Raw genomic sequence first — 104,564 nt, forward strand, 5'->3', positions numbered from 1 at the left:
CACCACAGTAACTATGCCCACTTTGAAGAGAAATGTCCTTCCACTAATGTTGACGGGAGCAGTGGTCTATGAGTATAACTACAAATGTTTAAAAGGCATTTTGACAGGAATATCACATCCACTTAACAAAACAATAGCAGTTAGCCTCCCTGGCGGAGTCTTTGATTTCCCCAGCCATAGGATTTTGCTTTGGATTATGGTAGCAGACCTGCGTTCTCACTTATGGAACAGGCCTTAAACCCAGCTGCAAAATAGTTGATTGTGCCCCAACAGTTGTGCTGCTATTATACAAGTAGGTACATTTTACCTGGCTAACACACAAGTCTATAGCCAAGAAAGATCATTAGCAATAATTCTTTGGCAACCTTTATAGAGTCTAAGCTAAAAGGGAGCATCTAGACCAGTCCCTGCTGCCTGGTTTCTCCATCCTACAAAGTGTATTGTATTATCTAAAATAGGGCTTTGCCAACATCAGTGGACATGACTTGTATTGTGGCAGAGGGCCTCCTGAACCAATACCTCATAGCGAGGAAAATTGCCCTGGCATGAATGACCTTGTTTCATGGCCTCCTCATCTAATACTTCATAAAGAAGTAGGTCATCCCTGGCAGGAACAACCTTGTTTTGTGAATATGCTTTTCCCCCTGCCGTGTAGAGTACCTTCTGAATTTGCATTTCTAACATATTTTTACACTTACAAACACAGGCTGTTGTAAGATTTTTATTTTTTATTTTTTTTTCAGTTACCTTGTCAGGTATCATATGTGCCTTACAAACCACAATTTCCCCAAGAGTTTCACAGCTGTGCCTGGCTCCTGCACTCTTTGTTGACTAACTCCCCATCCTCATTCCTTTAGATGTGCTTGTACCTCTTTCAAGTGTTTTTCCAAGTCTGTAAAACATAGGTTAGCATTATGTAATGACATCTGTTTTACAGAAGGCATGCAGGATACAGAAGATCTGCCACCATTTGTTACAAGCAAATGCCAATTGGTCTTGGGATGCTGGGGGCTGGGGGGAACAAGGAGGAGATCCTGTTGCTAAGGTCATTTGTTCTCTTAAAGGAGCAAAGTTGGGTACAGCAGCAGCAGAGCTATTTTACTTAAACCAGTCATTTTCTACTGAGTCCTTCGGCCGCCTCATTCTGGGGAATGCTACATGTCTCTGCGTCTCCGTGGAGAACAGACAAGTTAGGTTGTACTGGTTGACTGGACTCAGGTCAGACGAAAGCTAGCATGCTGTGACCTGCTGTGCCTCAGATGGAGGTGGTTGATTGGGTCCAGCTGGCAAGCTCTGAGCCTGCGCTGTGTCTGCTGCTTCTCCACTGACCACTTTGTGCTGAAAGAGCCCTAGTAGGCAGTGTCCACCACCAGCCTGCTTTCTTGAAGGAGAGATGTATACAGTACACCCCGGAGAGAGAAATACCTACTGGTGGAACAAACACGGTCTGTGAATCAGCATTCATGCTCTAAAGCAGTGGTTCTCAATCTGTGGGTCATGAACCTTTGGAGGGGTAGTATATCAGATATTTACGTTGTGATTCATAACACATGAAAAATTACAGTTGTTACGTAGCAATGAAATAATTTTACAGTTGGGGTCACCACAATGTGAGAAACTGTATTAGAGGGTCACAGCATTAGGAAGGTTGAGAACCATTGTGTTTAAAGGATTCTCACTCCAGTCCAGCTCACTGAACTTGGCTGATTGATTGTAATTTTTTCCCATAGGAACTCCGGCTCAACACAAGTTTTGCCACATTTACATTTGAGTGGCCTAAACCGGGCCCTTGTTTTCTTGTGAGTTTTGTTGTTTGTTTGTTTGTTTGTTTCTCCATTACTCCAGTTGATTGCCTCAGCACTTTGCAAACATAATTTACATGGTAGTCTAAGTAGCTCAGATCTACATTAGCTTTTCCAGTCTTATAAAGATTATGAACCAGCAGAGAGCTCAGGAAAACTACTGAGACTTCATACTTGGTAGTGCTGAGGCCCCTGCTGAATTCATTTATTTCCTTCTCCGGTGAACACAGCTCTATCTGGCTAAGCTGGGTATGAAACATCACCCTCACAGTCCTGGTTCCCTCTGTACATCCTGTCCTTTCTCCTTGACCCTGGTGGGAACTTCAAGCAGTGATAACCAAGGTCTGTGATGGCTCACGGGAGTGGCCAATCAGGACACTCTTCACCTTGTACTGACACAGACTGTGCAGTTTCTTCTCTAGAAGGGTGAGTACTACTTCATTCATCCTTTGTCCCACAGCCTCACGAGCCAGGCTGTGAGAGACTTTTTCTCTGTGTAGCTTTGGAGCCTGTCCTGGAACTCGCTCTATAGACCAGGCTGTCCTTGAACTCACAGAGGTTCTCCTGCCTCCGCCTCCCAAATGCTGGGATTAAAGGCTTGGGTCACCACAAATTGACTATTTAAAAGTCTTTCCACTCCAAGAAGTTCAAAGGCATTGTAGTCCCTGATTACCATAATTTACTCTACTGGGCCTTTATTAAGTGCCCTGATACACATTCTGAATCATAGAATTTCCCTTCCTCTGTATCAAAGTTTGGACCCCATGAGCATCTGCCACCAGGTTCACCTCACTCTCTTCAATGTCCAAATCTTCCCATGATTTCCATGTTTTTGGATGACAAGAAAGACCAATACATTTACACAGATCTAGTTTCTATTCTTTCTAATACCCCATGAGCCATAATAAATAGCAAGCCAGCATTTCTATGTCATCCTCCCTTTCCCCATGTTTCCTACCAAATTCATAGGCTAGTGCAGCCACTAGTACCCACATATCTCTTCTGACTCCGATTCCTTGCCCGTGCAAGCAAGTTCTTTCTAGGCATGCAGAAAAGCCTCGGTTGCATGTCTCATGACCCACAGATGAGGCTGTGCAACTGTCTTCCTCTTGGGATCCTCTCCCATATGATCTTCCATGAATGCTACTTTCAGGAGTTGAAATATATTTTATAGCTCTTCAGCTATTTCCTGCAAGTCCCCAAATTCACGTGGTTGACCCCATTCATCAAAGAAGTACATTAATCCACACCATATAGAAGAAAACCGTTTCTCTGAGCCTTCACCACCAACACAGACACACTCCATCTTCAGACATCTCAGCTTCAATGCCATGACTTATAACTCATATCAGGAGCTGTAAGACAACTGCCCCCATAACAGAAAGGTAGACCACTACATACGACACAGGGAACAGTGGCTGTATTGTGGTTGCCGTGTACGTGTTCCATCCTCAGATCATTTTCCTGCACGTTCTACCATCCGCATCAGGAGCCATGCAACTGTTTTTCCCATTCATGTTTGTTCTGTCATGACTTTTCTTGGAACTCTATTTCTATTCCTCTCACAGAGAAAGGGCAGCCATAGAACAATAAAACAATCCCACCAAAGTCTAACTTGTTGGATCAACAAGTTTATATGATTTATTTCCATCAGTATAGGTGAAAGGGAACTTACAGGAGCACAGCCAACTTTAGGACTGTGAAGGGCTCTTCTGGTCCCCACCCCAGCATTGTTACTGGTTTATGTGTCGTCTGAGATTCAGGGAACCTCGTGAGTCCTCCCTGTAATCATAGCTTCAAGCCGATATCATACCTGGTAGACAGTTCCACAACAGGATGAGAGCAAAAACAGTATAAGTGAAAGAGATTGTTCTGTTATGAAAAAGATCAGGGCTGGGAAGAGGGTTCAGTAGGGTAAGATTATTTGCTGTGCAAGTGTGAGGAACTGAGTTCAAAACCCCCAGCACCCATTTGAGAAGCAGGATGTGAGTGCACATGGATGTGAGTGCACGTGCACCAGTATCCCAAGAACTCCGGGAGATGAGAGGTGGAGATAGGATCTCTGGAGCTTACTGGCCATCAGCTCAGCTCTAAGCTCAATGGGAGATCATGTTTCAAAGGAATAAGACAGAGAGAAATAGTGCAGGCCACTCAGTGCCCTACTCTACCCCCCCAAGTGTGTGAATAGTGTTGTGCATCTACACACACACACACACACACACACACACACACACACACACACACTGCCTTGCTATACTGTTGATTACTTTCCAAAAGCTAACCACCAAGGTCTATTCCCTTATTTGGCCACTTCCCAGCTCCTGAGGCTGACCACCAAGGCCCAGCTATCAAAGTACTGAAGTCCAGCAATCAAAAGTCCCCTTTGGCTACCCTAATGATGTGCCCAATGAAAACAAACCAAATCATCCTAGCATGGGGTTTCCCCTTTTCCCTTTATAAGCTGCTCTTTGTCTATGGCCACACCTTTGTCCCTCCAGGGAAAATATCTCTTTCTCCTCTCCCTTGCTCCTTTTCTTCTCTTTTCCTTGTCTCCTATCCCATGTCTTTGTCCCTCTGGTGCAAATAAGTCTCCTTCGAGCTAAGAACTTGGTCTTCGTGTGTCCTGTGCCAAGTCTGGTCCTTTAATCAGGTGGCTCACAACCACCTATAACTTCAGCTTCACGGGGTATCCAGTGCCTATGGCCTCCTCAGTCACCTGCTCTTAAGTGCACATATGTCCACACAGACACACATAATTAAACATGAAATAAACATCTTTTAAAACCAAACAAACAAAAGGTTTCTTTAAAAACACTAAATGCTGCCCCAAGCTTTTTAAATTTAATTTCTGGAATTTCAGAGGTATCTATGAGCAAAGAAGCTTGTTTGAAACTTTTCCAGAAGCTTTGATGAAGGACATTCCCAGCGCAAGCAAGAGTCTGCATTGGTTAGAACGTGGGCTGAAACCAAGAGCAATGCCCAGCAGACATGGGCTCCGTCCCATGGAAGTTGTTTTCGTTCTGTGACATCTTCATGGTTTCTGCAATGAAAATGAATTATAATCCCCTTGTGTAGGAGAAACTAAATTAGGAAGAAAAGTGATTAGAAACAGAAGGCAGCTTGAAGTTTATGCTGCCAGATTTGCTCAGCATGTGACTCAGAAGCTGTGGGTAAGTTTTCCTGGCTGTTCTCCCAATTATCAACCTTTAGCTTGCTTAAAAGCCAAATCAGTGACTCAAAAGAGCGTGCTAGGAAGAAAATTTTGACAGATAAAAGTAGCTATTCCTGGCAATATCAAATAACATATATACATACACTCATGTACCTTTTTCTGGAAGGAAGCTCAAAATACACCAACACCTAACTTACACTGCCAATGGGGCTGCAGAACACAGCTTTAATAGTTAACATTTACCAAGCGCTTACTATGTGCCAGGCATTTAATTTAATTCTCACACCAACATTATGAGATAAACACTATTCTCATATAGTCTTATTTTAAAGATGATGAAATTAGGCCAAAGAAAGCTAAATAACTTCTTCAAGGTCATACACAAAGAAATAACAGATCCCTGACTGAAACTCAGTCATTTAGACTCTGATGTAACATTCCTTTTTTTTCTGTTTAAAAGCTTTTATTTATTTGTCACAATTACAAACATGTATCTATGTAGTTTGTAATTATCATCTTATCCTCTTCCCTCCCTGAATCCCTGTTCTTCTCAACAAGTTCCCTCTTGCTTTCCTCCCGCCTCTCGCCTGCTTTGTGAGTGTGAGTGTGTGTGTGTGTGTGTAAAATGTGTACTTGAGCAAGGGTAATTTACCAGTGGCTACATCACTGAGGACTATGACTTCTCCTCCCCAATAACCATTAACTACCCATCACTACTCAGAGAGCTGCTTATGAGACCCCTCCCTATCCTGATAGAATGTTAATGGCCTACTCTTACACAGGCTGTTAGGTGGATCACGACTGGTGCTGTTGAGTTTTGTGTCTGCAACAGCCATGTTATATCCAGAGGATAGCCTTTCACGACGCTCCTTGACATGTTCTTGGCTCTTACATTCTTTCTGTGCCCTCTTTCAGAATGTTCCTGGAACTTTGGGAGGGAGGATATTGATCCTCTGTTTAGGACTGAGCATTCCAACAGTCATTTATCCTCAGTGTTTTGATCAGTTATGAATCTCTGCATTAACTGTCACCCACTGCAGACAGAAACTTTTTCTATAAGCACGAAACAAACAGCTAGTTAACTGGGTATGGTGTGAACTTTTGAAACCACAAATCCCACCTCTAGTGACACACCTCCTAATCCTTCCCAAACAGTTCTACCAACTGGGGACCAAGAATTTAAATACAGGAGCCTGTGGGGTCCATTGTCATTCAAACCACCACAATGATTCCTCCCCCCCCACATACATAGTACCTTCTGTCACTGTGAAAGCTAGCCAACAGGCAGGAAGTTTCAGGTTAGTTCCAGTTCAATTCTTTATGTTCTGCAAAGTATGTGATGTTCTCAGCAATAGGTCTAAGTACTGAGAGGCAGAAGTAAGAGCAAATCCCTACATTGTTTTGGGAACCTCTTAACTCGCTGTCCAACAACCCAGAAGGTATCATACCTAGCATTGGGATTTTAATAATCTGTAGCTGTTTCTAGGATAATCAGTATCTACTTATGCAGGATACTGCACTAAAATTCTTATATGTGTGTGTGTGTGTGTATAATTTAAATATATATTTAGGCTAGCTTACAATAAGTCTATGGGGCGTTTTCATACAGTCTAGTTTTGGCTAACTCTCCCCGTCTTCCTTTCCATTTCCCTACCCCATCTCCACTTAGACATCTTCACCTCCAGTATTCTCTGACTCTATTTTTATATTACATATGTTCTACTATTCCACTTCCTCCTAAGGAGTCTCCCTAACCTCAAGGGTTCACTCTATTTCCTGCCCTTCATTCCAAGTGAAACAAACAAATCTAAAAATTTCAAGTTCACATCCTCATATGAGAGATATCCTGAGGCATCTGTCTTTTGGGGCCTGGGTTACCTCACTCAATGTAATGTTTTCCACTTTCATCTATTTTCTTCTAAATTTTATAATTTAATCTGTCTTTACACTAAATTCCATTGTGTATATGTACCACATTGTCATAATGCATCATGTGATGGGCATTCACTTCCTAGCTCTTATGAACAGAGTGCAATGAACATGAATCCATAATTATCTTTATAATAGGATATAATATAATATAACAAATAGTGTGCTGGCTACTTTTTGTCAACTTCACACAAGCTAGAGTCATTTGGGAAGAGGGAACCACACTTGAAAAAACTGCTTGCACCAGGTTGGTTTGTGGGCAACCCTGTGTAGGCATTTTCTCAACTAATGATCAATAGGGGTGGGGGCAGCTCACTCTGGGTGGTTCCACCCCTCTGCAGGTGGTCTCTGGCTGTATAAGAAACCAAGCTGAGCAAGCCTTTGCAGTCAAGTCAGTAAGCAGCATTCCTCCACTCTGATTCAGTTCCAGCCTCCAGATTCCTGTCCTGACCTCCTTCCACTGTGGACTATAAAGTGGAAGTGTAAGCCACAAAAAAAAAAAAAAAAAAAAAAAAAAAAAAAAAAAAAAAAAAAAAAAAAAAANAAAAAAAACCAACCCTTTCCTTCCTAAGTTGTATTTGGTCATGGGGTTTTATCACAGAATAGAAACTCTGACTAACGCAGAAATTGCTACTAGGTTCATGTAATATTTCTGTGACTGATCTGATCATGTATTGGGCAGGACTTTGGAACTTTGGCCTAGAAAAGCCATTGAGTGCTCAGAGTTTAATGGGCTATTGTGGGAATTTAGAGTATAACGCTGGCAGCAGTGCCAAATGTGGAGGCCTGCCTTAGGAAGTTTAATGGGGAAACCTGAGAGTTCCATAAAGACTCTATCAGAACCATTCAAAATTTTAATTAAAACTCTGTGGTTCTAGTCGGCTGGGACTGAAGAATCAATTATAATTAAGAACTGGAACCACTAAAGTTAAACCTTTGCTTTACTGGGACAATCAATACTGATTGTTGGGGATGAAGACTTGGCTATGATTAAGAAATGATAAATTTTAAAAAAAATCCAAAAAGGAAATGATTAGAATCACTGAGGCCAAATATTCTAGGAAGTGCTTCCTCAGGGTCAGAACACAGATGCTGTAATCCAAAGGCTGTGCCTAGAAGTTAAACTTGGTAATACGTGAGTTCCCCTTATGACATTGGTTTTGAAAGCATGAAGGGATCATGGAGAGCAGCTGAGACTTGGTACTATAAGAGGCCAGGAAACCCACTGTAGAAGGTACAGCCTCAGCTGGAGTAAAACCCCAGGCTTGAATGAGTTGTAGTGAAAAGTTGAGGCTTGGCATCGTGTAGCAGAATCAGAGTCCCTGATGAGAGCCAAGGAGTAGCTGTTGCTGAAGGTACACCTAGCTGAGGTGAATGACCTAGCTTATTTCAGATACCAGTACTTAGGGATGAGCCATCAAGTCTCCAGTGCCCTGAGTTATAGAGGAAAGAAGGAAGCAGCACTCCTCTATGGCCTCTGATTCAGCTGTGCCTTGAGTTCCTGCCCTAACTTCCTTTAGTGATGGACTGTTACCTGGAAATGTAAGATGATAGACTCTTTCTTCTCTGTCTTAGTTACGGTTACTATTTCTGTGATGAAATACCATGCAGAGCAAGTTGGAGAGGAAAGGGTTTATTTGACTTACACTTCTGTATCACTGTTCATCATTGAAGGAAGTGAGGACAGACAATCAAGGTAGGAACCTGGAGGCAGGAACTGATGCAGAGGCCCTGGAGTCATGCTGATTATTGGCTTGTTTCCCATGGCTTGTTCAGCCTGTTTTTCTTGAGACAGGGTTTCTCTCTAAAACAGTTCTAGCTGTCCTGGAACTCACTCTCTAGACCAGGCTTGCTTTGAACTTAGAGATCTGCCTGACTCTGCCTCTTAAGTGCTGGAATTAAAGGTGTGCAGCACCAACAACCAGCTGGACTGCTTTTTTTTTTTATAGAACTGTGGACCACCAGTCCAGGAATGTCACTACCCATAATGGGTTAGGCCCTTCCACATCAATAACTAATTTAAAAAATGCTCTACAGGCTTGCCTATAACCCAATCTTATGGAGGCATTTTCTCAAGTAGGGTTCCCTCCCCCCAGATGATTCTAGCTTGTGGCACAAAATCAGCAAATATACTCTCCACGTTATTTTTGGCCATGGTGTTTTATCATAGCTGTAGTACACACACTAAGATAGATATAAACTCCTTTGAGCAATGCCCAGATATAAAGTCCTTTGAGTAATGGTATAACTACATCAAGGTAGTTCTATTTTTATGCCACAATACTTCAATAAAGTCTTTATCCTCAGGGATTTTCTAGTTTATTACTGGATACAGAAAAGTACCTTTCAGGGTGGCAAGTGTTGAAAGCATCTATAGGAAAAACATCTACCTTGTTAGACCATTAGGGAAGCCACTATCACTGGAATTCTTATAACAAGCCAGGAAGAGGCTAGGAATAGATAAGGCAGGGCCACCAGTTCCCCAAACAAAGAATCATAGCCCAATAAGTCCAGATAAAGAGAGTGCCAATGAAAATGGAGAGCCATTTTGAAAGATTTAAAAACTAAGGATAGAATGAAAGACACCCACATTCTTTTGTTTGTTGTTTTTGAGACAGAGTTTTCCTCCCAGACTTCAACAGTCCTTCTGTCTCAGACTTCTGCCTGAGTTCAGGCAAAGATCACACAAAGGCTCTGCTTACCATATATGCTCTCTAAAGTAGCTCCCAAAAGTTTTAGAACACCTATAGAGCCTTTGTGTGGTCTTTGCCTGAACTCAGGCCGTGTCATGGATAGACATGCCATGCAGAGTGAGGTTGGATATTTCTTTAGTGAGTTATGGAAGGGGAGAGGAAGGGGAGAAAAGCAGAGAGAGGGGGGAGAGAGAGAAACAGAAGGGGGAAGGGGAGGAGTGGGGAGAGACAGAAGCTGCCTCTTTGAGAGGGAGGCAGAAAAGGAGGGGACTCAGGCTGGAAGCTAAAGATCAGTTTGCCTCTGCAGACAGGGAGGGAGAGGGCATGGCTTGTCTCTTAAAGGGACAGAGCAGACCATCACACTGGGGATGGGGTTGGTTTTGGGATAGTGGGTTAGTGTAGAACACTTACAGAGCATGTATTCCTATATGACCCTGAGTTTATCCCCAGCACCATAAAAAACGTGGACTTGACTGCAGAGTCATCTCTCCAGCCCCAATGTGTGCACCTTTTCAATAGAATGTAACTGGAGGTTTCTCTCCCACCCACCAGCTCCTGAATAACTGCTCTGAGGCTTAATATTAATTGGAAGCTGTTTGGCCTGTTAGCTCAGGCTTATTACTAACTAGCTCTTACAACTTAAATTAAGCCATTTCTACTAGTCTATATTTTACCACGAGGCTCATGGCTTGTTACCTCACATCTTGCTTTCTCTGTGTCTGGCTGGCAAGTGTGGCTCTACCTTTCCACTTACCCAAATTCTCCTAGTCTGGTCACCCTGCCTATACTTACTGCCTGGCTACTGTCCAATCAGTGTCTTATTAAACCATCAGGAGTGACAAATCTTTACAGCGTATAAGAACATTATCCCACAGCAATAGGGCATTATTATAATTGCATCTAGCAATCTACAACTATCAAGATAGATGTGTATACAATTTTTCATGCAAGTATGCCATTTCAAGCATCAAGGTCATTCTTTTTCAATTATAGAAGAGCATACAAAGTGCAGATAAACAGTATGGGATACCGTATAATAAGTCTCTTTGTTAGTACTAGTTTACATTTAGCTTAACAGATAGTTGGAGTGGTGATATGGCTCAGTGGAAAAGGTACTCACTGGGTAAATCTGAGTAATCCCTAGAACCTATGTAAAGGGATAAGGAGAGAAGCAGTTTCTCTGACTTCCACATGCATGTCATTGCACACATGCATATCCAAGGCAACAACATCACCATCATCAGCATATATACATTTGTAAGAAAATTTAAAAACAGATAGTGATGGTCATGTGAGTGTAAAGTTCTATGCCTGTAGGATGGTGCCTGCACTACAGGATGGTTAGTGGTACTGATATGGTTCACGAGTCTCCGGGCAAGGGTCTAGAGATTGAAACATGCAGAGACACTGAGACAGAGACAGATAAAGAGATGAGGATGTCATCCTTGATACAAGAGTGCAAACTTTATTGAGCTCAGGGGAAGCTTTATATAGGGATCCTTAACTGAGAGCCACACCCCAGCTCTCAGGATCTTTTAGCTGCAGACCCATCAGAACCCACTCCCCTGCCATCAAGGTCTTGTGCTCAGAGTAGAGGAAAACAAGTTGTTTTGCTCAGAGCAGATGCAAACACAGAAAAAACAATCTGCTCACAGGGAATTTAGGATCCAGGGGTCCACAGTCCCCAATAGCTCCCAACACATGAGTATATAAATATTGGATAACACACACACACAATTCTTGGATTGGTCATTTGAGAGGTCTTAAAACAAATGAGCACATCCAGCTGTCAGCCCCTATGGAGAAAGGGCTCATTCTTGGACCAGAACAAAAAATATGTAAGGTAAGTCTGCAATATCATATAGTGCCAGATTGTAAAGAAGCAAACCCCCTCCCAAACTCAGAAACAAACAAAATACTCCCTTTACTGGTGGGGTACGCAAAGGAGCACCAAGAAGCTCCTAACAAGCAAATCTGGGACAATATGAGTTCGGTTTTGTTTTTTAAATTGTACTAAGTCATCATTTAGAGCATAAAACAAAATATACATGATCTCCTAGTGACGTAAATGATGGAACAAATCAAGAAATAGAAAGAACAAATTTCCCATGGAGAAGAAGATGTTCTGCCTTCAAGGGTGTGCAGCTCACTCCCTGCTCCTTAAGCATGAGCTGCATTCCATGACTACTTCTTCCCAAAGACGGCAGAACGGAAAGGAGGTGGGAAGGGGATTAAGCCCCCGGAACCTTGCCCAAACCAAGGCCTGACAGTCAGTTTCAACAGCAATAAGCCCGTTGACTGTATCCTCATGCTGTGGCACATTGTCTCTGCGATTTGCCCAAGAAAGCAGAACCCCAGTCTAACCACATAAAGTGTCAGACAGATCCCAACAGAGTAGCAGCCTACAAGATACTTGGTGAGTTCTCAGACTTGTTAATGTCACTAAAAAAATGAGGACATTCTGAGAAACTAACAGTCCAGAGCAGCCTAAGAAATTGGGTTGACCAAATGTAATGTAGTAGGTATTTTGGGCAGGTTCGTGGAGCTGGGACTTTATGTTAGGTAAGAGCTAAAAAAGTCTAAATAACCATGTATACACACTGATTCTGAGTTGGGGCCAAAGTTTCTTACAGATTTAGAATGTCAATATAAAGTATATCTTAAAAGGGTTGTGTGAATGTAAAGTATATAATAAAAGGGCTGTGTCTTTTTTCCCTAAAGACAGAGTCTGGAACTGGCTATGTAGACCTGGTTGGCCTCAAACTTACAGAGATCAGCCTGTCTCTGCCTCCTGAGTACAATTTTCTTGATTGTTCCATGAATCTAACACTGCTCTGTTGTGGGATAATGTTTTTGTACACTATAAAGATCTGTCTTCCTTTTCTTCCTTTGCATCTGTCTGGTGGCTGTGTCTCTGCCTTTCCTCTTCCTAGAATTCTCTTAGTCTGGTTTCCCTGCCTTTATTTTCTGCCTAGTTACTGGCCAATCGGTGTTTTATTAAATAAACCCCTTCCAGGTTGACAAAGGCCCATGTTGGAATGCCAAAATGTAGTTGGTTGTTTTTTACTCTTTGACTTTTTGTTCTTTGGGGGTCCACCACCTAGCTCCCAAATAAATCACATGGAGGCTTATTCTTTCTTATAAATGCCCAGCCTGCGCTTAGCTTGTTTCTTGCTCAGTTTTTCTTAACCTAAATTATCCCATCTATCTTTTGCCTCTGGGTTTTTAACTTTCTCTATTTCTGAATATTTTTGCTTTCCTTCTAATTCCATGTCTGGCTGTGTGGCTGTTTGACTGGTTCCTTCTTTTCTTCCTCCTTTATTTCTTCTCCCCAGATTTCTCATATTTATTCTCTCTGCCTTCCAGTCCCACCTGTCCTTTCTCCTGCCTTGCTGTTGGCCCTTCAGCTCTGTGTTAGACCAATCAGGTGTTTTAGGTAGGTAAAGTAACACAGCTTCACAGAGTTAAACAAATGCAACATAAAAGAATGCAACACATCTTTGCATCATTAAACAAATGTTCCACAGCAAAAACAAATGTAATACATCTTAAAATAATATTTCATAACAGGCGAGGCAGTGCTGGAACTTCTATGAGATAATGGTGAGCTGAGCTGATGCTGTGATGCCCTGGATAATTTCACAGATGTCTAAGATGTTATTCTATCCTCAGACTGAATCTAATAATCACCTATGAGATAATTAGAAATAAATGAATAAAATTTAATATCATTTGTTTTAATTTTATGTATATGAGTGATTTCCTGCATGTATGTTTGTGTACCATGTGTAATTTCCCTCCAATGATCTTCTGAAGACAAATCACTAGTCCCTACCCCTCCAAGCTTTCCTAATAGCATCACTCAGAAATCAAACCTAACACATAAGGCTTTGGGAGGTGTTCAACATTCAAACCTAAATGTTATAGAACTCAGGAACTTAGTGGATACTTACCTGTCTACTCTCTCTCTTTAAATGCCTGTTCCTGTGGCCACACACATTCAAAGGACATCTGGTCTCCATCTCCAGATCTGAAATATGCACACTTCACTCACACGTCACCAAGTTTCTTTCTCTTTCCTGACTCAGGGGTTTACCCTTTCTAAAAGGAAAGATCATCTCCTTGCCCTTCTGATCTTTCTTCAAATGTCATGAAATTGGCAAAAAGAAAGGCCTTCCCTGACCACTCATTCTTCTCAGTTTAACTATGTCTCCATTTTCAATATCACAAGAGACATGTGTCCTTGAGAAACATTTCTTGTGAAAGAAAAAAGTAATGGACAGAAGATTGAAACAAGTCTGAAAATGTCTGGCTGCAAAAGAAACCCAAGAAGTTACTAGAGAAGGTGATCAGATACCTTGGAAGTTTACATTTTCTTCTTGTATAAAAATGGCAGAATTTAACATCCATTGACAGGAATTAAAAAGTAGAAATTTGCCAGACAGTGGTGACACATGCCTTTAATTCCAGCACTCAGGAGGCAGAGGCAGGTAGAACTCTGTGAGTTCGAGGCCAGCCTGGTCTACAAGAGCTAGTTTCAGGACAGGCTCCAAAGCTATAGAGAAACCCTATCTCAAACCCCACCCTCCCAAAAAAGCAGGAATTCAGGATTATAGTTGACCTTCCTGGCAATTGTTTTTTCACGGTGATCATCAGCACCAGTCTGAAATGTGAGCTTCTACTGTAAGTGGGAATCACCATGGTTTCCAATCGTGGGCTCTTGAGCGAAATAATTCAATGGATGTCCACCTTAAAATAGTGATGATACACTTCAAACACGGACAGTTATAAGAACCACAATCATGGTTTCTTTTAAAAAACAGGACTCTTAGCAAGAGGGGTGGCACGTGCCTTTAATTCCAGCACCCAGGAGGCAGAGATAGAAAGATTTCTGAGATCAAGGCCAGCCTGATCTACAATGTGAGTTCCAGGACAGCCAGGGCTACACAGAGAAACCCTGTCTTAGGGGGACTGTGTGAAATAATTAGCATTTTATCCTTTATTAATTCTCCTGATTAATTAGATAATGATTTAAATTTTAAGCATAAAATAAAATAATTTGCATTGCTTCTCTTTAGCCAAGAAAAATGTAGCCAGATTGATTGCTCTTAAGTTATCAAAGGACTAGCATCATTTTTAAAGATTTATTTATCTTATTTTATGTGTGTGAATATTTTGCCTGTATGTATGTCTGTACATCACATTTGTGCCATGCCCACAGAGGTAGGAGAGGGTGGTGGATCTTCTGTAACTGCAGTTATAGATTGTTTTAAGCCACCATCTAGGTACCAGAAACTGAACAAGCTCTTCTCCAAGAGCAGCAAGTGCTCTTAACCATTGAGTCATCACTTCAATTCCTCAAATTATTTATTATAGCAAGTCACTTGAAAATATAGATATAATTATGAATTTACATAAATATCATGAGTCATTAACTAAAAGGTGCCATTTATACTAAAACAAATAATATGGAAAATGCTGCCGATTGATATTTGCCTTACTGTATGCTTGCATCAATTTCAGAGGGACCGGAAGGGTTATAGTCAGAGAGAATATGAGGATTAGAGTCCAGTGTGGGGTGCACATCTGTAAACTAGCATTTTGGGAGGTAAAAGCAGGAAGATTTAAGAGTTTGGGGCTAGCTTGGGCTATATTAGAACTGGTCTCAAAAAAAAAATGAATGAATGAATGGCGTTTGCCTTAAGGCTTTTGTGACATGCAGGAAGGTTTAAAAGAAGGAAACTAAAAATGTAAACCACCAGGCAATAATTTAAGTGAACCGGACTCTGTTACAAAGGAAATCAAGAACCAGCATTATACACATGATTACCGATTAATGTCAAGCGAGCATTTCTTGTGTTGGCAATAGTATACCTCCTCTTGACAGAATTCTGACTGAGAATTTTTATCCATCATGTTGGTATGCAGGCCTCTTTCGCCAAAAAAATTTCCAGGAGGATGAAGGGAACACACCCAAAATCAAGAAGGAGAGGCCAGGAGCTGTGTTCAGGAGGCATCCCCCAGGGTTCCAGGGGAATGAGAGGTCAGTACTTAGGCTGCTGCTGCCACTGTAGCCCTGCCTTCTCTATCTGGTCTTCCTTCTCAGTCTCTGCAAAGTACAGGCAGAGCTCCTCAGCTGGCATTCCAGCTCATCATCTAAACCCAGCTCCAGGTCTTCCTCTTCATGGAGTGCTCACCTTCTCCTGTGCATGCCTGGGTTCTGCGGTCATGCAGAGGATGCCCAGGGAGACTCCTGCCAGGCCATGTACCGCTCTTCAAAATTTCAAGGACGTGCAGCCTCATAGGAAAGAGAACTCTAGAGAAGGATTCTGTGAGGGGAGAACCATGGGAAAGTGAAGCAGGAATCCCTGAACTTTCTGTAGACATTCCAGAGACTTCTCATCCAAACCATTGCATGATAATGTCCCCAGCGTCTTACATATATTCTATGAGGATACCAAGATTCAGCAGCTTTCCATGTTCATGCCATTGCTGTTATCTCCACTTGCAAAAGTACAAGTGGGCTCGCAGCTTGAACATCTCAGGCAGTGGGCAACCACAGGCCTAGTTCTCAGCGTGTGTGTGTGTGTGTGTGTGTGTGTGTGTGTATGAATTCTTAATAAACTCTTGAATAAATGATATGAATTTCTAATCATAGGGTAGTCTAACACTCCAAGAGCCTGAGTGACAATGCTTTCTTTGCTGTTTGTTTCTCAGAATGGTTGTTTGTTTTTGAGACCGGATTCAGCCCCTTATCATGTAGCCCCAGTTGGCCTGGAACTTCTTTAATTTTTGTGCATTGATGATTCACTTGCCTATATGTCCCCCGAAATTAGGGTTACAGAGAATTTTAATCTGCCATGTGGGTGCTGGGAATTGAACCCAGGTCCTCTGGAAGAGTAGTCAGTGCCCTTAATCTCTGAGCCGTTTCTCTAACCCAGGCCTAGAACTTTCTGTGTAGACCATGCTGACCTTGCTATTCTGGCTCTGTTCCTGCTGTGCGTGGGAATGACTGCAAGGCTCCACCTCACCTGGCCTGTAAGCAGCAACAGCAGAGAAGGAAGTGTCATACGGTCGCAATATTGCCCTCTGACGTCTATTGTGAAGTGACATGCTCACTTCTTTGGTAAAAACCCTGGATGTGATTAAATTCTGGTAAATAAGACCTACCCACTTCTATGTAAAACAGGTGAGACTTGGTTTATACAGTCAGGGTGAGTAATTCAAGAAGTTCAATGTAACTAGGAAGATGGAGAGCAGCTGTGTTTACCTCCAGCTCCTCTCTGGTTTTATGCTTTATTTATTCATTTATTTTTAATTCACTTACTTATTTTGTGTGGGGCACATGGAGATCAAATGACAGCTTGTAGAAATCAGTCCTTTCTTTCTTGTAGGTCTCAAGGACCAAATTCTGGTCATCAGGCTTGGCAGCAAGGGCCTTTTACCCAGTGAACCTTCTAGCTGATCCTTTTAGCTATTAAAAGATAAGCCAAGGTCTTTTAGTTACGAGAAAAGCAATCCTACGGTCTTACCAAATTCTGTAAGGCAGATGCTGTTCTGTTCATGGATGTTTATTTTTGCTATAGAAAAGACATTTAATGGGGTAGGAGAAAGCGGTATCATTGTTCACATAAAAACAGGGCATATTACAGAGTGGTGATTAAACCAAATTCCAGAAAAAGTTTTATTACATTTCATTGATTAGTTTTGAGGGTATGCAAGTAGCATAGAATGCTGTGAAAGCCAGAGAATAACTCATAGGAGCAGGTTCTCGGCTGAGAATTGAATTCGGGTTGGCAGCCGTCTTGGTGCATGCTCCTTTACTCCCTGGACCATCTCACCGCTCCCCAGATTTATCCTTAGTATTATTAATTCTCTACAATTCTATATAAACTACTACATTTCATCAAAACATCTTCACACATACGCATTATTACACTGAACCAAATTCTTACAGTGTGTTAGTTACTTCTCTGTTTCTATGACCCAAAGCAATTTAGAAAGGAAACAGTTTGTTTTGGCTTATGGTTCCTGAGGGTTACAGTCCATAATCCAGGGAGGCATGACAGCAGTTAGGAAGCTGGATGATCACATTTTGGCTGTGTACAGGCAGCAGAGAGTGGGTTGAGAGTGCGGCAAGGTCTCTCCTGTTTTTAATCATTTTAAAAATCTCTCTCTCGTCCCTCCCTCCCTCTCTGTTGCACAACCTGGTCTCAAACTCATGGACTCAAGTGACCCCTCCCATTTCTGTCTTTCAAGTGTCCCGGGACCATGGGTGCATGCCACCATGCCTGACTGGTTCTTGACCTCTTTGGGTCGAGTAATCCTTTGAAAATCTGTTGAAAACTGGTGACTCATTCATCCCTCATGGGGGGGAACCACACACGCTTGCAACATATTGACTAGGGGATTTACACTAGAGTTCTCCTGAGAGAAATTTTGTTTCCGGGAATTTATAAAATTATCATGGTCTGTATTTCCCAAGAGGGTGACTGAAACCTGGTGTCCAGAGGGTCCATATTTTTGAGCCTCTTCCGCGTTTGCTTCAGAACACTAACCAGGCATGAGTGACCTTCTGCCCTTATTTTAACCTGCTGTATTCCCAGCAGAATACAAAACAGTATAGATCAGAATCCCCTACTCTTCCTTGTCTGATTCTTGCTTGTCCCAGTGGTTCACCTCCTGATTATCTAGCTGGAGGAGAACAAATTAGAGGCAGAGAGGCAGGTGAGAAAGGGACCACCTACACACCCGAGTTTGTGAATTAGACACATGCACAAAGTGAAAAGAATTTGTACCTAAAGCCGGTGAGTGGACCATAACCTCTTTACCACACCCACTGACTTTTCCACTTGATGTAAGTGAGCCTGAACCAGGCTGTGGATTCTGACAGCCCAGGAACCAGGGCCCCCCAACATGGAAGCTCTGGCCTTCCCTGACCTCACAGCCCTAGTAGTCCTGAGATGAGCGAAGATCCGGTGGCCCCTGTGAGAAAGCCATTGAGAGGCACAGCCCTTTGGGTTTGGGAAAGGGGAGGACGCAGGAGAGGTAGGATTTTTTTTTTCCTGGTTAAAATTTGTGGAGGAAAGATTGCTGTATCTGCGCCCTTCCTTCGATCAAGGTGTCTCTGTTGCTCCATAAATAAAACGTCCCACTGCTTTTGGTGAGCACTATAAAGGCAGCAGAAGACTGTCCCCAGGGCATTCCAGACAGGCAGAGAGCACCGGAGCCCAAACAGGTGAGTTCATCGCAGAAGATGCTGTTGGCTGCACCCCGCCCTGTTGTAACTCTCTAGGGATGGGACAGGTCAGGCGCCAGCGGGCAAGGCAGGACAAGCAACAGAAAAGGCGAGACAAAAGCCAAGTGGGTGTCGGACCTGGAAAGTCGCTGCACCTGTCCCCAAGTGGGACAGCACTTCTGCAGTCCAGAGTGTGCGTGGAGCACACTGTTTAGTGTGGGGAGTACGGGACCCTTTCCCTGTCTCACCCGCACGGGTCCCGTCGGGCGGAGATTTCAGGACGCGGACAGCGCCCTAACTGTACCCCAAGTCCCCAAAGTGAAGCTCACTCCCTGGACAGCGGGGATTCCCGGGTATCTGGTGTGGGAGACATTGAAGTCCTCAGCTGCCTCCCTCAGGTGGCCTAGGGCCGGTTTGTTCCCAGCGCCAAGGACGGCAGGACCCGGCTGACTCTCCAGCACCGCTATCACAGGTGTCACCCGATCCGTGCGCCCTGGTGCCGGCTGCGGACTGCTTCTTGCCTGTCTCTCACCGTCGCGTCCCCTCCTGGTCGGTGGTCCTCGGGCTCGCAGACCATGGCAACGCCAGGCAGTCGCTCGGAGCCATCGCAGCTCGCCGAGTACAGCTGCAGCTACAGGGTGTCGCGGCCGGTGTACAGCGAGCTCACCTTCCAGCAGCAGCGAGAGCGGCGCCTGCAGGAGCGCAGGACGCTGAGGGACAGCCTGGCGCGGAGCTGCAGGTACAGGGGCAACTGGCAGGTTTCTGGGCGACTCCAGGGAAAGAAGTGCTCGCCCTGCGGTGGGGTGCGGTGTACCCGCCGCACTCGTGCTTCTCCTCGCACAGTCCCAGGACAAAGGTGGAATTACTGCAACTTTGTCTGGAGAAACTCCTTCTTGCAGAAGGAGGCGTCCGGCCACGACTCCACTCCCGTTTCACTTTTTCTCTTCCTTTTCAAATGAAATCTTAAGTGCACCTTGGGGTCCAGTGGCTGCTTGTTTCCTTCTTGTGAAAACCAGGCTAGGGAAAAGCGTTATGTTATGAAGGGGCTCACAGCAACCGATGATGGACAAGCCTGGGCACACCAAGGTCAGGATCACTTTCAGAGACCTGGGATTAAAGCGGGGAGAGAGGTGTTCCAAGTGCTTCCGGAGGCAGTGAGTCCCCTAGGGTTAACCACCATTGAGTCCCAGAACCAGATACCATAAACTTAAAACATTTGGCAGACATTCAACTAATTGCCAGGTTTCTTAAGAAACACTTCAGTTACCTAATATCTCTCTCACTGCCACTCACTTGCTTCCTCTAGCATTATCTTAATAATATATTTTGTTAATTCTTCGAGTTTTTTTTTTTCCCTTGAGTCAGGATTCCTCTGTGCAGCCCTGGCTGTCCTGGAACTCACTCTGTAGACCAGGCTAGCCTTGAACTCAGAGATTCTCCTGCCTTTGCCTCCTGAGTACTGCGATTAAAGGTGTGTACCATCACCCCCAGGCTTGCCAGCATGATTTTTAAAAATTCCATGTATTGGGTCATTGGTTTGTTACTGTTCTTCCTTGGTATCTATAGGGGATTGGTTTTAGGATACCCCCCCATAGCATCCCCTCCCAAATTCCCAAGTTTCATATATATGTATATTAATGTTCTCATATAACCCATACACCTCCTGGCAGTTTTAATTATTTCTAGACCATAATACTTAATACTATGCAACAGCACTGTTAACCACTGTCACACTGTAAAGTTTAGGAAATAAGGGGAAAAACCCCTTCATACGTTTATTACATTTTTCTTATTTTTTTATCTGCAATAGGTTGAACCCTCAAATCATGTGGCAGATAAGGAGAGCCATCATTTATGTTTTTAGTGTGTACCTCTGAGAATTTAAAAATATATAATTATGTCTTATTATCCACCTAAAATAATCTCTTAATATCAAACTTGGATGACCTATTAAACTTTGCAATTATTTCATAAATGCAATTTTTAAAATTACCTTTAGAAAGTGGAATTCCTATCTATTGATATTTTTCTTTTTATCTATAGGATGTTAAATTTACAACTGTTAAGTAACATGGTATAAATTCATCACACTACAAGTTTTGTTAAAAAGCGGCTCTAGGCTTGTATTGCCAAAATAGCCCTGTGTTTATTTTTCTTTAAAGAAGGCAATGCCAGTGTTAGAAGCCTAAAACTTAATCTCACACAGAGACTCCACACTGATCATATTCTGGTTGTGTTAGAAAACTGGTTCTTGTGTAGAGATATTTTTTCAGAGGATTAAAAAGGTGAACGAGGGAGGAGACATTTAATCCTGTGTTTCCTAGAACAGTGGGTTTAAAAGGATAGATACAATTCTTGGCAACAACATTGCAAGCACTTCTGTATTTTCCTCATGAAACTCATTATTTTTCTGACTACTTAGGAAAAAGCAGCAGAATTTGGTTCATGACTTTGTGATTTACAACTGGTTACGGTCAAAACTGATGCAGACCTCTTATTTTCCTGCTTTTCAACAGTTGCTCCAAAAAGAGAGCCTTTGGTGTACTGAAGACTCTCCTGCCCATTCTGGACTGGCTCCCCAAATACCGAGTCAAGGAATGGTTGCTCAGTGATGTCATCTCTGGAGTCAGCACTGGACTGGTGGCGACCCTGCAAGGTGAGATGCTGGTGGATAGGTCTCAAGGGATTGTGCGCTACTGTCTCCACAGGGACTCATGACTTCCCACTCCTCTCCCGGTGGACCAAGCGCTCACACTCTTCTCAAGTCCTTCATTCTTCTCTAGGGTATCTTAGAGTCACCTGTCTTCCCTTCCATAAAGAATTTTCCTAGGGAACATTGTTGTTTCTCTGGCTGTGTGACTCCAGATTATAGGCCTGGTACCAAGCCGGAGCTCCGCAGAGATACTGACCACAGCACACAGTGAGAAATACGCATTGCATTCTGGTATGTACACGCATAGCTAAAGTTTGTAAAGCAATACTTCTCCTCACTTCAAGTAATATGTTCTGATAGTCGTTTTTCTGTTCTGATGGTTTTTTAAAAGCCAATTCTTTCAGCTCATTAAATTACCTTATTTCCATCCCCACACAGATCTTGACCTGGAGTGTGAAATCACTTTAAAGAAAAGTATCTTAGTTTGGGTTGTGCTCCAACTTCCCCAAAGCTCCCACAGCACAACAGAACTCATTTGTTTGGTGCATTTTACAGATCACCTAGTTTGCTGCAGAACTAGGTAAATTATCAAGTCTAAGATGCAGCGAAGGATCTCATAGCCCCATGGGAAAATGAATACTCAGAGTTTGGTGTGCTGAGAACTGTGGCAGGAATATGGTTCTCTACTAAGACAGCGCTAGTGCGTGCATTCTACCCCCTCTGATGGGACTGCGGATCCTGAAGGTAGCATCCGAGTTTGTCCAGAGGTGGGAAGTGATGCAGGGCATGGGCCTATGGAGAAAGGGCTTGAGAACAGACTAGTTTAAAAGTTTGTAATAAACGTTAGGCAAATTGTGCATTAAACTCTAGCTATGTCCAGGGAGTAGTAACACATGCCTTTAATTCCAGCACTCAGGAGGTGGAGGAAGGTGGATCTCTGTAAGTTTAAGGCCAGCCTGGTCTACAGACTGAGTCCCATGACAGCCAGGGCTACACAGAGAAACCATGTCTCGAAAAACCCAAGAAAAAAAAAAGCGTGCGGCACTACTGCCCGGCTGCAGAAGCCTTTACTTGGTGCTTTTCTACGGCACAGAGGCTGCTACTGCTGGACAAGATTAGGACTACTCAGTTTACTCAGAGAAGACACAGAGAAGGAAGAGGTTCTGTAGCCCCAGTGTGGAGCCTCAGTTGGACCCAAAGGTGAGGGGTAGGGCACGTCCTATACTGTAGCTGTAAAGTCTGTGAGGTGAGCTGGCTGTGGAGGAGGTGCACACCTTCAATCCTAGCACCTGAGAGGCAGACATAGGTAGGACTCTGGGTTTGAGGTCTGCCTTGTCTATACAACGAAACTCTGTCTTGAAAAACGAACAAATAAATAATGCCATAAAGTGATGGCTCCCCAGGGCTCCTGGGGAATAGGAGCCTTCACCACCCCATGGTTGTTAAGGCTCCGTCTAGCACAGAGATCAACATTGAGTAGGTAGCTCAGCCAATATTTAACTAAAAGGACTGAATTTTATTCCTGACAATAAATCATTTTTATACATGAAAAATGTGGGGTTTTTAAGGGTCCCAGGTACGCTAAGTTGTCGTAGATAACTTGTTTATAAAGATCGATTTTACCACTGGGGAATGGAGTTCGAAGGCAGTGTTCGTCTGGCATGCATGGGGTCTTAGGTTTAACCCCCAGCAGGAGGAAAAGAGATAAATTTCGCTTACTATATGTCAGATACACCTCATTTCATTCTTACGTGAACTCTGCAAGAGAATTACTATAGCTCCTTTAGCAATGAGAGGTCTAGTAATTCTTTTTTTTTTCTTTTTTTTTTATTTATTAAAGATTCTGTCTCTTCCCCACCGCCGCCTCCCCTTTCCCTCCCCCTTCCCCAATTAAGTCCCCCTCCCTCGTCAGCCCAAAGAGCAATCAGAGTTCACTGCCCTGTGGGAAGTCCAAGGACCACCCACCTCCATCCAGGTCTAGTAAGGTGAGCATCCAAACAGCCTAGGCTCCCACAAAACCAATAGGTGCAGTAGGATCAAAACCCATTGCCATTGTTCTTGAGGTCTCAGTAGTCCTCATTGTCCCCTATGTTCAGCAAGACTCACTCATATTTGGTTTCTAGCCATAAATAAAGGACATTGAGCCTATAATTCAGGTTCTTAGAGAAGCTAAATAAGAAGGAGATCCCAAAGAAAAACATAGAGGCATCCTCCTGAATATTAACCTTCNATACAGATCATATTGATCTAAATCTATTTATTTGAAAAAGAATAATTCTATACAGCATATTCATACATCATACAAGGGACCATGGTTCCCCTCCCCAACTTCAGCCAGATACTCCCCACATCCATACATACTCAACTTCATGCACCATCTTTCTTTCTTTAGAAAGCATGCAGACATATGAGAACATACGAACTAAAAAAGCATAATCTTTTAAAACTGGAAAATCACAAGAGATACACACACAGAGAGCCAGACAAACACAAAATCAGATACTGTACCACACCACCCAAAAGCCCAAATCAGGAGCAGAAGGAGAGCGAGCACGAGCAAGGAACTCAGGACCGCGAGGGGTGCACCCACACACTGAGACAATGGGGATGTTCTATCGGGAACTCACCAAGGCCAGCTGGCCTGGGTCTGAAAAAGAGAGCTCTAGTAATTCTTGTCCTGACTTTGGAGTGGGTGAGAGGTAGTGTTGGGGCTCAAATCCATTCTTAAGTTGAACACCATAGTTCCTTATTTTTACAGGCAGCTTGTTTTCCAGAAATAATGCTATAAAGTTATCTTTGCTAGGTAAGTTTCTGGAAGGTTAATTGGCTCTCACACACACTTGCTTATCTCTCATGCACATAATAAACTTTGATGACTAATTCTGTACATCAAGAATTTGGCCATTAGCTGGGCAGTGGTGGTGCACTCGGGAGGCAGAGGCAGGCGGATCTCTGTGAGTTTGAGGCCAGCCTGGTCTACAAGAGCTAGTTCCAGGACAGGCTCCAAAGAAACCCTGTCTCAAAAAAAACCAAAAAAAAAAAAAAAAAAAAAAAGAATTTAGCCATCACTAACAGGCACAGATCTTGTGGATCAAGTCCAGATAGGAACTCATTTGGAAAGGAAGGTCTGTTTTAGATACTGCGGGTAAGGCCTAACTGAAGAGGAGAGATTTAGACAGAGCCCAGGGGATGACTGGAAGCCACCTCTGTGAAAACAGACTGGTCCTGGGGACAAACAGGGAGGAACCAGAGAATTCTGGTGAGGTGAGCACACCAGGGAGGGTCGCTGATGAGGAGATAGATCTGAGATAAGACTGGGCAAGGCCAGGGTTCGGGTGAAGCCTGGAGACACTCTCGGGAACTGCTTAAATAATGTCTCCAGGGCACCTCACTGCTTCACCCTAAACCCAGCCCTGAGGATAGGTTTGTCTCCTTGTGCAGGAGCAGGCAGCACTTAACACCACAAGACGTGAAATATTTTCTACAGCCACCACCACATCACCAAGTACTGGTGAGTGCAGCAGAAAAACAGGCAGCTTAGCCAGGTGGTGCCAGACAGAGTCCAGTGCCCGCTGGGGCTTGAGATCAGAATACTTGGAACACAGTCAGTCTTGGTGCAATGCCTCAGTCTAGATTGTGTGCTTGGAAGCTATTCTGGGGCACATGAATGTTTGGGGGCTTCCAGGTGTAGGAAGGGAGGTGAGGAGAAGACAAGAGAACATTTGTGAAATCCCTGGGCTGAGCTGAGCCAGGATGGAAGTGGGGGCAAGACGGCACAGCGGTATGAACTGAGTGGTTGCTTCAGAGTAGAAGTCTTACGAAGACAAAGCAATGCCCCAGTAAAGATTCCAGAGTGGGTAGACTGGAGGGCTCCAGGCCACAGCTAATGAGAGGAGGGCTCAAGTCAGAAGCAGAGACGTCAGAAGCTATCCTGCAGCTGCAGGGGTGACAGTCTATGGCTTGCTTGCTAGCTGGGCGCTTGGACATGCTCGGAGAGGGGTCTGGGTTTCCTCAGGGTAGTAGGGGGGGGATCTTTTGACTCCTAGTATTAAAAAATAAATTTCTGTTAACCAACAAAAGACCCACAAGCCTTTTATTGGTATTTTTACTCATAACTATAGGAAACTTCCTGTCTGGGTTTTATCTCGGATGTCAATTGGTTTACTTAGTACACATTACGAATTTATTGCTCAGCTTTTTAAAGTGAAGGAGTCTAAATTCACAGCATGTTGGTTGTATCCTCTCATGGTGGAAGGCCCTGTCCTTTGAGATGGCTTCAATTTAGCTTACAAGACATGCCACTACCCAGACTATACCCCAGCGGAGAGTTCACACTTTCAATCAATAGTTTAGGTTTCTTTACAAACCATATTATTTTAAAAATGTTGTACCAAATTCCTTGTAACAAAGATAACTATGCCTTACACGAATAAAAGTTACCCTAAATAGACAATGTGTATAAAACTGCAAACATCCCTGTTTCCCTTGTGTATAATAAGGTGTGTAGGAGAAGGGGCAGAGAAGAAAAATGAAGGAGAAATGGAGTTCAGGGAATGCTAAGTTTAAGGACTTGAAACCTGTCCATAGGAAACAGGTAAGTTTTAAAAATCATTATGAACAGTCTTTTATTAATGACACAAAGGGCTGAATTTTCACTAGTGAAGCATGAATTATGGAGTACTATGTGTTAAAGCATGCTGATTGCTGAAATATTTAGAAAGAATATGTCATTATCCTTTTCCACCTCCCGTGCCCACTGAAATGTTGGTTCCTCCATAGCTTGAGATTCATAGCCCAGAGACTGCCTGGACAGCCCACTGGGGGATCAGCTGCCCTCATCGGGGTAGAGTTGTCTCAATATTTATCTAATTTCTGCTCTCTAGCCAGGAAAGAGAAGTGCAATGATGCCTGCATCCTTCAGAACACAAAGAAATGCGAGTTCAAACAGAACTATCCACATAAACTGGTCTGGGCTTTGGGACTGGATTAACCAAATTATACCGGAACTGATTTGATCATTTTCCGACTGATATCATCAGCCAGTGACTGAATTACGAGCAATGGAGTCAGTTCATTCAAGCAGGGGATGGGTGTAGACGTGCATTATCCCAACCAAGCCATAGTCCGCATCCTAGCATAGCCAAGGTCTGCATGCAAAACAAGAGAACCTCTCAGGACCGGTTGGTGTTTTGAATCCATAAACTGAGTATGTCTATGAAAAGCCTTTCTTTGTGTGGTATGGACATGCTGTGGTTTTTGTTTGTGACTTTTACCTTGTTGGTTGCACCTTTAGGGATGGCTTATGCCCTGTTAGCAGCAGTTCCTGTTGAATATGGTCTCTACTCTGCCTTTTTCCCTATCCTGACGTATTTTGTCTTTGGGACATCAAGACACATCTCAGTTGGTAATTACAAGCATATTTTACAGCTGTGTTTGTCCATTTGTAAAATGTTCCTGCTATGTTATATATACATGCCTCCAGGCCTTTGCCAGTGAGGCACAGAGGAGTCAAACTCCAGGGCCTTGCCTACTTTCTTTATTAAATGACGTTGTTAGCTTTATATGTAACTGTGCTTTAATAAGATGAAATTGAAAGAATGAAAATTAAACCTTACTTTTAGTTTTATAACAGTTTAAAATTTAAAAATGTAATAAAATTGGCTCTATTTAAAAGTGCTCTCTTTCAATACATTACAGAGAAAATAAATCTTTACTGTATCTAAATCCACTTACATCGATAGGCTAAATTTGTATTTACTGAATTATGGTCACCAAATACAAATTCCTTACTTCAGTAAAGAACATACTGATTTCAGTAAAGTTTTTGTGGAAGGCTGGCAGAATCCTGCCAAGACAATTTAGAAAAAGCTTTGTATTCCTTCTTGGCATGACTCACAATGGATTTTCCTTTGGTTCCTAACATTCAAGGTTATTTTTTCTGGAATATTCCAGCAAATAAATGTTTTGATATGATTTGATGTGACTTTGACACCAGCAATGAAGATAACTTTGCTGCCCCATTTATGTGCTGGTGAGGTTTGTTGTCTGGATGGCCCTCTAGAGACAAATGTAATCCCTTCCTCAGCCCCCTCACATGCCCTGTGTCTCTCACAGGCTCTAGCTTCTGACCTGTCTGCAGAAGTGGGTCAGGGGGAGCTTATTAACCTCTGACCTGTCTGTAGAAGAAGGTCAGGGGGAGCCTATTGACTGAATCAACTTCTTCGGAAAACCAGTCAGGAAGAGAGAAGTGGATTTGCCTCTGGCATTCGCTATGTTTAGATTTCCTGGTTGCTAAGTTTGTGTATTGAGGCCTCTCAACCATAAAACATTTTATAATCAAAGGATAGGAAGGATAAGTAAAATAGAAAAATAATAAGAAAGAAGAAATCAGAACTTTAAAAAGATAGGATTTTATTAACTGGCATATGATAAGAAAGAAACTATATTCCAATCCTTTGCCAGTCTGGATGATATTGATGGAGGTTCTTGTATCTGGAGGTGAGGATTTTGGACACTCTAAAAGATGAGATCATAGGGGATAAATATTAAATTGAACAAGCAAGGATTCAGTTTGTGTGTGTGTCTCTGCCAGAAAATCTTTTCTGATAACTCCCACAGCCTGTGCCGTGAAGATCCCACACAGGAGGGCCTGGCACCGTCTCTGTAAACTCACGAAGTGTGCCCAGCACTGCCTTTCTGCCTCCTACCTCCATCCCACTTGTCCTCTCTGAGTCAGGAATGCCTTGAGATGGCTACTCTTCAGCTTCTCCCAACAGCAATTCGTAGTCACACCCAGCTACCGCACACCTTCACAATAGTACAGAGACATGTTGAGTCCAAATGTCTGTGATCCATTATTGGTTAGTTGTTACACCCAGCTATCACAATTACAGCTTTGTAATTGTACGTAGACATGTTGAATCCAAATGTCTGATTTGTTATTGCTTAGCTGACAAAGCCTTTCTCCCCAGGCCCTTTCCCTGTGGTCAGTTTGATGGTGGGATCTGTTGTTCTGAGCATGGCTCCCGATGACCACTTTCTGGTGCCCAGTGGTAACGGAAGTACATCAAACACGACCACGTTAGATACCGGAACCAGAGATGCGGCAAGAGTACTGATTGCAAGCACCCTCACTCTTCTGGTTGGAATCATACAGGTAATAAATAGGCTTTTGTGTAAACGCAGATGAGTGTGATTCATATTTGAAATAATTAGTTTTAAAATATGGAGACTTGTGCATCTAACCGCAAAACAAAGTCCTTGAAATAAAAAATTATTTTTAGTTCTGTTATTTTCTAAGTAGCATTATTTTTTGTCAGATTCTAAAACGACTTTGAAAACCTTGAAAGCTTAAAACACAAAAACCAAGTCAAACAGACAAACAGAAACCAGAATCCCTTGTCAGCAAAGTCTGAGACAAGAAAGTGAACAGAACACGTGATTCAACTGAGGGAGAGCGTGTAATGCCATGGAAGGCAGTGTTTTCACCGATGCAAAGTTTGATTTGCTAGTATTTCCGGAGAATTGTTTCTTCTGTCAGGCAAACACCTAACGTTTTCCTTTCTTCTTACTTTAGCTGGTATTTGGAGGTTTGCAGATTGGATTCATAGTGAGGTACTTGGCAGACCCTTTGGTTGGTGGATTCACAACAGCTGCTGCCTTCCAAGTGCTGGTGTCACAGCTAAAGATTGTGCTCAATGTTTCAACCAAAAACTACAATGGCATCCTCTCCATTATTTATGTAAGTGCTGCGTTATCACTGCAGAGACACCACTGTTCCCTCTCTCCAGATGGAACCTGGAGAATCCATTTTCTGGGTACACTCAGAATCATCGAAACACTGAAATTTCTGAAATAAGCAAACAGTCATTTTTTTTAACTGCTCCAAAATTTCCGCCAGAAACATAACAGATCTGAGGTAGCATAGCAATAAAGATGACAGGGCTGAGATGTCACAGACTTGCCTTGTGGTCCCTCATTGCCTCTGATAAACCCCTAGACATATCAGATAAGGTAGTGGCTGAAAAAAAGTTCAGGTTTGGAGCTAGGTGGGGTCTAGATTCAAACTTTGACTTTACCACTTACTGGCCTTATGAACAATTCACCATGCCTCGTCTCTGCAGAAATTGCAGAATGGGTTCTGCAAATAGCAGCTACCTCATTGAATCGTTAGAGGTGAGTGGCTGGGTAATTGGTTCAGGGGATGGCATACAGCAAGTTCCAGAAAAATTATGATGGAATTATTATTTCAAGCCTTTCTTTTTCTGTCTTGTTTTTAAAATGAAATGATTGGAAATGTGTCTCTCAATCCTTTTCTAATTATGAGCATCCATAAACTGCATAATGTAAATGTCTCAGCAATTATAAGTGAAAAGGAACATTAGATTCAAAGCTGATTCAACTTGCAAAAGAGATGCAAAAGAAGGATCTGATCCTACAAAGTGGATTTTGAAGTTCTTAGGTCTAAGTATATGCTTTATATGAAGTATGTTACAGATGCTTGGGAAATGGTAATAATAGTAACATGATGTCATTCTGATTGGAGAAATGAAGCCATGCAGAAAAGCATCAAAAAAATTGCCCCAAACAAAACAAAACAACAACAAAAAACCCCAGGAACTGAGCATGTAGCTCGGTTGATAGAGTGCATGCCAAACATATGTGAGCCCTAGGTTTAACTTCCATCACAAGATGCATGCCTATAATCCTAACGTTGGGGAAATAAAGGCAGGAGGATCAGAAGTTCTGAGCTATCTTCACCTACACAGTGATTTGAAGTCAGCCTGAGCTAAAAGATTAGAAAATTAGCATCTGGAAACATATAGCCATACACATCTATAAAAGAGCAAGGTTGTGAAAGGTTCTTAGTTTCAGTGCCATAATTCCTCACTATGCGGCGTATTGCTCCATCCTTTAGTAAATGTTATCAAGTGCTCGCTCGCAGCAGGCTGGATACCAGGCTAACAGAATAGATGGAGAAAGAGTAGCACCATGGCTCACAGTCATAACCTAACACCAACAGACTGGAGTTAGAGTCTTGTTTCGACTACTTTCTACTTCTGTGGATTTGAAAATGTTGAATATTGTGTGGTCCTGCAGCTAGAGAAATGGGTCAGTATTTATGAGCACTTGATTTTGTTGTTGTTGTTTTTCTTTTGTTTTGTTTTTTCTCAGAAGCTCTGGCTTCATTCCCAGCCCCACATGGTGGTTCGCCACTCTCTTTCAGGATCCATCTGCTGTCAGTGGCCTCTCAGTCAAGGGTGAGGAATTCTGAGTCCTCACTTCACGCCAGGATTCTGCCCGACTTAAATGAGTAGGGCGTATGCAAGCAACCACAGTTGACGTGAGTTCAGGAGTCAGTGGTGCTGTTACTTCTAGAAGACACTATTTCACCCTGCCCCTTTTCGGTAGTTCACTGAGCCTTCGGGGAATGGTGATAAAGACACTCTACTGACTCTCATTCTCTGGTCTTTGATCAATTGTGAGTTTCCAAGTTAACCACTGCACAAAGAGGCTTCTCTGATGAGGTCTTGAAGCTGCCCCATTCTATTGGCATAGGGACGAATCCAGAGGGCAGTTTGGTAGTTTGTCTGCTTAGCGGAGTAACAGCAAATAGGCTCACCTCTGGGGCCCAACACAGGCTGTTTTTTGATTCAGCATGTATCTATCTATCTATCTATCTATCTATCTATCTATCTATCTATCTATATCTGTCTATATCTATCTATCTATCTATATCTGTCTATATCTATCTATCTATCTATCTATCTATCTATCATCTATCTATCTATCTATCTATCTATCTATCTATCTATCTATATCTGTCTATATCTATCTATCTATCTATATCTGTCTATATCTATCTATCTATCTATCTATCTATCTATCTATCTATCTATCTATCTATCATCTATCTATCTATCCTGAAAGTATCTGTAGCAGGAGATGCTGGGAGGTGATTGGAAAAGGTTGTTACAGTCTTACAGAGAGGAACTAAAAGAAAGTCAACTCTAAAAGTTATCCAGCGCCTTTTCTCAGATACATATTAAGCAAATGTTTTTCCTTATGGCTTTGTAATGGTGATAACTATTATCCAAATGAAGTGGTTTTAAAATTTATTTTTTAAACAATATAATGGATAAAATATTAGCCGTAGCTGATATCTCAATTTGACCTGTGTTTAGAATTCTAGGCTAAACTGCAGAATTATATTGATCTATAATTTAGAACTCTGACAAAAATTAAATTATAATTACTGTTAAGTCCTTTCTTGGAATTTATTTTATTGTCAACAGTCAGGCCACTTTAATTTATATAGCTGAGATTTATTCCTCTACACATTAAACTTTCTGTTGTAGAACTTTCCACGAGAAATGCTGAGCTCACAGTGCAAGCAGCTATAGGTCACATGCTCTGCTCAATGCAGGTGTGTGATTTTGCTCTTTGTAGCATTTAAAATGCACCAGGGATTCTTGGAACTTTATTCAGGTTTATTTTAAATCTATGTGTGAGTATTTGCCTGCATGTATGTGCTCCATGTGACTACACAGTGTCTACAGAGGCCAAAACACAGCACTGGATCCTCTGGAACTGGAGTAACAGATTTTTTTTCTTTTGTTTTTTGAGGCAGAATTTCTCTGTAGCTTTGGAGCCTGTCCTGGAATTAGTTCTTATTTTAAATTGATTTTTATTGAGCTCTACAGTTTCCTTCAACCCTTTCCCAAGGTCCCCATGCCCCCAATTTACTCAGAAGATCTTGTCTTTTTCTACTTCCCATGTAGATTAGATCCATGTATGTGTCTCTTAGGGTCCGCATTGTTGTCTAAGTTCTCTGGGATTGTGGTTTGTAGGCTAGTTTTCTTTGCTTTATGTTTAAAAACCACATATGAGTGAGAACATATGATAGGTGTCTTTCTGGGTCTGGGTTATCTCACTCAAAATGATGTTTTCTAGCTCCATCCATTTGCCTGCAAATTTCAAGATGTTGTTATTTTTTTTTCTGCTCAGTAGTACTCCATTGTGTAAATTTACTACATTTTCCTTATCCATTCTTCAGTTGAGGGGCATTTAGGTTGTTTCCGGGTTCTGGCTATGACAAACAATGCTGCTATGAACATAGTTGAGCACATGTCCTTGTGGCACGATTGAGCATCCTTTGGATATATACTCCAAAGTGGTATTACTGGGTCTTGAGGAAGGTTGTTTCCTGATTTTCTGAGAAATCACCACACTGATGTCCAAAGGGGTTGTACCAGCTTGCACTCCCACCAGCAATGCAGGAGTGTTCCCTTTACCCCACAATCTCTCCAGTATAAGTTGTCATCAGTGTTTTTGATCTTGGCCATTCTTACAGGTATAAGATGGAATCTCAGAGTTGTTTTGATTTGCATTTCTCTGATGGCTAAGGATGTTGAGCATTCCTTAAGTGTCTTTTAGCTATTTTAGATTCCTCTGTTGAGAGTTCTCTGTTTAGATCAAGTTACAGATGTTTTTAAGTCACATGCAGGTGCTGGAAATCAAACCCAAGTCTCTGGTACAGCAGTCAGTGTTCTTAACCTATGAGCCATCTTTATAGCCCCAAGAGGTTCTTTTTATTCAAAGGTTTAATTAATTTCTGTGATACCTTTTGCTAGAGTCACCCAGGAAAAAGGAGCCTCAACTGAGGAATTTCCTTCATCAAACTGGCTTGTGAGCATATGTGTGGGCCGTTTTCTTCAAAAAACAAAAACAATGTTAAGTATCTCTGGAAAGCAGAGTTAACTTGACATATTGGGTTTAAGGTGAGAGCAAAATGCTCTCTAAGAGAAAGTTGAAAAGGCTTCCTTCAAGTTAAATGCCTAAATTCTAGCCCCAAACTTGCTGAGATAAATTTGCTTGTAAAAAACTCTCCAGCTCCTTACTCCTGGAAGCACTCCAGACAGGTGAGGCTGCTGGCAAAATGAATTGATGTTCCTTATACGCCTGACACCAGATTCTCATGATAATTATTTACAGTATTTCACTTATCTGTAAAAATAAACTAAGATACATGTTTTAACTCCTCAGATGCACCATTCCTTTATATCAAATTAAAACCTAACTATAAACAGACTCATTCAAAGGAAAGTGGCTACTGGCAGACTCGTCTTATAGAATTAAGAGACGCCTCCCTGAGACATGACTTACCTAAGAGGCACAAAAGAACAAAGATGCCACTGTTCTGCCTTGAAGTCTCCCTACTGACACCCTTGAAGAAGACTATGGTTTCCCAGAGTCCTTGTGTTTACAAAACAAAATGAGTTTCCTTGAGCTGGCTTCTCTGTCACTTGGAAAGAACAGCTTTTAGTGTTAAGATAATTTCTAAACAATATATACTTGGCCTATGTACCCGTTCAGTGGTTTTAATTTGCCATAGAGTATTGATCAGTATCACATGGATATCCATATGGAACACTTTTTGGAGGTTTTTATTGCTATATTCTGCATCATTCAGGTTGGGGGAAGAACATTACTTAGGATGTTGACTGGGACCAAAGAAAAGTAACTAGAATTTTCAGTTTGTCAGACTTTGGTTTCAGCAACACTCTTTATATATAGACCTATGAAGAGCACCTGTACAGCCTCCTTAAGACAGAAATTTGGTTTATTTTTCTGTAAGTAAAAGATAGCATTCCACAGTTTTCCTTGAAAAATTCTCCATTTTACCCTAAAAAATACAGATAAACACAAAAATGTAAAAATCAATTCTCCAAGTTAATCACAAATAGTAGCTCTGTGTACATGTGTGTTAGAAATTACATGTTCTCAGTGTTCCTTGTATTAGTCAATGCATTTTTATAACTTTAATAATAGTTTTCTATTATTTATTTATGCAAATATGTATTTTAGAAATTTTATTGCTTAATGGTCCTTGTATTAGCCAACATATTTTTATGATTTTTAAATCATTATTTATTTATTTGTATATGTGTACTATGTGTACATGTGTATTTTCATGCGTGCTACAGAAAAGGCATGGAGGTCAGAGAACAGTTTTCAGGAGTCAGTTTTCTCCTTCAGTCATACGGTTTCTGAGGATAGGACCAAGATCGTCAGTCTTGTCAGCGAGTTTTTTAACCGACTGAGCCATCTTACCTGCCCCATTGTTAAGGTTTTTTTTGCATAAGACTCACATGTGCCATTTGGTGTGATGTAACTGTTCATGTGGGAGAACTGCTTCTATGTATGTGTCTGTATAGTATATGCCATATACACCCCTGTTCTCTTTACAGACACTAATTGAGATTTTTCAAAATATCGGTAACACCAATATTGCGGATTTCATTGCTGGGTTACTTACCATCATCATCTGTATGGCTGTCAAGGAATTAAATGACCGATTTAAACACAAAATCCCAGTTCCTATTCCTATAGAAGTGATTGTGGTAAGTAGAATATATGGTCATAAAATTCAGCACTAATTAGGCTGACAAGCAAGCAATTGTTAAAGTTAATGGAGTTGTTTTTTTTCCATTTATTTCTTTTATTTCAGACAGTAATTGCCACTGCCATTTCCTATGGGGCCGACTTGGAAAAAAAATACAATGCTGGCATTGTTAAGTCCATCCCAAGTGGGTGAGTGTGGCATTCCTCTCAGAAAGCACCAATAAACTAAGGCAGTGTTTTGTTTAAGTGAAACTTTTATTGCCAGTTTCGCTTCACCACTGATAATCTTTCTTTCGTGGGATCTTGAAGAAATACCATGTGCACAAAGCATCAGATGAGCAGTGCATTTGGAGATCAAGTTCAGGATGGTCGATAAAAGCAGACCATACATGCTCCGTTTTCTTACAGTGTGACAGGACATGTACATTCAGTACCAGACTCCTGATTAAAATACGTATGTATAATTATAGTGTAACAGGAGCATAATCACAATTAGCATTGATTGCATTATGAACAATTTGTTTAAGGAATCTAGGCTGTTTGGCTTCAATTCCCTACCATGTAATCAACCACACATAAAAATACTATCTCTCATACCTATAAATAAGTTGCATTATTTTCATGTAAATTTTACATATATTTAGACATTTTGTGAATTAGAAGAGTAAAAGGCCAAGGTCCTTAATCCATCCCTGTCACTGTCAGCTTGTGTGACCCTGGGAAAGTTCTTTTGTAAGACATCGGTAATCACACAGCTGAAGCCTCAACTCAAGCTTGTGAAATGCCACTGAGAGCTCTCATAAAAATGCAGAACAGATGAAGTAACTCATACTACAGTCAAGAGGAAGCGTACATATTCACCACATCTATAATACTGACTACACCATTTGTAAGTAGGCTTGAGGTCAGTCAATAAGCGGTAGCTTCTCTTCCTTTCAATTAATGATGGCCCGTGTTGTCCTAGATTTTCTATGCTTGTAACCGAGACTTCTCAGTGCTTCCACAGCAAATGGTCTCATTTAAGTAAAACTCCTACAGCGTTTCCAATACCAATTTAAAGATATCTAAAAAACAACTGGTTCATGAAGCTTATACTGCATATTACCCATTCAAGTGTTAGAAATGTGCCTTTGGTAACACCCTTCACCTGTTTTAACACAAATTCCTGCTTCACACCTCAAACCTATGTATTCAGACTGCTTGGAGAGGCCTAGAAACGATTCTTTTTCAAAAGTGTCTCAAGTGAGTCTTCTGATCAGGTAACTTTGAGAAAATTTACACTAGAAGATCAGCATTAAGGCTGTAAAGGCTACGGCCGGAAGAAAAGCAACGATCAAAGTTGCAAAGAAACTTGAGCTGCGGAATTTCGACCCCAAAGACTGAGTTGTTTTGTAGTCACAGATACTTGTGTAGTCACAGATACTTCCCAGGCCGGAGATGGACTATAGCACATGCCTGCCCTGTGAGTCCCTGTTCCAGTACTTGCTGTGGGGATTCCCCTTTCCTCACATTGTCTTTTCTGGTGCTCTGAAGAAATTCCTGGCCACTCCCCTTTACAGGATCTTTAGCCTTCTGCCCTTTGGTTCAGTCAAGCTTAGTCCTCTGCTTGCTAACTAAGTTCTGGGGGACCCTTCATGGTAGTGGCCCCACTTGTGGCATTAAGCTATGTCTCCCTCTAGAATAGCATCTATCTTACAGAGGGCTCTCTGAAAACATTTGTGCAGGGAATAAGCTTCCTAAGCCATATCACTACAAATAAGCCACAAGAAAGGTTCTGACTATCTAACTTGGTGGCACAGGCACAATTCTAAAACAATGATGTTAACACATCTGTGAAGGAAAGGGTGACATGGAAGGATGAGAAAACCAGAGTGGGAATGAGAATGTTTTAGGGGCTGAGGACAGCACCAGGGTAAGAAAAGGAACTTCCTGTATCTCCAGTCAAATTATTGGCAGCTTCCTTTTGATTCTCTGAAGGTCAGGGTGACATTCAGTCCCCAGAACAACCTCCCATTGCATAGCCCCAAATAGTGACTCTGTCCTCTCCACATAAGCTTGACAACTTCCCATTGAATAGCCCCAAATGGTGACTATTTTTCCTTCGTAAGCTTGTTTCTTTTCTCATTTACTCAGCATGACCTCATGAGTAGTTAGTTCATACTCTGAGTTACACTAGAATGCTAGGTTTTTGTTGATCATGTTGTCTATATGGGGCCATTGAAGGCTCTTTTGATAGCTCCCATGTCACACTGTACATATTACACTATGGCAGACTGTTGGTTTTGATTTGATTTTTAGAGCATTTTTCCCTTACTTTCTGTACTCTAGTACTAAAAGATAATCTTAAAAATGTCTTGCCTCAGTACATTTCCATCAAAATACTTCTAATATTTCTGTTTGCTTTGTGGTTCTCCAGCTCTCCTGAATGTCTCAGTTTTAGACTGAAGAGACAATTATGCTTATCTTTTGGAAATCAAGACTCCCATCAGATGACTAAAGTAACCCACTATGTCTATTTGACATCTACCATTTGTACACAAAGCAATACTCCAGATACTTATATCCTCAGCTGTCTGTGTGGAAGCACCTGCCAAGGGGTAGGCAGTGTGCCGGATGTTCAGTGGGCTCCCAGTCTAGTGAGGACAGTCATCCTCCGGGAATCAGTGCTGTGTAGTGGAGGTTAGCTCATTATGCATTAAAGGACAACTTCTGGATATTTTAAGGATGACATTAACATAGGAATTAGTAAGTAAGGATGCTTGAATAAAAAATGCAGCTTATAACAAAGCGCATGGCACTTTGGATGTACAACGAGGAGTTCATTGCAACCGGAGCATAAAGTAGGCAGAGGAGGTGAGAGGTGAGCGCAGGCATGGAAGCCACCACGGACGGCCTGATATCTTTGTGTCTATATTGGCATTTTGAGGCACTGTTGGAGGGTTTTAAGGCATGAGAGAAATCACTTTTATTAGTACTGTACACAGTGAATTAAAAACAGCTAAGCAACCAGAAGAGGAATCCATTCCAGTAATGTAAGAGATAAGGAGAGTGGTCACAGCGATGAAACAGAATGTAGAGACGGGAAGACTGACAAACCTTATCAGCAGATGAGTGGGAGCTGAAGAGGGCTGGAGATCAGCAGGTGGCTCTATTTTCCTCTCTACTCCTTGTTGGTTAAAAAACACAACCCATTTTGTCTAGTCAGTGCCTTAGTGTCCCACAGGAATTCACTCAAACCGGAACTTTGTCTGTCCCTCCAGTCACAGCCTGCCTCTCTCCTGATACAGCTGATCTTCATTCTGCTGTGTTTGGTGTGTCCAGTTTTTCATCCATTTCAACAAGTGCTTTTCCTCTACTCCACCTGTCTCCATGATGTGTGTGTGTGTGTGTGTACTTTTGTGCTCTGAATTTCACTCTCTTTACCACCTTATATTGTCTCTACTCTAAGTGACGGGTTCCTCTCTTCCTAGTCAGTAACAGAGGTGCTGTCATAGTATTTATTGCTACCGTTTTCACTTGGTGTCCTTTGCAGAGAACTTGGAGTGTGGCCCAGGAAAGGCAGCATGATAGAAAGAAGATGGCTTTCTCCTGTGATCTGCCGCCTTTGTTTAGCTGGATTGGGAAACATTTGCCAAACATTTACATCCAACCTGAAGTGAAACATACAATTAGCATGCTTATTACATTACTCCTCTTTTATGTGTTCTTGGGCCCTTTTGGGGAGTACTGTTCCCCATCCTCATGTCTTTAGGATAAGTATGTGTTCATATGCTCCCTTTCCTTCATGAATTGGTCAGACTGGGTTGGCTAGGGCTAACAGGCCCCTGGGGTGACTTTGTAGTTTAGGAAGTGTTATTTCAGGTAACAAGATATATTCTTGGGGTTATTAGAAGATGTGCAGACAGGGTCTCCATTAATTCACTTTGGACAAATAGTTGACACCGTTGAAGTAGAGCAAGAAGCAGAAGTCATGATGGGAATATGGTGGGTTTAGGTTCTTCCAGCTTAGGCTGAGCACCACTAGTCACAAGGAACTAACTAGTTAAAATATAATATCTCATTAAATTTTATGAGAAGAGGGCACAGTCATCCTATGATAGCCAATGAAACAATTTATTAAGTTTATACAACATGCCCAAAGTCATAAAGTCACTCAATGACTGAAGTCCGTTGGCTTCATACCTCACAGTTTTAAACCCTAGTAATTAAGGATTGGCTAACATTTGGAGAACACTACAGTCACGGAGCCAGTGTGCATTACACTACTATCAAAACTAAAACCTTTTCAGGGTTTGGCTTTGACAGAGCACTAGTTACCTGAAGTAAACTTGACTGGGTCTTGGAAGCACCCTATTAAGTGATATCTAAGATGAAATCTAGACTAGCAGGTGATTTAATACTGTGTCACTCAAGTGTGTTGTTTGTAACATGCCGACTGTCTACAGTTGGGTTCTATTCCGGGGCCTATACGTAGGATAGGAGAAGGATAGAGGAGAAGTCTGAAAATTAACTCTTCTGGGGGCAAGTCTTCACAACAGCAGAGTCCTGGCAGGCCTTACTATCCAATTACCCAGTCTCCAACATGGACCCACTAAAACTTCAAGCCACTCATTTATCTCTTCCAAGCTGCAGTTTTCATATCAAAATGAGAGAGACGGGTTCACTAGTACTCTGAGGTCACTAACTCAAAATTTCTCTACTGTGTGTCTCTAAAACTCCCACTTCCACTTTATCTTTATTTAATTATAAGATACACAGGTGGAGGGACTTGTTTTAATGACTGGAGATTTTGGGGATTGTACTATATGGACATTCTATAGGTAAATGAAGCTCTTCCTCCAAACTTTTAAATTTAGGAATTAATCTCATAATTGTGTTTATATCTTTCTAGTTTTGCTATATAATCTGTGAAAACACAATCAGTTATTTTAGTGACTGTGCAGGATGATTATAATTACATAAATTTAATGTGGGATGAGGGTTTTTTCCTTCTGAAAATTAAGATTTTTAAATGTCACGCTCTTTAGGATTTTTAGCTGAGTTCTTTCAGTATCAAATATTCTTTCTCAAGCCGGGCGGTGATGGCGCATGCCTTTAATCCCAGCACTCGGGAGGCAGAGGCAAGCAGATCTCTGTGAGTTCGAGACCAGCCTGGTCTACAGAGCTAGTTCCAGGACAGGCTCCAAAGCCACAGAGAAACCCTGTCTCGAAAAACCAAAAAAAAAAAAAAAAAATTCTTTCTCTTCAAGAAAACTGACATTTTTTTCACACAGACCAAACTTTATAATATACTGAGAATCTCCTGTATCACCAAAGACCTTGAAGGTGAAATTGTATGAGGAAAAATGTTACTTGTGCAGTGGCATGGACCCATAGTGACAGATTTATTCATGTCAGGGGCATAAAAACAAAAACAAAAACACTCTCAAGCAGCCAGTAACCTAGCACTATCTTCTGGTTAAAAACTAGAAAAGCAGATGTTCCTTCTTACGCATCTCATGTGCATTTGTTCCCTTCTGTGTGTACCATGTGACTGAGTGGACACAAAGGTTGGGGAAAAGCTGTCAAATCTTCACAACAGTTTTTCACTTACTAGGTTCTTGCCTCCTGCACTTCCGTCCGTGGGCCTGTTTTCCGACATGCTGGCTGCATCCTTTTCCATTGCTGTGGTGGCTTATGCTATTGCAGTGTCTGTAGGAAAAGTCTATGGCACCAAGTATGATTATCTCATCGACGGAAACCAGGTATGGTCACCTATTTGTTGAGCTGAGTTTATAAGACTAAAAGCAAGATAAGGAAACACAACTGGGGAGAAATTTAGGTATCACCTAAGGAAACAGATGGTTTCTTTCACTGGCCTTTATTGAACTGTTTTCTCTCCTGTACTTGATAATTAAACATTTTTTTTGAAATATACAAGCTAAGCCACCTTGTTTCTTAAGAAGTAAGCTAAAGTAACACTGTCTTGGTCAGGGTTTTTATTGCTCTGATAAAAACATCATGACCAAAAGCAACCTGAGGAAGAAAGGGTTTTATTTCAGTTAATAGCTTGCAGTCTATCACCCAGGGAAGTCAGGGCAGGAACTCAACGCAGGAATCTAGAGACAGGAACTGATGCAGAGGCCTTAGGAGAGCGTGGTTTACTAGTTGCTCCCCATGATTTGCTCAGCTTATTTTCTTATAGCCCCCACGACCACCAGCCCAGGGGTGTCACTGCTATAGTAAGATGAGCCCTCCAATTAATTGTTAATCAAGAAAATGCCCTACAAGCCAGGCAGTAGTGGTGCGCTCCTTTAATTACAGCTCTTGGGAGGTAAAGACAAGGGGATCTCTGAGTTCAAGGTCAGTCTTGTTTACAGAGTTAGTCAGAACAGTCAGGGCTACACAGAGAAATCTTGTCTAGAACCCACTCTCCCAAAATAAAGAAAGGAAGGAAAGAGAGAGAGAGAGAGAGAGAGAGAGAGAGAGAGAGAGAGAGAGAAGGAAGAAAGAAGGAAAAAAGGAAAGAAGGAAGGAAGGAAGGAAGGAAGGAAGGAAGGAAGGAAGGAAGAAGGAAAAAAGGAAGGAAGGAAGATGCTTTGGATGTCTAGTTACAGGCCAGTCTGGTAGGGGTATTTTCTCGAATGAGGTTCTTTCTTTCTAAATTACTCTAGCTCGTGTCAAGCTGACACAAAACTAGCTGTTACAAGCACTAATTAAAAATGCTAGTCCAGTCAGGTCAAAAGTAACATAAAAGTCATCTATCAAGTTAGACAAAACACTTTCCATGTATTCAAGTAACTCTCAGTAATTTATTTCCCTTATAAATGATTATTGTATGTATACACATGATGTGTGCATGTGTGTGTGCCACAGAACATGTGTGGAGGTCAGAGGACAGCTTTCTGGAGTCAGGTCTCTCTCTCTCTCTCTCTCTCTCTCTCTCTCTCTCTTCACCTTTGCATGGTTCTAGAACTTGAATTCATGTTATTGGGTCTGCAAGGCAAATATCTGTATCCACTAAGCCATCCTGATGGCCACTTGGTGAGAATCCGGTGAGCATTCTCTTGGCAACATCACTGTAACCCAGTCTCTCCCTTAGGAATTTGTTGCCTTTGGCATAAGCAATGTCTTCTCAGGATTCTTCTCCTGTTTTGTGGCCACCACTGCTCTGTCTCGAACGGCTGTCCAGGAGAGCACTGGAGGAAAGACACAGGTATGAGTGACAGTGGGGAACAGGAAGGGGATGATGGCTCAGAGAGGCTTCCACAAGAACTGAATATGACACTTAGCCTTCAGAGAGAGGGACTTGTGCTTCCTCATCTGATCCAACTTGGGTCTCGTCTCTTTGACATGGCCAACCCTTATAAAAGACTTTTTAAGACAAGATCTCCTGAGTAAATTGGGAGCACGGGGACCTAGGGGGAGGGTTGAAGGGGAAGGGAGAGGCAGGAAGGGGAACAGAGAAAAATGTAGAGCTCAATAAAAATCAATAAAGAACAGACTTTTTAAAAAGCAACATGTACGGTCTCCTGAAACTGTGATTGCCAAATCCTTACGTGTCAGTTCTCACCTGGATGATAACTACACTCGCCTGGGACAGTCACACTCATTAGTAAATAAACAACAATACTGTTTATCAGTTTGCAATCTAGGGAGAACAAGATCCTGGTTTAAAAGAAAAAACATAAACCATTTCCCAAAGCTTAGCCTGGTGGTAGCACAGGCCAGTAATTCAAGCTGCTTGGTCAATCCAGGCAGGATGGACTCCAGGTTCCCAAGTACAAGACATCTCTGTTTGGGTTCCAGAATGAATTTGAGACCATCTGTGATAATGATGTGGAACCCTGTCTCAAAAGAAAAAGGGAGAAGAAGCTGAGGATACAGTGTAGTGTAGAACACTTGCTCTGTGTGTTTGAGGTGCCGAGGTCCATCTCCAGCACCACAGTGGGAAAATGAAGCTCTTTGCAGCTTTGTAAGCTATAATATTGTCTTTAAATGATGTGTGTGGGTGTTTACCTGAACATATATCTGCGCACCACATATGTGCAGTGGCCTGGGACCCCAGAAGAGGGTGCCAGATGCCCCAGGACTGGAGTTACAGATGGCTGTGAGCCACCATGTGGGTGTTGGGAGTGCACTGTAGCTCCTCTCTAGAAGAGCAGCCAGTGAGTGCTCTTAGCCACCGAACTCTCTCCAGCCCCTAGTTATTGTACTTCCCATTCATATTTCCTTTTCAAAAGTGAGCAACTTCCTCTAGAGGTTTTTAGTCCCACAGAACAATAATTTGTTAGACAAGACTTTTTGCTGTAATATTTTGGCATTTCTTCCTTAGTAATATTTCTGTTCTTGAAGTTCTGATTATGGCTTTAATTTTGCTTCTTAAATATGGCTTTTAGTTGTTGCTTTCACAAGGTAACCATAAAACTGGCTAATGCTTCCTGAAGCCATCCAGAAAGCCCAAGAAACATACTCAGAGTCTGCTTGAAACCAGACTCAGCTCCATGCAGACCAAAGACAAGCCTTATACCAGGACTGCATTTCTGTCAAGCTTTAGCTTCCTAATGTAAGAAAAAACATTATTTAGAAAAGAAAGAAAGAAAAAAAGGAAGGAAGGAAGAAAAAAGAAGAGGTCCAAGACTATAAAATAGAATAAAGCCAAACTGTTGTAAAACACATACAGTTGTCAAGGGTTTTGTTAAAGCAGAGACATAAAAATGAAAGGAAATACCAAGAAAACAATGACTCCAGCAGTGACTTGCCAGGAAGAGCTGTAAAGGTTCTCACAGCCCATTTGATGTCCCCACAATGTGGCTGACATTACCACAATACAGATGGTGTCACCATAGTACGGATGACATCACCACATATGCATGATGCTTCTCTCCTTTTAAAATGGCCTCTCCCAATTATTTGACTACATTGAAGCAAAATTTAATTTTAATTTTTAGAGGAATTTTTTATAAGCTTTTTGAAGTTATTTCTGGCATGGAGGAAACAGGTAAAGGAACCCAGTAAGCACTAAGAAGCAAAAGCAGAGCTCTCCTGTCAAGGGGCAGTCTCAAAGCTGCATCTGTTTTAGCAGAAGCTGTCAGCAGCTGGATCCCTGCTGCTCACTATAGAGGTAGGCACTGACCAGCTCCCCGGGACACGTGGCCCCGAGTGGGTGCAGCTAGAACTGAGCTGCTCATGGCCATTCTCCTGCTGCTATCTCCTAGACAAGGCATGGGCCGCCTGCCCCAGTAATAATGTGTAAAGTGCCCTCCTTGGCAAAGGGCTCGGGGATAATGGTGTTCTGGTAAGTTAATATCCTCTGCCACACACTGGCATGTATTATATTTAGGAGGGAAGGATGCCAGAAGTTCAGCACTGAAGGAAGAAACAAGCAGAAATGGCTTGATAGTTAATTACTGAAAAGCATATTAAGTTCTAGGGTTAAAAGTCTAAGACCTTGGACTGAAATCCAGGGACCTGTGACCAAAAGACTATCAAGTCCTCCTGTGCGGTTTCTCTTATTTTGTGCCTGAGCCTCGACTTTAGCACAGATGGGGCTACTAATTATACCCACCTCAAAGGGACCCTGTGAGGATTAAATGAGACAATGCAAAGCCCCAGCACACACTGACTCCTAAATGCGGATTACTCTACTCCTGGGGAGGAATGGCCCCTTAACACGTGTGCTGGGCCTGGCACCTAAGCAGTGCCAAACATACAGATGTTGAAGAACAAACAGAAGAATGAGTGTTGGTAGACTTTGACTGTGTTTAACTGTAGGCTTCCTTTCTGTCCTTTTTCTCACCCCTACTCCGACTTCTGCTGGCTCATAGAACAGTAATTAATACAAATTACTCCATAGTTCTAACTACCCTTTCTCTTAACAATAATTAACTTGCCAGAAATTGAATCTTCTCAAAGATATAAAATCTATGTTTTTCCCACAAAGCAGCCTTATTCAGTAAATTCAAGTAACTAATCCCTTATAGGTTTTAATATTGTGATCAAACTTAGCCTTGGCTCTATAATTAGAGACTTACTATCATACATCCTTGGTGAATGGTGAATCTCCTGCCCAGAGTTGTGCGGACAGTTTTCCCTATCTCCAAATATACCTGTTACCAATCCCTAGAGCCTAGATGAAAGCGGTTCAATAAATACAAGTTAAATAACAGGAGGAGGGCATGAAGGGAGGAGGAGGAAGGTGTAGGGAAGGGAAGGAGGAGGAGGATACTAGTTTCTTAGACAAAAGAGGGAACTGTTCACCTTGGTGCTGGGAACCTGGACCACGGAGTCAGAAGATGACAGAAAAAAGGTTAGGCTTGCAAAGTGAGATTTTTAATACCTATGTATTCATGATATTACCCAGGCTGACTCGTGTAAACATAAGCGGCCAGTGTACCAGATGGAACGAATGTTCTCCTCTTACATTTGCTAGGACACTACGCAGGGCAGTGCTTGCGCTCAGTCGTCTCTCCCCTCCCTCGCTCTGACTGGTCTGCTTCTGGTTCCCTGTCTCTTCTCCTTTGTTTCAGAGTCTCTAGTCTGCTCAGCTATTCCCCACGATGTCTCAGCAAAGAATTCATTGGCCAAGCCAACTGATCAGACCAGGAATAGGCCCTACCCCCTCAGCCTCTCTCCTAACTATTTATGGATCTTAGCAGAGCTTTTCTTGTCAGCGAAGGTAAAGTTCTGAGCTTCCTTTCCTCCATGATTGCTCCGCTGCTGCAGCCTGTGTTTGCAGCCTGTGTCTACAACTGTCAGAGGAGACAGGAGCTGTGGTGTGCCAATGTGACACTGTGGATTTATGATAAGATGGCTTAATTTATTTTCTCGGGGGTTTTCATGGCAATTCTGAACTACAGATACAATGTGAGTAACCATTATGGCTGCTGTTTCCACAATGCACCATAAGGGTTCTTTCCCCAAAATATGAGGGTCTGCGTCTCATGTCACGGCAAACAACCAGAAGGATGACCTCCTAATTCACACCCATACCAGCCACTCAAACGAAATCCAAGGCAAACCAGCCTTGCGCTGTCAGGCTTTGTTTTCATATTTTCTTTAATTTCTCAGCAATAATGGGCATATATTGCTTTGTTTTTTTTTTTCATATTGCACGGGCCTAGCAAATAATGCTCATTTTTCTAAATCCTGAGCAGAAAGGGAGAGATGAGGAAGAAGTAACTGTGTCTGTGTGCAGATTCCTATGCATACCTGTGGTGAGCAGGGTGAGTCCACCTCACAGAAAGTATCTTTCAGGTTGCTGGCATCATCTCAGCTATGATTGTAATGATCGCCATTGTTGCCCTGGGGAAGCTTCTGGAACCCTTGCAGAAGGTAAAAACCCTGCTTTTCTGTGTACCAGTTCCTCTTCACCAGACTGTTGTCAGGGAAAGAGCTGGAGATTAGAAATCAACACATGGAAACCTTTGCCTTGAATAACACAGCCTTCATTCTCTCTGCGCAGTCCGTCTTGGCAGCCGTCGTCATTGCTAACCTGAAAGGGATGTTCATGCAGGTGTGTGACGTCCCTTGTCTGTGGAGGCAGAATAAGACTGATGCTGTAAGTGACCCTCCACATATCTGTCTTTAAATAGAGCTTGGTCCTGGCTGCTCCTGTCACATCCTTATGCCCCATCTCCTAAGGCTAGTCTGAACTTTTGGAGTCCTAGAGCAAATTCGAGTAGTATCGAGAAACCAGAGCCTTGATGTCATCTGTGTGACAGTCCTATACCTCTGGGACAGTTTGTTTCCAATCACTTGATTGTTATTCTTTGTAATGAAATGTAATTCTTTTCATTTCCATTCCCTTCTAGGTTATCTGGGTGTTTACATGCGTAATGTCCATCATTCTGGGACTAGACCTGGGTTTGCTAGCTGGCCTTTTATTTGGACTACTGACTGTGGTCCTGAGAGTTCAGTTGTAAGTACAAACAAACAAACAAACAAACCAAAAAACAGGTATCTCACAGACAGCCTAGCCTGAATTTTCCTAGCTTGTTTCCATAAACAGATACTACTTTTTTAAAAATTATACATTGAGTGATTATATGATGCATACACATAGCACTTTACAAGGCTGAATATCTCTGATTAGTCTTACTCTATAGGTGAGAAAGTTTAAGCTCAGGAAATGTAAAGATCGTTTTTAATGCTTACAGTTACTAATTGGCAGATGAACCCCAATGCAGCTCACCCTGAATCTATGCCTTTCCTCACATGCTCCACTCTGTTCTCCTTTGGCTGTGCTAAAGTGGGGGGATACATAGATCAGCCAAAGACTGGGTTTGCTTTGTTTACGTCATTTTTAAATTGGGAGAATATTAGAGGCACTGGGCACCAGGCACAGAACTGGGCACCAGCATAAAACAACAAGTCAACTCCTCAATATATTCTAACCTGTTTTACTTTTTTGAAGTTAGTAACTCATTATGTAACTGAGAACTTTAAAAACAGTTATTACAGCCAGGATTCATTCAAATCTGACAAATGAGGCACATGCCCAATTATGTGAAGTAAATAAGATTAGTTCATATGCTCGGTGGGAGCAGGAGAGCTATGAGTCACATGGTGGAACAGCCTATGAGGACAGGTGAGGCAAGCTGAAGGCAGATTGTGGTGGTGATGGTTTTGTTCTGACTTTGGTTTTTGTTATGTGTCCACCTGGACTTGGGGAAACACAGCCGCCCTCTCCTTTAGTTTTCCCTTGCCTTTCTAGACATCTGGCTTCTTCTCTGCCTGCGCTTGGCAGTGATGAAAGAAGACTCCTGGAAAATCACTGACATAGATATCTTCAGCTTAGCATGGGTTCACCTCTCCTATTCCACTCACCAACTTTCTGCCCTCCCTCCCTCCCCTGGCATGGTGGTGCCCTCTTGAAAAGCCTGTGGCTATCTCCCTCAGCACCCTAAGAGAACAGGGTGATGAAAAGATTCATCAGCTTCCAGAGGGCCCAGTTTGCTTCTAGGGAATAGAGAAGAAGCCGTAGATGACTTTGCCTCCTGTGTTGAGTGTGTGCTCAGTGTTCTGTTGTTTTGAGTCCACTTGAGAAAGATGTTTTATTTTTTGAGACAAAGAATAACTACTGACAAGCTTTAACCTAAAAATGAGTTCAGTGCTATGAACCAAGGGAAAACTTGGTGGTATGATTTAGTTACTGGTTTGGTAAACAGTATCCTACCCAATGAAAAGTAACACCCTTCACAGTATTTATTTCCAGTAATTATAATCTGGATCCAGAGAGCACAATACTGAAAGGGCCTCAAACAGGCAGTCCTTCTGCAGGGGCTGCATTCAGCGTGTGTTGCCAGTCACAGTTGGAGAAACATGGAGTTTGTCTGGTCTCACCCAGAACAGGAAGTCAGTGGTCTGGTCAGCAGGCAGGACATGGAGTTTGTCTGATCTCACCCAGAACAGGAAATCAGGGGTCTGGTCAGCAGGCAGGACATGGAGTTTGTCTGATCTCACCCAGAACAGGAAATCAGTGGTCTGGTCAGCAGGCAGGACTCATCTCACCCTGCTGCTGCTTCTACAACAAGAGACGAATCTAATCTCTTATAGATACCATACTCCATCAAGAGGTTGCTGTAAGTCACAAAGAAGAAACCACAGACCTATATGTTAAAGATGAAGGCTATAAGCCCTATACTCAGTGCGTGTCTGTCTCTAACTCCCTGGAACACCATTTTAGAACTAATAAAAATGAAGATAACTGTGCTGGTCATTTGGAGTTATGGTCGGGCTTCTAGACGATTTACCATGTGAGAAAGCTTGGCACTTCCCCTATAATCGTTATGCACAGAAAGTGCTCATTATCCCCCAGCCATCAGAAGCTGCTCACAGTTACTTCCTCTTTCTTCAGTTCCACGCAAACACCAGCTGTTCATTTCAGAGTTAGATACAGGAAAATGTCATTTGCAATAAAGACAGAGTCCAAAGCACCAGAATGATGTTCTCTTTCATAGCTGTTATTTCTTTTTAACTTTTTAGTTGAAAAAGTGACTGTTGCAAAAAAAAAATGCTGATGTTCATTTCCCTTCTTGCAGCCCATCATGGAACAGCCTTGGAAGTGTCCCCAGCACAGACATCTATAAAAGTGTCACACATTACAAAAACGTAAGTGCCTTTGTAAAACGCTTGTCACAGGAGGGCTTGCTAGCCTGGAACTCAAGGAGTCAACAGATTTCGCTTTTAGCCTGCTAGGTGCAAGCCAAGAAGATGTCTATTGGGAAAGTTCATCAGCAAACTGAGAATGACTTGAGAACTTGGGGTTCAATGTGCCTTTTGTTAATATCAATTACAGAAATTCTGACAATACTAGTTAAATTTTGAAGTATGAGGCCAGCCTGGTCTACATAGTGAGCCCCAGGACAGTTAGGACTCCATAAAGAGACCTGTCTCAAAAAAAAAAAAAAAAAAAAAAAAGCAACAACAAAAAGCTTACTGTATATTCAACCTGGAATTCTATGACTGCTATTTAGTTTACTTCCGTAACTATTCTGTAAATGTTCACCCAAGTATCATCAAGAGCTGAAGCACTAGTTCAGGTGCTGGAGATGAGGAGGCCATGTAAAATATGCCACAGTAACAGAGCAGTGTGCCTTCAGAAGCACAGGAATCTAGTCGTCTTCTGTAAAGGAGATACGCACTCGGTTCCACAGTTCAGCTATGTGGTTTAACAGGGAAGCCTAGCTCGAGTTTGGGAGCTCCAGATTCTAAGCTCCTTCTTGGCAAGACTTTGCCCAAGTTACTCAATCTTCCCGACAGAGGTGTTTTCAGAGTCAAAGGGTGGACTGAGAGGGCTGTGACTGCTTGAAACCAGAAGACTCTGGATCTATGGGGTTCACTCTTGGAGTGGCCACTCTGTGTTAGGGTACAAACAAAGAAAAAAACATGGCACCGGTAAAGTTTCTGACCCCCACCTCCTGATCCCTTTGATAACTCCCCACCCCACCCCTTGCCAAAGAGTTTTAGCAAAATTAAAATTGTCAGTAGTGGAGGCTGGAGTCATGTTGCCTTTAGAGCCACTTTCTTCATCTGGGTAGCAGCAGACCCTGCCTATGAGAGTCTGATTCTGACTCTGATTCCATGGCTCCTGATTCTGGGCATCTTCTTACCTCATGACTCCCCATCTGAGAGAAGCCAGCAGTGCTGCTGGTCCCCTTGTGAGTTACCATTTCACCACAACAGGCAGAACTTCAGTAGAAGACCTGAGGTGTCGATTTGTTTAACCTCTCCGTTCCTCCCTCCCTTCTTCCCTTCCCTCCATCCTCTCTTCCCTCCCCTCTCTCAATCCTCTCTTCTCTCCCTCCCTCTCTCCTCCTTTTTTAAAACGCCAGCTTGAAGAGCCCGAAGGAGTGAAGATCCTGAGATTTTCTAGCCCTATCTTTTATGGCAATGTCGATGGTTTTAAAAAATGTGTTAAGTCCACAGTAAGTATTTTATTCCAAGAAGTTTGATTTTTTTTTACTTATTTTTAGATTTCATTCATTTATTGGGACCAACTAAGAATAAAGCCTTAGGCTTGGTTCTCCGTGTGGGCATTAAAAACTCTATCATGGCATGGCGTGAATACATACCTGTAATCCCAGCATTAAAAAGGCTGAGGATTGCTGTATATTTGAGGCCAGCCTGGTTTACATAATGATTTCTATGCTAGCTAGGGCTACAGACTTAGACCTAGTCTCACAAAAGGAAAATAATGAAAAAGCAGCTATATCATAACATCTATGCTCCTTATAACCTGCAATATGGAAGGGGAGGGGAGAGAACAGGAAGGGATGGGAAGGAAGGGGAAGAGAGGGGGAGGGGAGGGGAGGTAGACAGACAGGGATTTGGAGTTGGGTCTGAGGCATGCAGGAAGAAAGCACAGAGGTAGAAATCTGGGACTTGCTGAGTTCCAGAGGCTCTGTGAACAGGTTGCTTCAGCAGAGGCAGGTAAGAAAATCCAGCAGCCTTTCACAAATAGATACAGCTATTCAAAACAATACCATGCCTTGAAGAATTTTTTTTTACTTAATAAATGTTAACCTTTATTATTATCATTATTATTTATTAAATGACACTGAAACATAGAAGGATGCCCCAGCAAAATGAAAGTTAATCAAGACCCATCAACACTACATTCTGGGTAGTACTTAAAGGTACTCACATTTCTCGATTAACTGCTGCTATATGCAAGAATAGTGTAGCTACTTTGCATAAGTTCTCTCATTCAAATCTGATAGTCAGCCTTATCTTCACCATCACCTCTCATTCTGAGGTGGAACCGTCAGACCACCTCATTTGGGGCCTAGATATTTTCCTCTCAGTACGCATTCAAATTAGTCACCCGCTACATTCCCCCATACTTTTCTTTTTCCAAACCTTTCTTAAAAATCAGTATTAATTTTTGATAAATAAAAAACATAGATGAATAATAAGTACAAAAAGTAAGTATCACTCATTATCTGTCATCCAAATATAACTCTTAGTACTACTGGGTGTATATAATTCCATAAATTTTAGTGTCTTCTTAAACATGATTTAACCCTCCCCCCAATATGTAATCATACTCTGAATACTGCTATCTAACTTACCTTGCTCACTTAACAATGTATGACGAGTGTCTTTCTAGCAATACTGAGTTCCATCAGCGCATTTATCACACAGCGTGGATATTCTTTAACCTACTTCGTCAGTTCAGTGTGTGGAACACTGGAGTTGTTCCCAATGTCACTACCTTAAGACAGTGCCGACAAGAACAGCCTTGTAATACAATCTCTGGCCACTGATCCTTCTATCTCCTTAGGACAAAAGGGTTACATATTTTAAGGCTTAATGATATGTATTGCCAAATACCCACCACCAGAGTTGGAAAGGATGCATTTTGCTACACCATCCTTGATGACACAGTGTGGGGAGGACATTTATATTGACCCCAATTCTTTTCTAGTTAAAATACATTCAACAAGCCTTCTGCAAGGGGTTTCACACAGTTTTCCAGAATTACTTCGTTCCACTTCCCACACTCTTAACCTGAAGAAGGCTATTTTGACTACCATAAGGCTTCCCAAATCAATGCTTTTCTTACATCATTTCTCCTCGACTCTGGTCTCATGGAATGCACTAACTTCCCTACCAGATTCAGGACTCCCTTTCAATGGCTCTCACCTCCCTAAAGCTTTAAACTGACTCATGTAGCCAGCCACCAAAGCCTTTGCCTCTTCTCTGTTCTGAAGGTACACATCTGACAGACTGTATGCTTCAAATGTTCTCAGGGTTTGGTTTTTTGGTTTTTTTGTTTGTTTATTTGTATGTTTCTTATCTCTACAACTAGATTATAAACCAAACAACAGGATAGTTTCTTTCTTCTTCTGTTATTTCTTTCCAGCATTAACATAAATCTTTATTGATGATACACAAATAAAATCAATGCAAATGACAGAAAGGAGCCTACTTAGGATGAATTGGTTCACTGTCACTTATGTAGAGAAAACAGTAAAAATATCTCAATCTAGGCAGCGAGATAAAAAGCAACAAACATGTTTTCAGGGCAAGTAGTATTCATTCATCCAACTTAAACCTGAAGACAAACTCGGTTAAATATCAGTATCAATGATACAGTATGATATTCATTATTCAAAACTGGCAGCTGAAAGGATTCCTTTGCCATATAAACAAGGTGGAGAAAAAGAATAGTTTACAAGGTGTGTTGCTGCTATATTACAAAGCCACCAAGTTATTCCTGGCTTTTTGGGAACATATGCTCAGTCAGTTTGGCTGCAAATTTTCCAACTTTTACTTTCACTAGAAAATCCTGGTGGCTCTCTATTTCCAGAACCTTATCGGCACACACTTGAAATTCTTTTAAAAAGAAAAAAAGCGAATTCTCACTAAAGTGATTCTGAGCAGGCTCATTTTCTTCCCATTTGAAATTGTCATTGATGTTCTCAAAAATGATCAGAAGTTTAAGAATAACCTCTTTGTTCTCCTTCTTACTAAAGAGGGAGCCCAGCGAAGCTGGCACTTGCGCCCTGAGCAGTTCTCTAGTCATGGCTGGGTTTTCAGCCAGATTCAAAAGGAGTTTCAAAACCTGAAGTTTGGTTTCTTCATTTCCTGCTGAAAATAAGCGAAAGAAGTCTGAAATGGAATCAGCAAGTATGTGCTGATACTCATTAGTAACAGTCATGTTTGTAAGCAATCTGAGTCCAGCCAGCTGCACAGATGAGTTCAATCGAGAAGTGACTGTGTCATCGCACACTTGATTCATGTATACCTTAAGCCTACGCTGATTTTCAGCGTTCACGCTCAAGTTATTTAGGACAATTAAAGCCTTTTCCTTCACGATGGGATCCCGCGTGTTGAGAATCTTTGCAACAATTGGGAGACCACCCAAATCCCGAATAATATCTCTGTTAAATGCATAAGCAGCATTATTACCTAGAGCAATTAAAGCTGCTTCAAGAATATAAGGCTTTTCAGACATCTCAACCAAACAAAGTACTTTTTGTAACTCTTGAGGGGACAAAACAGTATCATCTGAGTTAGGAGAAGCCCTTTTCTGGACAGCTCTCCGAGCCCTCGTAGCCCTGGCTCTGGCCCTGGCTCTAGCTCTGGTCCCTGCTTCAGTGCCAATCCGGGCCCAAGGTGGGTACCAAACGATACTCTTGCTCTCATTACTGTCATCATCATCATCAGACCAGTCATTATACCTGGTCCCAGAACAGTCCCCGGCATCATCCACATCAGCAGAGCCACCCTCGGCCATCTTCTCCTTGTTCTGCTTTCTTCCTCGGGCCAATCTGTAGATGCAGTAGATGCAGTAGCAGGCTCCAGCCCCAATCACCAGGCCTGCAGTCACCCAGCCTACTTTCCTGGCGTAGCCCATGCAATCGTCCCTGACAACGGCAGGGACCAGGAAATAGAGTGGCCACTCAAAATAGGGGAAGAGGGCTTCGGGCCTGAGTGCAGGCCTATGGAGAACGATCTTCTTCAGTCACTTCGAAGCTGCAGTAACTAGTTCTGGAGATAAACCTCCTGGGAACAAGCAGCTTGCCCCTTCTTCCTTTACTGTGAGGTGTTGCCACGCCCAACAATCTTTCTGCTCTCCACTGATGGAGGGGGAAAGTTCCTCCCTTGCTTCAAGCAGTGCCACCTGCTACAGCAGACCCTCAAATCGACCTTCACCGATCTGGTTAATTTCCTTCCTCTTCTCTTGCCTGGCGTGGTACCACAACCTACGGAAAGACTGCAGGGATCCGGGACAATTTCTTTTCCGCCTCCTTTCTTCGGCTGCAGGCCCGCCCGCCCTCAGGGTAATAGGGAGCTGGTACTCCTTGAAGAATTTTTTAAAAAAATAGTTTAGTTCATGAAATACGTATTTTTATTGACATATATTAGTTTATTACTTTAAGAAATAGTTTTAAATGTTTAAAAAAATAGAAGAGGGGCCGAAAGACAACTTCAGCTGTTAAGAATATTTCCTGACCTACCAGAGGAAAGGAGCTTGGATGCTGCACCCATATCAAGTGGCTCATAAATACAGCACCCAGGGATCTGGGATCCCTTCCGGGCCCCTGTACACGTGTGCACATTCACACACACACACACACACACACACACACATGAGTAAAATATTTTTAAAAGAAAGTTAATAAAAGAAGTTTTAGTTGCAGACATTGGGTCTCACTTAGGTGTCTGTTGCTGAGATAAAACACCATGACCAAAGGCGACTCAGGGAGGAAAGGGCTTATTTCATCTTACAGCTCTAGGTCACTTTCGTCACTGAGGGAAGTCAGCGCAGGCACTGACGCAGAGGCCATGGAGGACGGCTGCTTACTGACTTGCTCCTCCTGGCTTGCTCAGCTTGTTTTCTTACACAGCTCAGGACCTCCTGTGGGGTGGCACTGCCCACCTGGGGCTAGGTCCTCCCACATGGATCATTAATCAGGGAAATTCCCGACAGATTTGTCTGCAGGCCAATCGTAGGGAGGCATTTTCTCAGTTGAGAGTCCTTCTTCCCTCCTGACTCTAACCTCTGTCAGGTTGGCATAAATCTCACCCACAAACAGTGTGAGGAAGGTGGTGTGTTGGGTGTTGGGGAAGTGTTCACTGAGAGAAGATAAGAGCCGAGGAGGGGACAGGGGTTGCCTTGCTGGAGTAAAAGGTTCTTGTCTCCAGTGCCATCCTTGGAACTTGGAATTTCCCCGAGTGCTATCTTCCTGTTTCCAGAACAAACTAGCTCAAAGGGGAGCTAACAAACTTTTCTCCATAACAAAGTAGCTTTGTGACATCAAGAAAATACAGACTTGAAGCTAAACATTTTTTTCTCCTTGATTTTGTCTTTTTTTACTGGCTTAGGGCCTTTAATCTGCTAGTATTCTGTCCTTGTCTTTAGTGGGATGGGGTGCCTGGCAGGAGTCTACTCCCTCAGACCTCACTTTTTTTATTTTCTGTCAGGGGTTCTTTCAAAATAGTATCTTTTAAGACATAGCCATTCCGGGGTCTGAAAAGATGGCTCAGCAAGTTAGGAGAGCTTATTGCTCTTTGAAGTAGGGAAGCTCACAACCACCTGACACTCCAGCTCCAGGGCGTCTTACATCCTCAGGACTCACATGTGCACATACCTACATACGGACACATAACTAACAATAAAAGAGAAACAGCCCCTCAGAAAATGCCATAGAATATTAAGAACCAGACATTTTAAGTAACTAACATTTGTTCCCAAAGGTTGGATTTGATGCCATTCGAGTTTATAATAAGAGGCTGAAAGCACTGAGGAGAATACAGAAACTCGTCAGAAAAGGACAACTGAGGGCAACAAAGGTGAGAGAGCGTCTTTCTTCCCCTTTCTTTGGTGAAAGCGGTTAGACAGATGACAAGCGTGTATCAGGGAACAGCTGATCTGTTCCATAGGCTCTGGGGAGAGGGTGGGGTAAATGAAACCTGTGGAGCTCCCTCAGAACAGAGTTGGCCCCCATTAAAAATGAGCATCCATACTCATTTTAAACATTATTTTACTGAAAAGAACAAGGTGAAGACTCAATGGCAGAAAATTACAATAGTAATTTCATGAGCTTTCACAGTTTTTGCTGTGATTTTCTGTCTCTCTTGGAAATGTCCCATAATCACCCAGAAATCCAATTTCGTTCATTTTCTTCTTAGAGAGCACCAAAGTATAGATAGAAGTAAAATTCATTCCTCAAGATGCATACCCTTGCTAGACTGGTTTTCTAAATAGCTCATTTAGGACTTTTAAACAGTTTGGGGTGAACTGATGAAAACTGTGTTTTTGACAATAAAATTGGCGGTCTTTTCTTTGTTAGAACGGGATCATAAGTGATGTTGGCTTATCAAATAATGCTTTTGAACCTGACGAGGATGTTGAAGAGCCAGAGGAACTTGATATCCCAACCAAAGAAATTGAGATTCAAGTGGACTGGAACTCGGAACTCCCAGTTAAAGTGAATGTCCCCAAAGTGCCCATCCATAGTCTGGTACTGGACTGTGGAGCCATATCCTTCTTGGATGTGGTAGGAGTGAAGTCACTGCGAATGGTGAGGTTCTGGCTGTCTGTACTGGACACTTGGGGTGTGATGCTTTATTTTTTATTTTTTGGTAATGATAAAGTAATGGAATGGGTCGCTCAACTGTGTGAAAGGGCTTTATAATTTGCCCAAGTGAATTTTCTTCCCTCTTCTTCATCCTCCTTTTTGGCAATAGAGCAATAGAGCTTTGGAGACAGGCTCTGTGAGATGAATCCTGCCTCCACTACCAAGAACAAGTTTCTTATCTGCCTTTGTCTTGGCTTCTTCTTTGGTAATGTAAGCATAATGGTGGTATTTACTATACAGGTACCATGAAGATCAAATAAGCAATACATATAAGGAATACAGAAGTGTCTGGAACACAGACATCTCTTAGACAATGTTAACACTTAGTATGTTTTAGTTTCCTGACAATGTAAATGAGCCACACACACAAAAAAAAAAAAAAAAAAAAAAAAAAAAACAAGGAAAAGTGGTAGTTTGTGTTAAGTATTATATTCTACTTGTTACGGAACAGTGAATGGACTGGACTAGAAGAGGCAGCCATTGTTAATAAGGGCAGGTCATACCCAGGAAGTCAGGGCAAGAGTGAGCAACATGCAGGACAGAAGTATTCCCAGAACCGAGAGCAATAGCAGAATCTCAGTCCATTCATTTGATGCTTCAGTGTGTGCTCATTGCTCCAGCTAGCAGAAGATGCTTGTGATAAGGCATGCCTGAGCTCTCTCCTGAGAGAAAGGCAAACAGTAAATAATCACACAAACAACCGCAGTAAGTGCTTCACAGTGTGTTTAATAGGTGTTACCCCTGGTGTCAAATTTAGATGAAGCTTTGGGTAATGATCAAGAGGGTCAGACAGAGAGGGCCGCAGGATAAGGCACCAACCACAGACATAATTACAGGAACCAGGATTCTGTCTAGTTTTAGCTTAGCTGTGGGCTACCACTGCAGGAGTAGAAGCTGATGCCAGGGTCTGGGTGCTGGGTAGGTAAGCAATTACACTTGGCAAAAGACTGTGAGAATATGCTGCGAGGCCCTGTTCTCCCAGCAGGTCTGTTAGCTCATTTGAGAACACATGCTGGCTGCTTCTTGTTGTTTATTTCACTGTGTGCAGTGACTCAGACCCATTATACATTACGCTGGCCAGTTGGTTTAATGACTTTGTAGAGTACTGATGCCAGAGTATGTTCCACACTTGAATAGCTGCTTATGTTATGGTGACAATTACTATGGCTCACAGGCCTAGGGTCTGGATTTTTTTTTAAATCAAATTTTTAATGATCATTGTAAATTCATATTTAGTTTTGAGGAATATTAGAGAGATTCTGTGTACCTCCTTCCTGTTTCTCCCAACAGTTACATGGAATAAATAAACTATAGTAGAAAAGTGCAGTTAAGATAATGAGCATGGGTACATTTAAAACAAAGACCTGGACAGTTAGTGAGATTTTACTTTTTGAATAAGTCTTATTTACTTTTTGTTACAGTGAGCAAGAACTATTTGGATGCCTAACTACTCCATTGTTCCTTCTTTCTACAAATTATTTGTAGAGTACCTCTGTGCTATGAATTGCTGGCTACCCAACACTGGGTGTTATGTTCCTCGGCCTGTTTTAAAATAGGCCGTGCTATGTAACCTTCAAATTAAAAGCCCCTCGCTTCAGCCTTTGGAGTGATAGCATTGCCTGTATAAACTACCGTGCTGGGTGTGCTATTTCTTAAGATATATGCACATACAACTTTATATACAGCATCGTGTCAGTCTGAAAATAGCTATGGTTTTCCAGTAATAAACTCTCCTGGAAGTCTTGATTAACCATAGAGATGTTGATATTTCTCCAGAGCAAATGTTTAAATATGACTGGATTCTTTTCTATTTTTAGATTGTCAAAGAATTCCAGAGAATTGACGTGAACGTGTACTTTGCTTTGCTTCAAGGTAAACGCCTCTGTGCACACCTGTCAAACTTGCCCACATCTTCTCCCTTGGAATGTGAAGAATGTCATCTTAGTTACCTTCAAATACGTAGTTAATCACAATATTAGATAATTATGTGCTATTTCCAAAACTCTTTATCACCACAAACAATTGTGCACCAATTACAATAGCTTAGGGCAGCTTTGAGCTTTGAAAGAGATTTTTTTTTTCAATTTGTGCCACATGGGTGGCACAGTCTAGAAGCTTGTTTCCTGTTGGTGGCTACGGGGACATTGCTTTGGAGTGAGCCGAGGGGAGACAATGAAGATCTTTTGGAGCATGTCTGTAAGTAGAGGAGGGTACCAGTGCTTAGGATGAGTTCTCTGAAGGAGCTTGAGGTGGGGATTTATGCACAAGTGGTTGAGGGAGTGAGGGAAGGGGAACTAGGCCATAGATGAAGCTGGTCAACCACCTGATGTCAGATGTTTTATTACATAAGTGGCTCTGTACAGAGGTGGTTATGCAAAGTTCCACTTTATACCCTTATGTGCCAGTCAGTGGGTCGGGTCAAGTATGTAGGGGGATGGAGCTCCCCAGGCCTCTTCAAGTTAAACAACTCCCAGTGGCCAGATAAAATTCTCTGAGAAGGGCACAGCTGTGAACGAGAAGCCAGGCTCAGGGCAACTAGGGATGGGAATATTGGCTTGGCAAAAGGGTCACCAAGACAGACTGCAAGCAACTGTGGGGTGACCATTCCGTGTGCTGCTGGCAAAGGAAGGTACTGTGGGAGAAGCCAGGTCAGAGTGTAGAAATGAGGAAATGATGAAGGGTGCTACAAAAACTAACAAAACACCGGATATCGTTCGATGTTACAAAAATCCTTTTTCTAGCAACTAAACATCCTTTTTCCTTTGCAGACGATGTACTAGAAAAAATGGAGCAGTGTGGGTTCTTTGATGACAACATTAGAAAGGACAGATTCTTTCTGACGGTTCATGATGCTATACTCTATCTGCAGAACCAGGTTAAATCCAGGGAGGTCCAGGATTCCCTTCTAGATACGGTAAACACTTCACCTGCTCCATCCTGAAAACCAGCATAGAAGAAAAAAAACCCTCTGACTTTTAGGCCATCTGTTCAACTTCTAAGAGCCATTTTCTCATCAGGGAAGTGGGGATGAAAACCACTCACTGGGGAGGGGGAGGGAAATGGGAGGCTGGGAGGAGGCGGAAACTTTTTTTTTCTTATTCTCAATAAAAAAAAAACTATAAAAAAAAAGAAAAGAAAACCACTCACTGCCGGGAAGACAGGAGGACTAAAGTAGTTTCTAGGAGGGTTCCCGGTAATGCCCAAGACTCGAGAGTTCTGCAGTGTGCGTGCTCCCTGACAAATGTGGCGTTAGCTGTAACACAATTTTAGAAGACAGAACTGAATCCTGGCTTTTCTGTGATGTGTATCAATGTAGTGTATATTATACCAGCGGGGATCCTTAATTTACAAAGTTAAGATTTAACCCACAAGTCATCTTTGAAAAGCAAACAAAGAACAGAAAATGAGGGACTGTTCAGTGGGCAAAGGCTTGATTGCTGTGCAAATGTCAGGATCTGAGTCAGTTCCTCAGCACCCAGGCTTGGCGGTACGTGCCTGTGACCTCACTGTTCAGGTGTGGAAATAGGTGAATCCCAGGGCTCACGGCCAGCCAGGATAGCCGTAATGGCTCCCTGTTTAGTGAGAGACCCTATCTCAAAATATAAGATGAAAAGCAACAAAGAATTCTGAGGAACCTCTGACCTGCACATGTATCCTCACAGGCAAGTATAGCCCCACACAAAAACAAATAAAACGATAAACAAATCCAGGTTTGTTGTAGGAGGGCACTTGTTTGTTCCCAGCTGCTCAGCCCCGAAATAACCACACAGAAACCATATTATTTGCAATACTGTTTGACCAATAGCTTAGCGTGTTTCTGGCTAACTCTTATATCCTAAACTAAATCCATATCCATTAATCTGTATATCGCCACATGGCTGTGACTTACTGGCAAAGTTTCGGCATGTCTGTCTCTGGTGGCAGCTCCATGGCTCCTTTCTCCCAGCATTTGGTTTAGGCCACCCCTTCCCATCTCTGTTCTACCCTATCAGGTCAAGCCAGTTTCTTTATTAAGCGATGGTATCGCAGCATATAGAGGGGAATCCCACATCACAGGTTCATTTTCTCCCACAAAATGGAAAACACTATAATTTCCTAAAGCCTTATTTTGTCAATTCTCTTTTCAAATAATGAGAAGAGGCAAACCTGCTTGAACTCATTGCCTAGGTTTACTGGAAGGCCTAAATGAGAACCTCAATTCTCATGATGCTTTCACAGTGAATTTGGGACACCGTAGCAGTTTCTTCTTTGTTGCTGTGATAAAAATATCACAACCAAGAGTTTACTTCCACTTATGGTTCCAGAGGGTCCACAGTGACAGAGAAAGCATGGTACAGAGTCAGGAGCTGGAAACTGGCTGGTTACCTTTTATCCACACATAGAGAGAGGAGAGGAAGTGGAGCAGGCTCTGAAACCTCAAAGTGACATTCTTTCTCTAGCAAGGCTCCATCACCTAAATGTTCTATAACCTCCCCAAACAGTGCTTCCTACCGGGGACTAAATGTCCAAATATATGAACCTATGGGGGACATTTTCCATTTAAATCACTGTTAGCATCTATGAAAAACAGTTATCCTTGTAACATAATCATATTGTATAACTTATGATGTTTTCTAAGGCTAAGAGAAGCAGATCTTTATTACAGATTAGGAGTTGGTGCTCAGAGTAGAACTAATCTAGAAACTATTGCATTATTCTTTTCAGCTGTCAGTGCAGAGGATGCTCTGCCAATGTTTCTGGGGAAAAGAGCAAGCCAAGCTATTGAGAGGGTCCATCTCAAATACTCAACTGTCCACACCTACCAAAAAGAAAAGCTAGGGACTGGAGAGATGGCTTGGTGGTTAAGAGCTCTGGATGCTCCTCCAGAGGACCCAGGTTCAGTTCCTAGCATCCCCATGGTGATTTATGGCCATCTGTCATTCCAGTCGAAGGGGATCTGATACCCACTTCTGGCCTTTGAGGGTAACAGACACACACTTGGCACACATACATACATGTAAACAAAACACTCAAACACATAAAATAAATGAAACTCTTTTCTTTTAAAATTGCACCACTTTTGTGCATTTTTTAAATGCCTAGCTTAAAATTTTCCAACTTAAAAAATTCTAACCCTAGGTTAAAAACAAAGCTGGCTTATATAGTTTTTGAGATCACACATCAAAAGCAAAACAAAACCATGGTAACAAGTTCCTTCTCAAAAGGAAAGCAGTTATGTGGTTTGTTAGCACCCATTCTGATGTAAAGTCTTAGGCCACAAATGCAATGAAGCTGAATGAGGAACAGTGTGCTTATATGCCAGACTACATGGATTCAGTCTGTGAGGTGCTGTGAGTGGCTGGCATAGATTTTCACTTTCAGTGTGTGTTAGCCTGAGTATAAATGATTGCTTGCAAGGTGGGCAGAGTATTCCTGGCTCCAGTGAGATTGGGAACCCTGCCTGTCTCCACAGGCTCTCACATGAAACCTGATCCGTCCTCACCTGGTGGTTTTCTTTCCTTCAGAAAGTCACTTGTTAGGCAAGGATATTTAGATGCAGAGATTAAAAACCTTTTCCACCCTTTGATCTATGACAAGATTTATCCTAGAATAGCCACAATCTGTAGCTACCATTCCCATCATATTTAGACTGTTTGTACAGGGACTTGGTCTTCTAACTGATTTTCACATCAATAAAAGCACTGAGCTGTTTGTGAGATGAAAAGTAGAAAACCAGTAGTACAGGATGGCATTTTAGCTTTGCTATATATTTGGTATTGCTTTTGAAATGTCCTTCTCAATGAATAAGACAAATGCAAGGTGTATTGATATCCTCTGTAGAGAGGATTAAATAATTATACATTATCTCTAAAAAAGCAGAAATGTCCTAAGCCGTCAACTTCTCCTTCAATAAATTAAGTTCTGCTAAATTCAAGCTGGGCCCCTTTATTGTCCTCAGTCACCAGCCCACTGTAGTATAGTCAAAGTGTCCTCAGAGCTGTACGAAGCGCTCATAGCTGTCAAAGGACAAGCATTATTGACTGCCTGGTTGAGGGTGTCTTGTTAAGAGGCACAACTTCAGAGACAGAGAAGGAGCTGTTCAAGGAGTTTGCACAGTAGAAAACTGGACCAGTTTGAATGTACGAGAAATATAAACGAACAAGAAATTAGAAGAAAATTCTGAAGTACAGATGACAAATGACAGTACCAGTAAAGTTTAAATCATTTTTGGTGGTGTGTGCTGTATTTGATGCTATTAGATTTCCAATAAGTACTGTGTATGTTCTTTATCAAGATCACCCTCATTCAAGACTGTAAAGATCCTCTTGAACTGATGGAAGCAGAGAAGAATGAGGAAGAACTTGATGTTCAGGATGAGGTATGGTCATTATTTTCTTATGTAGAAAGTAATTGGATTTAGTACTGAATAAATGGTGTGAACAAGTAGTGAGTAGTCTAAGAGCCATCCAGGGAAAATGCAGAATCATTCTGAAAGGCTTCATAGAAGGAGAAATGGAAAGAAGACATTCCCTCAAGGACGACAAGGTCTCAGGAACTGTAATCTCGGGCACACAGAGTCACTGCAGTGACTAGAAGCCACAGGCAAGTTCTGATTTTATGTTGAACTCAATGTTCACTTCTTCCTAGAGACCTAAGGCTCTGGGATAGGGAAGTGGATGGGGGACTCCTAACTAAGGCCACAGTCAGTCTTCACCTGACTGATGATGGCTTACACACTTCCTTTGCACCAGACTGAGGATGTTTCGGGAGCTTTGTGCCACCAGACTGTTCCTAGGAAAGTTGACTGACCTTGAAGAATGTGAGTAAATTTTAGGGTTTTACTTCTAAATAAAATGAGAACAACAATGGAGGATCAAAAAAACTTTTTATCATAAAATTAACAAAAAATATAATTAAAATATGATAACTTTATATTTGATCTTAGCCAAAAGGCTGAGAAGTAATTAAAAGAATTTTAAGTTGAAAGTTTTCTGAGAAACTGATAATGTTCTCAGCCCATGCAGAAATCCCTCCTACTCAATTTAGATTCTCTGTGAAAATTTCCAGACACTGGTAACCAAGTGACTTCTCAAGGGAAGTTTCCATGGCTAGAAATCCCTGTTAATTGTGTCTATAAAAGTGAACTTGGCCTTTCTGTAATAACCACCCAGCTATGCTTTCCCTAGCAACACAGGCCTTCCCTCGGGCCAGGCCACAGCTTATTGATAGCACCTCTGTTTCCACCAGACTCCCAGAGCAGCCTTTTCAATTCCTTCTGTCAGTCTTCACAGACATGCAGTCTGTTTTGCTGGCCAACAAGGGTCCCAACGAGTAGTTAGGGTGCCATGGAAACCATGCAACCATGACCATTTTGAGCTCATCAAGATATTTAAAGGACATATGTCTGTTTTTATTATAGCTACATCAAAATCTTGGGCTCTATTGAACAGGAGTCAAATACAGACACATTTTCACATGGACTATGTTGAAGCTGGGTTCTCCATTCATACTTAGGCAACTGGTTTCTGTCTCAAATGTAGGATCACACACAGTTCTGCTAGATTAAGTAAGATATGATGACTTTCCAGGTCCTGATGAAAAGCACTGGGCAACATTCAAGCCCCTGTTGTAAAATCAGGCAAAAAATTTTATGGAAGAAATTAGTTAGAATGAAAATCACAAGCCTGGTGTCTTGTCCCCCCAGCTTAATAAGCCTATGAAAGTTATTATTAAACCAAGAAGTACATCCAGCTCTGGTAATTTATGACTCTATGAAGTCCTGGGTTCGATTCCCAGTACAGAATAAATGGACACCTGTAACCCCAGAACTTTGGAGGTGAAGGCAAGGAAGATCAGAAGCTGAAGGGTATCCACAGCTACATCTGGGGCTTGAGAACAAACTGGGATAGAGAGTATACCTCCAAGAAATGAATGAATGAATGAATGAATGAATGAATACAGAAATAAATAAAGGGACTTGAGTGGTTGCCACACTGTGGAATAGATGGTTACTAATTTCCACATAAAATGACTATTCAGCCTTCTAAGGTAATGAAACGTAGCTGTGGGGATTTGAACCCAGGCAGGCTGTGAACTACTCCTGAACCTGGTCCTTACTGGCTGTTTGGCCGGCACCACCCTGTTTCATTTCAGTGTCTGCATGTAGAATAGAGATGATAATACACAGGAGGGTGAAAATTGAAGGCTGCCTATGAAGAGTGGGGTTTTGTACTTAGTGCCCAGTGAACAGTAATGACTGCTTCACATAAATTAGAAGTATGTATGATGAGAGTGAAATTGTCTTCTCTCTCCCCCCCTTTTAATGATACATACCTGAGTAAAATCAAGCGACCACAACTAGAAAAACGTATTTTAAAAAAGATAATGTGGTCCTAAGGAGAACTAAATCGGTCAATATTTTGTTTGCCCTTTTCTTTCACAGGCCATGCGTAGACTTGCTTTCTGAGAGTGGGTACGGGGTCACCGCCAGCAAGGACCGCGGACAGAACGTGTCTATCGGGTCCTCTCCGCAAGTGTTCTCTGCTCTATTTCTTCATACTTAAACAGCCATCCTCTTACTGCTATGTTAAAATATTTACATTTTTAAACTTCTTAGGCATTACACGAGAAACACTGGTCATTTCTGTGTCTTAATGCAGAAAACAGACAGCTTAGCTCTAAAATATTCAAAACCATGAGACTTGTCCCTGAAAATCAGCAATGTCTGGGACCTGAGACAGTGCTCAGTGCCGCTGACACCATGACAGGTTTACTCTCTGTGTCCACAGAGTGTGCTCTATCCCTGTTAAACTGTATAAGTGTGCCCTCAACAGCCTTTGTGGGAGGTGAGCCAGGAAGGATCACACTAAGAAAGGTAAAACAGAGTTACTAATGCACTCAGTGAGCTTAAAAAATAAAACCAACCTTTGAAAATAATTTTGTTTAGACTTATTTTGTTTATGAGTGTTTTGTTCATACATATATCCGTACACCGTGTGTATGCCTGGTGCCCAAAAAGTTAGAAAAGAGTATTCGATTTCCTGAGAACGGAGTTATAGATGGTTGTGAGCTGTTATATGAGTGTTGGTATTTGAACCCAGGTCCTCTGCGAGAGCATCAAGTGCCGTTTAGCACTGAGCCGTCTCTCCAATCCCCATAATTCCTATTTTTAAATACAGCTTTAGCCTATCTCCTTGTATAATGGCAAGATAAACTCTCTTCTGTTTAAAGCCAGGTGTGGTGGTCCATGCCCGTAATCCTAGGCCTTGAGAGGCCGAGGCAGAAGAAGCAATAGTTCAAGGTCTGTTGTGCTATACAGTGAGACCATATTTTGAAAAATCTAACATGAAGACAATTTTGACCAAACCCTTTTTTTTTTTTTTAAAGATTTAGTTTATTTGTTATCCACACAACTTTCTGCCTCCATTTATACCCATACGCCAGAGGAGGGCGCCAGATCTCATCACAGATGGTTTGGAGCCACCATGTGGTTGCTGGGAATTGAACTCAGGACCTCTGGAAGAGCAGACAGTGCTCTTAACCACTGAGCCATCTCTCCAGCCCCTGACCAAACCCTTTTTGATAGAAGGCCATGGTGATGAGAACAAGCTTTTCTTTTACTATTTAATAATACTCTTATTATTATTCCAATAATAAGAGTCATAAATGGAATTCTAACCACTTTTAAAACAATCCAAGAACAGGCAGTGGTGCCACACATCTTTAATCCTAACACTCAGGAGGCAGAAGCAGGTGGATCTCTGTGAGTGTGAGGCCAGCCTGGTCTACAGAGCAAGTTCCAGGACAGGCTCCAAGGCTACACAGGGAATTCCTGTATTGAAAAAAAAAAAGATTGTGTCACAGCACACTCTAGGAATACTGTCTCTCTCATACATTTTATGAATAACAAGCACACTGTATAGTGTGTATCACTTATGGTAATTTAATTTGAAATTCAAGTTGTTCTTTGCTATATTCCTAACCTATAGGATGATTCCACTATTGTATATAAAATTCAATAGCAAGGGGGCTGGAGAGATGGCTCAGTGGTTAAGAACACCGGCTGCTCTTCCAGAGGTCCTGAGTTCAATTCCCAGCACCCACATGGCAGCTCACAACTGTCTGTAGCTCCAGTTCCAGGGCATCTGACCCTCACACCATTGAACATAAAATAATAATAAAATAAACTAAAAAAATTCAATAGCAAATGAAAAACAAAACCAACACATATAAATGTGGAAATATTTATACGCATTATTTAATAAATGTGAAGTTATCTTTTGCTTTGAATTTGGTGTTTTCTTCCTCAAGACAGGGTCTTACTTTGTCCTGGTTAGTCTCAAGCTTGTGGCATTTCAATCTCAGCTTCCTCAGGGCTGAGCTTAACAGGTGTGTGTTACCAAATCTGGCCCCACTTTTGTACGACTCAGTTGTGTCCTATCTGAGAAAAGCTATTAATATACTTTTAAACCTGGCATTCCTATTCCATGTTTGCCACTTCTCGTCATTATTTTGATGTCTTCTTTATCCCACTTCTGCATGTAAGCATGTGGTTTCATGTAGTCAGTGTGGTAAATATCAGTGTGGTAAACAATGTCCCACAGTTCTTCCCCTTCTCACCCAAATCCTTCCAGGTTATTTTGTACAATAGCTTCCATCATATTATGCAAACTTTCAACCCAGTACCACATGTGTGTATACATATGTACACACACAATAAATTACAATATACTGCTTAGATAATTTTCACAAAACAAGTACATCTGTTAGTTCATATCTATATTAATATACAAGCATACCACACTCCCAAAAACCTTCTCACACTATCTCCTAGCCATTGTCTCTAGAATGACAGCTGTCTTTTTTTCTAAAGCCTGTTTTGTCATTGTTTTGAGACCTGGATTATGTAACTAAGGTTGTCCTTGAGTTTGTAATTCCCCCATCTCTTTTGAGTTCTGGGATTATGGATATGTATCACCACACCTGCTAAAACCTGTTTTATTTGAACTGCAATAAATATAACTACTTCATTTTTCTTTATCTGTGTGTTTGTTTTACTTTATTGTAAGAATCATGAGGATTTGTCTGTCTCTGCATCAGCATCCATTGCTGGTTCTCCTGTTATGTAATGTTCTATTATTCAAGTAGTTAACCACTCAACTGGTTTTGATTATTTGTACTATTTGTAGTTTTGGTTTTCACGAATAGTGCTGTGCTATGGACATTCCTGAGAGGTGTTTGTCCATGTTTCAGAAATATTGGGGTGCTCTATTGGAGACTTAGGTCAAAATGATAGACAATAAAATTAAAGTTATTCTGCATCTGTGTCAGACAAGCTACACGTGTCTGGTTTCAGGAAGGACAGGACATATTTACCATGCAAACAACATTTAAACACAAGCAAGTCACGTGGATGATAGGTGCCTAGACAGAATGGAAGAAACAGCAATAGGCGTAGTTAGGGGAGAAAGAGAAACAATAGAGATCGTTTTTTTAAAAAAGTAGCAGAACCACAATGGAGAAAATGACCCTGATGCAGAGAAATGATGGAGAACCAACAAGCGTGAGCAAAGGGAAAAGCTGAAGGAAGGGTAAAGGGAAGCAAACGATGATAAGAAAGCAGGAAGGAATGCTGGGATGATGTGATATTAGGAAAAGAAAACTCAACCCAGAGGACTGATCTCTATGAGTTCCTTGAGCAAGATTCTCTCATACTACGCACTATGACATATCCTGAGTCTTGGCCTCCTTCCTTGGCCCTGTGTCTTCTTCCTGTAAGAGTCATATACTCTTTGTTTTCTTCTGCCTCTTTCCCATGCTAGAACAAAAGCATGGGAAAAGTTTCTGTGCTCCGATGCAATAATCTGAATCAGATCAAATCAACCCAAATTAGGAAAAAGCCCAGGTTTAATAGATACCAATGCTCCCGGATGGCTTTCCAGCCCCCAGAGAGGAACCAGGGAAGGAAGAACATAAAACCACGTGTATGTTCTCTGGGGTACAATTTAAATACCCTGTGGGAGAGGTCTTGAGTATCTCTGGGGAGGGGGTCATCATTTGGTGGGCTTTCTCAGAGGTGGAATCTGGACTACAACTCAACTTGCTTCCCCAGCTTCCAGAAAAAGGCCAGAGACTTCCAGCAACTGAGGACCTCAGCCTTACTCTTTTGACTATGCCAACTGAGGTAGCCTGCTTCATCCGTTTCTTCAGGAATATTGCCAGCCTTACTGTTTTTGTATAAGATCTTGTCATTTCCAGCCAATCACAACGTATTGTTGAAGATTAAATGTTCTAGCACTTTGCGTTCCCTCTACATTCACATAAAACATTTGTGAAGTGTGAATGATGATAAATTCACAGAACTTTGTGAAAAGGTGATGTGATGCTCACGCGCCATAAGTCTCCCCATGTGTGAGCATCATGCATAACTACAGGACAATTGGTGTTATACAAAGCAGTGAGCTTGTTCCCATTTCATCAGTCATACGAGCAATTGTGTGTTCATGTGTACACACAGCGCTATGCAATTTTATCTCATGTATAGATTCATATGAACACCACCAACATAGCACAGACTCCCTCTGACGATGAGTCTCTGTGCTGCTTAGTTTTTGTCAACTTGACACAAGCTAGAGTCACCTGGGAGGAAGGGCATTCAATTGAGGAAGTGCCTTCACCAGAGTGGGCTGTGGTAGTGTTTTCTTAATTATTGATTGGTGTGGGTGGTGATACCCCCAGGGCAGGTGGGCCTTGGAAGTATAAGGAAGGTAGCAGAAAGTGAACCTGGGAACAAATATGTAAGCAACATTCCTTCACACCCTCCACGGTCCATGAGCTCCTGCCCTGGCTTCCCTTTATGACAGACAGTTACTTGGAAGCATAAACCAAATAATTCCTTTTCTCCCAACGTTCTTTTGGTCAGTTTTACGACAACACCAGAAAGCAGAGCAACACAGTCCCTTTGAAAAGGTACCTTAGATGTATGTAAACCGTGCTACACCACATTACCCACTGATTAATGGCTGAACAAGGACTATGGGAGTTGGAGGGGCACACCTGATATTAAACTTCAGTTGCCATGGTAAATTGAACACTGAGACTGGGTGTAAAAAAGTAGGCACATCTTCTAGGTTTTTCAGATGTGAGAGGATATTATGAATCCTTGGCCAACCAGCCACCTCAGTGGGACTGGGGATGGATTTTGTTGTAAAACAATGTCTTCAACATAACAACCATCTTCATTAGAATAGTTTAACCACTTTTAAACAACCCCCAAAGTTGGGTTGTTGATTGTTGGTGCTTTGGCATAAAAGGAGGCGGACTATCACCTGAGATCTTGTTCACTTATTCCTGCTCCTCTTGATATGTAATTCTGCACCTAATTGCAAATGGCCCTGATTGTGCGAGGTGCTAGTGTATATAAACCACAAAAGGTTAACTGAAGTTGTGTGTGAAGGTGAGGGGTGCTCCTACAGTCCTAGCTAACCCAAACATAAAGGTTAATCCAATTGGACTAATCAGTCACTGGATTAAGGGATGATTCCTTGGGAAGATTGATTCACCTAAAGCCAAGCTAAAGAGATGGGTGGAATAATTATCCTTTTAATGGCATAATGTACTGTGGTGATATTTTGCTTATGAACTAACAAATTAAGTTTGCTTGAGGAACCGAGCACAGAGCTAGCCACATTAGCTAGTCATAGAAGCCAGGCAGTGTTGGCACACATCTTTTATCCCAGCACTTGGGAGACAGAGGCAGCTGGATCTCTGTGAGTTCAAGGCCACACTGAGCTTTGTGACACTGAATCTGTCTAAAAGAAAAACAGAGCTCACTTGAAGGTGGTGCGGCAGTTGGTTCGCAGGTCTTTAATCCCAGCACTAGGGAGGTGGAGACGGAGTGATAAGGTTAGGCGGAGAGGGGGAATATAAAGCAGGAGGAGACAGGAGCTCAGTGCAGTCTGAGGCAGTCAGTCTGAGGAGTAGTCAGTCTGAGTCCAGGACTGCCCCTTTGGTCTGAGCATTGGTAGAGGTAAGAACACTCTAATGGTTGGCTACTCAGGTTCTCTGATCTTCAGGCAAGCTTTATTTGTTAAAGCACAAACAAAATATCATTACAATGTACCTTTTTTGAGATAATGTACTTTTTCTTCACAGAAATCCTATACCAGGTATAGTTATTTATGGAGACATAGTCCTATTAAGAATATCTGCCTTTCTAAAAACATACCCGGAAAACTTTTCCTTTCCTTTTTCTCTTCCTAAGCATGCTTTCTGACTCTGTGGGCTTCCTTACGCTGTCTCTGAAGCTCCCCACACTTTCTTATCAGGTGGCTTTTCTGTCCGCTACCTGGCTTGGCCTCTATTACTGAACATACACGCTTAATTTAAACTGCATGGTTTTCTCTCTTCCTCTCCTTCATCTTCCTACCTTGGGGTTGTTGTGGGATATTTGTACACTGTGTGAAGGTGTATTGTTGTGACTGGTGTAATAAAAGGCTGAATGGCCAATAGCTAGGCAGGAGACACAGGCGGGGTTTCCAGGCAGAGAGAGGAAGTAGAAGAAGATAATCAAGGTACAAAAGAGACACCGTGGAGAGGTGGAGAAAGTCAAACATACAGAATGAAAGAAAGAAAAAAGCCGTGTGATAGAACGTAATTAATAGAAACAGGTTAAGTCATAAGAGCTAGTCTAAGCTATAGGCTGAGATTTCATAATTAATATGTCTCCATGGCATTTTTGTGAGCTGGTTGCTCGAAGAAAAATCCATCTACAGAGGTTTTTATTTTAAACACTGATAAATTGTCTTCAAGCTTTCTTCTGAGTCAGTTCTTACGTTCTTAACAAGACTAGGAAACCTGAAAGAGAATCTCAATACCCCGGTGACATGGGGCCTCCACAGTTTCTGTTGGAGTAGGTAAGGTCTGGATACATTCAAGACTCGTGAGTCCATGGCCTTTATCTGTGAGCTCCCAACTGAGTGCGGGAAGGAAGTGGTGAGAAGGGCTGGAAGGTGGGCAGGAGCCAGATAATGAAAGGTCTCACAAACTAAATTAAGGAGCTTGGATTTTAATCTCATCTGGTAAGAGATAAAGGCAAAATGGTGGGTTACATTACCTGGCTAATCCAGTCAGCTGACCTAGTGCCTAGAATAGATTCAGAGGAAATTAAAGTGGAGATGAATGAGGCTTTTGTTTTTTCTGTTTTTTCCGTTCCCAAGGAGAGAGTAGGAGATGAAAGGTGACATAGTAGCTTTTGTGATTTAGAAATAAAAGCCAGTTCCATTGATGTGATTGTTTCCATAGTTTATCCTTTCAGGTTTTAGTATTAAATTATATAAAATTATATGAAGCCTTATTTTTATGATCAAGAAAAAATGTGCTATTTTGATCTGAGATTGTAGTTACTCTTTCCTCATAAATGTGCGAGAACTCGCATTTTACTGACTTTTTGTGGTTTTACTTGCTCATAAAAAAAGGAACATTTAGTCTCTAAAACAAAGAAGAGATTGCTTAATATTTTTGTTTAAACCAGTTATTAAATGTCTGTGGCAAAATAACAAGCTTTAGTAAATGAAGGCTCTGTTTCTGCTTCCTCCCAAGGAATTAAAGCGCTTGGAACTCTGGGGATGTGGTGTGTCTACGTCTTCCACATTGGATGGCTAGCCTATCCAGACAGCTAGTCACATGGTGTGAGGAAGTGTGAGCCTCGGAGAAGTCCAGGCTACCTTCCTTTTTGTTTCATCAGCGTCGCAAACCCTTATCCCAAGCACCAGATTTTCCATCCGGTCTTCATTCATTCATTCATCAAACTTTTACTGTGCACCCCTTTTATAGTTGGCACAAGACTAGGGACTGGGCATCCAGCTAATGGAAAACAAAACGGATACACTCTCTGTTCTAATTAAATCCATAGTTTAATGTGGGAAATGACTGGCAGAGAAGCAAACATACCGAGGAGTATCCACAGAGGATCGGTGGCAGGAATTACAGGTGCACACTACCATACCTGGCAGTACTATCCACTTCAAATCACCACTGTATTAGTTACAGTAACCAATACAGTGTATATATTGTGAGATCAGTTACACTGCAGTTTTAAGGAATACTGACAAGTATACAGAGATTGAATACAGATACAAATGTTCCCACCCCACCTCCCACCTCCCACCTCCGGGTTTCTCTGTGTAGGTTTGGCTGCTTTGGAACTCACTCTGTAGACCAGGCTGGCCTTGAACTCACAGAGAGAGATCTGTCTGTCTTTGCCTCACTGAGTGCTGGGATTAAAGGCATGCGCGACCACAGCCCAGCCCAAACACGACGTAATTGTACGTGTTTATAAGGTACAGTATATTTTAATATATGCAAAGAATATATAGCAATCAGATCATGGCAAGTAACATATACATCACTTCAGACACTGTTTCTTTGTGTTGAAAACATAAAAATTCCTTTATGGACAGGCTGGGGGTTAGCTCAGTAGTCAATATTTTGCATATACAAAGCCCTGGGTTCAGTCTTCAGCACTGTAAACACACACACACATTCCCTGAGATAATGTAATAAATTAATTGTTGTCAGTGATACTACAGTGCAATGAAAATTTCTCAAATATTTTGCACCTGTGGTCCACTGAATCACTGCAGAAGCCGTGATGTGGAGGCCTGACTGGCTACTTGCGTATGTGCTTCTGATGGTGACACGTAGGGACAATGATCAGAGTATCAAGGCTGGCCACACACCTCAGGGAAGAGATTCACGGGGAGAACCCACGGAGTTTTTAAGCAGAGTGAACAGCATAGGTTCTTAGGGTGTGAAATGATTCAACTTGATTTGGTGCTGTCTAGCACTAGCGTGTAGCCAGAGACGAGGAAGTTAAAAAGGTTGGCAGAGTAGGACCCACAATACCCAAAAGCATATAACAGGAAGTGGATTGTTGTGTGTGTGTTTTTTTTTTTTAATTTTTCAGATTAGGGCTTCTCTGTACAGTGCAGGCTATTCTGGAATTTGCTCTGTAGACCACACTGACCTTGACCTCAGAGATCAGCCTGCTTCTGCCTCCTGAGTACAGGGATTAAAGGCAAGTGCCACTACCAACGGGTTTCCTTTCTTTCGCTCTCTCTCTCTCTCTCTCTCTCTCTCTCTCTCTCTCTCTCTCTCTCTCTCTCTCTTTGATTTTGAGACACGTCTCTCTACGTAGACTAAACTGGCCTCGAACTCAGAGATCCTCTGTCTCTGCCTTCCAAGTGCTGGGATTAAAGGTGTGCTATTTAAACTACCACACCTGGCTATTTAAACAGGGAAAAAGTAATCAGATTTCCTACTTACTTATTTATTTATTTATTTATTTATTTATTTATTTATTTATGTGGGTGTTTTTGAGACAGGTTTTCTCTGTGTAGCCCTTGCTGTCCTGGAACTTGATCTGTAGATGAGGCTGGCCTTGAACTCAGAGATCTGCCTGCCTCAGTCTCCTTAGTGCTGGGCTATCACATCCAGTCAGAGTTACATTTTTGAAAGGTTCTTCTGAGAAATGCAGATTTGTTTATTTTTATGTACAAGACATTTTCTTCAAAGGCTACAAAATGGGTCTATCATCTTAGTTCTCGCAAGAACAAACAGATGGCAAGGGCAGAGGATAGATTTCCTGTGGTAAATCCTTTAACAACTTCTGGCTGTTTCTCTTGGGAAGGCATATTTATCCCAAGTCTGGAAGCTGGAACAGGAAGAAGGCTATTGCAGAGATTCAGGATGTATGAGACACATTTAGAAAAAAAACTTACTGCTCAGACTTAATGTTGAGGGAAAAGAGGAATTAAGATAATTGCTCCTTGTCTTGGGATTCTGACTGAATAACTTAATACATGATGATAATTACTGAGATTGAGAGCATTGAAGAGGGATCGTGTGGGACTCTGCAGTCCAGAATTTCTGTTTAGGGAGAGACGGATGGCCAGTTAGTCAGAAATAAGAGCTGAAAGAGATTTTTCTTAAATATATAGTTACATAACACTTATATCAGTCAGGATGGTTTGGTTAGGTTACAGCAGTAAACACACAAGGTGGGGGTAGGGATTGTGTGTGTGTGTGTTTTGTTTTATCCCTGCTGAAAGTTCACAGCAGGTCCAAAAGACTGTTTCCTTCACGTTTGCCTCAGCATTCCAAGCTATTTTAATCTTAAATCTCCACTTTTCAACACCTGATCACTTTGGTGTGAAATAAGGGGAAGTTGATCGGGGGAACGAAGAGGCAGGTGCAGCGTGGAACTTTCATTCACATTTCCGGAGCTAAAGTAAAGGATTACATAAATACATGCGCTCTTTCAAATGTTCTGGAGAAGAGGAACTAAGAATCCTAATGAGCATAAATCAATTAACCATGATACTTTACGTATCAAATAACAAGGCAGAGATTAGGATTTCCCCCAAAGAGGCCCATGCTCCAGTGTTATATAGGGGCAGGGGACTTGAAACCCCAAATTCCAAGTTTGAATGTGTTAAATTCAAGGTTGGTTTATACAAATGATGTGTCAAATAAGCAGCTAAACAAAAATGCTAGTAGAGATTTGAAATTTGGAGATTAAAAAGTATCTGGAGTTGGAAAGGAGGGTGTGGTCGCGTGGTCTATGGTGAGTAATATTGCTATGGGAAAACAGTGGGTGATTAAGAAAGTAGTGTGGACAGAGCATTGCAGACAAGTTTATTAAAGGGTGGTCTGGAAAGAAGAGGGAAGGAACAATCAGATGGAATGAAGGAATCAAGGGAACTATTAAAACTAAGAGAAAGGAACTTTAAGGTATGTGTCTCATCTCTCTTCAAAGAAAACCCCTCAATTTGTGTAAGGGGTGCACCCCCCTTTCCTATGTCTCAACTCATCTTTCTCTACTGAATCAAACCTGTTAGTACTTAAGTATCTCTCATCTTTTAAAACAAGGCTGGCATTTTCCCAACTAACCATCACATGTCATGAAACTCGAGTCAGTTCTTTTACCATTCCACATTCTTCAGTGCCTGCACATTTAGCTCTTTTTCTTGCCTAATTTTCCCAAGGTTTTAGTAAAAGGCTATGACTTTATTTCCCAGGTCTCATCTTCCCAAAAAGGCATCCTTTGCCCAGAGCACATAGATTCACTCCATCCTGCACCCCTGGTGCGTAGGACCATACCCTGCTCCTGACATGAAGAGCATTCACAACTATCTGAAATTATTGTTTAACTGTTGCGTATATATGGCCAATTTTACCACACCAGAAAGCAAGTTCCAAACTAGACTTGAGACTGTACAGCTTTAATCCCAAAATGAGGCAGGCGAAGGCATAAGAACCATGGGTTTGAGTCTGTGGACTACACAATGAGATCCTATCTCAAAAACAAACCAAAAATGAAAGCCAATTCAAAGACGCTTGCAATGCTGAATTGCGGGTAGAGGATGAATGTTGGGAGCATAAGGGGTGATCATTTTTCTCCCAGGGTGGGGTCAACATTTCAGAAATCCTGAGATATGTTGGTAGAAGGGTTGTGAGCACAATGATAAAAATAATATTTGATGTCAGGGCAGCAGCGGCACACACCTTTAATCCTAGCGCTCGGGAGGGAGTGCATGTCAGACAAAGACTAAAGCACTGGACCAGCAAATGTGTCCCATATTGTGATTCCAAGACCCGTTTCATGTTGTTATTAATAGGATGTGATTGGAGAAGTACCCTCTTGAAAACCAGTGGTTCTCTACAACCATTGTCTTCACTATTCCTTCACAGTATGTCAATCACTCAATAATTATTGAGTATTTGTTGTGTGTTTGACAGTGTTGTGGGTACTCAGGTGGCAGTCTGGATAGATAGATGAATAGACAGGTTATAACCACATAGTTGCCAGGCCTAGGACCAGGATTGAGGGGAGGGTCATAAAAGCACCCCCTTTGATGATACTGTTTGTCTCAGTCTGAACCTTGCCAGCTCACTCACATGTTATTTATTTATTTGGAAGTTTGAGACATATAATCAAAGAAATCAGTATTATATTTTTTCTCTGTGTAGCCCTGGCTGTCCTGGAACTCACTCTGTAGACCAGACTGACCTCGAATTCACAGAGACCCGCCTGCCTCTGCCTCCTGAGTGCTGGGATTAAAGGTCTGCATCACCACCTCCCGGTAACTACTGCAGTTTTGTTTCTTTATAACTTCCATTTTTCTTTTGAGTGACGATACAGGGGTATCCTTATTTTATTTAACGTGGCTGGTGCCACCTAGTGGACATCTCCTCAAACAGGTTTGAATCTAGGATTTTTATTTACCTGGGAAAGGAAAAGAGTGAATGAGGATGGTTGTTACAAGTGCTGGCTTTGAGGCTAATTAATTTCACTGGCCAATTTCATCTCGAGAGTCTACTGCAGGCTGAGACAAGCATTCCTACTTGACAAAGGATACTAAGACAAGGAAAGGTTTGGGAAGTTTCCAAGGCCAGCCAGAGAGTAAATTGCACAGCCAAACTTTCAGTGCCCTACCCTGTAACTACTGTTCTGGAACACGAAGTCACCTGTATAATTAAAGAACTCAGTATTACATGTCTGTATACGGGAGGTGAGACCAAAACAGTGTGCTTTAGTGCCCTGGTGATAATTTAAAACAACTTAAATGCCAACAGGTTTCCATGGAAGCAGCTCGATTATCTCCTGGAACATTGATTTGAGCACCACTTACGTGCTCTCATCTAATCTCCTAATACCATAGAAAGTGGAGGTGGGGGCTGGCACGACGGCGTGGTGGGTAAAGGTACTTACCCGCCCTTCAGTCCTGAGACCTGAATTTGATCCATCCAAGCCACATTAAGGTCGAAAGAGAACCAAATTGCACTACAAGTTGTTCTCTGACTTACACACATAACGCGTGGTTCATGCACACATACAATAATAATTTTTTAAACTGAGGGTGAAGATCAACATATAGAATTGGGGAAACCATAAAAATTCAATCTTTAACACTAGAGTTTTAATTTTTTGCTTGCACATATTTATTTCAAATAAATCTAAAATTATTTCCAGTGTTTTATTGTACAGTAATTTAGATACCAAAAAGCTTGAAAGAACAGTACTCTAGTGCAGCCACTGTGAACACAAGGCCGTATCTGCCTTACGTACACACTTGTCTCTGTGGCTACACATCTGAAGGTGGTTGCTGCATCGCTTTATTCTGTCCTAAGGACATCAGCATGTATCTCCTAACTCAAGCACACCATTATTGCTCAGGAAAACAATGCCTTCTGCAATTTCTAGCATATATGTATTAAAAACGTCTCCAGTGCCTCGTGCCCATTTTCTACGCATCTATCTGGAGGCTCAAGTTTCAGGCATTGCATTTAGCTCTAAACCTCTTAGTTTCATTAACCTAGAAAAGTTTCCCATCCCTTTCCTCTACAAAACCACAGTTTTTGAAAAATAAAGGTATGATAATGGCACCACGAGTAGACTATCATTTGGAGAGTCACAGTGAAGTATTTGCCAATGAAACAGGATAGGATGTTACAGCAGTACGAGGCAGGACTACCTAGCCTCAGGTTTAGTTTGATTTACATGATACTTCTGAAAACTGTATGTTCATAATTCTAGATCTCGGCTTAAATTTTGAATATTTTTAAAAATTTCAGTCAGTTAAGTCCATGTGATGAGTTCATCCCATCAAAATATATGAATGAAAAGTTTAAAAATTCAACTAAAAAGCCAGTTTGCACGCCTTTAATTCCGGGATTTAAGAGGCAAAGGCAGGTGGATTTCTTTAGCTCGAGGTTAGCCTGGTCTACAGAGTGAGTTTCGTGACAGCCAGGGCTACAGAACAACTCCAACTCAAAAAAGCAAACAAAACAATCCAACTTAAAGAAAAACCCACAACATTCAAGTAGTGCATGATAATACAAGGATAGCACTTTAAGAACCACAGTGTGGTGGGTGGGCGTGGTGTTGCACACCTGTCATCTCAGCACACAGAGGTGGAAGTAGATGATCTAAGTCAACCTTGGCCATAGAGGAAGTTTGATGGAGGACAGCCTGACTATGTGGGATCCTATCTCCAAAACAAAATATGCTATCCAGAAACATTTTCTGTGGTCTGAATGCTTGTCTCCCCCAAACTCATATGTTAAAACATAATTGCCACTATGCCAGTATTAGGAGGAAGGAATAATGGGAGGTGATTAGGTTATGACAATATTACAGCAACCAAAAAAAAAAAGATGCTTCTCTCATTCTACAATGGTAAATACAACTAGTAGACCCCATCAATGAACCAGAAAATGAGCTCTAACCTGAAACTGAATCTTGGAACTTTCAGCCTTTAGAACTGCAAGAAATAACTAAGTTTACAATATAACTAGTCAATAGTATCTTGTTGATGGGGAAGCTCAGCCAATCACATTTGGCTAGGGTGTGGCCACCTGGAGCCAGGTGGATAAAAGGGGGTAAATATGTGAGGCGCTCCTCTCTGAGCGGTGCTCGCCTTACCCATTTGAACTTTGGACCTTCTCCGGTAGCGTGAATTTCCCCGTTTTTCAATTATTAAATTATATCTGTTGTTTTGAGCTGGTCTGATTATTTTAGCGTACCTATCGAATACGCCTTCACCTATCATTTAGTACCACCAAACGTACTAAGATAATTATCATTAGCATCAGGCGAGGGCACAGGTACGTACTTATCTTTCCCTGCACTTTCATGGGTAGATAAGTAGCAATGTTTCTGTGGCAGAGGGTACACTATAACCACAGCAGTCTCTGTCCCACCTCTATTCTAGCAATATCAGGGGCCTGGCTCTCCCTGCTGCACTCTCGTGGCTCATGTTAGCGGACAACTAAAACAGGCTACTCAGCTGGAGTGGGAGACAATAAGGTCTGAAGAAAAAGCTAAGAGTAAAATTCTTTACGGCAGCTGCGTTGTCTTTGGTTCCCTGTGTTTCAGGTGCTTTCTTAACTCTTGTTCCTTAAAACTAAGGGCTGAGAGGTGCTGGAGAGATGGCTGCTTTTCCAGCGGTCCTCAGTTCAATTCCCAGTGGCTCATGACTACCCATAGTGACATCTGGTGCCCTCTTCTGGCCTGCAGAGATACATGCAGACAGAATACTGTATCCATAATAAATTAATAAATCTTTAAACAAACAAACAAACAAAAACAAAAACCAAAGGCTGAGTAGCTTCTGGCTGGGAGAGAAACCTGGAAGGAGGCATCTTGAGGAGGGTAGAAGGAAAGTAAAGGGGATACTGAGGGTTGAACGGTTTAAGCAGGTAGGGTGATGAGAAGCAGATTGTAGAGATGTGGGAAAGATGACCTGGGACAAAAGGAATATAAAGACACTATATGGAATACCACTATCTTTTAACCCAAATAAAAACCACAAGAGACATGGAAGGGAGTTACAATACAGGCTCCTGTTAGTCCTCTGGTTGATCACAAGATCATATTGCAGAAGAGACCACACATCTTGGTTGCAAGATATGAAAAACACACTATGGAATTGAACTGGAAACCTCCTCCGTGCTAGCTAGCATTCAAAGTGCTGGTAGGTGCTGTGCTGGCTGTTGGGGTGTGGGGTCACCACTGGGAACTGTATGAACTAGAGCATCAACCTGCAGGACTTTTACTCACCTGTGCAACAGTGTCATGACTGTCCCTTGGGTAACTAACTGCTTTCTGCTTGTATTTGAGGCCTGCTCCACAGAGGGAGTAACCCAGCCTGACACTATAAAACCCACTAATGAGTTAGGCCTGCAGAGGTCACAGGCTCAGAGGAAGACTTATGGTCACTTAAGGAAACTGACATAGCATAAAATTACCTTCTAAATTTGTGTTTATACCCATAGACAAAAGCTACTCTCAGCCTCATTCAGAGAACCCTCTTCACAGTGAATGGTAATGAATGCAGAGGCCCAAGGCTGCCAAAAATGCTGAGAATAAGTCATGGTTGTGGACTTAGCCCTAAGCAAGATATTTACATCACCCACTCAAGTCAGGCAACCTTGCAGAAGGGGTGAGAAGTATGTTAAGAGTTGGAAGACAGGGTGAAGGACTGTGAAATGCTATTCTCTAGATGATACAAGGATAGTGGTTACTTACACTGGGCTCATACAAACTAGCTTTGTTTACAATCAGTCACGAGGCCCTACCCTTTACTACTGAACTGCTGGAGAGTAATAGATTCAAGGAAAGGAGGAACTAATTGCCATCAGTTGTATGGACGTGAATGTTAGAGATTTGTGGAGAGCAGGATGATGGACAGGGATGTGAAAGGTTGGGGTGTGAATGGTCTTTAATTGTTATGTACACAAATTGTATAAGAACATATTTAAATAAGAATGACAAAGAAACGTTTTCTAATATCAATTTATTCAAACTTATAAAATAAAATATTTAGTACAAGTTTTTAAATATAACTAGTGTTTGTTCTATAAGTGTATTTTAAACTACTTTCAACTTGAGATATTAGTGAAGAATTAATACATGGCACTTTTTCCTTCTATAATTTTCCTGTGATTGGCTGCCATAATCTGATAAAGCATATAGTTAGCCAGTACATTCCATGCCCCCCCTGACCCCTCTTCAGGGCAATATTTCAGTGTTTGTACTGCAGGGCACATGGAGTAACAAGAGGCTGAATCTTGAGTGTTTTGGTTATGGGTTTTGTGATGGGTATTATTGACTGCCAACTTGACGACATCGAGAATTTACTAAAACCCCCAAATGGAGTGACACACCTATGAGACATTTTGTTTAATTTGAAGTGGGAAGATCCTTGAGGTAAAAGACACATCTTTAGTCCAGATCTTTTGGGCTGGAAACACACACTTCTAATGGGCCACATCTTCTGCTGGAAGGCCATATAAGGACATGGAAGAAGGAAGCTTTTCTCTTTGCCTGCTTGCTCTTGCCTCACTAACATTCTTAGGCCTTAGAGTCTACTTTTTTTGTGATTCCAGCATATATTGATGACCAGCTGAGACGTCTGGACTCTTATGGACTGAACAACTACTGGATTCCTGGACTTTCCATTCACAGCCAGCCATTGTTGAGTTAGCTGGACCACAGTCTATAAGTCATTCTAATAAATCTCTTGGGATTAGTTCTGTAAGTTCTGTTACTATAGAGAACCCCATAGAAATTTTTATTTATTTATTTTTACCTTTTTAAAGGACTTTCTTACAACATATTGGCAGACTCTTTAGAAAGACTGAAAAGCTTTGGATTCTACTGATGAGGAACTGTAGATATCTCACCCCAGGAATCAATCAATCTCTCTCTCTCTCTCTCTCTCTCTCTCTCTCTCTCTCTCTCTCTCTTACGATAACCTAGTTGAGAACACTCATATTGGTATCCACAATACATCTGCAAACAGACTTTTACCTCTCTCCAGTTCTCCTTGGTCTATAATAAGAATGCCTGTTATTTAACAGTAGGTGCCCTCTGCCATGGGTCAGGATGTCTTGCTTTATGGGAAAACTTTGTTATTTCACCACTGGTTCAGACTTCATGACCCCTATTTCTATTTTCACAGCAGCTATTTCTGTGGCCACGTGCCTCTCACAGAACACACTCATTTTGCGTTCTTCATCCACTCCAGTGAGCTTCTGACAGCCAGTGACTGGAAGGAGATATTCAGCTTCATCTTGACACAGCCAACCACCTAGGAGGTGCCACACAAAAAGAGAATTGTTTTTCGTTTCAATACTGGGGATCAACCTAGAGTTTTGTGTGTATTAAGCAAACATTCTATATATCTTTATATATAGATATATCTGAGTTAAATTACCAGGCCTTTAAATTTTCTTATTTTGAGAGGTCTCACTAAATTGTCCAAGAAGGCACTGAATTTGAGCCCCCCTCCTGCCTCAGCCTCTTGAGTAGCCCCAGGCCTAAGATCAATGCTCTCCTTACAGTTAATTCATATTTGCCATAACTGTGATCATCACCCAGGATCTCTGGCTTCTTGGTTCACTATCCTATCAGATACAATATTTTTCCCAATGTAAGAATGGTTATTTTTTTTAAAAATGTATCTTGTTGGATTGTGTCATTTATGTGAGTAAACCATATATTTGCTATAGGTCTTTCTTAGACTGAAAATTTATTTTTACAACTTGCTTTTTCAAGGTTCCCTATATTTACATTTTTTAGCTGGTGTGGGATAATGCTCTTGTATACAATACTGTGGGATAATGCTCTTGTACACTGTGAAGATTTGCCACTTGTACTGGTTTACTAAAACACTAATTGCCCAGTAGCCAGACTAGGAGAATTCTGGGAAGAGGAAAGGCAGAGACTTAGTCACCACTGAAGTGAATGGAAATATCCCAAGAAAACACATTAGTTTGTACAAGCTAATAAAAATGAAAGATAAAAAGTATTGTACAAGCCTATGTACACTCTAACTTAGGAACTGAAGATATGACCTTGTCACACTGGTACTGCACTGACAGCATGTGGACTGAGAGCATGTGGACACGATAATAGAGGAAGAGAGTACAGATGCTGAAGCAGTGCATGGACGTGCTTAGGTCAAACCAAGTACATGGTCCACATTTGACTAAAGTGAGCCGTTAGCAAATTTCCTGCTTTTCCAATTGCTGAGAAGGGGTTCATTATATAACTCAGGATGCCTTTAAACTTGCAATCCTCCTGTCTCAGCCTCCCAAGGGCTAGAATTACAAGCATGTTCCACCACTCCTGGACACTCCAATAATTTTCCTAACGATATACCATAAAATACTGACAAAACTAATATTAAAGTCTTAATATAATTTCAAAGTCCTTCTTTAATTCTAATCCTCTAGCAGCACCAGATATGATTAAACTATATTTTCATCAATCTGAAGTTTGATGGGGGTGGGGTGGGTAAAAGTATTTCCTTGGTAAAAACTATCTCACTTTAAGTTCTTGAACCCTCAAGTTGAAGTTTTTTTGTTTTTTTTTTGTTTTTTGTTTTTTTTTGTAGATATGAGGGAGACCACAGCCTGAGGCATCTGGAAGAGTCCAGAGCAAGAAGAAAAAGTACTAGACCTCGTCATGAGAAGAGAGAGGGACAAGAGAGAGCATGGCTAAAATAGAAAGAGAATGGGGGCGGGGGAGCCCATGAGCTGGAGTTTAGGAGAGAGTGAGGTGAAGTCAGGAGGCCAGCATATGTGCTGGTCACAGCACCACTGTTAGCCACTGTTCCCAAGTTCTTTTAAGACCAGACAGTTGCTTAAAAAGAAAAAAAATCCACACCAGCACTATATTTAGAGAAATATCAATGCTGTGGAAGACTCAACAGACCCATTGAATCTGGCATTGAATTCAGAGAAAAGGTTTCGGTATGTGGAAATTGATTTGCTAATGGTGTCTTTTGTTTAACGATAAAGTGGCTTTTGTGAAGCCTCGCTGCAGCCAATTTATCAGAAGCTGACTTTTCTGCTGCTGCTAGATCCTTAGAACATGCTGGAGTGACTCTTAGACTGACCTGAATAATACAGAACACCGACATATGAGCTAAGCCTTATATATATAAAATGCTTTCCCACTAATAATATTATTCTCCAATAATACTAGCAACCGAAGGCATTCTGAAAACCACCCAGTAAACTTACATTTGTAAGTAAATTTATATTTGAACAACAACAAAAAAGGCAATTGATTCATTCAGAAATGTCCTTAGTTGTGGGTGTACCTACAACCTAGTTGGTAAAGCCACAACGAGTTGGAGTCTTTCAAAAGACCACAATTAAGGCAATCACTAAATAACACGATACACTTCCACTGTAATCTCAAGTGTTAGTCACAGCCATTACTGTGCAACACACAGGACACATTCCTACACATACTTTATTTGGAATTGAGTACCGTGAAAACATTTTTTTAAAAAAAGAGGTCAATATAATAATGTTTTATTGAACTAGGAACTCTGGCACTGAAAGCGTGAACAACCCAAGGTAACGATGTCGTCACCAAGGGACGACCATAGAGCCCAAATCCCTTGACTCCTGGGCTGATGTTTTCCACTAATTGTGCTCCTTTCTCCTCATCTGAGAGCTTCAAGTGTAAAGAGCTGGAGAAGGTAGAAGACCTAAACGAACCAAGTCTGCGGGGTGGGAAGGCTCAGAAGGTCCTCCGCAATCGCCGCTGACACTTTCTTTTATTTTGGCTGAGCAAGATGAAAACAGCAACCACAGACCCAAGGGACCAAGAACTGGAACTAGGTACCGCCTGTTGTGGTAACTCTCTCTTCCTCGTCGCGGCCTGCTCTCTCTCACTTCTCCCTTCCCGCCAAACCTTAACGTGCCCCTTCCCCCACCCTGATCCTTCGGTCCCCATCTTCCTTCCTTCACCCCATCCCCGTCGGACCGAGATCTCCTGATACTCCCTCCAGTTTTAGCGGGGATTCGCCGTGCCTGCCGTTGTTCTTGAAAGCGAGTGGTAGTCATCACTGCACACGCGTTTCACCTGAGAAACTTTGGCAGGAGCGGGGGGAAAAACGCGCGTGCCGAGCGGGTGCTGGGGCTCGTCAGGACAAAGCATGATTAGACAATGAGGACCTAGCCTTCCTCCCTGGCCGAGGGCCGCAGCTCTCAGTTTCCCTCGGGCGCCTACGGAGCGCGCGCCTATTTACACTTTCTCCTGCCCGGCGGCGGATCCGGGGGGCATTCCAAACCGTTACTCCGCCTGCTGGGGTGGGACCAGCCCAACGGCTTGAGCCTGCGCTCTCGGCCGGCCGGCGTGAGCGGACTACAAATCCCAGAAGGCCTCGCGCCTAAGGGGTGGGCAGGCGGCTTACCTGCCCGCCGCGCTTCCCTGTGGTACTTTTTGCTTCCCAACTGCAATAGCTGTACTTCATACAGCTGATGGCTGCCTCCTTCAGGGAGCATTAGCAGTCTCGACACCGAAGCCCTCGCGTTCCCACTCTTTCTGCCTCAGTTCTGGCTATGCCTGAATCCCTCACCGGAGTCGGGTGGCGGAGGAGAGGGAGGGAAGCCTATGCCAGCGGTACCCGAGCGCACTTCCGCCTCAGGGCTCCGGAAGGTAGAGCGCACGCGCTTGCTGCGACTCCGGAGCGACTCACTTCCGTTCCCACTGTGCCCTGCGAGCCGAATCATGGATCACACTGGTAAGGAGGCGGAGGCAGCGGGGGTCCTGGTTTCGTGCCCCCTTGGCTTGTGTGGGACGGGGTGCAAGGGGTACTCTCGCCTCACTGCGCCGGGACGTGACGGAGAGGAAGCCAGCTCACAGACCCGGTCCCGGGCTGGCCCGCTGCTCCTCGGCCTACTCTTCGGAGCGGTACCTCCATCCTCGAAACCGGCAGCACTGCCTCTGCGGTGCTGCTGAGCTCGCCTTCCGGACACTGCGCCGCGCAGGCTTGTTGGGAACGGGAGAGTGCCGGTTCTTTTTTTGTCCCATTCCTCTCTTTATTCCGGTTGCTCTGCACTTTGTGCTGGGGAAATAGGCGGGTGGATTCCACTTTCGGAACTGGAGAACCGTCCAGACGCTAGGCGAGAGTGGGTTGTAGACTTCCTGCTGCCCCCCAGCTTCGGGTAGCTGCTGCAGTGGTCACCCCCCGTGGTTATTGTCTCTTTAGGTTTTCACAGACTAGAGGTTAGAGAAGAAAAGTCGGATACGGTTTTCGAAGTTATAAGCGGAGCATCTTTTCTAAACCCAAAGTATGCCTCGCCCTTCGACCGTGGTCCTTTTCGCTTCTTTTGGGGACATAATACAAAAATTTTAAGATCAAGACATTTCCATCTCATATTCCAAGTAATAGTGGCTTCAGACTTTGTTTCGGCTGGCTTCGTTTTCTTGTTCTTAGTTATTGAAAGAGTGCACTTAGCTTTGAGCGCTTCAGACATACAGACAAGCAGGAGGAAAAGGCTCTTTCTTTAAGAATTGACGGAGATGCCCTCAGTCTTCAAATTATTGCTTAATTACATAATTGCATGCAGACAGTTGTAGGCTTGGAGATAGAATGGTGGGGTGTCCTTGTCTTCAAGTTTACGTTCTATCAAAAGGGGCGGGCAGTTTTTTCTTTTGTAAAATCCGCTTATAGATTGTGGTGAGGACTTGAAGAAAACAGGTGTAGAAATTTCAGAGAGTGCCAGGCAAAAGTGTTTTTGGAATGGTAAGAAGATGTAGAGAAGACCGATGTCTGTGGTTTAGTTAGCAAGAGCCCTAAGTTGAGAAGAGAAGGAAAACACGTCACCTTGTTCAAGAATTTGAGAATCATGGTAAACAGTTTTAATTTTAAGTGGCTATAAAGCAACTGAATAAAATTAGGCGTATAATATTTTAAAAATAACCCCAACTCTTCTATAGAGAATGGTGTAGGAGAGGAAGAACAGGAGTAAATCATTTAGGTGGCCCAGAGAGAGGCTCAGTTTAGTGAAAGTGTAGCACAGTGATAGAGCCTTACCTAGCTAGCACAGAGTCTGAGTTCAGTCCCCAGCAACGCTGTGGGGGGAAAAGTTGGGACAGGGCACAGACAACGGGCAATTGCAGTAAATATTTTGGTGGAGAATAAAACAGCTGCTAATGGATTGGTTTGTTGAGTGTATGTGAGAGAAATGAGAAAAACTGAGTTCCTCACTAGAGCATCTTGGTCCTGCATGTGTAAAATATCCCACTTTCTAAGTTATTAATAAAAGGTTGCCTTGGTAGATAAAAGCCATTCTAACATGAAAGGTCACTAATGAGCTAGCTAGAATTAAAAAAATTGAGTTTCTGGACAGCCACTCTTTCTGCTCAACAATAGTGTTTCTAGGTTTTAAATTACTTATGAGGCAGTCACCTTAATGCTTCATTATTAATAGCTGTACATTTTGAGGGAAAAATAATCAAACTAAACAGATGACTCAGACTTTGAAAAGACCTTAAATACAAATTTGAAAACTATTTGAATCACAGTGTCTTTGGCAAATCAAATTCCTATTAGCTAGTTAACTGATGATTTATTGACTGAATATGCTTTTCAGAATAATGATTTTAATGTCAAAGGATCAAGAGGTCTTGTAAATGGAAGTATTGAAATGGAATTTTGCCAGAAAAAAAGTATTACAGATGCCTGTCTCTCAGCAAATTAATATTGCTTTATTTAGTGTTTCTCTGTATTGTAGAAGTGTCAGCAGTGGGCTGAGAGCCCCAGAGAGCACAGAGCGAGGAGGGCAAGCCCAAGGCCCTCTGGGGTGGAGGGAAGCAGAGAGAGGTGATGTGATGCTCCTGAAGCTTCTCCAAGGACAGCCCTTTCTTTCCCCACGCTCCCAGGTCACAGACCGATAAGACCCTCCCTGCATTCTCTGGTCATTATAAGTGTTAATTGGCACTTAGGTAAATGTGACACAAATTTTGTAAAATACTGTTAAACTCTTTATTGGGAGGTGGATGCTAGGGACCTGGACCCAGGATCTTCAGTACCTAGACAGGTTCTGCCAATACCTTGACTCTTTTTTTTTTTTTTTTAAACCTTTTCTTTTTTCCCTTTTTTCTTATGGTCACTGATTTTGCTTGCACTTGTGTCTGTGTGAGGGTCAGATCCCCTGGAATTAGAGTTACAGACAGTTACAGTTGTAAGCTGCCATGCTGGGTGCTGAGAGTCAAACCCAGATGCTTTGGAAGAGCAACCAGTGTTTTTGAAACTATATAATAAAGTGTTACTACATTTAAAGGTAGATTCACATTAAATGGCCAATTATTTTTATTCCTTATGTAATAACCAGGTATTTCTTTATTATCGTGTTTTGCTACTATGCATGCTACGTTTTTATTCTTAATTTTAAAAAGGCCCCAAACAAACCCCAGAATGTTGTCACTTGAAATCTCTGAAGCAACTCGTAGCTTCAAGAAACAGCAGGGTGTATGAAGCGAGTTCCAGGACTTCCCGGGCTACATAGAGAAACCCTGTTTCAGAAAAAGAGAAGCAGCAGGCTCTGGGCTGGAGTGATGGTTCTGTGTTTAAGAGCACTGGCTGCTCTTCCAGAGGACCCGGGTTCAGTTCCCAGCACCCAGATGGCCGCTCTTCTAATTTCTGGAGGATATGACACCTTCACACAGACATACATGCAGGCAAACACAAATGCACATGAAATAAAATAAATAAGAATTTTATAAAAGGGCTAGGACTGTTCAGAGGATGGAGAGCTTGTGTGAGGTGCTTGGAAGTTGCAGATAAAGTGTGTTATTTGCATTCATGAAGGTAACACCACTAAGAATCCTTTTGATATCTGAAGGGCAACCGGTTGGTTTTTATCAAGGGAAAAGGTCATCTGTCATATCTCTATAGCTGGTAGATACTTCTGTGTGGATGAGCAAATGCAGTGAAGACTGATGAGCTACATTTGCAGACTTTTAGTGCAGTGTTGAGGGTGGATCAAATTAGGTTTATTTTATTCAGGATTGTAGCTAATCATGTAATCCCCTCTCTGTGAAAAACATCCTAAGAGAAGTTTGCTGTTGAAAGGGTTAAAAAGTAGACAGATGTCTTATCATTGAGACCATTTTGAAGTATATTTGGCTTTACCAAATTTAATGTGGACATTTGGCTATAAGTCATGATTGTAATTCTTGCAGGAACTCTGTCCATTAATTTGTGTTTGAAACATTACAATTTTATTTTATTTTTTATTTTTTTGTTTTTCGAGACAGGGTTTCTCTGTGGCTTTGGAGCCTGTCCTGGAACTAGCTCTTGTAGACCAGGCTGGCCTCGAACTCACGGAGATCCGCCTGCCTCTGCCTCCTGAGTGCTGGGATTAACGGCGCCACCACAGCCTGGCCGACCTTGAACTCACAGAGATCCGCCTGTCTCTGTCCCCCCCCCCCCCCCCCAGTGCTGGGATTAAAGGCGTGCACCACCACCGCCCAGCGAAACATTACAATTTTAAAGTTATATTTGCATTTCCTATTTTTAAGCATTTCCCTTTTTGTCTTAGGGTAAAATTGATATTTTATGTTACGTATATATCTTTACGTACTTAAAAAAGTAAGGCTTTATGAGTCAGTTCTGTGAAATAATGTACCTATTGTTCATGGACAAGAATTCTTTTTTATTCCATAGATAAGATTTTTAAAGACTAGAAAGTGAAAAAAAAAAAAAAGACTAGAAAGTGTCAGTTGTTGAGACCTAAGTCTGAATCACAGTTTTTTATTGCAGTGTTGACTTTTTAACTAAGGATATCTGTTATATCTCTAGAAATGTTATAATACAAATAATGTGGTTTTTATTAAATGGTATAATTTTTGTAAATGCCTTGAATACTTTTTAGAAAAAAAAATGTTATGCTTAAAGGAATAATTACCTCTTTAAAGCCAACACATAGGCCAACAAACTGGCTTAGCAGGTAAAGAAAGACCTGCTAACTGATGAGAACTGGAGTTCAGCATCTGGGCCTCATGTGGCAGGAGAGAACTCACCCCACAGTTGCCTTCTGACCTGCACATGTCCACTGTGGCTCCATTGCACTGGCGTGCGCACACTCTTACACAAAATTAAAACTTAATACATGTCAGATATCGATTGAGTATTGGATTTCCAATTTTATTGTTTGTCTTTCTGTAAATTTACTAGGTTTCCTGAGTGGCTACTTTGCATGTTTAATAATTAGACACATATGTAGAGACAATTTTGGTTTTTTTTTCTCCTTTATATTTAAAAATCTATTACAATTTGTGAGGTTTCTTTCTTTGCATTTTATTTTATTTTTAATAATTTATTTAATCTTATTTTACATACATTGGTATGAGGGTGTCAGATCTCCTAAAACTGGAGTTACAGGCAGTTATGAGCTATATGTGGGTGCTAGGAATTGAACCTGGGTACTCTGGAAGAGCAGCTAGTGCTCTTAATTGCTGCACCAACCATCTCTCCAGCTCCTCCTTACATTTTTAAAAGGTTTATGTTTCTGTAAACTACTATGGAATTATATGGGAGTTTTTATTGTTCAAAGTTGTAGAAAGAGATAAAGAATCTGTAACTTTTATCAAGTTCTGAAAGGGTTCTGTTTCTCAAAAAAAGGGTACCCAAAAGCATTACTTTAAAGGCTTATCCCAGATGAAGAATATTAGCAGTTACACTTAAGTCAGTCTGGTATTTAAAAGCAGAGCCAAGATTTTCACTTTATTATTTATACTTGTAGAACAGTTTTTAAAAGGAAAAGGAAAAGAAATTACAATTCCCTCTCTTCCATTCATATAGACAATGAGTTACAAGGCACTAATAGTTCTGGATCCTTGGGTGGTCTTGATGTTCGCAGAAGAATTCCCATAAAACTCATCTCCAAACAAGCCAACAAAGTGAAACCTGCAGCTCGAACTCAAAGGACTATTAGCAGGATGCCTGCAAAGGCCCCACCAGGTGATGAAGGTAACTTGTTTAAGACGTTTAACCGTTGTATTTTATCTGAGTGCGCCAGTTAGTCCTCTTGGTTTTATTTTTATTAAACCTATTCTAAATTTTAACCTTACACTTTATTTTCTAACCTTTTAATTAAGCTGGATGATGATAACGCACACCTTTAATCCTAGCAATTGGGAGGCAGAGGCAGGCGGGTCTCTTGAGTTTGAGGTCAGCCTGGAATATACAGTGAGTTCCAGAATAGTGAGGGCTACATAGAAGAAATTTTGTCTAGAAAAAAAAACAAAAATAAAAGGTGGGGTGGGGTGGGGTGGGGGTTGCCAGGTGTGGCTCATGCCAGCTGAGGCCAAAGGACTATAGTTGGATACCAGACGCTGTCTCAAGCATATTAATTAGTCTCAGGTGGTTTTACTTTTTTCTAGTAATTTGTTTTGCTGTAACTGTTGTAGTACAAACATTAAAAACTTGACTTGGGGGATGGCGAGATTAGTGGACGAGGGCAATTGCCAAATAAGCCTGGTGAATAAAAGAGGAAGGTGAGAACTGACGTCCAGAAGTTGTTTTCTGACTTCCACTGGCACACTGTGTCACATGTGCAAGCCCATCTTTCATATCATGTATACAACAAATAAAAATTTTAAAGACTTGATTTGTACATTTTAGAATTCATCAGATCCTGCTAAATTAATCCTCAGAAGGAGTTTGGAGTTTGTTGGTTTACACACACACATCACTATTTCTTATTAACTTAAACAGTTTTTTGAGGCAAGGTCTTCATCCTTGAATTTGAGCAGTCTTGCTGCCTCAGCCTTCTGAGTGCTGTGACAGAAACTTAAGTGTATGGGTGTCTTTTCATAGTACTAGCCGCCGCTTGTCTGAGTTCTGCCATCTGTTGTGACTGGTGCCTTTCTCTTAGCTTCTGAGTTCTTTGTAAAAGTGGCAGTGTTAAATGTCTGTGTAGTTCATTTATCTTTTAAATTTTGTGTATAAAATATTACTGTAAAGAACTTGAACCTTCTAGGTAGTAAGTTAACTAGAGTTTGCTGTTTCACTTTCCTGTCTTCCCATTTATTAGAAGTCAGCAAACTGGCATACAGGTCAAATTTGGTTCCTTTAAAAAAACAAAAAAGTTACTATTCAGGTGAGTATTGCTCGTGGCTGCTTTTCCACTATCATGGCAGAATTGAATAGATTGAAAGCCGAAGAAAATAGTTTGTGCCTCTCCGAAAAGTAGTCATGTATGCCACGTTTTCCCTAGACCTCAGTAATTTTTTGGGTTTGACATGTTGATTTTCCTTAGCTTGACTTTTAATGATTTCCAGTTTTTATGAAGTTTAAATAGGTCGTATAAGAGTTTAAGGGCACTCAATTATCACTTTCACTTTGAACTATGTAGTTTTTTGGGATTAATTAAAAAGTGTAGTTCAAGCCAGGAGGTGGTAGTGCACACTTTTAATCCCAGCGGTGGGGAGGCAGAGGCAAGCGGATCTCTGTGAGTTCAAGGCCAGCTTAGTCTACCAGAGCTAGTTCCAGTACAGGCTCCAAAGCTACAGAGAAACCTTGTCTTGAAAAACAAAACAAAACAAAAAAGTGTGCAGCTTGGGGTGATGGTGGTTGTGGCGCACACCTTTAATACCAGCTCTTGGGAGGCAGAGGCAGGTGGATCTCTGAATTCGGGACCAGTCTGGTCTACAGAGTGAGTTCCAGGACAGCCAAGGCTATACAAGGAAATCCTGTTGCAGGGAGGTGGGCGGTGCTATTGGCCTTAAAAACTGGCTTGACTTTCTTTGTGTATCTGTGTATACCCATTAATAGCTGTGCACAAAATGTGTATGCTTTGACCACTCTGTTTACCAGTTCTAGGGCCAAAAGGAGTCAAGAGAACCTTGTCACCATAGAGAGATATTTTTTATCTTTTGTTTGTTTGGTTGGTTTTATGAAACAGGATTTCTCTGTGTAGCCATGCGTAGCCTGGAACTTGCTCTGTAGATCAGGCTAGCTTTGATCTCAGAGATGCACCTGCCTCGGCCTCATAAGTGCTGGGATTAAAGTGTGTGCTATCACCGTCCAGTAGTATTCTTAGCTTTACTTAGGCAATTGGGTTCTACCTGCACTTCCCATCAGACTGTTCATTGGTTTTGTGTTTTGCTTGAGATGAGAGGCTTACCATCAACTTTTTGATTAGACTGGAGATACTCAGCCCATTTGGTCTTCATAGTGTTCTGTTACATGAGAATTATATATGCTCTAAATGAGTGGTTACTGGTATTTTGCCTCCTGTGACTAGGGAGAGGCTTTAGCTAAAAGGATCAAATGTATTCATTTGCTGTATCCGAAACCATGCTCACTTTGAGAGGGAAGTCATGAAAAGGCTGTAGAATTGATAATATACTGTGGCAATCAAATCAGTCACTTGTAACTGGATGCTACTTTTGTAGGTGGTTGAGAATAGATGATAGTGTGTTTAAAATTTGTACAGTAAGCATGATGATGGGAATTGGTGAGGTTTTGTAGTAGGGATAGTGTGTGGAGTTGAGAAGAGCATTGACTAAGAGACTCTTGTAGGTCTGGTCCTGGCCCTGTCACTCAGCCTGTAATTATAATGGTGATTTGTATATCCACTGCATATTGTCCTTTGTTAAGTACTAGAAATGGACTAGATGATCACCAAGATCAGCTGGCATTTTAAACTAGTTTTGATAATCATGTACTTAGATCTCTGAAAGTCATCAGTAACATTTTTCAGCAAATAGATCTATTTTGGCATGTAAATACACTTTAAAAATGAAATTTGAAGTTAGAAAATGTAACTTTTTTTTTCTCTTAGAAGGATTTGATTATAATGAAGAGCAACGGTATGACTGTAAAGGGGGTGAACACTTTGGAAGTCAGCGAAGATTTCCAGGACACCTTTTTTGGGATTTTAAGGTATGATTAAAAATGAAAATTTAAGCATTAAGTATCAGTATGAATTTTTAGTATGCCTGTCTAACTTTTAGCACACGTAAGTCCACTTGCTTCATTCTACATCTCCAAAAATAATTTGAGGTAATTTTCAGTAAACCAAGTAAAATCAAGAGTCACTATTTAAGGAGAATAAGCAAACGGGTTTACACTAAGCAGCTTTTATTTCTGTTTGTAGTAACAACTGTTACAAAATCCTAACCATTTTTCTGTGAATTGATAAGTACAATTTTCAGAATTGCTTAAAGAGGAAATTTTAATTATCATTTCAACAGATAAACATCTTAGGTGAAAAGGATGATACACCAGTTCATTTCTGTGACAAATGTGGATTGCCTATTAAAGTCTATGGGAGAATGGTAAGTACAAATACAGAATGCATTTGTGTAGAGGTAGGATTCAGAAATACAACTTACTATTTTTTATAAATAATTTTGAAGCATAATATATAGCAAAAAAGCTAAGAGAAGTTTTATAATACTATGAATTTAATATAGTTATTCTTTACTATTTTGGAATAGTTTCCGGAGAAACACAGTAAAACACATTTAGTGTTCTTCAGGAGCTTCTAACTTGCAGGGTCTCTATTCAGTATTGATGGATTCACCTATCTGAAAATAGAAGCAGGTGCCAGGCAAGGTAGGATAATCCCATAATCCTAACACTCTGAAGACTGAGGCAGAAGGATCATAAGATCAAGGCCTGCCCCAGGTGCCTCACAGCTTAAGGCCAACCTGAGGTACAGGTGAGCATTAGCAGATATACATAAATTTATGTATTTAGAATAGTAGCTTCTATTTTCAGATAGGTGAATCCATTAATACTGAATAGAGACCCTGCATGTTAGAAGCTCCTGAAGAACACTAAATGTGTTTTATCTTACTGTGTTTCTCCTGAAACTATTCCAAAACAGTAAAGAATAACTATATATTTTATATGTTTTTATATAAATTTTCAAAAACTTGTGATTAAGCCGGGCAGTGGTGCATACCATTAATTCCGGCACCCAGGAGGCAGAGGCAGGCTGGCCTGTGAGTTTGAGGACAGCTGGGGCTACATAAAGAAAAATCCTGCCTTGGAAAAAAATCAAGTAAAAAAATAAATAAATAATTGTTAGCTGCTATTGGTATACAGTCAAAAGTATTGACTGTATTTAAATAGTTCCTGTGTGCCTTCTGTCTGTAGATCTTTGTACTATTATTGAAATATTTTAAATTGGTCTAGGATGCCTAACTATGGTATTTTTGTCTACAGATTCCATGCAAGCATGTCTTTTGCTATGACTGTGCTATTTTACATGAAAAAAAGGGAGATAAAATGTGTCCAGGGTAAGATATGGTCATCTTTATATTTATCTAATGGTAGTGATGGTTTAAATAGACAAGGATGCAAATGTGCTGGCTGAGTTGGTGTTAGCCTTCTCTGCAAGGTGAAGCAAACCTCTGAGTTAGTTATTCAGAGAAGGTAAAATGATGGAATCTCTTCGGCACCATAGGAACAGTGTTGGAAACTAGAACCATTGTTTTTGTTTGTCTGAATGGGGCACAGAAGCAAATATAGTATGGTTGGTGATTGAGAACACTCTCTTTCCAAAATTAGAATGAATATTTTTTTAAAATACTAATTGTATGTGAATAATGTGTGTAAGGGTCAGAAGGCAGCCTTGTGGAGTCAGCGCTCTTCTCTTCTCCAGTGTTACGGATGCTCTGGGGATAGAACTTGGATTAGCAGGCTTGTGGAGTCAGCGCTCTGCTCCAGTGTTATGGATGTTCTAGGGATAGAGCTTGGATTAGCAGCCTGCATAACAAGCACTTCCCTGCTGAGCTGTCTCACTGGCCCCAGGATTAGAATTCTTGAGTTCAAGTCCCTGTTTTGCTATTTATATCTATGTGACATAAGCTGGGTTTTATGTCTGTAAGCTCCCTGGGTGGGTTATTTTTAAGATGAAATGAGGATGGATGGATGGATGGATGGATGGATGGATGGATGGATGGATAGATAGATAGATAGATAGATAGATAGATAGATAGATAGGTGGAACGGCAGAATCTGGCATATATTAAACACTGTGCCTGTATAAATTGTTACTATATATAAAACAGGTATGTCTTGAGTGGTAGACACCATGATACATCAAGTTTATTTTGGGATGGCTGTATGGAATTTATATTAATTTAGAACCCCCTGATAAGGAAGCCTTGAGAAAAACAGATTGAAACTTCCTTGGTTTAGCTCATAGCTTCCCAACTTCTCTCTAAACCTGTACTTGAATGTATTCCAGGCAGTAGTACTGGTTGCTAACAAAGGTACAAACAACTATAAGGGAAGATTTCCCCTTTATGGTGTAGGAAATGGACATCATAAGGAAATAAAGGGGTGATTTGTTATGACCCAATGACACCTGATTTTCTTGGCATGTTTCAACGGGGTTTTCAAGTTACAGATTATAAAATATATACTACATTAAAAGAATAGTTCTATAGAATTATAATTCAGAAGAATATGAAATTGGAAGTATGTATTATAGCCTTTGTTGGGTGTTTTCTCTAATTCCTATTTCCCAACGCAGTGTACATTCATTATTGCATAGCAAATGTTCTTGTTCCACTAAGATGAAGGACTAGGCTGTAGAGATTGCTCCGAGTTCACATGGTGGTGCTCAACCATCTGTGATGAGATCTGGTGCCCTCTTCTGGCCTACAGGCATACATGCAGACAGACATAATAGATAAAAGTCTTAAATAAGATAAAGCACTAAAATGTGATGAAATATACATGTAGTGAATGTAAAAGATTCTTTTCATAGATGTTCTAATTAATATTAAATATTTAAAAGCAAAATGTAGTTTTTAGATAACTAGATGTTTTCCACTTTGCACCTCACTTATATAGTCCTTAGCTGTCTAGAGAGAAACCTGTTCAGATCCAATTCAGGAAGTAAAGTTAGCAACCAGAATTAGTAAAAGTAGTACATACTACTGCTTTTAAGCATCATCCAGTAGTCAAGATTTCAACCTATTTAACATGGAGATGTTTCTGAGTATACTGTGAATTAGATGGTGGAAAAGCAAGGATGTACAAACTGTCCCCAAATGAGCAGCACACTAGCGTCAAAAGCACTTGCCCCACAGTGAGGGTGGGCAGGAGACAACAGAACTCTGAATTCCGTGCTTGTGAATGACACCTCCCTTACCATTCTTGGATACAGATCATATAGTTATAGAAATTTAATGCACTCTAAGTTTTGAGAAATAAAAGGTCTCTCTTTTTTGGTTTATTGAGACAGGGTTTCTCTGTGTAATGGCCTTAGCTGTCTGGAACTTGCTCTGTAGACCAGACTGGCCTCGAACTAGCAGAGATCCGCCTGTCTCTGCCTCTCAAGTAATAGGATTAAAGGCATGTGCACTACCACCCCGCCGAGAAATAAAAGGTACAATTCAGAGTTCAGAGGTAAAAATATTCTCAGGTTGGTAGAGATGCTAATGATTAGTATGTGAGACAAATAGGCAACATTAAGGGTTCACTAACAGTAATTAAATATTTTTTTTAATTTTGCAGATACGTAGCATTTTTAAAGTAACCAGAAAGTGTAAAATAAATGTGCTTATCTGTATTCTGTTTTTAATCAACTTTTCCCCTTCCTGTCTAGCTGTAGTGATCCTGTGCAGCGGATTGAGCAGTGTACACGAGGCTCTCTCTTCATGTGTAGCATTGTTCAAGGTTGCAAGAGAACGTATCTGTCTCAGAGAGACTTACAAGCTCATATCAACCATCGCCATATGAGAGCTGGGAAGCCTGTTACCCGTGCTTCACTTGAGAATGTTCATCCTCCTATTGCCCCTCCTCCAGCCGAGATCCCCGATCGTTTCATAATGCCGCCGGACAAGCACCATATGAGCCATATTCCTCCCAAGCAGCACATCATGATGCCGCCACCTCCTCTGCAGCATGTGCCACATGAGCACTACAGTCAGCCACACGAGGATATCCGTGCTCCTCCGGCGGAATTGTCCATGGCTCCACCTCCACCTCGTTCGGTCAGTCAGGAAACCTTTCGTATTTCAACAAGAAAACACAGCAATTTAATAACTGTCCCTATTCAGGATGACTCAAGTTCAGGTGCTAGAGAACCACCACCTCCTGCCCCAGCGCCTGCTCACCATCATCCTGAATATCAGGGCCAACCAGTGGTATCGCACCCTCATCATATTATGCCTCCACAGCAACATTATGCACCACCCCCACCTCCTCCACCACCAATAAGCCATCCAATGCCACATCCTCCCCAGGCCGCAGGTACTCCTCACTTGGTGTATAGCCAAGCTCCACCTCCACCAATGACCTCTGCTCCACCACCAATAACCCCTCCCCCTGGACATATTATTGCTCAGATGCCACCTTATATGAATCATCCTCCTCCAGGACCCCCCCCACCTCAGCATGGTGGTCCACCTGTAACTGCACCCCCTCCTCACCATTACAACCCTAACTCTTTACCCCAGTTTACTGAAGATCAAGGAACTCTGAGCCCTCCATTTACACAACCAGGAGGAATGAGTCCTGGTATATGGCCTGCACCAAGAGGTCCACCACCACCTCCACGAATGCAGGGCCCGCCTTCTCAAACCCCACTACCTGGACCACATCATCCAGATCAGACAAGATACAGACCATATTACCAGTGATAATAGTGTTTTGAACTGAAGATATGACAAGGAAAAAGATTAGTCAATCTTATAATTAAGCTTTGTTGGGGGAAGGAAAAATACCTCTTGAGGTGGCTATAAAACACAAAGTCTTGTCCCGTAAAATGGTTTTAAATCTTGACCTTAGGATTGCTTTCAGATACTATACTGTAGTGCAGAGCAGTGGCTTGTTGAGCACAATGTATCTTAGCAACTGTTATTTTGGTGTGGTGAATTGACCCTGAAGTGACCATTTGTAAAAAAATTGAAAAATTTTCACTGTTCCATTTTCAAAATACTGCTTTTATTAAACCCAGTGTTTAGTTTTTCTTGTGATGCATTTTGTTAACCTATATAAAGGATTAAATTTCAAGATGGTTGTAAAAATGCTGTTTTATGTGAATTTAAGTACAGCCATATAATTTTTCTTAAACCATATGTTCTACCACTAATTTTCCAAAGTTAAAATAAAGTTCTAAAAGTAAAAATCTACTAAATTATAACCAGGCAGACTGTTATATGATAGGGAATTACTTCACATTTTAGGCATTGAAACTTCAAGGGGTCTTAATTATGAAGTGCACTTGGATTTCCTTTTGTCTTTGGACTGCCCACGGAGCGCCAAGCTACATGAGAATTCTGATGACAGTGTAGTTGTGTGACATGTCCCAAGGCCTTCTGATCATTTGGAAAATGACTGGCTTTGCAGGCTCTAAGCTGCTGATGAGAAGCTGTTCTCATCGATGCTTAAGTTATATCACTTTATAGGATTGTTGGAATGGTGTTTTTTGGATGAAATGTGTTCTGTGTTCACCATCTTAACCTACGTCTTAGGGCTGATGAAGTTTTATTTAAATCTGCATTTCTTCCTAGTACTTTGATTCTGTGTTTTAGTGTGTTCTTGTTTATGGAACTATAAACTGCAGCTTGAGTGCTGTGGAGGAATTTGACTAATGTATTCGCAAAGGGTGTTTCTCGAAAAACCACAAACTAGCGTTTACTCAGGTTTCATTGCTGTGGTTTTTCCTCCAGTTTGAAATTGTAAAACTATCATTTCTTTTGTTGTTGTTGTTGTTTGTTTGTTATAAAGCATTCTAACATTGTAGTGTGGAATCAATAGTGAAGACAACCAGATCATTTTGAATTGGACAGAAAAATAATACTTAGATTGTGAAGTTCAGTGCCATGAAAGGTGCCTTTGGAGTCAGTGTTTGCATTATCAGGACTTGTTACAGTCCATTGAAGATGACCACTCAGTTTATACAGCTTTCCTACGTATAAGTCATCATTCTTAGGATATTATTGTATATCCTTTGAATTGACTAAACCCTTGTGAAGCTTTTCTTCACCCTTAAAATGGTGCATAATATAAACATGGTGTGTAGAATGCAGATATCTTTTATTAGGGAGTTTGTAGTATAAAAATGTAGACATTGGTTTTTGACAAAGGGTATACTGATTGGTTATTCACCATTTTTTTCTGTCAGGTACAGGAACATTCTTGTGTTAGGTGATCAGATACAAAATCATTTCTGAACTTAGCACAGGAGTAAATATGAATGGCCATTTCATCCTTGGCTGGCCAAGAAAAACCAAAAAACGAATGCAGTTTTTCTTGAACAAGCAATTTTTCTCCCCACTTGTAGCAGTTTGAGAGTCAGGTTTGCTCATGCACTATTTCTAGTGAGAAGTTTTGTTGTTAGAAGCATGAGAGTGAAATAGTGTGACGTGGTGAGTGTTCCATCACATTACTGTAGGCACGTGGATTGGTGCAAACTTGATTCCTTCTCATACCCCTGTTTAGGAGCTTTTTACATATTACTGTTAAAAATCCAAATAACTTTTTGTTTCATGTAACTAGAAAATAGCCAGATTCATGTAAGAGCTTCTTAACTGTTTATGAGAAGCTCTTGTAATTGAGATTTACTAGGGTTGGGTGTGGTAAGAAATCACTTTGCCTATATTTTGGACCAAAAAATATCATGAAAAAAAAATCCTGCATTATGAGAATTCTTGTAGGCATTTAACAACAATTTTCAGTTATGTTAATAAACATTATACTGGGAGGCAGGTCAGATGAATGTCTTATAGACAAAATTTAAAATGTTAGGCTTGAATTGTTTGATGAGGGTGGGTGGGTAGACAGATAACAGGATTGCTGTGAAGTGTCTGTTCTTGAGGAAAAGGTTGTGAATCCCAGTGCATTTCAGGGAAGCCTTTGAAGCTGTCTGTGGTGGACGTAAGTCTAAATGTATGTGTGTCTCATTAATTTCTCTTAAAACTACTGAGGTGGCAGTCAATTCTTAAAAACAATAAAATGGAAGCATAAATACTGTTTTGCTGAGATGAGTTTTTACCCAATGGTGACATGTTTGGGAGACTGCAGAGCTTTCCACAGCTTCACGGTAAAATTAGATTCACATTTTAAATGCTTATAACCAAAAAGTTGGCTGGTGTTATTTCTTTGGGGTATTTGTTCAGAGTTTGTGAGTAACTTTAGTATTTGGGAAAAGATTCATTTTTAAGATTTGTAAAGAGTTGTTCTCATTTTCCCTGTAAAAGCTACTTGTTTAAAATTGTGTGCATACTAGTCAGATACGTTGGAAATATAAATAGAAAAAAAGAGCATTTTTATAATTCTTGAGTAGCGGCTGTGTGAGGCACACAGAACTGCTTAAAGAGAGTCATATAGGTTTAGAAATAGCCCTACAGTTCTGTTTTAGATAATAATACCAAGAGTATGTAATAATTGTAAATACCTAAAACAGAAACAATTGACCGTCAAATTATCCGATTGATATTAAAGGAAGTTTGACACAGTCATACTCAAACATAGTCTATTCTGATTGAAGTGAATTTATTTTTATTCACTGGCTTATAATGTTATAAACCTAGAAACCAAGCAGAATGTGCTTATTAGGGTAGTTGTACAATCTAATAAAGCAATGCAGGCTGTACTAAGCCTAGAGATGAGGGGCTAGATAAGCCAGCAGGTAACTATTCTGAAGCACTTCTAGTAAAAAATGACTAGACTTTTAACACCCCTTCAGTTTCCCCTCAGTGAAGAGAGCACTTTTTGGAGAACCTTAAAGTACATACTAATTCTCAAGTTTCACGGTCATCTTCGTTTTCAGGCATCAGAATGACAGGATTGTAACAAACATGTCGGGTTGAATTCTCACACGTGGGCAGAACCTTTTGGAGAAGGTCAAGGTCCTGTGTCATCCTGCTGTCCCCCGCTCCCCACCGCAACCATTATTGTCACCCCCCTGATGAGTCATTAACTTGGACCTGCATCTAGTTTTAGTTACAAATCTGACAACTAAGTAGGCTCTATGGCCTAGTCAACATCCTAATCCTCGCCTAATATATTTCATAAACTATATTTACTAATTTTATACTGAGCTATTGTGGGATAGAGTCATTCATTGAAATACTAGACAGTATTCAGCACTTGGGATGCACAGTCTTTAGAGACTGCCAATCACAAGTATAAATTATGTACCATATTAGATGTTTGTCAGAATCCTATGGGGAAACCAGTTAGCATAATTGGGTAGTTTGTAGCTTTAGTGGGAATGGCATTGAAAAGATGGCATTTAAGTTAAGGTGAAAGTCACATTGAGTGGGAGCAGAGCTTTACAAACTGCAGTTAAGTGAAAGACTTACCTAACATTTTGTAGTAGATGAGTAGAATAAATTGTCTCAGGTAGACCACGGCTAGCATTCACAAATCCATAGGTTTTGCCCCCAAGATTTGACATATTCAAGACAAATTTATTAGCAATAAGGACCAAATTCTGATTACACGAAAAGCCTTTGTGGCATCCCAAATGGGGTGTCCAAAGTGGGACAACCTGGCTCTTTGTAAAAGGATTGATTATTCTATTCTGTCTGTATGTTAGGGAAAGACCAGTGAGGCAAAGGTGGAAGCAGAGACCTGTCAGAGTGTTTTAATTATACTAAGGATGATGGTAGCCTTGCAGTTATTACTTGGGTAACTTGAGGACTGGGTGTTTGTGTGTGTGTGTACAGTACATGCATACAGGAAAGCAAACACCTGTAACATTAGAGGGGCTGCATAAAGAATTTACAAAGTAGATATGGTCCCTGTTCTTCAGCAGCTTAGATCCTTTTTTTCTTTTTTAACTTTAATGTACATTTGTGTTTTGCCTGCATGTATGTCTGTTGTGAGGGTGTTGGGTCCCTTGAAACTGGAGTTACAGTTGCGACCTGCCATGTGGGTGCTGGAAATTGAACCTGGATCCTTTGGAAGGGCAGCCAGTGCTCTTAACTACTGAACCATGTCTCCAGTCCACAGCAACTTACATTCTAATTCAAAAGATTTTGTAAGTATTTGCTTTCAAGGTATAGTGGTCAGAAAAAAAAATTCACCCTTAAAAATTAATTACCAAGACTGAAGAAATTGCTCAGTTAAAGATCACTGGCTGCTCTTCCAGAGGACTCAGGTTTGATTCCATAATTCTAGTCCCAAAGAATCTGATGCCTTCTCATGGCACAGATGTACATGCAGCCAAAACACCCCTACATAAAAATGTTTTTTTAAAGTTGAATTACTAGATTAAAAAGATGAAAATTATAAATAACCTAAAATTATAAACAATACAATTCATAATCGCTGTGTAAGTTGTACTTAACTGTACAATGTTAAATTAGTAACTGGGAGAAACATCATGTACCTATACTATTTCTGAGTTAAGTCCTACCTGTAATCAGTTTTTAGGCATTTTAATTTCTTTTGGGAGTAAATGTTTCTTCGAACCTAAACTAAAACCTGCATGGTGTAGACTACACAGAATTCCTGACAATTCCTGCAGCTGTATCACCTGCCCTCTTTGGGTCTTGTTTTAATTTTTCCTAAATTTGCTTTCCTAAAATGTGAAGCTGAGCTGGGGTGAGGGAAAGGAAGTGTGCTCCGTTAGTCCCAGCGCTTGGGAGATTTAAGAGAATCAGGAGATGGAGGTTACCCCTGGCCACACAGTTCCAGACTAGCCTAGAATTCATGCATCCTCATCTCAAAAACCGGGAAGTAAACAAACCCTAACAATAACAGCAGCAGTGTGTGTGAGGCCATGAACTCACCTGACACCAAGAATCTTCACTATGTAAGGGCTATTTTGAGAATTAAATTATTTTATGCGGGTTCTAATCAGGATTTCCTGACAGATTTTTTCCCCCCTTTGGAGCTTGAAGAATAGAGGCATCGTTCACAGAGGAGAAAAGATGAAAGATGGAATCTTCAGGGCAGTTTCAACATGATGAAATTCATGGAGATGCTACAAAAAAGAATTCTCCCCTTTTCTGTTCATGCATTGTAGCGAGTCAGGCATTTGTAAGTGAGGTACAACTGTCAGGCAACAACGTTTATTAAAGCTAAATCTTAAGATAATTTTGGCAGGTATTAGCTTCAGTTAATTTCTTAATTTGAGTATTGTATCTGTCGCTAGCTCTTTAATTTCCTTTTCAATGTTGCTCTGCTTTCTTGAAATTTGATTTTCATCTCTGCCAGCACAATACTTTATGCTCTCTGACCAGGGGTTGGATTTCTGTACTAGTTTCAGTATTGGCTATGAAGCAGACAAGATGAGGCAGAGGACCACAAATTTCCATTCCTCCAAACCACTCTGAAGAGAAAAACAATTGAGAATGAATTCATTGAGCCTGTTAAGAGGTTAATGTTAACTGTGTTGTGACAAGGGCACCGAGGACACCAGGACTGCCGGGAGTATCATTGCCTGGGATAATACAACTACAGTTGAATTTGAGTCTTTTGCCCATCTCCACTTAAATCAGCTCCTGGGAAGTGTGTGTGTGTGTGTGTGTTCGTGCTCATCCTAGAACTGCACCAAGTCCAATTAGATAGTCATGATTCAGAAAGCTGAAAGAACACTGAAAGTGCCATTTCTCTTATTTTTAGCTAAGGTCACTATTTAAATAACTATGCTGCTTTTCTGTACTTTAAGTCTAATAGACGAGCCTTTCTGGGTGGTCTCAGGTAAGGATGAGCTCGAATTTGACAATAGGTGTTTAAAACAATGGGATCAGCTTTCCCATTGATAGGGTAGTTTGGTGTTTGGTTGGGGGCACTAGGTTGTGTGCTGCTGCTGCTGTTTAATTT

General features: G+C 41.5%; 3 protein-coding genes across 7 annotated transcripts; 2 read left to right on the forward strand and 1 right to left on the reverse strand.

Annotated features, from left to right (window-relative positions):
- The first annotated feature begins 17,160 nt into the window (after positions 1–17,160).
- Positions 17,161–65,846, forward strand: Slc26a4 (solute carrier family 26 member 4). 2 transcript variants are annotated; one of them, XM_050122328.1, is made up of 21 exons: positions 17,161–18,834; positions 19,307–19,573; positions 21,351–21,490; positions 26,781–26,891; positions 28,459–28,643; positions 29,064–29,228; positions 34,738–34,890; positions 34,998–35,080; positions 40,488–40,635; positions 41,973–42,086; positions 46,127–46,204; positions 46,335–46,430; positions 46,684–46,790; positions 48,913–48,982; positions 50,206–50,298; positions 55,580–55,675; positions 56,176–56,406; positions 58,281–58,335; positions 59,232–59,377; positions 62,738–62,821; positions 64,886–65,845. In XM_050122328.1, exons 2-21 carry the CDS (start codon positions 19,410–19,412, stop codon positions 64,907–64,909), a joined length of 2,343 nt encoding a protein of 780 aa, XP_049978285.1. In that variant the 5' UTR covers positions 17,161–18,834; positions 19,307–19,409; the 3' UTR covers positions 64,910–65,845. The 2 variants fall into 2 exon arrangements, with proteins under 2 accessions (XP_049978285.1, XP_049978286.1); XM_050122329.1 differs by lacking the exon at positions 26,781–26,891 and having other exon boundaries at positions 17,161–19,573; positions 64,886–65,846.
- Positions 51,839–54,182, reverse strand: LOC126488684 (armadillo repeat-containing X-linked protein 3-like). Its single transcript, XM_050122330.1, has 2 exons — positions 54,097–54,182; positions 51,839–54,017 (listed from the first exon to the last, which is right to left on the reverse strand). Exon 2 carries the CDS (start codon positions 53,733–53,735, stop codon positions 52,587–52,589), a length of 1,149 nt encoding a protein of 382 aa, XP_049978287.1. The 5' UTR covers positions 53,736–54,017; positions 54,097–54,182; the 3' UTR covers positions 51,839–52,586.
- A 19,388-nt stretch (positions 65,847–85,234) lies between the features above and the next one.
- On the forward strand, positions 85,235–98,798 carry Cbll1 (Cbl proto-oncogene like 1). Of its 4 annotated transcripts, none has more exons than XM_050122302.1 (6): positions 85,235–85,550; positions 90,618–90,785; positions 93,604–93,704; positions 94,016–94,099; positions 94,995–95,068; positions 97,390–98,798. In XM_050122302.1, exons 1-6 carry the CDS (start codon positions 85,421–85,423, stop codon positions 98,423–98,425), a joined length of 1,593 nt encoding a protein of 530 aa, XP_049978259.1. In that variant the 5' UTR covers positions 85,235–85,420; the 3' UTR covers positions 98,426–98,798. The 4 variants fall into 4 exon arrangements, with proteins under 4 accessions (XP_049978259.1, XP_049978260.1, XP_049978261.1 ...); XM_050122303.1 differs by having other exon boundaries at positions 93,607–93,704; XM_050122304.1 differs by having other exon boundaries at positions 90,618–90,776.
- Positions 98,799–104,564: the final 5,766 nt, after the last annotated feature.

This window comes from Alexandromys fortis, unplaced genomic scaffold, assembly GCF_014885135.2.
Source record: "Alexandromys fortis isolate MF-2015 unplaced genomic scaffold, M_Fortis_MF-2015_v1.1 scaffold_201, whole genome shotgun sequence".
Lineage (NCBI taxonomy): Eukaryota > Metazoa > Chordata > Mammalia > Rodentia > Cricetidae > Alexandromys > Alexandromys fortis.

Coding starts and splice junctions, on each gene's coding strand:
- Slc26a4 (XM_050122328.1), top strand. CDS start 19,410: ATGGCAACGCCAGGCAGTCGCTCGGAGCCATCGCAGCTCGCCGAGTAC. Junction 35,081..40,487: donor GTTAAGTCCATCCCAAGTGG/GTGAGTGTGGCA, acceptor TTCACTTACTAG/GTTCTTGCCTCCTGCACTTC. Junction 55,676..56,175: donor GACAACTGAGGGCAACAAAG/GTGAGAGAGCGT, acceptor TTTCTTTGTTAG/AACGGGATCATAAGTGATGT.
- Cbll1 (XM_050122302.1), top strand. CDS start 85,421: ATGCCAGCGGTACCCGAGCGCACTTCCGCCTCAGGGCTCCGGAAGGTA. Junction 93,705..94,015: donor ACCTTTTTTGGGATTTTAAG/GTATGATTAAAA, acceptor TCATTTCAACAG/ATAAACATCTTAGGTGAAAA. Junction 95,069..97,389: donor GGAGATAAAATGTGTCCAGG/GTAAGATATGGT, acceptor CTTCCTGTCTAG/CTGTAGTGATCCTGTGCAGC.
- LOC126488684 (XM_050122330.1), bottom strand. CDS start 53,735: ATGGGCTACGCCAGGAAAGTAGGCTGGGTGACTGCAGGCCTGGTGATT.